This window comes from Pipistrellus kuhlii, unplaced genomic scaffold, assembly GCF_014108245.1.
Source record: "Pipistrellus kuhlii isolate mPipKuh1 unplaced genomic scaffold, mPipKuh1.p scaffold_m20_p_3, whole genome shotgun sequence".
In the NCBI taxonomy this organism is placed as follows: Eukaryota; Metazoa; Chordata; class Mammalia; order Chiroptera; family Vespertilionidae; genus Pipistrellus; species Pipistrellus kuhlii.
In genome coordinates this window covers 22088542-22232720 of record NW_023425529.1, presented here as the reverse complement: position 1 = coordinate 22232720, position 144179 = coordinate 22088542, and the positions used below count along the sequence as shown (strand labels likewise).

Here is a 144179-nt window from a genome sequence, read left to right as displayed (position 1 = left end):
TTCTTGGGTTGCAAAGTCCCATGTCCTTAACCCAGTCCTGAAAAAGATGCAGCTGGGGTTCCAATGGAGCAAAAACTAGGGTCAGTGTCCAGAGTGTCCATTCCACGATGGAGTTGAGTCTGGCAGAGCATCCGGCTATCAGTCCAGAGTGTGGTCCCTCATGGCTGTGAGCAGCATGAGTGAATGCAGGGGAGCATATGCCCTGCAGGAGAGCCAGGAGCCTGGCATCTAAGAGAGAAAGTCAAGAGCGAGCTCTTCTTTGTCCAGGAGTTTAAACATTCAAGTTTTACACCTTTGCAGTGGCCATGCCTATTCTGGCCATTGGCCTGTTCTCAGGTGTGACTGACAGATGAGCACCTTCCCATGTCACCCAGACCTTACTGAGGATGCATCTATAGTCCATTCCCTTCCCCCAGCTATCTGCAGGGAACAGATATAGAGAATGTTAACTGCAGCTTCTTTGCAAAGCTGTATAAATGGCATGTCTATATTATTTAGTCTTCCCTTTATGCCTTTCCTGTTAAATTAACAACCAGATTATTATAATTCCAACAATATCATGCACTGCTTTCTCAGCTGTTAAATACTCCATATTTACTTTAATTACCTGTAGGCATACAGATACCTTGTATATCATCGTTATGTGGGTGGCTTTCTTTGTTACCTCATTTACTGATGTCATAGAGACATGGATGGGCAATAATACCTCCTTATGTGCATTCACTAAACAAATGTTTATTGAGTGCCTCTCCAAGCCAAGCTCTTTTAACATTGAAGATACAAAGATAAATAACGTAAGAATAAGGTATCTGGCCTCCTGAAATTCTTATAGAATAGAGAAATAATAAAGAAACAAGATAATTACAAAACAAAATGTGATATAAGAGCTATGAATCCTGACCAGTTTTGCTCAGTGGGTAGAGCGTCGGCCTACAGACTGAAGGGTCCCAGGTTCAATTCCAGTCAAAGGCACATGCTTGGGTTGTGGGCTTGATCCCCAATAGGGGGCATGCAGGAGGCAGCCAATCAATGATTCTCTCTCATCATTGATGTTTCTATCTCTCTCTCTCGCTCTCTGAAATCAATAAAAATATTTTTTAAAAGCTATGAAGAAAATGAAAGGCATGTTGTGATGGCAAATTACATTAGGGAGATCACTTATGAACACACATTTCTGACACATCATGAGCTGGGAGAGAGCATTCCAGGCCAACGAGTGTAATAAAAAGGCCCCTGAAAGAAAACAAAAAAAAGAAGCAAAAGGCTTGATGTTTTGAGAAAGAGGATAAAGTCTTGTGGCTGTTGTAGAGTGAGGTTGAATCTACTAAAGGGAGGCTTTGGATGGCATGGTTAGAAGTCTTAATTTTACTCTAGTCAAAACAGGAATCAAAATATGGTTCTAAATGTGTCTGTGTTGAAAAGAGAACATTTTAGGGCGGGGGGTGGGGGAATGAAACTTGGAGTCCCATTGTCAAGATCATGTCACTGTGAAGAGGTGGGAAATTTAAGGTGCTTTAGAGACATGGCAGACAGTACACCTTCCAAGAGTGTGCACCATCACGCTGAGACGCTTCTTTCTCAGTGAGCCAAGAAGTGAGGCAAGTAGATGAGATTTCCACAGAAGTGAAGGAGGGGACAATTGGTACCAACCTGTGTATTCAATTATGAAGTAAATAAATTAAGAGGAAAAAATTAGATCCCACGTCTCAATTTACTTTCAAGTGACTATACATTATAGATAATGCCTTTTCCAGGCAGAATTATAAGGGAGGTAATGTTTGTGTTTGGCATCACAATCCACACTTTAAAAATATAATTAAAAAATGTTGAGCACTTACATAAACCAAGTGTTCTTTATTTTCTCATTTAATTCAAATAACAGTTCTATCAGCATTTACTATGATTGTGCTTATTTTCACAGATGCAGTGAAATCGAATCTCAGTGAGGTAACTTTCCCAACAGAACAGGCAGCTAGGATCAAATCAAGTGCCTGACACAAGAGCATGAGTTCTTAACTACTAAATAGAACCACCATGTTCCACCATTGATGGCACCTCCCAAATGCTCGTGTGCACGCTCGTTCTCTCTCCCTCTCTCTCTCTCTCTATCTCTCTCTCTCTCTCAAAACCTTCTCTCATGGAGAATCTATTACCCTATCACTCCAAACCCACTAATGACTTAAACAATTTTGATAAATTACACCTTTCATTTCAAAAGTAGAACCACTGATTGTGAAAAACAAGCTTTATCAAGGCAGTAGAAGAGATACTTCGTGAGACAGAGCTGCTTTAGTGGCACCTCTGGTAGCACATCACATCCAGCCCTGCGGATAAATGAGACCTTAGCCAAGAAAGGATAAATGATAGATGATTTGGACAAAGTAAATGACAGGAGTGTAAAAATGTTTTAGGGCAAGGGACATTCAAATAAATTCTTTTGGATGATTTATTTTCCAAAAGGTGTTATATTCACTGCTGAAACACACCTACATGTCTGCTAGAAATGTGGCCATAAAAAAAAAAATGTGTATAAAAAATTTACACTGTAGCAAACTGACCTCAACCTTTCATTTACTAAAGCCACCATCTTAGCACCAAGAACACATTTCCAGCTTCCTCTGAGACTTCGACACCTGGATGTCCCTCAGCTACCTTAAATAAAATGTATTCAAAATTCAACTCATTGCCTTCTCTCTAAACTTTTAATATTTTAAATCTCAGTGAATACATCATTTCAGCAGTTGCCAATGCTATAAGCTTCCAAGTTTCCATAATTGCTTCCCTTACTTTCCCTTACCCAATTTTAATCCAAGGCAATAGCAAATACATACATTTCTTCCCTTAATTATATCACACATCTCCCACTCTTTTTTTTTTTCTTTTTAATCCTCACCAGAGGATATTTTTTCCATTGATTTTTAAGGAGGGTGGAAGAGAGAGAGAGAAAGACAGAGAAAAACATCAGTGTGAGAGAAGCACATCAATTGATTGCCTCCTACATGAGCCCTGACCAGGGCCTGGGCCAAAAAGGATCCTGCAACCAAGGTATGTGCCCTTGACCAGAATCAAACTTGGGACCCTTTGGTCCATAGGCTAATGCTTTATCCAGTGAGCCAAACCAGCTAGGGCTCCACCACCATCTGCAATATGACTCGTGTAGTTCAGGTCTTCAACGTGCCACAAGAGCAATATCTAAGCCCAGGTTCTCTAAAAATCAGAGGTAAAGCAAAGCAAGAGTGAGGGGAAAGAAAAAGTGGGGCAGACTAGAAGAAACACGCAGGCAGAAGAAGTCAGTTCCTCTTCTATGTTTCCCAATAACCTTGCATAAAAAACCTAGACCTTGAAATACCCAAGTCAACGTGACATCTATTCAGAAAATGCAGCTGTGATATAGTAGAAAGAACACAGTATCTGAATGTTCAGTTGGAATCTGTATTAGTTCACCAGGGCTATAATAATGTAGTGCCATCAACTGGGTGGCTTGAAAGACAAATATATTGTCTCACAATTCTGGAAGCTAGAAGTCCAAAATCAAGATGTTGGATCCTTCTGAATACTGTGATGTAGAATGTATGCCATATCTCTTCCCTTGCTTCTGAGGGGTTAGATGATAATCTTTGGAATTTTATAGTTTACTCAAGGCCCAGTGTACAAAATCTGTGCATGAGAGGGGGGTGCTAGGAGGAGGGTCCCTCAGCATGGCCTGTACCCTCTCACAATCTGCGACTGCTGGCTCCTAATTGCTCAACTGTCAGTCTGCCTGATTGCCCCTAACAGCTCTGCATGCCAGCCTGATTGATTCCTAACTGCTCCCCTGATCCCTAACTGGCCTGATCATCCCCAACTTCCCTCCCCTGCAAGCCTGGTCACCCCCAACTGCCTTCCCTGCTGGCCTGATCACCTCCACTGCTCTCCTCTACCAGCCATCTTATGGTGGCCATCTTGTGATGATGTCACATGTGATGCCACGTAGGCTTTAATTATATAAGATAGAAATATCACCCTGAACTCTACTTTTATCTTCACAAGGCATTTTCCATGTATGGGTGTATGTCTCACAATTATTTATTTTAATAAGAACACCAGTCACATTGGATTATGAACCCATCAATTTAGCTCATCTGAACTCATGACATCTGCAATGACCTTATAATTCCAAATATGGTCATTGCATTTATTGTCCATTCCCTTCTGAAATTGCTGAAAGTTAGGACTGAATTTGCATGTGGGAGTGGGGGCACATTTCAACCCATAATTCCAAAATCCAAGTGCCTTTGGGAATGTCTCATAAATTTTCTGGGCCCCATTCCTCTTATCGGGAAAACAGTAATAATGATACAGATATAGGCCTAGTTTAACTGGAGATCGATAATAATATTATAAATCTTCCAGATGAAATAGCAGAGAAAGACAAGGTATCAAAACAAAAAGAATTTTGTCTATTATGTAAGATAATCTGCATCTGAACAACTCGCTATTTTAGAGTAAGATTTGGGGTTATAAGGTTGACCAGCAAATAGAATAGAGCAAAAGTATGAAATATATGAAGAGTATAGAGCAATTAGCTCCTAATTCCCAAGGTGTTTCTCTTTAGTTGGTTAAGGGAGAAAGAGCAAACGCTAGAGCACAAAGGATAGAAAAAGCTAGAGCAAAAGCTAGAGCAATTACATGATCTTTCTAGGACTCCGTTTCCATACTGGAAAAGATGCTTATTCTCCTACTTACAGGTATGAGGAAAGCACCCTGAGCAGAAACATGTTAGCAAAGGTAGATTAGCACCACTCAGAAAATATGGGCTGTGTGTTTCAAACTCATGTTGCCTTTCCCTTTTTTCAGACTTATCTTTCCTTTTACAAGTACTGAATTCAAATTTTCTACCTATACCCATAGATATTCTGCTCCATTCCTAAATACAATTCTTGTATTTATCCATCAAAACTGTTGGAAAAGTGGAATCCCCAACAAAGGCACTTTGCATTATTGATAAGGTTTTAAATTACATTGTTCTATATAAAAGCCTAGCAACCAAATGGTGGAATGACCAGAACAACCAGTCGACCAGTTGCTATGACATGCACTGACCACCAGGGAGCAGATGCTCAATGCAGGAGCTTCCCCCTGATGGTCAGTGTGCTCCCACAGTGTGCTCCCACAGCGAGAGCAGCTGCGCAGGGGGCAGGCCCACAGCTGCTTAGCTGACCAGGATGAGTGGCACTCCCACAGCAGGCCGAACCTTCTAGGCTATGCCCCCCACCAATGCATAAACCCGTGCACCTGGCCTCTCGTTATATCACTATTAAGGAGGATATAGTGTTTTTGCATAGATACAGCTATTAATGCTTTTAGCAGAGACTTCCTAATCTTAATAACTTCAAACACAACGCACCACACACACATACAGAAACACATACACACATGCAACAGAAAAAGAGAGAGGAAGATTCTTCAGTCAGTCCTGCAGCAGAAAAAAGCCCAACATCTCTCCTACACTTCACTTCTGCCTTGGATTTTCAAGTTTCTCACTATCAACTCCATCAAGCATATCATTTTGATTTTGATCACTGTTATTTATGATCCTACATTACGCTAGTTGCTGTAAGAATAGTGGAGGGGGGACAAAAGTTGAGTAAAATAAGAATCTCTTATAACTAAGGAAGTTAAAAACATATATGTACATAAATAATTATAAGACACTATAGAGAAGCATAACCAATGGATGCAAAACTCTGGAGAGGGAGGGCATGTATGGGAATGGGGGGGGGGAGATTTGTAAGGAATGTATACATATAATACCTTAATAAAAAATGAAAGAAAAAAAAGACACTATAGAGAGAAATAAGTTACAGTGTGTACTGAGGTAAGTAAGGAATCCTACTGTGGATGTATATGAAAGAGAACCAGGAAGAGCCTCTTAGAGGAGCAATATTAGAAAGGGGCTTTTAACAATGAGCAGCACTTTTTCAAAACACATAGTAACAATAAAGGAACCAAGCTTGACTAAACTTGATTATATTTGTGAAGCAGGGAAACAAAGTTACATGGTTAAAACATACCAAAATGCTATTTTTGTAAGTTGAAATTATATGTTGGGGCCAACCTGTAGATCTCAAATGTCAAAATAAGAAATCTGCATACATGCAAATAACAGACTGATGATTGCTGGATGGGAGTGGGCTGGGGACTGGGTGAAAGAGGTGAAGGTATTGAACAGTACAAATTCATAGGTACAAAATAGTCCTGGGGATGTAAAGTACATCATCGGGAATGTAATCAATGACACTGTAATTGATTGCCATGTATGGAACCAGATGAGTACTGGAAATATCAGGGAGATCACAGTGTAAAACATATGAGTCTAACCACTGTGCTGAACACCTGACACTAATACAACTGACACTAATACAAATTATACTGAATGTCAACTGCAACTGAAAAATAAAATTAAAAAAGGAATAATGCAAAAACAAATTAAGGAGTCTGAGCGCCTTTGAGAGGAGCGCACACATGTGCTCTATTTTGAAGAAGATTCACTTAATAATTATGAGTCCAGGCTGGACACAGAAAGAGCCATTGGGAAGCTCTTGCAAAAACGAGATCCCAACCAAGTCCCCAAAGCTCCACCAGACTTCAGGCCATTCAATAAATACATCCTCTGCCCTGCTTCCGACCTCCTGTTTCTATTTATTCAACATCCTCGACCAACTCCTTTGATCTCACCTGATAACCCTGTCTGGTCATAGGATTCTTGCTTCTCCATCTGGATAGGCAAAGCCCAGCTCAGCAGGGCAATGAGGTCAGCCAGGCTAAACTTGTGAGAACAGCTTTAGGGTGCTTACTCCGTTTTACTGTAATAATCGTTAGCATGTCTCCCTCTTTCCCATCTGAACACGCCTTCTGAAAGGCAGTCAGAATGCTTCGTCTGTGTGCCTCGGGCATAGCAGGACACCTGGCACTCCCCAGTGCCTCATACATATTAGTTCAGTGAGTGAAATTCTCACCATATCAACTCGGGGAGGGGAAAGCACCAGAACAACAATGAAAACTTGGTGGTTGTGTAAAAACTTTCCCTGACCTCCTGTTCCACATTCGGACTAGCATGCAGTTACTGAGCCTATGGCCCATGCTTTGTGGAAAACTCCCAATCTAAGATAGTTTATACTTTACTCAAATACATTTAAAGGTCCAGTCCCTATGATACTATTTCATAGAGCCATAGTTAATGCATTTTAAAAATTTTCTATGCGGGCCGGGACTGGTTTGGCTCAGTGGATAGAGCGTCGGCTTGGGGACTGAAGGGCCCCGGGTTCGATTCCGGTCAAGGGCATGTACCTTGGTTGCGGGCATATCCCCAGTAGGGGGTGTGCAAGAGGCAGCTGATCGATGTCTCTCTCTCATTGATGTTTCTAACTCTCTATCTCTCTCCCTTCCTCTCTGTACAAAAATCAATAAAATATTTAAAAGAAAAATTTCTATGCAGCTTGCCAATGCACAATTCTGGTCACATGTAGGTGCTCAATAAATATGTTTATTGATTTTTAGATAAGCATTTCAGAAATATTAATTACCAGTCACTCAGAACCACTTTGCAATATTAATGTAACATGTCGTCACTGGACATCTCCTATGTGTGATACTTAGGTACCGAGAGAGCCTTGGAATGGTCTGCGAAGCTGTCAGAATCCCAAAAGAAGTTCCAATTGCTGCAGCCTCCGCACACCACTAGCCAAATAAAACTTGAAAATTGACCTGATGAGGTGATCTAGAAGTCTCTTTAGGCTCATCATTTTACAAGGCTCATTATACAATTTCACATTAGAGTTTTCAGCTCTTTACATCAAAAATTAATAGACCAAAAACAAACTAAGAATATAAGCAATATTTAGACCACTGTTGGAAGACTCATCCCCCTCTCAGCTAACTGACTGAGCCAGAAAGTCTAATTAGTGCTACAATCACTTCATCCTGGAAAGCATTCACTGTACTTTTAAAACAATCTAATGTTAATCAACATTGTATATTAAACCTAGCTCGTGTCCATTAGCAAGGAAATCATTTTTTAATAGAAGGAATTCAGTTTTAATGTTTTGTAATGGGCCATTTATTAGTATACAAGAGGGTCAGAAGAACTAATTAGAGACTATTTGAGCAAGTGTAAGTAATATGGTTTTCCCAGGTTGCCAATTGGGATTCCAAATCCCAGAACAGAATACTTAGATGCAGATATAGTATCAGCTTTTATATGCCTGTGGGATTACTTGAGTGCCCCAAAGCTTAATTTAAATGCCAGGTTATGAAAATTTGCTTCAGTAAAGCAAGTTTAAGTCACATTCGTCCTTTTGATTTTTATGAGATCTGAACAGGTAAAAGCCTGCTTAGTTTATTTTTTAAAAAAAAAAATTAGCTCCATGGCATTCTTTTTTGATTTTATGTACTTCAGTGTAAACATTAAAAAGAAAAATCTTTTCTCTTTCTCACATGGTCCAGCATTCGTGACAGTAATTATCTGAATTGCTTACTTCCTGCTATCTTCCTGCCTGCGTATAAGACACTTTACCAAAACTTCCCCAATGTGAGACCTTCCTAACCGTTTCTTTTTTCAGCAGTTGTGAGGAAAGCTGTCGGAGGAGAGGGAGTAATTTTGGAATTTGATAGCAAGGCCCCTGAGGATATGAAAACTCACTCAAAATGCATTGTACAACTGCCTTAGGCAAGTAAGGTATACCCAAGCTATGAACATCTGGCTTGCAACTACTATTTACATAATGACCTCATTCTTTTCCACCCTCAGTATTCACCTCAGACTCCCCTGCTCTCTCCCTCGGGCGGTGCTCCAGAACTCGGTTAGCCATCCTGAGCCAATGGCAGCCAGCTGGTAGCCAATGGGGCCCCCACTGCCTTGCTTTGCTCTTCAAGATCAGGCACATGCCTTGCTCCTCATGTTTATTTTATGACTTGTACTTTCATTGTTTCCACCTAAGGGTGTTTTTGTCTTTTGAATGTGATCTTTATTCTTTAATCAACAACAAAACTCTCTTTTTTTTTCTTCTTTCCAAAAATAATTATTTACCAGTTACCTCTTTATTTTATCTTTAATTTTGACCTGAAATTACAACCCATATAAAGCAAAAAGTATCGAAGTCAGGCTTATGATAAACTTATACACACACACACACACAAAAAAAAAAATGTGCTTAAGTAAATGTAAAAAAATTAAAAAATGAACTAGGTCCCAAAATTTCCCCTAGATTAATCTATAAAACAACAACAACAACAACAATGAAATCTACAAATATGGTGAGATGGAACAGCAAAGAAAGACTACCCAAGGTGATCTTCCATAAGAACAAGGGAGGGTAGGACATTAGTCCTATCTGACACTGACATTTTTGTTAATGCTAGAATAGGACAATGTGGCATTCACATGGGGTTAGATAAACAAAGTAATTGAAAAAATAGGATCTTAAATATTCTCACACTAATAGTATGGTCTAAGAATTAGATATCAGTTAGGTGAGAAGGGGAGAGATAATAGTTATTCAATCAGTGGTACTAGGAGAATTGGTTATCTATAAGCTAATCAATTAAGATAGTTTCTTAACCCACATAATATTCAAAAATCAGTTACTTCTATAGATTTAAGACATTTGAGAAAGGTAAAAATTCAGAAATTATAAAATAAAATGTAGAGTATCTTTGCAACCTCAGAGAGCAGAGAATTTCTTAAATGATAATAAAACCCGCACTCCGTAAAGTAAAAGATGGCTATTTCACTATATTAAAACTAAAATCTTGCATTCACCAAAAGACATAAGGATTTAAAAAGACAAATCACAGAGTAGGAGGTTTTTGTTATGCATGTTTTTATATGCAGAATCAATACGAAAAAGACAATGCAATAGAAAAATGTGAATGGGCATTTCACAACAAAAGCAACACTAGCCCTAAGCATGTGAAAATATGCCTACCCTCACTGGTAATCGGAAAAATGTAAATTAAAACCACAGTGAGAAATAAGTAATTTTTGAAAATTAAAATGATTAAAAAAAGTCAATCGAAAGCAAGGCAAGAGTCTCTCACACACTGCTGGTAATGATTTAAATTGTTATAGCCAATTGCAAAAAAGTTTATTCTGACAATGCTGAGGAAAACTAAGCATAAATACACCTATGATTCAGCAGTTCCATTCCTAACTACATACACTATAATCTAAATGTTGTATCCCCCCCAAATTTATATGTTGAAACCTAAACCCCATGATATTAGGAAATGGGAACTTTATGAGGTAATTAGATCAAGAGGGTAGAATGATTAGTGCCCTTTATCTAAAAGCAGAATCTTTAAAAAATCTTTATTTAAATATGGAATCTAAAATAAAACCTGAACAAAACACTCACAGATACAAAACACAAATGAATGGTTGCCAGACAGCAGGGCGGTGGAGGGACAGGTGAAAAAGGCAAAGAGAAATAAAGAGATACAAACTTCAAGTTATGAAATAAATAAGGCATGGGGATGTAATGTACAGCACAAGAAATATAGTCAATATTGTAATAGCTTTGTATGGTGACAGATAGTTACTAGACATTATGGTGATCACATCAGAAGGTAGAAAAATGTTGAATCATTATGATGTCCATGGAAATGGACAGTAATATGGTGATTGTGGAAGAGGAGAGGTAGAAGAGGGTATAGAGGGAATACATGGTGATGAAAAAGTAAAATAAGATGTATGTAAATTAAATGCTAGAACAACCAAAAATCTTCTGGAAAAATAAATTAGAGAGTAAAAAGGTTTGGATTATTTTCACTAAATCATAACTTAGTTTGAAACCACCTAGAAATTTTGTTACCACTAGCTTTATTACAACTAATCTACTCAATACTATAATCCACATAGCAGTTCATCCTCTCCTGGGTTTCTTACAGGATTTTGATCAATTTGGTTTCCTGTAGGCTTAGGTAAGACTAACAAGAAATCCATCCTGTGGTGTGAGGCTGGAATCCTCTTGCTTGACCCCATACCACACCCACATCCTAAATCCAAAGATTCCACTGCTCTTATTAATTAGGCAATAAAGGAGGATATACAGTAAAACAAAACAAATATAAAAATTTTGAGGACCTAAAAAATCAGGCTAGAGGATCATGAAAACTTGGGAGACAGGATCAAGTCAAAGGCATAATGCTTCTTTCACTTTTTGCTCAATATTCTTTCTCACCCCCAACACACACACACACACACACACACACACACACACACTTTGCTTGCTCTAAGAACTTAATGAATATTATTATTGAACAATTCATTGTAAATGACAGGGGAAAACATCTTCCAGAATGTATGAAATAACTTTTTATGAAACATTTACATGCTGTTGATATAATCAAGCAAGACTGAGATGCCCCAAATAATATTCCAGGATAGAAAGATACATTGAAAAAAAAGTTTAAAGGGCTTTATAGATCAAGAGGGAGTTACTAAGGGGATGTGACTGATCGCTAAGTGGATAATAATATTAGCAATGACAGTAAAATCTTGAATTTATATGAAACCTTCTATTTAATGTCAGTTAAAATGATTTATTAATAATTAAATATAAAGTGTACCTTGATTTCCTATCTCTATAAAATGCATGTTAAATTCATCCCAGATGTTCATCTACATTTTCCAGCACACCCTCACTGATTCGTGTGGTAGAATAGTCTTCTTAGCAAAAGGGACAGGAGAAAGAAATAAAAAAAAAACTTTATTGAGTACCTGCCATGTTCCAAGGCATATTACATTCATTATTTCACTTAATCCCCACAACAATCACATAAGTATTGCACTATTATTCCTAACTTATAAATCAAAATTAGGTATTTAGAAAAGCAAATAACTTTTTTTAATGTTTCACACACAGAAGGTGAGAGAATCAGTGCTTGAATTTAAGTCCATCTGGCTTCAAATTCCAGCAAGCCTTCTTTCCCTTGAGTTAAATTCCTCCCTAATAAATGTAGTTTGTAACTGTGAAGCATTAGCAAGAGGGGAATTTCCTGTATGTCCATAATCTAATTTCCAGTATTATCTTAATGGAGAAAATGGGCATCAAGCTTCATAACAAAGCCTGCTATTAGTGAAAGCCTTCCTTGGAATACCAATCCCTTTAGTTAGTGAGGCAACATGGCTTTGCCTCCTACTACTAGGTCATGCACAGCCTAAGCCTTTCAGTAAAATGCTGCTGATTGCAAGTGACTTCCGAATCCAAATAAGCGTTTTAGGTCTATTTAATAGATCAATACAATAATTCACTTGGGGGGCCCTTGAAATCATTTGTTTGGACCTGATGTCTATGTAGTCAGATTGAGATATATACTTTAGCATGTGCAGGGAATTAACACAAATAAATTGTATGAAAAGATGTTAGACCAATTTAGATTGTGTGAAAGAGGTAGTGTTTAACTCATTTCCAAATGAGTGGCATTAAATAGGTCACTATAAAGGCAATCCCTTCAAAGAGTATCACAAAGGAAAATAAACCAAAAGGCCAAAGGCTAGACTATGTCAAGGATAGACGCTTCAAAATTCAACTGAGCAGAAGCTAGAATATACACCAATGATGAACTTATTGATGGAAGGGGGTGGAGCAAACAAAAAAAACTTGAGCTGAAACTGGTTTGGCTCAGTGGTAGAGCGTCGGTCTGCGAACTGAAAGGTTCCGGGTTCAATTCCGGTCAGGGACATGTACGTTGGTTGCGGGCACATCCCCGGTAGGGGGTGTGCCAGAGGCAGCTGGTCGATGTTTCTCTCTCATCGACGTTTCTAGCTCTCTATCTCTCTCCCTTCCTCTCTGTAAAAAATTAATAAAATATATTTTAAAAAAACACAAAACTTGATATAAATTAAAGGTGGTTTTTCTTCTTTTGTTTTAATCACTTCTGATTGACAGTGAAAACTCTCCCAAGGAAAATGTTGCTTCATTCAGTGTGGACACAACACCAGAGGGGAACAATTTTGCCTTAACTCCCCAGAGGAACAGGGTATATGTGGAAGTAATAAGTTCCCATCTCTAATTTTGATGACATGAAAGCCAGTGTTTATATGCTTATTTGATCTAGTGTTGGATTGGATTCTAGCAGCAACATTTCAGACCAACTGAGGTCTGTTAATTATGTGTGTTAGGACATTACCAAAAACAAAACAAAACAAAACAAAAACATTACAATAGTCTGAAGGGAGTAAAATAAACATTTTAAACGTGGATCCTTTCATCAAGAACAGATAAATGGTTATAGGAGGAAATTTTCATTACAACTGAGGTGCGACTCATTTGTCAGGTAAGGAGTAAAAGATGATTCTCCATAAGAGAAACTTTTTAAACGAGAATTGAAGACCTTTGCTGACCAATGAATGACTTGAATGTGCCCATCAATGTAATGCTGATAACAGTAAAGTCATATAACCATTCATTCATTTACTCAGTCATTTAACAACCAGTTGTTTTATAACCAAGCACTTTGCCAGATGTTGTCAATGTGAAGAAGAATAAGACTCCACCCACATGTGCAGGATTTAAGGACAAACTGGGGGAAAGAGATGTAAGTAGACAATGATATTTAACTAGAGGCCCATTGCAGGAAGATTCCTGTAAGAATAGGGTTTCCTGCAGTGGTCTCCGCTGCCCTGCTTGCTTCCCTCCCATCTTCACTGCTCTACCTGCTTCCCTCCTATCTCTGCTGCCCCACTTTCTTCTCTACAGCTTTGCTCCCTTCTGCAGTGCTTGGCTTCTTTCTATGCTGTCTTCAGTCTTTGCTCTGACCTGGATATGCTAATTAACCACCATCTTGGTTGGGTTAATTTGATTACTTGCTGGTACACATGGCTTGTGGGCATAGTGGAGGTATGGTCAATTCGCATGTTTCTCTTTTATTAGATAGGATTCCTTGAAGCACAGTGTTATAGTAGCAAGGACAAAGAACACATCACCGGCCATGGACTAAAGCCTGGAGATATCTTCCTATAAGACAGGAAACCCGAAATAAATCTTAAAACATGAGTAAAAGTTAGCCAGCTAGAAATTATGGTATTCATGAAATAAGAGGCAGCATAGGCCAAAGGGAAAAAACCTAAGGCCAGAGTTGTGTTAAGAACTACAAGTAGTTCAGTGCTAAAGCAGAGAGTATAATACTAAAGAATGAAAAACAGAGGCCAGATTAGGGGAGCAATAGGAGTCTTCTCAAGGAGCAAGGGCTTCATTCTGGAGAGTGACATGGTAAACAGAGGACTCTGGCAGATGAATAGAGAAGCTACTGGAATGTCACCAAAGTGGAGACTGGATAATCAGAAGGAAATCTCTTGCAAAAATTATGGCAATGGATAATGAGGAACTAAATAAGGAACACAAAGGATAGAAAGGAGAAGACAATCTGAAAAATATCTGAAGATAAAAATGGTACAGCCTGACAAATGATTGGATGTGGAGGACAGTGAAAGAGCAGGAACATCCCAAACCTCCCAAGTTTAAGTGGAAATGGGGAAGGGGTAATGACAGATAACAACGCTGACCCATGGATCTAGGAAATAGCTAAAAGAAAGCATATAAAGACATGTAGAGAGAGAGAGAGAGGAAATATCTGAGTAATCCTGGTAAATCACACCATTTCCTGAACAAATGTCCTCATTTTTACTTGGAATACTTGGTATGAGGCCATCTAATATCATACCCATGTCTATTATATTTGTTTTCTGGGGGGTGTTGGGTTTTTTGTTTTGTTTTACTGTATAATATATATCTGTATGCTACTTATCAAAGTGGCTAAGCACTTTTGATTGATTGAATTTGAATCTAAATCTGCTTTTGTTTACTGTGCTATGCCTTCTTTATGTCAGATGCCAAGTTGGTTTTATAATGCTCTTCTAGGCACATCATTTCCTTCTCTTCTCTTTATTTTTCTATCAGTGTCTCCAATGGACTGAGGCACAACTGAATGTTTCCATTCAATCTGATATTCCTGCAGGACAATTCTGATATGAATCAGCATTTTCATTACATAAATCTCAATTTTCAGCTCCAGCTACGAGTATATAAGGCATTATATTTCCTGCCATTTCGAATCCCTGACCCATTCAGAGTTGACCTGTAAGTATGGGTTAGGAAATGATAAAAATCAAAACATAATTTTGGTAGCTATCATATTTGGACAGATGGAACATCAACATGGCCTTTCTATTCTGATTTTTACTACTCTGCCAGGACATGTACATTTTTTTATTCGTTTAGCAAGTATTCATTGGGCACTATTTTGAAGCCCTTAAATGTTTCTGTGGGAAGAAAAAAGAAAAACAGTAAAAATTTCTGCTATTATGGAATTTAATTCAACTACAGAGCAACATTCTATTAAATGTGTGTATGGAAAGGGGTATATATGTATAAATGGATAAATGATAGATAGATAGACAGACAGACAGATAGATAGATTATGGACTGATGATAGACAATGAACTTGGTCAGAGTTAGGGATATTGGACTGAGAAGTTTCCTGGCATGTGGCACTTAGAGATTAAAACCAGGAAAGTCTTATGAAAACCAGGACAAGTTGGTCAGTAGAGTGTGATGCAGGGATATAGTAAGCAATTTTAAAGAGGAACTCAGTAACCTAATTGAGAAGATGGTGTCTAAGTAGAATTTTAAAGGAGGTGAAGAAGTTGGAATGAGTATATCAGGGGGAAAGCATTCGAGGCAGAGAAAAGAGTGTATAAAATGGCTCTCTAATAGGGGTATGTTTTGTGTGTATATGGACATAGTGAAAATGTATATTAAATAGACTGCCTACAAGGCAGAAAAATTAAGAGTAAGGTTTAAATCAGAAGAGCTGCATTTAAATCCAAGACATCCTACTTCTTAATACTCTGATATTGGACCTCTCTAAACTCTCTAGGGGAATAATTATACATTATTAGAAATATAAAAACAGTAGTTTTAAATAGTGAATGGATAAAATTATATTTGTGCTGAATCAACAAACCCAAAGTACTCAGACCCAAAATTCATTGTAGCTGTTCTTTAATATCCTTTGAGTGATTTAGACTTTGCCAATATAAATAAACCCATCATGAAACCAATCAATGTAATTTTTCTTCTGCATATTTCTGCCTTTTGCCTTAACAATAAAATATGAGTGTGGGAATCCTAAAACATTCAATAAATAGCCCAAACTGGTTTGGCTCAGTGGATGGAGTGTTGGCCTGTGGACTGAGGGGTCCCAGGTTTGATTCTGGTCAAGGGCATGTACCTTGGTTGTGGGCACATCCCCAGTGGGGGGTGTGCAGGAGGCAGCTGATCGATGTTTCTCTCTCATGGATGTTTCTGGCTCCCTGTCCCTCTCTGTAAGAAAATCAATAAAATATATATTTTTTAAAAACATTCAATAAATATTTGGTATGACCATAATAACCTCAATCTTTATCTGTACCAAAACTAAGTAAATATTTCACACACACACACACACACACACACACACACAGAGAGAGAGAGAGAGAGAGAGAGAGAGAGAGAGAGAGAGAAAGAGAGAGAGAGAGAGAGAGAAACAAAACCAGAAACTTCCATTTTCTTATTATTTTACTTATTGTTGACAGTTTATCTGGATAATTCTGTGAAAAGATTCTACCAGAGAAGGTTTTTATATAAATTAATTAAAACTATAATTTCAGCAAACCATGCAATTTAATTTCATATTCATTCTGCACATCGTGAAAAGTTTTTACCTGTTCAGCTAGAGTGCATACTTCAAATAAAAACAGACTTACAGAGGTCCAAATCTTTCCTCCCTGGTCATTTTCTGCTCAAGGATATATTTTGGCCTAACATGCACCAAATCACAACAGAAGTCCCTTTCTTTTCATTTTCACTACATCCTAAGCAATTCCTCCAAGGACTTCCTCAGAGTTATCTGCAGATGGGAAAGGCAATTCACAATGCAATAAAATTTATAGCTCATAAAATTATGAATAAGCCAAACGTTAAAAAAGAAAAGTTAAACTAGGTTTAAAATGATTTTTATAATATCAACCACATGAATTGACACAGAAAATGAATTGCAAATGTAAGGGAATGCAACAACTAAATGCTCTGTGCTCTCTGGGTGTTAAATGGAGACTGTCAGCACAGCACAAAAAAGATGAAGGAAATCATCATAGATTTCTCTCAGTAGAGGTGGCTGACATAAGGCACAAAGTAGACTTTTTTTAAAAAGCAGCTTAACTGGGTCTGATTATAAGGACAAAAGCCAAAATAAAAGGAGGTGTTTGGAAATTAGATGATGAAATGAAGTGAGTCAACCTGTAATCATGGTAATTAGCTATTTATTAATATCAACAATAGAAAGAGAGCAACGGGGAGGCTAGAAAGTATAAGCATGGTCATCTGGGCAGCTTCACACTCCCCAGGGAACCACCAGTCTATTCCCTGCAGATCACTCAGGAAAGGGATCAAACCACGGAGGAGAGAAGCATATATATGCAGTGAAGTTGGAGAGGGGGTTGGCCCAGGGAAGGTATTTACCTGTCAGGCTAGCCTGGGGAACAATAGATGGGCCTGGGAATGAAACCCAATGCAGGACTATGAAATCTTGGAGAGCTAAAATTCCCAAGAGCCCCCTTTCTCTTGCTTGCCCTTGCTCATTTGCTTTCTCTTGCTCTGTGACCTGTCGTCACCCATATACTATTCACATGTTCTCTCTTCATAGCTATGTGGATTTAAGAAGCCATAGCCCAAGGCTGTGAGGACCCCAAATACAATGGACTGCAGCTGGGAACACAAACTAAGCTAGCCAGATGCTGGACTGTACTGCACTTAAATATGGAACAGAAATTCTGGGCATTAGCCTTAATTCTAGTCCTGCTGAAGACATGGTTGGACTTTTTCCACGGCAAGGACAGAGATGGGACCTTGGAGGAGAACCCCCTTATTTTTATATCATTAATAAAGCTTTCCACAAAACCCCATCCTCCTGTGGGCACCTCAGAAAAGTTTTTCCTTAAGGCACCACAAGAAGTCTGCTTCCACCAATAACAAACCCAAATATTAGTGTGATTATTTTGTTAAAAACAATAAAAATACAAGACAATAATAAACAATCCAAACATTACTTTCTCTGTAGTAATTCTTTCTCAAAATAAATAATAGAAGTCTTAGCAATATTAGAATAATCTCCATTTTCCATTTCATTTATCCAATTGCCATGGACAACTTAGTGACAACTTCAGAATTGATGAAAACAGACATTATCAATATCCAATTCAGAATTGCTGAATCCCCACAGATTTGTGTCCTTGGTGATCTTTTCTGACCATACACACTTTTCCTAGATGACCTCATCTGTTCTACTGGCTCTAATGATTATACATTGATGATTCCCAAATCAATATTATTATGGCTCACATTCTTGTGCCCTTGCCCAAATTCTATCAATGTTTGTATGTATCCTGGTAACTTTAACTATATGCCTAAATTCAAGTTAAGTACCTGAATTAACTTGTGTATAAAAGTGTGTAAGGACCTGGGGAAGGGGAAGGAGGAATTAGGTCACCTTTTATGCATCCCCCAATGGCCAGTATCCCTGCACTATTCCAATCAATCAGCAAATGTAGGTTCAATACCTATGACAAAACATACCTATGACATCTCTAAGGAGTTTATATTTTTCTGTCCATTTTAAGTATCACTTCTGTCAAGTCCATTCCCAGCCTTCCACCTACTTTGCTCTACATTACTGAAAGCCGACCTCTGAAAAATTGTTTCTAAAACTCCCTTCCCAATTGGTTTTTACTTAGATTTAATCAACAAGTGATGGGGGAGAAGAAGAAGACATGTAGGAAACTGGAGGCCAAGAAGGGGGAAAGTCAGGCTATTCCCAGTAACACATGTTTTCAAGTTGCCAGGTTTTGTTCAAAATGATTATTAATATCTTATTTGTTTATTATTAAAGCACAAAGGTACATTTTATTTCTTAAATAACTTGACATTTGACTATTCAGTTCTTCCCGTATCTCCCAGTACATCTTATCCTCACAGTCACTCCCATTTTCTTTCCACATTTCCACATACGCAATCTTTTTTTTATTTTTTGTCTTAAATATTGAAATTCTCCCAGATGCCTTGTTTTTCCTTTGTTTTATTCTCCCTGCATCCTTGAATGGCTTCAACCACTCTTATGTTTTCATGTTTGACCAGTAAACAAATGAGTTCATCTATAGCTCTAGTCCAGGTTGGTCTCCTCACCTTCAGATATGGATATTCTGAATGTTTCTTTGTGTCCCACAGACTGCTCAAAATCAAAACTTAGGTCATTATCTCCTTCACCCCTATCTAGCCTCCAATGGCAAACCCCCTCCATCAACCTGTGTCTCAAGGAACTATGAAATTTCTCCAGCTAGAAATCTGGCATCAAGATAGATTTCTTCTACCCATCACAAAATATTTAGATTAGTCAGAAACTTTTATAAATGTTCCCTCTTGAATGCCTCACTTATCTGTACCTGTTTCCTATTCCCATTAAAACACCTGTAATCAGAGTCTCATCACCTTACTCCTAGCCAGTTTCTATGGCCCCCTGTCCATTTTCCCCATTGCTTCTAGGAAAATGGTTCTCATTGCTCTTCAAATATAATTTTTTAAAAATTTTTCTTTATTTTGAATATAATCCATCAATCCATGGAATACTTTTGCTGGCTTTCTACAGAGTTCAGAATAAAATCTAAACTTTTTATTTTAACACAAGACTCTCACAATTTTGTTCCATTTAACTCCTCTCACCACTCTTTCTCTGTATATTCGTTCTAACTAACAAAATATCTGCAGTTCTCAAGCTCTCTTCACTTTCACACATCATTGCCTGTGGTCCACTTCTCCCTCTTCCCAGAATGCACCTCCGTTCCTTCTTGGCCTGGAAAACCCTCTGCTCCTCATCAAGATTTAACTCAGGCACTACCTCCTCCAGAAAGTCTTTTCTGTACCATCTCATTAAGGTGCACTGTTAGCCCAGAGTGGCCTGTGAGTACTTCTATGAGAACTGTCACTGTTCTCTAATTGTATTTTTATTTTGGTCTCTGCTGTCAGACTATGAGTTCCTTGAAATCTTAGAACCTTCTTACTTATTAAAATTTTCTAGCTCAAAACAAATAAACATTTCTTGAATGAAAGAGGTAATCTCATCATAGTTACATGATGAGATTATAAATATGGCATGTCTAAAATACATAATATACTTATTGGAGAAAAAAAAATGGAAGTTAAAAATCAGATTTTATTCACCATTGAATCCAGAGCATCAAGCAGAGTACCTGGCATACAAAAGGTGTTCAATAAATGCTGAATTTTTATTGTTCCTAAATTGGATTGAGTTTATTCGGTGCATGAGTTTGTTGGAAAATCATGCCAATCCTCTGTTCTCTTGTCCTATGCCAAACTTTTAAGTAAGTTAGTCTCTGTTATTTAAGAACATATTTTGGGCAGAGTACTATGAAAAGCTTAAAAAGTCTGGTCTTTGTTCTCTTAAAATTTTATAATCTAAATTTATACTTGGATACATAGGTACATTTAATATCAGAATCCATCATATGGATGAGACAGGCGGGGTCTTATTAGGCTTATAAAATAGTTTACCACTTGCCCTACCTCCATGAATTCAGAGATAACATTGTTCCCATTAGATTATGCTATTTTACAATACAAAAATTTTTCTAAAATCCAAGTCAAGAGCTAGGAAATGAGTCAGAAAGAGACATCTCATCCTGAGATAACTCACTCTAATTTCCTCATTAGTGAAAACAATATCATCATAAAGAATATCTGCCAACAATCTGATATAAAAATGTAGATGCATCATGAAAAATAATTGCTGTTCAATTACTACTGAATTACAAAGCCGTCGTACAGGTGCAATAATGCAAGAACCTTGAAAGTATGAAAAACTGCTTAGCTTAGGTAATTACACGTGTTTGAATAACGTCCCCAGAATAAAATTTGCAGAGTTTGAAGAAACAATGAAATCAGAACCAATATGCTATTTATAACCATATTTTTTTAAAAAAATTTATTTTTCCTCCTGCATAAATTTTTAAAGGCCAGGGATAATTTTTTAACTTGGGGGTCCAGGCAGGGAGAATAGTACAGTAGCTCTCCCTCTGCTTTCTCCCTTTTCCACCTCTCACATTGGATTCACAGGGACAGTACTACACAGAGAGAAATCTAGCCATAAATATGATAATTGCAACTTTTAAAATACTTAAATCTTATTTGTGCCCTCTGCATAGTTTATATATAAAAAAGTAAAATATATAGGAAGATAATTATATTACTACTGTGAAAATGATATATTTCTTATAAATTTCCAGGCCTTTAGAAAAGAAAATCAGAATCAGAAAACTTGAAAAGGCCTTAAATATTGCCTAATCTAAAGTCCTTATTCACTGTATAATATGGCTGAGGTTCTAATGAGTTAGGTTCATTGTACAAATTTGTGGCAATAGTAGAAGATCTGAGTCTAAAAGCATTTTCTGTAATATTTGGATTTGATTAAGCATAAGTTCTATTGGTCCTGGTCAATTTCTAGTTTTCAAGATACTCAAACTTAAAAAGCTCTGAGGCAGATTTTTTTACTCAACTACAATGTTATAGAAATAAAATTAGACGGCAGCAAAGGGACATAAATTTTATTATAAGCCAAGCTATTAGCTAAGTTAGCTTAGACCAGTCACCTCAACTCTCAGATCTTCCATTGTAAACGGGGTTTGTCCAAAATGCCTTCTTTCAGATCTAAGATGGTATCATTTTGAAATTAAGGGACAGGTGCCTTCTACCTCTGTATCCATCCCTCTCTTCCCCTACAATTAGATGCCTTTCTTAAGGAAGCCACTATTCCTTGTCCCTAAACTGGTCAAGATCATAGTCTAAGGAAATAATTGGTTTAAAAATGTGGGCTTCAATATTCACCAATGTTTTAAGTTTTAAGACCATTACTATAGAGGTTAATTACTTATTCCTGTACATCTTCTCTAAAATTGGTGCAGGGAAACTCCAAATATTAAATAAATGACAAGGAAATAATTTTACCTTCACGTTAACATAACATATGATCCAAATGCTTACATTTTTTTCTTTTCTGGAAATATAATCTAGTGTTAAAGTCACAGCCAAATTGATTAGTTTACTCTAAGAAATAAAAAAAGGAAGTGGCTTGAAGTTCAAAATGGAATCAGGTTAGTATTTAGTAATTAATTTCAAAACAACTAAAACAGTTATTTTCTTGTTTTAATGAAACCTAACTTTTTCTCCAAAATGTCTACTGTTGTCCTATCATGTATGTTTAGCATTGGCTGTAGTCTCCTATAGCCTTTTCTGGGTGCTTTGCATAGGAATGCCACAGTGTCCCCATAATTTCTCATGAAATTCTAACGATATTCAGTAGAAGTGATTAAATAGTGATGTTCTAAAAGCTGCTTTTGCCTTGAAAATGTTTAACATTGTCACACAAAGTGTCATTGAGGTTATGCTTCACCTCTAACTCTTCCCACACTCACAAGAAAGGGAATTTGATTCCTCTCTTTCATCGCCTATGGGATATGTCACAGGTATCTCAAACTCAATCTGTCAAACAGTAGAGTCATCTTACTTTACCCCAAATCTGTCCCTTTGTCTGTAATATCACCACTGTCCACTGTGATGCCTGTGCTAGACACATCATCCTTGATGTCTCATCCGCATGCCACACACATTGGTTTAATCCTAAAAATCCTGCCTCCAATTTTCTTCCAAATCTTGGGACTTCCTTATTTTAATTCCTTTTTGTGTAGATTGCTACACTAGTACTCTAGGTGGTGGTGGTAGTAAAACAAGTAGCTAAGGATTATTGTCTTGTCAATGCCTCTTAGCTGTTGCTCATACTTCTGATCTTAAATTTAAAAAAAATGATTTGTTATGAAAGACTTTAATCCTTTATACCTTGCCTTTTTGTAGAATTCAATTTAGTTAGACAGGTCAGGTTATAAAAAGAGGAATGACTTCAGCAACCAATCAAAATTTTGTCTTATGGAGCCATTTGTGATCTGGCTTTTTCTTTGCTTTTCAGCTTCATCACTCATTTCTTCTCATATCCCTGCATCCCCCTGGTGCAGGCCTTCTGAATCTGCTCCTACCTTGAACCAGTAAAAACAACTTCTTTATGTCCTCCAACGGTAATAGGTTCTGTATTTCAGAGAGCCTGCATTCAAGTGGAGTCTCTGTGTTCAAAAACAATATGGACTTTTCAATTTAAAAAAAAAAAGTCTGAAATTTATATTGTAATTTGACATTATGTTTTAAGACACCTAAAGCCCTTCCCACACTTTAACCCAGTAAAACTGTTTCTGATAAAACTAGCTTAAAAATATAGTGTGTGCATGGGAGTAGCTTTATGTACATATATTCATCCCAGTATTGTTGAGAAAGGTGCTTTTTCTTTGAAATGTGGGTTCATGGTCAAAAGTTAAAGAAAGACTGCTTATAACTGATCTGAGACAAATGCTACCAAAAGTAGAAGAATAGTTAAGTGAATAATGTGTCTATTAATGCAACCATAAAGATTTATGTTTACAAAGAGTTCATAATGGAATGTTAAAGTGCTTACAACATAACCTACAACAGCAGTGGAAAATGTATTATACACCAATTGTATAAAATTATATAATTTAAAACCTACTAAGAAAAAAAGGAGAAAATATTAAAACAAATGCTCCGAGCCCTGGCCAGTGGTTACAGCATTAGCCAGCCCACCAAGGGTCTCTGGTTTGATTCCCAGTCAAGGGTATGTCCCTGGATTGCAGGCTTGATTCCAGGCCCATGTCATGGCATGTGCAATAGGCAACCGATCAATGTATCTCTCTCACATTGACGTTTCTCTCCCTTCCTCTCTTTCTCTACCTCCTCCCTCACCATCCCTCCTTTCCATTCTTTCTAAAATCAATAGGAAAATGTCCTTGCGTGAGGATTAACACACACACACACAATGCTCCAAAAATGTTCACTATTTGTTTTTTCTTTTACATCTATCTTAGATATTTTCCAAATTGCATCTTATGTACATACATTGCTTCTAAAATGGAAGAAAAAGATCACTTTATTCAGGGAAGTCAGGCGGGGGAAGGAGAAGAACAGAAAATAAGCCTGGGGGAGGGGAGAGTTACATAAAACTGAAGGATGTTAAGTCCCCACTCAAGGTCTCAAGCTTGCTGATAAAGATGAGGACATTCAAGATTCTGCCAAGTGCTCTCAGTCGAGTTGGTATTTGTCCTTCAAGCTCACTCTGAGCTTGGTATTGAGAAAAACCAATAAGAAGCTGTTGTTTCTCTATCGATTCAACTCTACTCTGCAAATACAAAACTCTCCCTAACTTGACCACCCCAAAACCACAGGTTCCCTCCACCTGTGGCCTGTTCTTGGGCAAGGCTACACAGAGGAGCCAAAGAATTCACACATAACCATCACTGGGCTCTGGGAGGGGCAGCACATATGGAGTGTGAAATAACATTCCAGGAATCCCTTGTCAGCTGCTGCCTAAACATAGCCAGTGGCCGCAGGAAAACTGTATCTTGCATCTGGGGCAACACAAACTATAACTTAGGGTTCCTTGTACGACACAGAAACCAAATGTGGCTAACTTAACCAATCCACGTTGATTGGAAATTGAGTCCTTTGCAGAAGAATAAATGAATCCTGCCTCTTGGAGCATAAGGACCAAGGCGGCACTGCATTCTCCCCCAGAGCCTCATGGGTAAATTCCTTTCTGGGTGCTGCCATGCAATGACTCAGCTTCCACCAGGGCCCGTATTAAGTGCTCCACTCGTGATTAAAATTCCTGCAGAGAAAAAGTGAAAGGATTGCTTTCACCATGTGCTAATCTCCTTAGCTAGAAGAAAAGAGATGCCCCAATTAACAGTAATTCGAAATCTCATGTAATAGATGGAAATCAGTCCCAAAGGTAGGATGACCACATGTTGGGATTTGCCCTAGACAGCCCCAATTTATAACTGTTTTTCAGGAATAACTAAAAATAGACTCCTTTTTTTACTCGCGAAAGTGTCCAAGTTTGGATAATAAATTGCATTATCACTCTACACAAAGGAAAAAGAGGGCATTGTTACCAAAGACGGGGAAGTGATGCTGAGCAGATGAAAATAGCTACCATTACAATGAGACTATTAGCAGGGGTCAAAACAAAGTGTTTTGCTCCCAATCTTTCAGGTCAAAAGATAAGAATCAGAGTCAAAAGCCCTTACCAGTCTTTTTGCTTTTGACTCCCACGTGAAAATAACATTTCCAGCCTCACTCCCTATGTGTTGAATTATTATGACTTTGACCCAATAGTTGCATTGCCTTGTCTTTGTATGTCCTTGCAGCTAAACCCCTGAATGTTAAAAGTGTTCTCTTTTACCGCTGCTTTTTTAGCTTAATTGGTGCCCTCCTGCTTTCCAAAATAGAAGGCTAACATCCATTCACCCAGCTGGAGGGTCAGGGTGATCCCAGATCCAATATTCCCCAAAGCATGTATAGGATGGCTGCTGCCCCCCTGCTGCTGACTAGTAATAAGGAGTCAAATGGCGCCTTTTGATTCTGATTTCCTCCGAGAAGCTGCTCTACAAGCATGGGGTCAACTTAAAGGAAAAGGGATTTCGTGTAATATTTTCTCCTTTCATTCGTGCACTTAAATTACTTTCTTACAAACTCTGCTCGTTACCTAAACGTACTAGCACTTTTGTTACCTAATTAGCTTTCTTATCAGAATCCCAACCAAAAATAACAAGAAATGTAATAATGATAAGGTATCCTGCCCCCTCAAAACGGATTTCCTGGCGTGCTTTATCTCTTGGTAGTGTTCTGGCTTGTTTAATTAAAGTATCAGAAATTATTAGACTCAAATTATTTCTTGATCTAGTGCTCAAATTCTCCTAGAAAAAAAAAATCAGCTTCTTCTGATTCAGTATTTAAACCTTTATCAGTGTGAGGCAGATGAGTTTCCCACACATACGCAACCAGATTTGGGCACTTCGATATAATTTGGGAGGAAGAGTCTAATTTAGCCCCTGAGTAATTAAACAAACACATTTGTTTGGGTACCATGGGCCACCAAGAACATCAGATACCCATGTCTCCTCTCCTATGTGCCTGGGTCATCAAAAGGAACAGCATCCGCGTGCAAAAAAAAAAAAATCCTATGAAACCTTAGCATGGAGTTGTGAAATTCAAAGCCAAGCTCTTACTTATTTTTTCATTAGTGAGGTAGGGGTGAAAAATATCCAAGTTCAAGCCACTAACATCAGTCGTATTCAAGGAGGGTAGTCATGTCTGTTGTAGACTTCAAAATAACTGAGGAGGAAGTACTCTTAAATCATAGCATTGGGAAGGAGAAAAATAGAAGACAGACTGGTTACTCTGCATCGCACCGTGTGGGGAAGATCCGGGTTGGGATCTGTTGGCTCCTGGTGGAGCTGTGCGAGAGGTTTACGTTCTTCGAAGTCGTCTGCAACATGATCCCGTTCTGCATGGTCAAGCTTGGCTACTGCAGCCACCAGGCAGCCATTCTGAACTTGTGTTTTGTCGGAGCTTCCACCCTCAGCCCTGTGTTCACGGGGTGGTTTGCTGATATCTGTCTAGGAAGAAACAAACTGGCCTATGTTTGTTCATTTCTCCATTTTCTAGGTGAGTGTCCTCTTTCTGACTGGGTTGTTTTGCAACTTAATTGCATGGATTGTCGTTAGAGTTTATAGTTTATATTATTTCTGCCTTGCTCTCAGGGTAAAATGCGATCAGGGAAGTAAGAATGTTGTTTCGAATTATTTCATTTTCCGTACTATTTGAGGGATGTTAGTAAGTGTATGTGTGCTGGAGGATGTTTTGATACCTACATCATTGCACTGATTATGTCTTTTAACAATTGTCTCTTTACATTTCTGTCTTTTGTGCTCCTTAGAATGCCTCCTGTCCCCTGTCCTATCCCAAATCCAAACTCATGACAAATGCTATGTGAAACATGTAGTTCATATACTCCACAACTAAATTAGAATGTGCTATAAAGGTTCCTGAAGTTCATGTAGAGTAACTGAGAAATGTTTTCATCAAACAGTGGTCTTTTAATTAGTCACACAGTAATTAAGATTGCATATGAAGATGTTTTTTCTATATCATGAAATATGGCTGTATGCTAAAAAAATGAATTCAAACACTACTCTGTGCCTCTTTACATAGAGAAAAGTAAATATATCTGAAGTTTGAGAGTAAGGTGATAGTGAGAAATGTTTAGGAAATATCAAGGTTGTTTGAGGTCTAGAGAGCAAGTTGATAAACAGTCTAGAATTTTAGGCTGAAAAGTTCAAGTTGTCCTTCTAGACAACAAAGACTCACTGATGATAAGATGAAAACATTTGGGAAATGCTTTTCTTCAATAAAAGGTAGGTGCAACCGCCAGAAAATCTCAGGATGATGGTCTAAGAAATAGAGATGTGTTAATTCAGGAGAAAATGTGAAGAAGAAAAAAACACATAAAAACTAGGCAACTAAATTATGACATAAATATAATGGAGGAATACAAATCAGCTCCTAGTTTCTGAGCTGCGGAACTTAGAATGTATAAGCTGTCCACCAATATGAAGGAGTGCAGCAGAAATGTAGATTTGGGGCACAGCGGGTGAGATGAATGAGGAAGGGATGGGTATCAGACAAGCAATGTATCACACTATTTAAGGCAGGTGGTAAGTGATCACTTGCTGAAACGATTAGAGGGTGATATAAACATATAAGTTTCTTTTTTAAAGTATTTTTAAATTGATTTCAGAGATGAAGGGAGAGGAAGAGAAACATCAATGATGAGAGAGAATCATTGATCGGCTGCCTCCTGCATGCTGCCCACTGGGAATTGAGCCCACAAGAATTGAGCCCCCTGGCATGTGTCCTTGACTTGAATTGAACCTGGGACCCTTCAGTCTGTAGGCCAACGCTCTATCCACTGGGCAAAACTGGCTAGTGCCATATAAGCTTCTTTACTGCTTCCGTCTGTGAAATCAAAACTAAGCCACTGCATGGCAAATATTCATTCAACATTCAACAAATATTTCTCACTGACATCAATACTCTGTCCCAGGCACTGTTCTAGAATCTGCAAATGCAACAGAGAAGAAAGCCCAAGTTGACTTTCTGTTGCAGGGAATGAGAAAACAAGTAAACTTATACTATGACAGGTGTTAATGAGTGTCATGATGAAAAATATGCCAGGTAAGGGGACAGGGTGGACTAGACAGTCACAAGGTTCGCTGTTCTGTATTAGGGAATGTTTTCTGATAGGAGACATTTAAGCAGGGGCCTGAATGATTTTCTCTTAACCTGGTAACAGGCCATAGCAGTAACACTTGGTAACTACTTAACATATAATTTCTATTAGTCTAAATTCCTGTGCAAATCATCAGACTAGGACTGAACTTCAAGTTTTGTACTTTGGCAAACAAAACACTTAAATCAAACTCCATGTCCATTCATTTTAATTCATTTTACTAAAAAGTATTTCCTTTTTTTAAAAATTAAATATTTTGTTGAAAGTATTACATATGACCTCTTTATTCCCCCATTGCTCCCTTCTAGCCACCCCCCCCACCCAAGCCCTGGCCACAGGTCTTCACCACCCTCCCCCCAAGCCCTGGCCCCAGGCCTTCACCACCCTATTGCATACAGATATGCATGTAAGTTCTTTGTTTGTGTCCCCCACTCACAGCTGCTATCAATTCCCAACCTGTCACTGAGTATCAGAGGTTCTATTAAAATGTGTCTTCCGCCAAAACCGGTTTAGCTCAGTGGATAGAGCTTCAGTCTGCGGTTTGATTCTAGTCAAGGACATGTACATTGGTTGCGGGCACATCCCCGTTAGGAGGTGTGCAGGAGGCAGCTGGTTGATATTTCTCTCTCATTGATGTTTCTAGCTCTCTATCCCTTCCCCTTCCTCTCTGTAAAAAAATAAAAATATATATATTTTTAAAAATTAAACTAAATACAATAAAATAAAATGTGTCTTCTGTCTGAATTGCTAAAACCTGAGCTCAGAAAGGCAGCTTTCTCTTACTTCATCACCACTTCTCACCTCTCTGTGCAGCAGTGAGGCTCTGCCTCTCCCCTCTCCCCCGCACTGTGTGAGGAATGAAAGAAAGAAGGGCATTAAGAGGAGAAATAGAAGCAGAAAAGGAAAAGAGGCTCTGCTCTCCTCTAACTACGTTATTCTTAAAATGCTTTACTTAGCAGGCTTCTGGGATGTCTGAGATCACCACCTTTTTGTCACTCTATTGATTAAGAACAAATAAAATTGGTAACAGTGTTCTGGGGGTGAGATTACAGGCATCTTTAATTTCTTACAGGATATATTTCTGAATTACTTTGATTTTGTTAAAATAGGCATGATTTGCTTATACATTCTGAGAAAAACAATAGTTAAAATGTAAAGGGGGAAAACGAGGACTCTAGACTAGTTAAAATACATATTGAAGGACATTTTCACATTTAGAAAAATCTGCTGTCTCCAAAATGGCAATGGTTAACAGATATTTTAATACTTTCAGAGAGAAAACCTTACTTGTGATGTGATTTGGTGGGTCATTTGGTTTATGACATATTTATCCCCCTTGCCCCCCCGTCCACAGGCACTGCTTTGTTGTCTGTGGTTGCCTTTCCTTTGGAAGATTTCTATGTAGGTGGTCACCATATGACCAACCACATACCAAAACAGGAGCAGAGCAGGCTGTTCTGCGTCGCTCTGCTGGCCCTCTGCCTCGGCTCAGGAGGAGTAAGAGCCATCGTTTGTCCAGTGGGGGCTTACCGCCTCCAGAAGCCTGGATCACAGGAACGAGTGTCTTTTTGTGACTGGTAGGTAGCACTGGTTGGGAGAGAAACAAGGTTTATGGCCTTCCTCTCTCTTTTGGGATTTCTCCTTGTTTGTTCTGTGGTGCCCTTTTGAAGGCAGTAGCCCAGTTTTCACCATTGATTGGGCTAGGGGATTCACAATGTGACAATATCCCTGACAATGACTCAGGCTGTAACAACAGGAACATATGAGTCGGGTACAGAGCAATGCAACTTCCCAGCACCTTCTGGAAACACATTGATACATTTACTTTCAAGTAAGCAAGTGTGAAATGGCTTGGCACAGTGCAGAGAATGTGGCTTTGGAGCCAAGCAGGCCTAGAGGGAAGTTTCACCTCTGTTTGACATAACTGCCTGACCTTGGGCAAATCATTTATTCTTTATAAGCTTCAGTGGAATCATTCCTAAAGAGATATAATAATGCCTCTTCTTGGCTTTTATTAGAGGTAATAATGTATATACTGCGTGCAGAGAACCTGGAACGTAGTAGGTGATCAATAAGCAGTAGCTATTATTATGACTTACTAGAGGTCCAGTGCATGAAAATTCATGCACTGGAGTGGGGGTCCCTCAGCCCAGCCTGCCCCCTCTCACAGTCCAGGAGCTCTCAGGGGCAGGAAGCATTCAGCTATCAGGGGAAGGCGATGCCCCTATCACCTCTGCTGCTGCCACTGCTGGCAGCACAAGCCTTGGCCAGCCCTGGTTACCTGAGCCTCAGGAGGCCCTGGGCAGCTGGGCAGCCGCCATCTGAGGCTTGCCTATGCCTCGTGCCAGCCCTGGGTGGCTGAGGGACTGAAGGCGAGTCCGACCACACCATGTGCCTGCCACCTTCCCAGTGGGGATTAAAGGAATGGGGGACTCCGGCAGGGCTCAGGGGACTGAGCACTGCCACCTTGTGGCTATGGGCACCACCATCTTTGTCAAGGCATGATGGTCAACTTGCATATTCCCTTTATGAGATAGGATTACATTGGATTGGACTAATCTAGCATGGATTATACATTCAAAGGGCAAAACAGAGAGAATATAAAAAGGATAGAAGTATTGCACAATATTTATTTATTTATTTATTTATTTATTTATTTATTTATTTATCTATGAGAGGAAGGGAGAGGGAGAAACATGGATGAGAAACATCAATTGATTGGGTTTTGGTTTCTTTTTTTCAGTTTAAACACTAACTAAAGAAATTTTTAGGAACAGCTGCTTGTTGCAGCTTATAGAAATGAATGTTAACTATTCCTGTACATACTGCAGGGACTGGTGACAGAACCGACAGAGACCCCCATTGAGCAGCCACACAGCTGGCAAGAACCTGGCTCTGTCACTTTATAGAGTTTTCATGGTTTTCAGCAAGTTCCTTAGCCTTTTAAAAACCCAGGTCTCTCATCCACAAAATGGGAATACCTTGGAGGGTCATTTATATATTTATAGCTTAAATATAAAGTATCTTAGCACATTATAGGTGTTCAAATCAGGACAGCTATTACTATTATTACTACATGACAAATAAGTTATCGGCTGGCTAAAATCATTGTCTAAATTCTGAAAAAGAGGGAACCATTTAAGAGGAGGCTATCTTTCAAATGGGCAGCCCATTCACTTATAATCTATTTCTCCAAGTGACAAATGCCTCCAGAAATTACAAGTCTGGTTAATATAACGAATGTCAGTAGTGTCTTTAAAAAAAAAAAAAAATACCGCTGGAATCTATAACTACTTGAAGGCCGCATCCAGTTCTGTTTTCAGCACAGATGTCAGATGTTCATAGTTACAAGTCCTTTAATGAGACGGGTTATTGTATCTGCACCACCTAAAGCTTCCCAATGATCATGTTAAGTGGTGCAGACTGGAAGTTCCAGACGTTGAAAGTACCACTTCCAAGTAGAGCTGCCAAATGTAGGTGAGTAAAACCACTCCCAGCCAACATTACCATCTGGTACTAGATCTTCCTCAACTGTGTACCTCATTGAAAGAATGAAACGAACCTCCATAAAATCAAGAAGCATAATGATCTGCCAACATCCTTGCACCATTATCCAGAGCAGAACTTGGCTTTTTCAGCATTTTCCAAAATCTGAAGCGTACAATTAAGCGTCACCACCCGGAGATTCTAGGTAAATACACTTGCGCAGAATCTTTTTTTTTTTTTAATTGAACCTATTGGGATGACACTGGTTGATAAAATTATATAGGTTTCAGGGTACAATTCTGTGACACATCATCTGTATGTTGTATTGTGTGTTTACTGCCCCAAGTCAAGTTTCCTTCCATCACCATTTATTCCTCCTTTACCCTCTCCTATCTTCTCCCACACCCTTTCCCTCTGGTAATCACTATACTATACTGTTATCTATGAGGTTTGCTTGTTTGTTTGTTTGTTTGTTGCTTAATCCCCTCACTCTTTTCAGCCAGCCCCCAACTCCCTCCTCTCTGGAAGCTATCAGTTTGTTCTCTGTGTCTGAGTCTGTTTTTATTTTATTTGGCAGAATCTTTTCTAGAAACAAAAGAAAGTGGATAATTAAGTCTGTTCATGACCATCATTTTTTAATTGAATATTTACTGTTGAAAGTAATTATATATGTCACCTTTTCCCCCCATTAATCCCTTCTAGCTGGCCCCTGTCCCCTGCCCCAGGCTTTTTTGTCTATGTCCATGGGTTATGCATAAATGCATACAAGTTCTTTGGTTGATCTCTTCCCACCCACCTCCACTTTCCGAGAGTCCACAGTCTGTTTCATGCTTCTACATCTCTGGGATGACCATTATTTTTTAATTCTATTACAACTAATCTTAAACATTACCTCCACATTTTTCTACTTACTTCACCTGATAACTTACATCACGTCTATGTAACATAGTCTATTGGTAACATAGTCTAGTTACCAGAGTGAATTATACATGATTTAAAGGGCCAAATAAAGTTCTTGAAAAAGTCCAGAAAGTTTGATATCTAGTGCTCAAATTGACCCTACATGATATCTGTCTCCTATTAAAATGCTCTGATTTTAAATGCTTACTTACTCAAATGTAATATATTTTATCTTAGGGAAACACTAGAAGCAAAATTTTATTATCCTACAGCACTTTTCCAGAAGCTGTGTTAATATTAACTTGAGTGTTGTTTGACAGCCTCACCCCCAACCTCATAAATCAGAATTTTCGGGGACCATCACTAAGGAATGTACATTTTCAGCAAGTGCTTTAGGATTTTGAAAATAGTTCCAGAGACATAAGGAATTGAGACTCCAAAAGTAGTCTAGCAATACCTTTAAAAAGAAATGGAACTAAACATTGACTGAACATACCTAATGTGTGCCAGACTTCTTTGTAAATTTTGACAATTCATAGTTATTTTTCACATTTCAAAATCTGCCAGATTGAAAAATTCAACATAATCCTTGAGAGAGAAAAAAATGTGAATCTGCAATACATTCCGCAATAGTAAGTTATTATTTATAAAGTACACTTCAGCCAACAAAATCAAAGCAGTTCATGGAATAATCCTGCAGACTTATTAATACTCAAAAAATCCTCTGAGTTGCATAATGAGGAGTAACCTATAAATAGCTTCAAAAAAAATCACTAGCCCTTCCAAAATTCTACTTGCATGGGCTCTAGCCAAGTTGAACAAATGCTTCTCACTCACCCTAATAACAAAAGGCACCTCCTTCTTTACCTCTACCAACATTGTAAGCCCTCGGGAAATACATTCAGAATATCTCTCCAACATTTAACTGTGGAAACCAAAGAATACTGAGGGGGGTAAGATGACAATTCCTTATATTTCTTACTGCTCCTGCTGTCTCCTGCTTTTCTTAAGCTCCGCTTGGTAGTTTTTAAGTTTGGTAGATGAATGAGTAGGGACTTATGTTCATCAGTAAACATGAGGTGGTTCAAAGGTCTTGAACTCAGAAATGAGAAAATTCTATATATAAACAACTGTTAACATGAGTATGCTGGCATCCTATCCTATGTTCATTGAAGCATTATTTACAATAGCCAAGATCTGGAAACAGCGCAAGTGGCCATTGGAAGATGAATGTATAAGAAAGCTGTGGTACATTTACACAATGGACTTCTTGCTCAGCTGTTAAAAAGGGGGGGGGGGGGAGAGGAATCAGCTATTGCAACAGCATGGATGGACCTGGAGATTATTATGCTAAGTGAAATAAGCCAGAGAAATATAAATACCATATTATCTTACTGAAATGTGGAATCTAATGAAAAAAATAGAACCAGAGGCATGGATAAATGGAACAGACTGGCAGCTATCAGAGAGGAGAATTGTGGGGCTGGATGAAATTTGAAGGTAAAGGGATTAAGCAAAAAAATCATATATGCATAGCCCATGGATACAGACAATAGTGTGGTTTTAGCCAGAGGGGAAGGGGGTGGAAGGATAAAGTGGAGATGAGCAAAGGGGGCAAAATAAGGACAGAAAGAGACTTTGCTTGGGGCTATGGGCGCACAATGCAGTGTGCAGATGATGTTTTGTTGTGCTGTACACTTGAAACCTGTATGGTTTTGTGAACCAATGTCACCCCAATAAATTTAAATTTTAAAAATTCAAAAGAAAATAGTACAATAATAAATAATAATGCAAGAATTTAAAAAGGAGAGAAAATGAGAGCATTTAAAAAGTAAGAGAGGCAGTGGGTACAGGAGGAAGAGAATGTAGCATTACCTCAAATTTCTTAATTAGAGATATATATTTTACTTTAATCTTGCTGTATATTCACCAAAATCAATGATCTTCCTGTATTAAACTGCCATTTCTTTAACAGTATTGTTGAAACAATGTATAGATTAAAAGTTAAGAACTATACAATTTCCATTTTATCCTTCTTTCTCCAAATTCATGGCTGCCAGAGTATTCTTTGAAACATTTCAATGGGCCAATGGTTATGCTAAAAGAAGCAATGATTGACAACGGCCATTTGCCATGAAATCAGCACCCAAGTGTTTCACTGACTCTTCTAAACAGTTCAACTCTACCCCTTTGAAGAGGTGTAAATCCCCTAATGAATTATCTAAATACTGTTCCGCCGCAGAATAAAATATTCACTCTGAACTCTATACACTGTCCACTAATGCTATAACAATCTGAATGTTTGATACTTCTCGGGCTCGGAAGGAACATTTTAAACCATTTCTCCTAAAATCACTTAAAGTCAGTCTAAAGCACGTCAACATTGTTCATCCTAAGAACAATTGAGTTTTAAAACTATTACTAAACAAATGCAAGTAAATATTAAAAATAAATAATCTCAAAATATTTTTGCTACTTTTACATTAACAATGTTTTCACCTTATTTGTATTCAACACCGTAAAATCATGAAGACAAAAAAATAATTACCACTTATATTTACTCGAGTTATTTGCAGTTCCCAGTCTGTATTTAAAAGTAGACCTAAAGAAACATATTTTTACTGCTGCTTTCAATTTTCCTTAATCACTGGTATTTGTTTTGCTTTAGTGCTTTGCTCTCTGGCTTTCTGTGTGAAAGGTGCTTTATATATTCAATTTGCTAGTGAACTATGAGATGAAAAGGAGTCTTAATGGTGAATTTGAAGACTGCGGATTTTTATTTCTTTTCTTTTTTTACAATTGATATATATACAATTTCAGCCTTAATTATCTATGGCTTGTCCTGTTCATGGATCAACAAAGACATATACAAAGCATGCCTATACTAGGTAATTCTTTCAGAAAATTACCCAATCAAATAGGCTGGGTGGCATTTGTTCAAACACATTTAGTACTTTATGTGAAATCTCTTTCTATACATATTCAGCCTATAATTCTTCGGTTTCTGACTACCTTTCACAAGATTTAAGTCTTGCAATAATTGTAATTTTCCTTGACCCTCTTTAGATAATTCAGCTTACATCACCATGTGGTGTACTGAAGAGACACACAGTGTCCTCTTGGATTTTTCTCAGCAATACTTAACATTAAAAAAAAAAAAAAAAGAATTTCGTAAAGATTGAAAGAAATATAGCATTGCTTTCAGCTCCAACTTCTCTTCGTTGCTACAGTCACAACTCAAATGTGCAAGTTGCAACAGCATGAAAGGATGACCCGAGGCTGAGCCTAGGGACTCTATCCAGTTGTCCTAGAAAATTCTCACTTTGTACCTCACTTACATTAGTTTCTATTAGTGATGTTTCTATTAGTGAATTACAGCAAGCAGCTTCCTCAGAATGGCCATGTTTGATATGCAATTACTTTCCTAGATCAATTATTAGAGATTTGGATTTGTTAATGTTGTCACTTGTTTGAATTTTTATCAGAGATGTCACGTTATTACCAATTAGTTATTTATTATCCATTTATTGTGGAACTAGAACTGTGCTAGGTCCCATGAAGACATGGATATAAAGAATAAAGTACTGCTGTCAGGATGCTCACTGATCTAGAAATGAGAACACAAAGCTGACAAAAGTGAAAAATGGACAGTTCATGTTTGCTTTAGAACTTCAGAAAAAAAGTAGAATATTCACGAGAAAAATGCATGAAGAAAAATACATTTGATATGGGACTATGAAAGTGAGACAGGGCAAGTCAAAGAACATGAAAAGTCACAGGGATGGAAATGAGCATTTTATAGGATAGGGAGGAGACTAGTCTAATTGGACACATCCTTGCAAATAGATAGCACATATCTATCTACTCTCCCTTTCCTTTGCTACCATTCTGGTCCAGTTCACACTTAGCTCTTATCCAGATGATTACCAAGCCCTATCTACAATTCAGAAAGCTGACACAATAATCTTTTTTTTTTTTTCCATCTGAAATCATCCCCCTGCTAAATTCCCTTCAAATGGCTTCCCAAAGCACTAGAAATAAAATCCAAACACCTTACCACAAACTTCAAGGACCTAAAAGGTATGGACCACAGTTAACTGCTTCGTCTTCTTTGCTAACTCTGTTCCTGTCGCTATGTTCTAATATCACTGCTCTTTTTGTTCCTGAAATCAAGATTGGAGAAAATGAACAGCAACTACATTTGCTTGGTACTTATACAGCTACTGTGTTCTTCACTGAATCCTTACAAAAATTCTGTGCATAAGATATAGTCCCTATATTTTAAAGAGGAAGACCCAGAATTCTAGAGAGACTCAGATCACAGATAATGTGATTATCAGAGTTGTAATTCAAACTCAAGTCTACTGACAACCGTCCCAAAAAAAAGGACAATATTTATAATTAATGCTATATAAAACATGTTAAGAGCCATGAGTGAAAGGTAATTTGAATGCTGGAATTAAACCCTGGATTAATGAGGGAATGGTGGTGTCACAAAATCTGTAACTTGAAAGACCTGGAAAGAAGTATAAGAAAGACCGAGCCCAGGTAGCTTCTCCTTAGAGGCTGCATAGAAGAGGTGGCTTCTACTCATAGCTCTGAACAATGCAGGGTGAGAATTGAGATGAATCAGTCTCCAATGCTCAGATTTCTTCTCTGAAGGAGAGAGTCCTTGAGTTAAGCAAGGATTTCCTAGATACAACACCAAAAGCATGATATGTAAGAGAATTTGACTTCATTAGAATTAAGAATTTGTCCTCTTCGAAGACACTGTTAAGAAAATTAAAGATAAATAAAAATATAGGTTGGAAGAAATATTTGTACACCACATGTTTGATAAAGGACATATCCAAGTTATATAAAGAACTCTCAAAACTCAATAATAAGTTGCCATCGCCAACACCGCTGCAGGAGGGGAGCATGTCCATGAGTCCAGCCAAGACAGTGAAGATGGCCACCAAATCATGCCCCGAGTGCGACCAACAGCTTCCTGTTTCATGTAAATCATGTCTCTGTGGTTACATAGTTATTAGCAGAAAACTATAAATGCAAAGCACACAGAGAAATCACCACCTTCCACAAAAAAAACAAGCTTAAGGCCAAGAGGAGGCACACAGAGAGAGCTCAGAGAAAGAAGATGCATCCAATGGGAAATAAGGACTTAGAAAACAGAAAGAGGTCTTGGAGTAACAGCCATTTGTTATATTGTAAATCAGCGAGATAGATACGAGATGTCTTAATGAGCCAATTAATTGGGAGTCTTTATTCTCGCGGGCACAGTGGGAGGTGTTTCCCAAATCTCTGAGCAAACACATACAGGAAGTTTCCCCGTATTTATACCTACTGAGCTTTGTCAGCAGATTTCACAAAGAGCTCTGTGTAGGTTATTGTTACAGACAGTTTGTAACCTTGAATACATGATGAATCAACACTTATCATAAGAATATGGGAATTATTATCAGTATTAGTACTAGCCTGTTACATCAGATGGCTAGCTTGTAAGGTCAGACAGCTAAGTTTTTATCTTTTTTCTATTATTCAAACTAAGATAGTTATCCTATGTAATAAAGAGATAATATGCAAATTGACCATCACTCCAACACAAGATGGCTGCCCTCATGAGGTCAAAGATGGCCACCCCCATGTGGACACATGATGGCCACCACAAGATGGCCAGCAAGGGAGAGCTGTTGGGACCAGGCCTGCAAGGAAGGGTAGTTGTGGGCAATTTGGCCAGCAGGGAAGGGCAGTTGGGAGGGATCAGGCCTTCAGGGGAAGGTAGTTTGGAGGACCAGGCCTGCAGGAAAGGAGAGTTGGGGGGAACCAGGCCTGCAGGGGAGAGCAGTTAGGGGTGACAGCAGGGGAGGGCAGTTAGGGGCAACCAGGCCTGCAGGGCAGGGCAGTTGGGAGAGACCAGGCCTGCAGGGCAGGGCATTTGTGGGTGACCAGGCCTGTAGGGGAGGGCAGTTAGGGGCAATCAGGCTGGCAGGGAAACAGGTGTTAATCAGGCTGGCAGGGAGGGGTTAGGAGATGATAAGGCAGGCAAGCGGTTGGGAGCCAGCAGTCCTGGATTGTGAGAGGGAAGTCTGACTGCCTGTTTAGGCCAGATCCATTGGCAGTTGGACATCGTTCCAGGGGTCCTAGTTTGGAGAGGGTGCAAGGTGGGCTGAGGGACACCCACCTCCAGTGCATGAATTTCGTGCACCGGGCCTCTAGTTTTACAGAATAAGAGACAATCTTAAAATAATAGAGTAGTTCAAACAGCAGTTTCAAACAGCAGTTTTCCAAAGGAGGAATTACTATGCTTCACATTCAGACCATAGCAAGCAAGGAAGAGGAAGACCTAAAATGCATCTGCCAGAAAACACAAGGAAGAAAGAGAGTGTGTAGACACTTTCTTCAGGATTGTATCAGCAAGGTTTCAAACAGCTATGGACTCTTGGGAGCATTCTGAGGCATCAGGAAGGGCTGGTGATGGCTTCCTCTGTCACTGCACCTGTGCCATGCATGAGAGCAAAGTTGTAGCCTGGGGCTGTTCTGGAGTTTCCTTGGTTCCCAACAAGTATTGTCAGTGTTTTGTGTTTGGGGTATAAGTAAGTATATTTACAAAAAAAGAAAAGAAAAGAAAAAGAAAGAGAAAGAGAAAGAGAAAAGAGAGAAAGAGAAAGAGAAGAGAAGAGAAAGAGAAAGAGAAAGAGAAAGAGAAAGAGAAAGAGAAAGAGAAAGAGAAAGAGAAAGAGAAAGAGAAAGAGAAAGAGAAAGAGAAAGAGAAAGAGAAAGAGAAAGAGAAAGAGAAAGAAAGAAAGAGAAAGAGAAAGAGAAAGAAAGAAAGAAAGAAAGAAAGAAAGAAAGAAAGAAGCTAGATGACTGTTAAAGGTTAAAGGGGTAGGGACAGGAGCAAAAGTATGAAAAATAGGGAAATAAAATGCTTGATAATTTTCAAGTTTGCCATCGGAAGTGCAATATTTTAAATACTTTGAGAAAGAATTACTCTTAAAATTATATATTTCATATTTTCAGCATTAATGGATTGCATATATATAGTTCATTTACTTTTAACAATTGGCAGTTAGTATTTTATTGAATGAGAAATTAATATAACTTGTAAATTTTGTCTTAAATTTATTTTTTCTTGGCCTTTATTTTTATGACAAGATATAAGTTATATTTTGGGAGATACTTTCTAGATAGTTTGGAAGTTTGGGTGCTGTATTAAGAAAACATTTAAGGCTATATGATACTTCAGATATAAACACCTTGTTTTCCCAAATTTATTTATTGGTTATAAAAAAAAAAACACTTTTCTGCTCTTGAGATGGTGCTTGTTAACTAAAACATTAAATATATTTGTTACATGAAAAAAAAACCTCAGTAATAAGAAAATAACCCATTTTTTAAATGGACAAATTATTTAAACAAAAATTTTACCAAAGAAGATATACAGGTGGCAAATTAACACATAAAAAGATGCTCAATATCACCAGTTACTAGAGAAATGCAAAATAAAACCACTCATCTATTAAAATAACTAAAATAAAGAGTGACCATACTAAGTGTTGCCCAAGATATAGAGGTATTAGAACTCTGATATATTGGTGGTGGTTATATAAATATGTTACAGCTCTTTGAAAATCATTTGGAAATTTTTAAATGTTAAATATACATCTAGCATTTTCACCCTGCTATTCCACTCTTACATTTTACCCAAGAGAAATGATAGTCCATGTCTATACAGACACTTGTACATGAATGTTCAAAACATCATTATTTGTAATTAGCCATGAGCCAGGGAAAGTGTCTATCAACCGATAAATGAATGAATAAAATGTGGTATATTTATATAAAGGAATACTCCTTGAGAATAAAAAGGAATCAAATACTGATAAACATAACAACATAGAAGAATCTCCAAATAATTAATTATGCCAAGTGTAAGGATCCAGATACAGAATACCTATTTGATCATTCCACTTATAAAAATAAAATCTATCAATTGAAAACAAATCTGTAGCAACAGAAAGAAAAATCAAAGGTTCCCTGACATGGTGTGTGTATGGGGGGTCGGGGAGGGGGGACAGGGAAGAGTGGCAGTAGGTAAGGATTACAAAGGAACATAAGGACATTTTGGGGAGTGATGGATATGTTCATTCTCTTGAATGTGGTGATCATTTCATGGGTGCAAACATTTTCAAAACTTATCAAATTGTACACTTTAAACACATGCAGTTTATTGTATGTCAGTTATATCAATAAAGTCATTTGTAAAAAAAAAATAAGTAGAAAGCGACAGTAATAAAGATAATACGGTATTGGCATAAGAATAGATTAGTGGAACAGAACTGAGAATCAGGACAAAGCATCACATTTATGTGATCAATTGATTTTCAACAAAGGTGCCAAAAAATTCAATAGGAAAAGATCATTTTTTCAATAAATTGTATTAGAATAATTATATATCATATACAAACAAATTACCCATAACACCCTACTGAAAAACTAATTCAAAGTGTTTTAACTGATCTTACATAAGTTCTAAAACCACAAAACCACTAAAGAAAGTAAGAAAGAAAATCTTGTTGACAATACCTGCCCTACTTCAGCTGAGCACTATGGAAAAATTGCCCCCTCACCTCCTCTGGCCCCATAGTATCAGCAGAAAACAGGAATCTGATCGCGCGCTCTCGCTCTCGCTCTCGCTCTCGCTCTCTCGCTCTCTCTCTCTCTCTCTCTCTCTCTCTCTCTCTCACACACACACACACACACACACACACACACACACACACACACACACACGAGCAGAAAGCAGGCAAAGGCACTCTGATTCCCAGCCTGGGGGTATTAGAGAAGCTTTGAGAGGAACTGATTTTCTATCTCCTGCCCAGCAGAAATTGGCAATGCTCTAATCCATTCTCCTGGGTAGTGCCAGCTGGGCACAGCAGGGAGCCAAGCCTCCATCTGCAGCCAGCTAGAGAAATGAGGTAGGATAAGGAGTCTGGTCTTTAATTAATTAACAACCTAGTTCGGCATCCTCATTTCTTCTCTCCTTCAATTAGAAGTAAGGAAATATCATAGGATGACTCCCAATGGGTCACACTCTTGACAGACCCATCCCTCTGAATGGGGGAGTAACTTATAATCCACCCAATAGAATGACAATGACCAGATAACACCCTATGATTATGTTATGTTATACTAGAGATCCGGTACATGAAATTTGTGCACTGAAAGCATAACTCAGCCCAGCCTGTGCACCCTCACAGTCCAGCACCTCTCAGGGGATGTCCACCTGCCAGGGATAGGGCCTATGCCAGCAGTTGGACATCCCTCTTGCAGTCCGGGATCCCTCACTCCTTACAGCCTGCCTGCTTGCTGCGCTGCTCCTTACTGCTTAGCTTGCCCTGTCTGCCCTCTGGTGGGGAGGGACAACGGGAGGGCTCCAGGGCATGTCCGGCCCATCTCGCTCAGTCCCAATCAGCAGGACCCCAGCAGCAAGTAACCTACCAGTCGGAGCGTCTGCCCCTTTGGTGGTCAGTGTTAGTCATAGTGAGAGGTTTAGCGACCTTAGAATATCATATTATGCTTTGATTATGCTTTGATTGATTGAACAGATGACCAGATGACCGAACACGTAGAATATTAGGCTTTTATTATGTAGGATGGCAAAGTGAAGAGATTTTGCAATGAAATTAAGGTCTACTCAGTTAGTTTTGATATCATCAACAGGGAGATAGTCTTGGTACCGCAGTGAGCCTGGTCTAATCAGGTAATCCCTTTAAATTTTAGTGATATGTAAGTGCTCTAAAACTTAGGTATATTAGTGTTTGGACAACTAAAACATTTATAATAGCTCATCAAACTATATATATATAAATAGGTAAATTTTACTATATTTAACTTTACCTTAATAATTTTTAAGTTAATATTAAGGGCCCCTCTGCAATGAGATTCTAAGGGCAGGATTTAGACCCAATAAAAGGTTGAGAGATAGATGATTTCCCCAAACTTGCAAATCCTATTCACAAGGAGGAGACACTAAAAGTTGATGCATTCCTTTGATTTAATGCATGGTACGAACATAACCTGAAGATTCCTGTGTTATCCCAGGAATAAAGAAGATTCAACTCTTTCACCATGTCACTTTCCAGGTTCATTGGGTGTTTTCAGGGGTCTATGGCTTCTTTAGCTCCACAACACAGTTGAGCAGCTGCTGCAGAGACCATATGACCCACAAAGCCTAAGCTATTTATGTCAGGCCCTGTACTGAAAATACCTGTCAGCTTCTAATTAGATAAAAGAGAATACACTTTCTACACATCTTCTAAATAGAAATGAAACAAAGATAATGAAACTATAAGACAGCTGATAACTATAAACTTATTTAGAAATCCAATAATATTTGCAAAATGTACTTGAGCTAACATGCCACAATTTTATAGCTTACATTTATATAAAAGCATTAATAAAATAAGCAGTTGCTATCTGAAGTAACTCGATGGTATTTTTATTTTTGTCTGTCTGTGTACCTCAGGTTTTATTGGATCATGAACCTACATGCGACTGTTGTCTTTCTGGGAATATCTTACATTCAGCACTCAGGGGCTTGGGTCCTGGTTTTACTTATTCCCTTTATGTCTATACTTATGGCTCTGATAACTCTTCATATGATGCATTGTAACCTGATTTATCAGCCAGAAAAATGTAAGTAAATCACATTTTATATTAACTTTCTGGTTTTTATGGTTTTCTTGACATATCCCCTTCCTCCTTGATTCCCTGTAACTTCTCTTTCAATAGAATTTGTAGATTCTGCTAGATATTACACTTGGGAGCAACAGAGTCTGCAACAATATCAATAATCTCTATCTTCATTTAGTTTTCCCTTGTTAAATAGTTTTAATAATGGAATGTTTTAAACATAAACAAAAGTATAAAAAAATAATATATGAGTCCCATCTATCCAGTTTTGAGCTTCAGCAATTACCAATTACTCACTTTTTTCTCCTCTCTCCTGGAAATTTTCAATAAAAAAATAAGTATTATAGAATTTAACTTATGTGTGTGTGTGTGTATGTGTGTGTGTGTATATAATATAGTTATATATGTTATTTTTTTAAATAATCAAAATGTCATTATCACACACAATAAAAGTTTTTCATTATTTATTTATTAAATTGAGCATTTATTGATAACACTAGTGGCCTGGTGCACAAAATTCATGCACGGAGGGGGGTTCCCTCAGCCTAGACTGCACCCTCTAAAATCAGATATCCCTCTCGCAATCTGGGACATCTGGCTCCTAACCACTCACCTGCCTGCCTGCCTGCCTGATGGCCCCTATCTATGCTACCCTGCCTGATTTTGCCCCCAACTGCTCTCCCAGCCGGACTGATCTCACCCCCAGCTGCCTCTGCCTGCCTGATAACCCCTAACTCCCCTTATCTTCTAGCCTGATATTGCCCCCAGGGGCCCTCCCCTGCCAGCCTGATCTTACCCCCAATGGCCCTCCCCTGCCAGCCTGATCTTACCCCCAATGGCCCTCCCCTGCCGACCTGATATCGCCCCCAACTGCTCTCCCCTGCCAACCAATTTGGTTCCGATTGGTCGGTTTCTATGCCAGTCAGCATCTCTGGGCCTATCAACAGGACCTGATCAGATAGGCAGGGCAGATCAGCAGCCCCGGTGGATGCCTGGAGAAAAATGGAAGCATGGCTGCTGGCCCAGCCTGGAAAGAAAGAGAGAGGCAAGTGCTGATCAACAGTTGCCACACAGGCTACGGATCAAACCCTGCTTCTCTTTTCAGGCCTCACTCCAGGCCTGGTTTGCAGCCCCCTCGGTAGTCAGTTCTGGGTCACTGCACCTGCAGCCACAGCAGTCAGTGTTGGGTCGCCATGGCAACTCAGTGCTGACTGTATGACTGACTTCCAGTTGGTCAAGACTCAGGTCATAACGGACCCAGGATTTTTATATATAAAGATGAAATGCCTGGTCACTATAAAATGTCTTCAATTGTTCCCATTTTTCAAATTTGTTGTTTTATTCTTTATTCAAATCAAATGCAAATAAGGCTCAGATAGCCTAAATGGTAGATATGTCTCTTCAACCACATATATCCCTCTAATGCATGGGACTACTTATTAGTACAACCAACCCTACCACACCTTTGCCCCTGTCTTTTAAAAAAATTGTTTAAGAAATCTGAACATTTAATAGAGTATTTCCCTTAGTCTAGATTTTGCTACTTACATTCAACAGGTTTTTCTCCTCTTCATTTCCCATAATTATCTGATGGACCTAGACACTTAATTAGATTGAGATATTTCTTTTGGCAAAATTCCTTCATAGATGGTGTTAAGAATTAACTCCAATCAAGAGGTAGAATGTCTGATTATCTCTGTTTTCTCAGGACCAGCACCTATTGATTTTTACCCAAATCAACCACTGCACTAGGAGTTTCAAAGTGGAGATATTTTATATTTCTTTGCTTTAATTACCTGAAACTAGAGGCCCGGTGCACAAAATTCATGCATAAGGGTGTGTCCCTCAGCCCAGCCTGCACTCTATTCAACTCTCAATGGATGTCCAACTGCCCTCTCACAATCCAGGACTGCTGACTCCCAACTGCTCGCCTAACTGCCTTCCTGATTGCCCCTACCTGCTTCTTCTTGCCTGCCTGACCCCCCTAACCACTCCCCTGCCATCCTGGTTAATGCCTAACTGCTCCCCTGCCAGCTTGATTGCCCCAACTGCCCTCCTCTGCCAGCCTCATTGCCCCTAACTGCTCTCCCCTGCTGCTCTGGGCCCCTCCCACTGCCCTCCCCTGCAGGCTTGGGTCCCCCAAACCACCCTTCCATGCAGGGTTGATCACCCACAACTGCCCTCCCCTGCTGGCCATCTTGTGGCAGCCATGTTGTGTCCACATGGGGGCAGCCATCTTGTGTGTTGAAGTGATAGCCAATTTGCATATTACTCTTTTATTAGATAGAAAAATGTTTCAACAACTCCTTACTTATACAGATATACAGTTTGTATAAGAAAAAGAGACATCTATTTCTTTCCCTCTGTTTTCAGATTTTCAAGTTCATGAGTTGAGCTTCAATGTTTTCCAAAGGAAACCTATTAGTTGCCTTTAAAAAAAATATATTGTTTATTCATGGGCATAAAATTTTTAATGTGTTTCAGTCTACTACAATTAGTGATAGTCAGATTGTTCCAAAGTTAGGCAATGCGGTCCCCTTCATGTTGGTGCCTGAGTCCTTGAGACAAACCTCAGGTGTGTGTGCTTTTAAATATGTCTTTATTGATTTGAGAGAGAGAGAGGAAGGAGGGAGAGGGAGAGAGAGAAACATCAATCAGCTGCCTCCTGCAAGCCCCCTACTGTGATCAGGCCCACAACCTGGGCATATACACCGACTAGAGATTTAACTTGCAACCTCTTAATGCATGAACTGAACCACACTGGCCAAGGCAAGCCTCTGTTGCCTTTGTCTGCTCCCATGCTTCCTTGTGTAAGATAGAATAGGATAATCATTTCCTTCCCTGAACTTTAAATCTACTCTTTCTAAAAAAAAAAAAAAAAAAAAAAAAAAAAAAAAAAAAAAAACCCACACAACCCACGCCTGTGTTTTCTTTTCCTATATAATGCTATCTAGAGACTACAGTCTTCGCAATAGCGATGCTCATTGCTACTTAGTCTATCACAGAATCTTAGATCTTTCAATGCACAAAGCTAGAAAATGTTCTTTTTTCCCCTTTCTTTCTAAGAGAATAACCATTTGGATTATACTAATGCCCTAGTCAAAATCAGTGCTATGGGATTTTTTACCTAATCTTATCAAACTTAGACTTTTTCTACTTCTTCTCATGCCCCAAATCCCAGTTCTCAATAACAGCAATATATTTGCACCTTTACTTTATCTCAAAAGACACATTCAATAGTCTTAGACTAACAGTATCACCAGTAACATGATTGTTTGAAAAGAGTTTCAAGATTTTTCTTGCAGGTTTTATTTCTTTATGGTATAACCTCTAAGAATGTTCACTAAAATAATTATGTTTTAAAGTTATTTGGTATAGTTCCTTTCTATCTTGGGGGTGAGCAGGCTGGAGGGGAAGCAGCTGGGGGCAAGCAGCCTGGTGGGGGGTGGGCAGTTGGGGGCAAGCAGGTTGGCGGGGGGGGGAGGGGCAGTGAGAGACGAGCAGGCCAGTGGGAAAAGCAGTTGGGGTGAGCAGGCTGGCAAAGGGGGGCAGTTGGGGGCGAGAAGACTGGTGGGGGGGGGGCAGTTGGGGACAAGCAGGCCAGCAGACAGAGTGGTTAGGGGCAATTAGACAGGCAGGCAGGTGAGCCGTTAGGAGCTAGCAGTCCTAGGTTGTGACAAACATCCCCCGAGAGGACCAAGATTGGAGAAAGTACATGCCAGGCTGAGGGACATTGCCCCCCTCTCTCCTGCACATGCATGAATTTCGTGCACCAGACCACTAGTTATCAAATAATTCTGTGTTTTCTGTGTGTGCATGCTATATACGTATATAATGTGAAGATTCAAAATTTCTAAGTAACTATTTAGTATCTATCCATTTGCTTTTCAATTTCATATTTGAAAAAAAATAGTCATCTAAGTAAAGAAATAAAATTATTCAAATTATACAGATATGTGTCATTAACTGCCAGCCTATTGTGATTCACGTTAATTTTTTTAATATGTCTTATTAATTTTTTACAGAGAAGGGAGACGGATAGAGAGTTAGAAACATCCATGAGAGAGAGACACCGATCAGCTGCCTCCTGCACACCCCCTACTGGGGATGTGCCTGCAACCAAGGTGCATGCCCTTGACCAGAATCTAACCTGGGACCCCTCAGTCCACAGGCTAATTGCTCTATCCACTTAGCCAAACTGGTTAGGGCCACTTGTTAAATTTTTTAACATGCAATAAAGTAAGCTTGCTTTGGACATTGACCAAAAAATTTATTAGCTGCTAGTAAAAGTGTAACAGGAAATGTTTGTCACTGGTTTACTATACACAATAGTCTATAAAGTGAATATTTTGTAGGGTTTTTTTTTTTTTCATTTTGTTTTGTGTTGCCAAGTTATAAGATCACCCAACTCTGATGAAGTAAAACTCTTCCCTCTCGCAAAGAATGTAATCTTTATTTTGGCTTCTTCCTCTCTGATGACTAAATTGGAAATTCCTCAAAGCTGTAATTCAAAGCCATAGGTGACCTTAAAGAAATGATTTTTTATATGCTACCTTTTATTTTAAGGTAACTTTTCAAATGTGGACCATGCATTCCATTATGTTTAGCTGTCAAGCACGGCCTTCATTTGCATTTCTTCCCACTGCTATAATTTTGAGAACTGGCAGGTGACCAAAGAAGAAAAAATGTGCATCTACCATCTAGAGTGCAATGTAGGCTTTTTTATTATAATTAAGTAGCATAGATATTCATGATTAGATGAAGGTCAGAGGAGCAGAACATCAGAGCCAAGGACTTGAAGGTACAAAGAATAGAAAAATTGCTTTCTAAAGTTTTTTTTTAAATAGTAATGGTGACAATCTTTAAGTTTTGCAATAAAACACTTTAAATAGCTCATCTGTTTTATTTTAAAATGTGCACGGCTGGTGTGCTTGCACATTTAAACTGGAGCTTGAAGTTTCAGTTGCATTTTCATTCCAGTTTTTTGTGTTTTTTTTTTTCAACTTCCCATTTCTGCTCCTAGTGCAGAAAAGCAATTTGGGAATTATAATGACAATGGATTTTTTTTTAAAGGCTGAGTCTACATGACACCCAAAATTATTTGTACTGAGGCATGAGTTTCCTATTAAGTCTAATGGATTAATACAAGGAGGCAGTGTGATGTGTAGACAGAGATGTTTTCAACTCCTAATTTTCAGTGATAACCCTGCGATTTGATAAGACAGGCAGATTACTGTACAGTTTCTTTGCTTGCTTTCTCTATCTAACTTATTGGTTCTCTTTCAGTCCAGCTGATCAATTTAGGTTTATTACTTCTCCAGCTCTCTGACTTACAGTGCACATTGTTTACTCTTCCTCCACCTCCTTGGCTAAGTTTTCTCCTCCTAATTGATGCAGAGTCCTAGGATTCATTCCAGGGACCCTGGCTCTTTTCTTCCCACCCTCTTTCCTTAAGTAACCTCTAGTCCCACAGTTTGTAATGCAAACTATACACCAAGCGCTCAGTTTCATGAAGACCTCTCTTCTTACCTTAAAACTCATGGTACCTGACTTCCTACTCAACTTTTTTTTTTTTTAAATCCTCACCCACGGATATTTTTTCCATTGATTTATAGAGAGAGTGAGAGTGAGAGGGAGACACAGAGAGAAACACTATGTAAAAGAGACACATCGATTGGTTGCCTCCCGTATGCCCCAGACCAAGGCCAAGAATCTGCAACCAAGGTATGTGCCCTTGACTTGAATCAAACCTAGGACCCTTCAGTCCATAGGTCAGTGCTCTATCCACTGAGCCAAACCAGCTAGGGCCCTATTCAACATTTTGCCTTGGTTATCTAAATCTCAAAGTTAACCTGACCAAAACTCAACTCTTGATTCTTCTAACTTTAAATTTATTCCTTTCTTATCTTCATCTCAGTGTAAGTCACCAACACCCAGTTGTTCAGGATAGAAAAAGTAACCATCGTCAATTTTCTCATTTCTTCAACCTCCTTTCACATCACAAAATGCTATTGATTGTTCAAAAGCACATTATATCCTGTTCACTTCTCTTCATTGCAACTACTATGTCCAAGTTACCATTACCTTTTATCTGTCTCCTAGCTTCTTCTCTGATTCCTAAAATCCATTATCCAACCAGAGTTTCAGAGTACATTTTTAAAAAATATACTCTGCATTAAACATCTTAATGGTCTCCCATAACACTGAAGATAATATCCAAGCTCCTTGCTCTGACAGCTGACAAACTCTTGGACTGCATCTCCTCCCAATCTTTTTCTCACTAACTGAGCTACTGCCTCATTGGTCTCAAGTGTTCCTGAACTTTTCCCAGCTCATGACATGCCTGGTATATGCTTTCTGCAAACTTCTTCACTTCCCATCTATTCCATCCTCAGTTCAAATTTCAACTTTTAAAGTTTCCTCTACACCAAGCCCTACAATGGGTCTCTAAGTTATCTATATTTTATTTTTATCATTGGATTTGTCTAATATTTTCTTGCTTGCTTACTGATACCCCCAGTAAAACTTAGCTCTTGCTTACTGATATATTTTTAAGGCCTAGAAAAGTCCCTGGCACACAGCAGGTACTTAATAAGTATATTAAATGAATAAATAAGTGCATTCACATTTGTTTAGCATCAATTATGAGCACTCACGGTGCTGGCTCAAATTTTAGACCTCATTAATGCTTAATCATTTCTTGTTCTTAACCATTTTGTTTTTTTTATTGCTTTATATCACCACATCAGATATAATTTTACTTGTTTAAATAAATTCCTTTTTCAAAGTGTGTATTCAATTGAAGACAGTGCTACTCAAAGCCTGATCCATAGAGCAGTGCTGATCAATAAACTGTTTATTGCAACAAAATAAATACAGACAATGAAAGAAAAGATATAGAAGTATTTATGAGAAGTTGCATTTTATTTCTGCTGAATCTAATAAAAATATGAGGATTTATATTTGGAATGTCTTTGCTTCTTATTTTATTTTGGTAGTTCATTTTTATTGTATTTCACAGATGCATTTGACCATAATAGTTCAGAATTTTTTTAAAACTAAGCTTTTAACACAGCTAGTTTAAGATGTACTAATCTAAGCTATCTCTCTTTACAAATAATATATAGCAATATTTAACTGCTTAATAAAATTATAGATATCAATTTATCTTGCATAAGAGCAGATCCAAATTTACTTTGCAACAGATATATTTGTTTATACATAAAAAATAAAAAATAAGTTTAAAACAAACATTTGATAAAGTCCTTAAATTTGAAATATAGAAAGAAAAATAGCTTTAGAAATAGTCTTTCATTCTGCAAATAGTTATCATTTAATAATAAAGCTTGTTTGAAAGTACAGAATAAGTTGAACTGATGCCAGTAATAACCCTGGCATCAATTCTATCTCTCTACTCAGCCCTGTTTTGCAAGAGTTGAGCAGAGAATGGAGCCAAAATCATAAAGAAATGACAGGAAGGTAAGCCTCCTAGCCCAGACCTGTTTGAATTTGGTCTCTAGTTTGTTCATCAAGACATTCTCAGTTCTCATCCTACTAAAACCTTAAGTAAACTAATTGCAGTAGCTAGGCAAGTCTCATAAGAGAGCAATTCTTCCTGCAGTAATAAAGAGATACCCCTATTACTTTTTTCCTAAGAGATTCAAACCTTGGCCACTTACAGGAGCTTTTGTCCCTTTGACCTTCTCAGTCCTTGGGCCTATTATTTGTGTCTGGAAATAGTGACTAAAAAGAGGTAATAGTGACTATACATATGAGCCCATCTTGCATCAGCAATTACCCAACATACTTCCACTTGACCTCTCAACACACTTCACAGAGGCCACCAAAGAGCCACTGCTGTAATAATTCTTGGTCACTAATAATTTGGACTGGATTTGATTCAGTGACTAAGAGGTAAAAGGCTCCATATTCAATTACCAGGCCCCAGCTTCCACAATTAATCAAAGACTGACATAATAGATCTATTACAACTCTGAAAGAAAAGACCAGGTCAAATCAATATAATCATTCTAACCATAAAAAAATATTAATATTCTTTATTCAAATATAAAATACAAAACTCTATGGTATTTAAATGAACTTGGTTAGAATGCATTTCATCTAGAATTTTATTCTAGGAAACTTGAACATAATCAAAATGACAACCACACTCTATTTTGAGTATTTATAGCAGCCTTCTTTGGAGAAACTCAGACATTTTCACACTTCTACTTTGCCATTTACCCTGAAACTAAGCCATTTACCATTTGGTGTCTAATATAATTTGTGGATGGATGTATCTGGTCAGAGGGGTTCTGTAAAAAAAATTGTAACAATCACAATAACACAACTGAATTGTTAACTAAACAGTGGTCTTTTATCTGTCTTGTATCAGGAAATCCTAAGGGAGTCAAAGAAAAGGTGGAATCTGAATCATAAAAGAAGCATCAATGCTGTTGCAAATCCTTAGCAGTGAGGGACTGCAAACATCTAAAGCATTACAATGTTTCTGCTACTAAAGCGACAGACATATAAACTCAAAGGAAACTACTGGAAAAGTCAAAAACCCACTAATCCAATCTGAACTTTTAGTGACACTATCAACATGTAATAAAGTCATCTGATGAGTTCAAAGTTTAACCTTATGTCTAAAATTTAAGGATAAAGTCAAAGCAGAGAACACATTTCCCTTCATCTCCATGTCAAAATAAGAAACCACCTTCTAAAAAAGAAAAAAAGAAACCTCTTCTACATGACAAGTAATGTGAAGATTATTTATATAACACTTTATATTAAAAAATTGTACCAGTTCTTTGTGTTAAAACTGTAAAAGAAAGTTCAGGTTGTCTTATCCATTAATGAGTTAAAGTTAGAGACTTCTGAGAGATTCTAAAAATTTTACTTTGGTGTTTTTTTTGTTCTCCTTTCTTCCCTTTTTTAATATGTTCCCATTGATCTTACCTTTTTCATGTTTTACATCAGCTGTCAAGCACCACCTTGGGCCGGTCACCAAAATGCCAGAACCCTTGTCAGAGCTTGTTTCTTTGAATTCAACCCCTTGGGTGCTAAAGCCTTCTCAATCACTTTACTGTCCTTCATCCATACAATTGTCATCTTTCTGACTGACATCTTGGGAAGAAAGAACAATTCCTTTACTAATACATACTGTCTCCAATTATTTGCAGGTTGCTCCCTCCTGACAACCTTTGGGGTGTTTGTTAATGCACTGAAAACATGCTGTCTGCGATATTGCCATCTCCGTGGAAATTTGACGAGCTGTTTAGAACATGCTAAGGAAAAGAATGGTGGCAGCTACAGTGAGCTCCATGTGGAAGAGACAAAATGTTTCCTCAACCTTCTCCCTCTCATCATTTTTCATCTTCTTTACAAAATGTGCATTATGCAGGTAAGGAAGGGTAATTAGTACTACCCACAAGAACAATAAAATAATTGCATATTAACAAATAAACACTTGTTTTCATCCCAGCAAACATTTCCCATACACTTCATCCAGCAGTTAAACTGTAAATGCTTCTATTTATTACAGGCTCTAATTTCAAGAGGAAGTGGGGACAGGTAGAGGCATACCTGAGGAGAATCTTGTTATGTTTCTACCACAGAACTATAAACGCCTGGTGGTAGGTGCAGACAATACTTCAAAGTGCATAAGAGCAGCAAATAAAAATATGAGCTCTAAGAGCAATTACCCAACCACCCTTTTGCCAAAAGTTTTGCCTTCCTCCCTCATTAAACCTTTAAAAACTGCTACTAACAAGTAGCTAAATTGACTGATTTGAGTACCACCCCCACTGTACTCTTAAGTGTAAGTACTAATAAGCAAGTGATTCTCTCCCTACCCACTCGCAGTTCCTGATGAATTAGTTGGTCCCTATGCTGTGGAGAAATCAGAGGAAAAAACACTAAATCCAAAGTATCTTTTATAAATGTATGCTATTTAAACAATTTTTGATGTAGTAATGCTCAAAAGTTAACATACTTTAACCTTTGAGCATTATGAAGAAATATTGATTTCTTAATATATTCTCACATATCAAATGATTACAAAAATCCTTGAAGAAATTTGGGATTGTCTTTGTGGCTAACTCTCAACTCGGAATTTAGATGGCTACTGAATGAGTTGTATTGATATACCATAGACCTACAGAGCTGAAAAGAAATTTAGAAATTAACTTACTCAACCACTTCATTTGTTGAAAAGGAAACTGAGGCTCAGAAAAAATTGATTTTGGAAGGACACAGCCATTCTTGTTTGTTTGTCATACTGTGTTCTACTTATAAAATCAGAATTGAGTAATTGAAATCAAATCTATATGTGAATATAATTTCTATCTGATCCTTTACAAACATGTTTGGTGACCCTTACTCTAAACAGGCATGAAAGCTGGGCTGACTGAGTAGATTCAAACTTCCTCCTGACTCCACAATAGTAGTTGGCACAAAAACCCAAAAATATTACCCATATATATGATAATCAAAACCATAAAAACAATTTAGAATGAAAAAAAATTAATGAGCACAAAATTACTAAGTGACTTATAGCTGGCCTTGACTTTTCTATACAAGCAACAAAAATTATTGGTTCTTGATCTTCATAATGTAGTGACACCTGATATTTCTTTTGACTGAGCCTTCTCTGAAAAATGTCACATAGTTTTTAATCTGACACAAATTACAATAAATTCTGATAAACTAATTCGTAAGCATTTCACCAAATCTAGGGGCCCATTTTACTGCAAAGAACCAAAATGAATACTTATTGACAACCTATATGTGTCATAGCTTCTTAAAGATGACTTCACAGTATCTAATTTAATCTCCACAACAAGCCTACATAGCTCATACTGTCATCTTAAATCTGAGGTTCGAGACATTAAATGACTTGTAACTTGCTCAAGGTCACCTTGCATAGCGCCCATTCCAACACAGAGCTGATATTTACTCCCACACTCTGCTATTACCCACTATGCCTTTATTGCAGCTGGGTTAAAAATACAGACTATATAGGTTCCACATTATATACAGTCATGTTTGTTAGAAACTTCAAAGAAAATAGAATGTACTTCAAGAGATGCAAAGGAAACTTCCATTGGGATAGGCTAGAATTAGATTTTTGCTTCCAGAAAAAATAATCACCAGTATAAAGATCACCAAAGAACCAAGAATAAAACATCATAGAATTTCACATTTTAAATTTAGTAGCCATTATTAACCTTCAGTTCCAAGACATACATTAAAAATATGTTGATATGAAGGCCAATAATGTTGCCATTTGACATTCCTTGGCCATTCAAAGGTGAAAATAAATCTCTATTGATAGCAATTAATTCTGAATACTGGGAGGCTTGTCTGAAGTAAAAGTATTTAAAATTTTAAAAGGGGATGATTTCAGAACTTGAGGCAGAAGCAAAATGATTTCAAGCTTTTAAGACACTGGAGCCTTTTCTTAGATTAGGCAATATATTAATATTGCTTCACTAAAGATTAATAGTACATTTGCCACATTATTAAGTTAACAGGTTTCTGTGTCTGTGATTCATGCTGATAATAACTTTATTCCTATTAACAATAATTCTCACTTGAAATCAGTAACAGAAACTTCCAGGTTGTGCTGGGAGCCTTTCAGTCTTATAGTGGTTCTGCTGCCAGCACTTTTTCAAAAATATATAGATATCATTCATTGCCCTCTGATTAGGCCATATGTGCCTAATAAGTTTATTGAACTAGCTAATGTTCCCTTCACCTTTGCCATCTGTACCCAAGCAAAACAATCCCTGTTTACAAACCCATGGATCAAATTAAAGATTGTAAGACAAATTATCACCAGGACAGCCCTAACCAGTTTGGATCAATGAATAGAGTGTCAACCTGCGGACTGAAGGGTCCCAAGTTTGATTCCAGTTAAGGTCATGTACCTTGGTTGCGAGCACATCCCTAGTAGGGGGTGTGCAAGAGGTGGCTGATTGATGTTATTCTCTCATTGATATTTCTAACTCTCTATCCCTCTCCCTTCCTCTCTGTAAAAAAATCATCAAAAAATATTTTTTAAAATATAATAAATTATCACCAGGACATATTTTATATAGATAGGGGGAAAATATCTCATTGAAAATGTGGCCCATTCCTACATAGCAATAGGCTCATTGTACAATTGGTGGGTTAACAGCTGTACTGATTTATGACTGACTCTATACCCTCTCAAAGTGCACAATTAATGATAGAGAAGAAGTTTGTGAAGGGTTCAAATGGGAAATTATCTTCTGGATGTTTGAGCCAGGCTGCCCTCCCAGGATGGTGGAAAGACAGGAATCTTGAGATAGTTCCCACACTATTAAGAAAAATTGGAGAATCCACTCCTCAAGAGCAAGACTCGGGTTGACTTTTCCTCCAAGCCCCTTAGTAACTTTGTGTGCTACTGAGAATTAAAGAAATTCTCTGCTCCTAATGATAATGATAAAGATTTTATTATTCCCACAAAGCTCATAAACTAGAAAAGTGTAGAGGAGGCCCCCTTTTCCATGACAATGTGCTTTAGTTCTGATGTTATAACTCAACAACAGGTTTGGAATATGAGAGGTTCCAAGTTAGGCTTCAAGATTTATTATAGATAGTATTTGAGTTATTTTAAAAATGAAGACATTCTAACTCAACTTTAAGGACTTGGAGTGAGGCAGAGCATTTCTCCTCCCCTCCCCTCCCCTCCCCTCCCCTTCCCTTTCTTTTCTTTTCCCCTTATCCACTACTTTTTCATGTAGTTCCCTTTCTGGTTCTCTAGTGCCACACATTGATTTAAAAGAAGAGAGCCCTAGTCCATTTGGCTCAGTGGATAGAGTGTTGGTCTGTGGACTGAAGGGTCCTGGGTTTGATTCTGGTCAAGGGAACGTATCTCTGTTGCAGCTCTACTACTGGCCCTGATTGGGGCATGTGCAGGAAGCAACCAATTGATGTGTCTCTCTCACACTGATATTTCTCTGTCTCTCCCTATTTCATCTCTGTTCTTTGCACTCTCTCCAAAAATCAATGGGAAAATATTGTCGGGTGAGGATTAAAAAGGAAAGAAAGGAAGGAAGGAAAGAAAGGAAGGAAGGAAGGAAGGAAGGAAGGAAGGAAGGAAGGAAGGAAGGAAGGAAGGAAGGAAGGAGGAAGGAAGGAAGGAAGGAAAGAAAGAAAGAAGAAAGAAGAAAGAAAGAAAGAAGAAAGAAGAAGAAGAAAGAAAGAAGAAGAAAGAAAGAAAGAAAGAAGAAAAAAGAAAGGAAGGAAGAAAGAAATGTTCTGGAACTCAGCAAGAGAAATATATATATTAGAGGTCCAGTGCATGAAACTCATTCACTGGAGGGGGGTGTCCCTCAGCCCACCCTGCACCCTCTCCAATCTGGGACCCCTCAGGGGATGTCTGACTGCCAGTTTAGGCCCGATTCCACAGGACCTAAAATGGCAGTCAGACATCCCTCTCACAATCTGGGACTGCTGGCTCCCAACCACTTGCCTGCTTGCCTGCCTAATTGACCCTAACTGCTTCTGCCTGCCAGCCTGATCACCCCCTAACCACTCCCCTCCCAGCCTGATCAACACCTGATTGCTCTCTTGCCAGCCCAATTACCCCCAACTGCCCTCCTCTGCAGGCTTGGTCCCCCCCAACTGTCCTCCCCTACTGGCCCAGTAACCCCCAACTGCCCTCTCCTGCTGGCCTGGTTGCCCCCAACTGCCCTTCCTTGCAGGCCTAGTCTCACCTAACTGCCCTCCCCTACTGGCCTGGTCGCTTCCATTTGCCCTCCTGTGCCAGCCTGGTCACTCCTAACTGCCCTCCCATGCAGGACCCCCCCAACTGCCCTTCCCTGCAGTCCTGGTCCCCCCCTCCAACTACCCTCCCCTGCCAGTCTAGTTGCCCTAAATGCCCTCCCATGCTGGCCTGGTCACCCCAACCGCCCTCTCCTGCTGGCCATCTTGTGGTGGCCATCTTGTTACCACATGGGGGTGACCATCTTTGTGCGAGGATGTGATAATCAATTTGCATATTACCTCTTTATTATATAGGATATATATAACCAAGAGCACCAAATAAAAGAAGAAATTAAAAAAATTTTAAGGAGAATAGAGCCAAAAAGTATTTCTTTTTCTCATGTTGCTTGGCTCATGTTAGAAATGGGGCCAATTCACAAGCGCAGCCACTAACAAGTTATGTGTTTCTCCATGGGCCCTACTTCTTAAGAAAAAAATCATGTTTTTAAACTGTTATTATAAAGGGTCTATTCTAACCCTACGCTTTTTTCATCAGAATAAAAACAAAACACTTAATACTTTCTACTGGTTTTTGTTTTATTGTTCAAAGAAAAGCTATAAGTAAACTGAACTTATTTGATTTTTTTGTGTCATCCTAAACACAAATTGGGGCCATTTTTACTTTTCATAGGAAAATTAAAAAGATGGACTAGATGGCAAGATTCCTTCATAAAGAATGAATAGTATTGTCAGTAGACTATATGGAGCTCTTATTGCCCTTTGGTGGCTCATAATTGGGACCTTGAAGACCTAAGGAACATTCAGATCATCTGTCACAGACAAGTCATCTGCTGCAGGATTCTTTCTCCAAAGTTAAACCACTGTGTTAATGCTTGACTCCTTTGCCCTCTCAACTATAGATTCCTTCAGGATATTATCTGCAGACCATGAATTCCAATCTGAATTTGGATGGATTTCTTCTGCCAATTGCAGTCATGAATGTCACCAGCATCCTGCCACTATTAATTCTGGCTCCTTGTATGGAATATTTTGGCACCTGCCTATCTCCCTCTAAGAGAGATGGACCATTTCTGTTAGCGTGCATTTGTAAGTACAATTTACAAGTAAATTATTTGCAACTTTTTAAAATACAAATACACTCTGCTGAGATCTAAGCTGGAGATACGCTCTAAAAGGAAAGTCTGATTTGGACAAATTGGGTAGAAGGTAAATTTGAGTGTGATAGCAGATAATCTCTATGCAGACATCAGTGTCTGCCCCATTTTCCTCTCATTCTTTTATGCCTTCTAAGTAGACACACCTGATAGTAAAACTTCCAGTACCACCAAATGCCTGTCCTTCTTCAAGTAAAATAGTCCTCACTCCTAAGTCAATGTTGAGTATGTTCTTAAAAAATAACTTAAGTAATGAACCTAAAGAGTTCATTTCTGAACCAGTAGCAAAATTTATGAAAAATTAGTACATTAATTCACAGCTTCGCTATAGTACTTTTTCAAATAGTAAGGTATAATAGCAATAACTTTCCAACATCAACATTTTTTCTGGCTTCATTGAGATATAATTGACATATAATATTGTGTAAGTCTAAGGTGTATGATGCGATGATTTGGTACACATATTTCAAAATGTTTACCTACAATAGGATTAGTTAACACATCCTTTGCCTCATATAATTACCATTTTGTTGTTGTTATGATGCTTAAGAACATTAAAGCTCTACTTATGTGTTTTGTTTTGTGTGTGTGTGTGTGTGTGTGTGTGTGTTTTCCGTAAAAAAAAAAACCCACAAAAACATTTAAGACACCCTAGCCGGTTTGGCTCATGGATAGAGTTTTAGCCTGCGGACTGAAGGGTCCTGGGTTTGATTTCAGTCAAGGGCACTTACCTCGGTTGCAGGTTCCTCTCCAGCCTGGGCCCTGGTTGGGACTCATGCAGAAGGCAATCCATCAATGTGTTTCTCTTACATCAATATTTCTTTCTGTCTTTCCCTCACTCTTCCACTCTCTCTAAAAATCAATGGAAAAATATCCGCAGATAAAGATTAAAAAAAAAATTAGGACACAATTAATAGACCATAAGATATATTTTTTCTGATTGAATTAGGAGAGAAGAAGCTAAAGCCCATTCTGATCATACTCTCTTCTCCCTAGCCTTGTTCCCTGGGCACTGACATGGACAAGAAGACAGGTCCTGACACATTGTGAAAACTCTACAAATGTTAGCTAGTATTGAGTCATCATTTGCAATTGTTTGATACGCATAAACAGAAAGCAAAGGGAGGTGGAAACTCTTACGAAATATTATATAATATAAGGGTAATGTGATGTCTTATTGTCTATTTGAGAGATAATTCCCTTGAAATAGGGCCAGGCCTAAGGACTCCTTTCTCTTTGTTAACCTGTTCTTATTCTTAATTCCTTCTTTTTAGAGATCTGTGGAGACTAAGCAATCTTCTAATAACCCATTTTTATATTTTTTGTTGATTCTCTGTTTATAGAAGTTACATTTTGGTGTGTTTCCTATTACTTAACAATACCAACAAGATTACTCCAGATTACATCACAGAGTAGATATATTTTTGGAAAGAACTCAAAGTGACTAACCTCACCTTAGTTTATCTTATTTTGTTGTCTTCAGTTATAGAAGCCTTTAGTACATAACATTTCTGAATTATTTCCTAAGCCAAACCGTGATTTTATCTACTGTAACAGGGTTAGGCAAACTATAAATATTAAAAGGTTTTGGCAAACCTTAAATCTTAAAAAGTGTTTTTTGTGTGTATGACAATGTAGAAATCCCCAAACATGTATTTAGTGAATGGCTAGCATTATTTGAAGATACAAAAAAAAAGTAAGATATTGTGCATACCCTCAGCAAGAACGCTATTAAAAAAGAATGAACGCAGGACAACATGGAGATAAATGCATATTGCAAAATGGCAAAGCTTTTGCAGTCTTACACAGTACCATGAAAATCCGGCCTGAATTTCCAATTTTGCTTAATAACAAAAGAAGTGTATTGTGCTGAGGAAAATAAGCCAGTCAGAGAAAAATAAGTATCACATGATCTCACTCATATGTGGAATTTAATGAACCAAATAAACTGATGGTCAAACATAGACCGAATCATAGAAGCATGAACAGACTGTTGAATCTCAGAGGGAAAAAGGGGAGGGTGGTTGGGAAGAGATCAATCAATGAACTCGTATGCATATATGCACAACCTGTGGACACAGACAATGAGGTGGTGATGGCTTGGGAAGCGAAGGAGGGAGACGGAGAACTGAGTGGGCTGGAAGAGATTAATGGGGGAAAAGGCGGACCTATGTAATACTTTCAACAATAAAGATATAAAAAAAATAAAAATAAAAAATCTTAAATTGGGCTACCTTAGGAAAAATATGCTTCACAATATGGCTGAAAGCACTACATTAAAAATCCTTCCTGAAAATAGGAAATATGAAATTCACTTTAAACATAAGCAAATTTCTCATGGACAATTCTCCAATCTTATGTAGTGGAAATCATGTCTGTTCTTAAAGAATATTTTTCTAGATAAAGGGAATCTGATATCTGACAGAGTTACCTGATATATTGTTTGATGTTAATGAATTAACATTGCCCTTCAAGATTGGTAACAGAGTTGTTGGACAGTAAAAAGAAAAAACTCGACTCATTTGAAAAACTTGAGCTAAGTCCCACTAAGTACAGAATACTGAATTCGGTTGTTTCTGAACCTCACTTCGTTTATTTGTTCACTTACATGCTTATTAATTTCTTTGCATAATATTTGCTACAGTAATATAAAAAAGTATGATGATATTCGTCTTTAAATCAGGTGTTTAAGTTTTCCATATTCTGCTTATGATTATAAAAGCGGATGTTTCATTAGGACAAATAAGCACAAACCTATAGCCCTTCATGATCATAATTTACGTAACTGAATTAGTCTAATATTAAAATTTCTTGTCACTTTAAAATCAAATACCTTAAAATGTGAGTAATATATGTGTATAAATTTTGAATAAACCAATATTTATTAGTTCTTAATTTGAAACTAGATATTTTCATATATGGATCCCACTTAAACTCGTGATAAACCAGCATGTGATAGGTCAAGGATCTCAAAGATAATGTGTCATTTGAATTCACTTATTCTAATTCTCAAGCCACTGCATCATCACCACCATTATTATTATTATTCCAATTCCCAGTTCTGCATAACTATTAAGTTACATAAGTTAAATTATCAGTGTTAATTTTCATCCTTTACTGTTATTTTCAAGTAAGGCTCTTAAGTGAATAAAAAAATTATTTTGTTACCACAATGGAAAGATACTCGTTAGACCTCCATTCCCTTCCACATTCAGTCATTCTCTTCCCAGAACTAATAATCACAGCATTAATTATTTTAAAAAATCTCCAAAACTTCCAGAACTGTGAAAGACAAAGGCTTGATATTCTCAAAGTGTTTCATCAAGATTATTTTTCCTAACATTACAAATGAGGAGATTTATCTATTTAAAAGTCAACCTTAATTTGCCGAAAATTTAGAACCAGTGATATCATTGTGATTTATCTGTATGTTAATTGGACATACTTCATTTAGGCTTTTTTAGTTCAAAAATGTTTGCATCATGAGTATTTCCTTTGTTTAGCATTAATTAAAATCCTGCAGTATGTGGCATTTAGTAGTTAGTGCTGACACACACAAGTATTAATCTGACTAAAATTAGCCTAATTAAGATTGTTATTAAGCCTTACACAAAGCAGAAGTGTACAGCACAGTGGGTAGCAATTATCTTGGCTTTTAAATGACATTTAGATTGAAATGTGGATGAAGTACATTGAAATATCTGCCAGACCTTCCTCTTTAAAATAAAAACTTGAAAATTTAAATTCTAACTCAAAGTCTGTATGATGTAGCTAGAGCCAAAGTGTTGTTCGGTTTTTACATAATGGTAACTTCACCCAGTTCTAATAATTGGTTGAAACACAAAGTTTTGTGGAGTTTTTTGTTGTTTTTTTTGGTTGGAACAAAGGTGCTTGATAAATTAAAAATCGAGTCAGGGATCCAATCACCTTCACCAAAAATAAGAGTACTTTGCCAAAACTACTTTTCCTCTATTATAATTTCAGAACTGATTTTCCGGAGAAGTATCATAGTGTATACCCATTGCAAATATCTCATAGAAGGAAATTTGTGAACACTAAAAAAAAGAAATGTGTAAATATCTAGTCTGAATAACTCATTTGCTTAATAAAAACACATTAATGTTCTTATTTTTAAAGTTGACAGCAACATTGGAATATTTGAGGTGAAGTAGACCACCTACTATACCATCTGAGGCAATCATTAATGTCTTTACAGGTGCATGTATGTATCAGAAATTAAAACACAAACTGCAGTTGAATCTCCTGAAATGAGTTCCAGTAATCTAAAGAGAAACAAAAGGCAGAACACAGATAGCTCAATTCAAACAAAGAAATACATCACTAATCGGAGAAACAACAAAAGTAAAAAATATATGCCATCCTAATGGTGGGTGAGAAATGTCTTCCACAAAGGTAACTCTATGAGAGTGGTTTTTGGGTTACTGGTATGTTTTCAGATGAGCAAATTTCCCATTCTGGGAACTTGCCAAAATCATGGATCTAAGGACAATTTCTCAAGAACTCAATAGAATTTCACACTTACAGTTATGTTACATATCAGAGATTCATGCCTTAGACTACTCATAAAGCACCCATAGTTTTCTCAGAGAGTAGATTTAGCCAATAACTGGAGAATCCTCACATTTCTATTTTTCAGTGTGGGGTTTTGCTTCAGTACAAAATGGTAAGTGCAACCTTAATGTTTGAATAAATTCTGACTTTCTTTTATTTCATTGTGGTCTAATTTGACAAATTATTACATGGTAGGGTAATAGAATAAACTTTAAGAGCTTCAATACTCTTATGGATTTGTCTACAACCACGTATCCAATATTAAAATATACATTATTTATCTGAGTATAATATCTCCTTTGGAACCATGTGCTTTATCTTGTAAATACAGGCCCACTAGAGGTTTAGAATGTGTACATTCTGATAAACTGCACTCTGCTTTGGACGACTTATGATCTCAAAGAAGTTAAGAATAAAAATGGAGTGGATTAAATTTAGGTTGGAATCAAACTTTGTTTTGAATTTCAAAAAAAGTCATTTTTCACTGGCACCAGAGTGCAGTAGCAAATAAAAAGTAAATGTAGTTATCTAGATCCTTCAGGTAAAATATGCTTTGCCTGAAAACGTCTAGATAAATAAGTTAAATATTTGTGCTTCACTTGAAATTGTCTGGAGAACTATCTTTCATTGGATTTTGCTAGATCAGTTCTCAGAGTGCTCTATACTGGAGTAGTACTTCTCAGAGTGTAATGTGTATAGTAGTCTCCTAGGGATTTTGTTTAAATGCAGATCTCATTCAGTCCTCCTCGGGTGCAGCTTGAAAGTCTGCATAGCTAACAAGCTCCCAGGTGATCCTTTTGCTACTGGTCAGGGACTATACTTTGTATCAAGGATGGTAGAGAAGCCAACAGATTGTTCTCTCACATTTCATACCCGTGTACAGGCAGCCATGACCCTGGTAAAAATGCCACAATTTCTCATGAGATCAGAGCTAAAATTCAGGAGTAGGCAGCAAAAGCTGATGAATTTGTTTTCCTTAAACTTTCAAACTGCATCTCCAGTTTTATCGTACCATCACTAGCTTTTCCCCAGTGCTAACACAAATAGGGTAATGTCCCAAGGCTCCTTTTTCTCTGGAGATCTTCTTGCTGACTCCCATGCCTTTGACCTCTGCATGGTGTTCTCTGTCTCAACTACAGCCCTCTAGTCAGGTGTATGATGCTCTCCTGTTAGATCTCTAACTTACCCTTCCTCCTCTATTATAATTTACTAGAGGCCTGGTGCACGAAAATTCATTCATTGGAGGGGAGGTGGTGTTCCCTCAGCCCAGCCTGCCCCCTCTCACAGTCTGGGAGACCTCAGGGATGGGAGGCGAACCAGCAATCAGGGGAAGGCGATGCCCTCATCACACCTCTGCTGCTGCCACTGCCAGCCCTGGGCGGCTGTGAGGCTGAGGGGACTAGGGAACTCCGGAGGCAGGCGCACAGCAGGGATAGGCCCAGATTTGCCGCATGCCTGCCGTCCCAGCAGGGCTGAAGGGACTGGGCTCCACCATCTTGTGGCTGTGGGTACTGCCATCTTTGAGGGCAGGAAAGTCAATTAACATATTTCCTCCTTATTGGCTGTTGGCCCCACCATCTTTGTGGCAGAGTAAGGGTCAATTAGCATATCCTCTCCTTATTAGATAGGATATTTTAGCAACTTCCTAAAAAAGAGTACTCAGAAAATATATTTTCCAAGAACTCGTATGATTGAAAAGTCTTCTTTTCATCCTTGCACTTAATTAATTAGGGTACATAGAATTCTAGGTTGAAAGTCATTTTTCTTCAGAATTTTAAAATTATTGCTCTAATATCATCCAGGAACTTGGGGAGCCCAATGCCCTTCTGATGCTCATTCCTGTGTTTATGACCTCTTTTCCTAACTGGAGCCCTCTTCTCTCTATGATGCTCTAAATGTCATGTTATTGTGCCATGGTGAAGGATTAGGTACCAGGAATCATAGCAGAGAAGAAAAAGTAGCAAGTAATTAGAGTAAAGTAAAAAGAGCTGGCAAGATCATACAGGTCATGTTCGGGATTTTGGATTTCATCCTAACTGTATGAAAACCCTTGGGAAAAATTTAAGCAGAAGAGTAATGTTGAATTTGCATTTACATAAGATCACCCTGACTGTTAGGTGTGTAACAGGTTGTAGAGGGGCAAGAGTGGAAACAGGAAGACCAGAATTTAATGTTTTGTTGCAGATAGTATTGTTTAAAAAAAAAAAATGATTTGGATTAGAATGATGGCGAGAAGCAAGTTAATTTACAATAAATGTTGGAAATAAAATCTAGAGAATTTAATAATATATTTGAAGATAGGGCAAAAGAAAGGGGACCCCAGATTTCCCAGATTTCTGCCTTGAGTACCTAAGGTACTGGAGGAGGTGATGCATAAGAGTGAAGGAGAAAAAGTGGGGGAAAGATCCATTTATGTATACTCCTCTTAGAAACCTTCCCTTAGACATTCTCTATCTGTAATTTTACTTTTTTTTCGCTTGCCCCAACATGCAAATATTTTTTTAAATATATTTATATTACTTTCAGAACGGAAGGGAAAGAGAGAGAAAAAAATATCAATGATGAGAGATAATTATTGATTGGCTGCCTCCTGCATGCCCCCCAGTGGGGATCAAGCCCACATCTAGGAATGTGTCCTGACTGGGTATTGAACAGTGACCTCCTGGTTTATAGGTCAACACTAACCACTGACCCAGTCGGGCTAAATGCAAATATTTTTAAGGCATTGCTTAGGTGTTCTTTTCTTTCCTTCCTCAATCATTTTTCAATTTCACCTGACCCTAAATTCCAACTTTATGTAGATGATTCATTTATCTTTCTCTCTTGACTCAACCAATCTTCTGACCTATGATTCACATTTTCAATTGTTTTCTGAGCACTGCTCTCTAGATTACCCTTTTGTCGCTCTAATTCAACTTTAAACCAAATTCATTTCCTCCATGTCTACTGTAAGTTTTATTTGTATTGTTGTCACTTCCATCATTCCAAACCCCTGGAATTATAGTCAGCATTGACACCTGCTGTTTCCATGTTCTTTAATTCAGATGCTATGGTTTTATCAGTGGCATCTTGTGTCTGTACTCTCTATATTTTCTGGAAGTAAATGTCTTGATTGTAATTCAAGCCCCCATTGTATTTTTCCAAGATTATTTTTAACATCCTATCTTTTAACCTCCAGTATCTTTCCTAGTCCATCAACCAGCACATGGCCTTTAGAGTAATAATTTCAAATGACAATTTTAATCTTTTCACTTGTGTCTAATATCTTCAATGATTCCATCATTGTCAGAGTAATTTCAAAATTCCTTACAAGTCTATTAAATGCCTCTTATGATCTTACCCAAATTTGTGTTCTCCTCTGATTCCCAACAACTTGAGTTTCTTGGCATTTTGAAAATTTGATATTCACAACTTTTGCTCGTGTGATTTGTGCTGCCTTCACCTCTTGCTATTTGAAACTCTTCTTTCTTTAGAGCATAAAATTATTCCTCTCATTTCTCCATCTAGAAATGACTTCTTCCTCTTATATTCCCTAACAGAACATAAAATCTGCAATGACTGAAAATAGGTATTGCTCATCTTATATCCCCCAACTGTACCTAATGTAATGCCTTTCATATACCAACAACAGAGCAAATATTAAATCAAATTGGCCTATTAGCTCTCTTTCTGATGAGTGTGTAATGTGCCAAGTAATCTAGGAAAATGCAATTATGTGATGAATTTGGGCTTAAAGGTAAATCATATTGAAATTCATGTTTTCTATATGAGCTATTTACAAAACCAAAATCTCTACTTCATTATGAATGGGCCTTTATTAAACAATTTAAAATAATGATAAATAAATAATCCCTCAAATTTTCTAACTTATTCATGTTTCCTTCCCTTTTTATGCCTTCTATTTCTTAGGAACTCAGTAAAGAACAGACTATTATTGATACATTTAAATGCTGAGATATAATTAAAAAATTACCTATCAGTTTCTCTATCAAACAAAACAAATACTAGGTTGATTTTTCTGAGTTGAAAACTTTGTCTTATCTGAAATTTTGTGCAAGTTAGCAAGATGTGATTTTCTCTCAACGAAATTCCTTGAGCTAAATTTTGCCTGTGCTTTAACAATGGGATTAAGTCCAGTTCTATGAATGATAAATTGAGAAATGGAGTGGTTGCAATAGACATAAACTGTAAAATGCTATAGCAAAATCTCTATTCATTTTCAATCAAGATTTCCTAGACAATTCCTTAAAAGTAAAAGAGAAAGCTGTTTCCATTTATACACTTTACCTAGTTAATTCACCTTTAATACTTTTCCCTCTTTATAAGTTTCAAGTCTTTAATTCTCTAATAGCTACTTTACTTTCTCTGCAGATTAGAGAAATATTAGACAACTGAAGACTGATAATGCTTACAGATTATTTCAAAATGATTTTTAAAATAACTCTTAAAAAGTTATGAGATCATTTTATTTTAAATGCCACCCCAAATCATTTTTTATTTCTATATAACTAAAATAGCTATCAAAAGTGGCATCTCTTACCTGAGGATAAAAGTTCAAAACTATTGCTTTAGCTTTAATAATATAATAATTACTACTAATTGCTACCAGGAACTATTATAATAATACAAGTACATTATCTTATTTAAATAGTCCAATTGCTGAGTTGGTTAGAGCATTATCCCGATACACCAAGGTTTCCAGTTTGATCCCCAGTCAGAGTACATACAAGAAACAAACAATTGATGCATAAATAAGTGGAACAACAAATCTCTCTCTCTTTCTCTCTCTCTCTCCCTCCCTTCCTCTCTTACTCCCTCCCTCTCTCCCTCCCTCCCTCCCTTCTTCCCCTTTCTCTCTCTCCAAAAATCAATAAATACAATAGAATCTATATATATATAAAAGCCTAATATGCAAATTGTCCACTCAGGAGTTTGACCGAGAGACCAGTAGTTTGATCACCTGCTATGACATGCCCTGACCACCAGGGCACCAGGGGGTGGCACTGTATGAAGGAAAGCCTCAGCTGGCAGCCAGAAGGCCCCAATTAACCCTGATTGCCGGCCAGGACTAGGGACCCTACCTGTGCACAAATTTTGTTCACTAGGCCTCTAGTTTAATAAATAAATAAATAAATAAATAAATAAATAAATAAATAAATCCCATAGCCTCCCTATAAGTAATCATCATTAACCTATCTTAGAGCTGAAAAAAGTGATAATGAGGTTAAATAACTTTCCTGAGGACATATGACCAGTAAGTCAGGAAATAGGGAGGCAATGCAGCCACAGCCTACTGGAGGCTCAGCAAAGGACAGACAGCACAGTTAGCCATCACCTGAATGTTTCAGGAGGGAAAAAAAAATGTTGAGGAAATATTCCCTAGAGTTAATGTGTGAGAAATGCTATGGCAACTTACTAGTACACTGGTTCTTTCTTTAATATTTTTTTCTTTTGCATTCCTCTCCTTCAGTGGCTGGACAACTCTCTGCTGCATTGTCTGTGATGGTAGCTGGTTTCTCTGAAATACACAGGAAACACTTCCCTCCAGTGGAGCAGCTTCGTTCAGGCAAAATTCTCACTGTTTCCTCCATGCCATGTTTCCACCTGGTTCTTCAGTACGTCTTACTTGGAGTGGCTGAAACACTGGTCAACCCAGCCTGTGAGTAACAAGTTTGTCATGTCATGTTAGGATACACTGAGTTTCTACACAGAACACATCACTCGAGTAGCTGGCAATCTAGTCACTGACTGGAAATTTCCCATATTTCAGAAGAAGCCTATTTATCCCCCTCTTTTTTTAATGTTTAATTTCTCTTCATTCATCTATCATATTCAGAACAATTATTAATTTTATCTGAATGTAAATGAAATGAAAGACTTCACTAACCTCATTCAAAGCAGTGACCATTTGGTCAGATATGTGAAAGTAGAAAAAAACTTTGCTAAAACTTAAAAAACTCCAATGCATTCAGTTGAAAACTCTTCTACCTTCCCTCTTCTCATCTCCCTCCCTCTCACTCAGAGATAAATTCACATGTATACTCCCTCCAAAAATGACATTTATATTGCAGTTTGAGAGCCTATGCAAATAAAATGAAAATTAGGCAATTTTCCAGATAACTCAATGTCTTTAAACTAAATTGTAATCACTAGCATTTCATAAGACAGGTTCAAAATAAACTTATTAAATATCCAGGTTTTCTGGATTGTCTAGATTGCTATTATTAACTAGTCACTTTAAAATTCATTAAAATATTTCAGTGACTTCTTGAAATACAGTAGTGTGTGTCTATGTGTACATTTATCAGTGTAACCTATTGTCTTATGTTCTATCTTCCTTATACTGCCTTGAAGTAGGAACTCTGTAACTCAAGCCCAATTATAATTCACCAAGCTTATTTTTATAACTTCCTATATTTCTCATTTAAATCTCTCTCACATTCTATCTACTCAATACACAACCTTTAGAGTAATCATCCTAAATGGCAATTCTAATCATTTCATTGTATCTAAAACTTCAATTACTCTATTATCTTCAGAATTATTTTTAAACTAGAGGCCCAGTGCACAAAATTTGTGCATGATGGGGGGGGGGGGTCCCCTCTGCCCGGTCTGCACCCTCTGCAATTCGGGACCCCTTCGGGAATGTCTGACTACAGGACATCCTTCTCGCAATCCAGGACTGCTGGCTCCTAACCACTCACCTGACTGCCTGATCACCTCTAACCACTCTACCTGCCTGACTGATATTCCTAACTGTTCCCCTGCCTGCCTGATCGCCTCTAACTGCCTCTGCTTGCCTGATTGCACCTCTGCCTGCCTGCCTGATTACTCCTATCCGCCTCTGCCTGCCTGCCTGATGCCCCTAACTGCCAATGTGGCTTTGTCCAGAAGGACGTCTGGAAGGACATCCAAAAGACATGAGGTCTATCTAGTCTAATTAGCACATTACCCTTTTATTAGTATAGATTTCTTAGCTATAAATGTTTAATAAAGATATTTATAATAATAAAAGAATAATATGATAATTAGACCAGATGATCTACCAGATGAAGCCGGGGCTACGAGGAAAGCCTGGATCCTGGGTGCCAGAGGGAAGCTGGTGCCAGTAGCAGGAAGAAGGAAGGCCTACTCTTGCATAAATTTCATGCTTTGGGCCTCTAGTGTGTGAGTGTGTGTGTGTGTGTGTGTGTGTGTGTGTGTGTGTGTGAAATGTTTTTGCAAAGCATTTCATTGCAAAAAGTCAAAATAAAATCAAGTTTGTATAATTATAGTCATATTTTTTGTGTGAGGCTTCTTTTACTATATAATTTTAAATTATCTCATTGTATATATTTTGCATGAATAAATTCTTTTATGAGATTCTAAGATGTTGACATCATTGGACACTATGAGGAATACAAAAAAAAAGTATAAAGAAGCCACCACACAAGTGTTTGTAACTTCCCTGATGTTGTTTACAGAAAACTGTTGGAACTAGTCAGCCTAAATTTTGCAGTCTAGATAGGAAGAAAGGTAATGAATAAAAATGATGCGTGAACACAGTCAGGAAATTTCCCAATAATGCAGCAACACCAGTTCAAAACACAAATGTAGATTATGTTATATAAACACTTAGCTCACCCTCCCTGATTTCCCTGTAAGGACACTAAAGTCCAACTAATTCAAATGACTTATCCACTATAGAGGTAACGAGGTAAGGACCACAAGACTTTGTTTGGCCTGGCCGGTGTGGTATAGCAGTTGAGCGTTGACCTATGAGCAAAAGGTCAAGGTTCAATTCTGGGTAAGGGCACCATGTTTCAGACACAGTCCCCAGTGGGAGGCATGAAGGAGGCAGCCAATAAATGATTCTCTCTCATCATTGATGTTTCCATCTTTCTCTCCCTCTCCATTCTTCTCTGAATTAAATATATATGTATTTTTTTAAAATATATTTTATTGATTTTTTTTACAGAGAGGAAGGGAAAAGGATAGAGAGCTAGAAACATCAATGAGAGAGAAACATTGATCAGCTGCCTCCTGCACATCCCCTACCAAGGATGTGCCCACAACCAATGTACATGCCCTTGACCGGAATCACACCTGGGACCTTTCAGTCTGCAGATTGACGATCTATCCACTGAGTCAAACCGGTTTTGGCATGTATATTTCTTAAAATACTTTATTTGGCCTTCTAGTTTTGTCATTTATTACAAGTGTAACCTTGAGAATTAATTTAACCTTTAAGTTTTACCTTTCTGATTTTTAAGATGGAAATAAATATAATTCTTCTTTATATCACAGCATCAGTGTAACAATCAATGGGAATGTAGTCTATTCCTTGAGAGTTAAATTCCAAAGTGTAGAAAGGTGTTTTGAAATGTAAAATCAAGAAATACTCTTGCAGTACAATGTAAAGGTTAATATCTATGGTCTTAAAGTAAGACAGATCTGAATTAAAACCCAATTTTGCCACTGAGTAGTTGTGTGACCTTGGCAAAATTATTCTGTATTTCTAAGTCTTTCTCATCATCTGTACAATGGGGAATGTTGTTGAAAGCACTAAATGAAATATTTTATGTAAAGAAAAGAGCATGTGTCTGATTTGTAGATGGCAATTAATAATTATCAGCTATAATATGTGCTGTTATTATTATCATTGTTATCATCATTATCATTTTATCATCTTTTACATAAATTTAGAGTGCCAGACTCAGATTCAAGGCTGAAGCACAGCTCATAGCTCTTTCTACCACAACCACCATAACTCAAACACCAGGAAACCTGGTAGTGTGAGCAGATTTGTGTCTTTCTCAGACAAGTCATTCTAGATCCCATTTGATCAGTGATGTAGGGTGCAGAATTATAAAATTATTCTCTAGGACAATGGGAGAGTGAACAAACTAGAGAGATATAGAATGTTTGTTGGGAAGTTTAGGAGGCCATTTGAGTTTTATGGGCAGGAATTTAAACTGATTCAAACAACATGGTTACAGGTTTTTCTTCAGCCACATTAGGCTGCATGGATATAAGAGCAGAGATGGCAGACAATGAATTGCTTTGTCAATCAAGTTCTAGAAAGCACGAGGTAGGCAAGGGAAGGAGACTATGAGAAGGAATATGGTTAAAACAATTGACCATGAAACTTAACTTGGGTAAAAAAGAGTAGTGAAGACATGAGGTGAAAATAACAAAAGGAGAAATGAAGTAGAATTTTTGGAGGTGTACAAATATTTGTATGGTTGATTAGTAGAGATCAAACTGAGAAGATGGAAGGTGGTAATCAAAGAAGCAAACACAATGTTGAAATTATGGAGTGGTTACAATTATTGGTCTAAGACATGGGTTGATAAACTTTTTAGTGTAAAGTGTCAGAGAGCAAATAGATTTTGCACACAAGTCTGATACAACTACTCAACTTGGTCTTATACAAGCAGTCATAAGAATGGATGTGGCTGTGTTCCAATAAAACTTTATTTATAAACTAGAGGCCCGGTGCATAAAACTCGTGCACTTGAGGGTGGGAGTGTCCCACAACACGGCCTGCACCCTCTCGAAGTCTGGGATCCTTTGGGAAATATCCACCTGCTGGCTTAGGCCCGGGGATTGGAACAGGCCTAAACTGGCAGTCAGACATCCCTCTCACAGTCTGGGGCTCTCACAATCCAGGACCCCTCACTCCTTACTGCCTCCCTGCAGCAGAAGCAGGAGAGGCTCCTGCCACCGCTGATGCACTTGCCATCAGTGAGTCCAGCTTCTGGCTGAGTGGCGTTCCCCTTGTGGGAATACACTGACCACTAGGGGGCAGCTCCTGTGTTAAGCATCTGCCCTCTAGTGGTCAGTGCACATCATAATGACTGTTCATTCCACCATTCAGTCGATTTGCATATTATCCTTTTATTATATAGGATAAGTGTCAAATTGGACCTTACCTGACCATAGTTCATCAACCCTGGTGTAGGGTACAAGAGTCAGTGAATGGCTAAAGTAGAGTGGAGGACAATAATGTTGAAAAGGAAGGAGTACAAGGGGAAAAAAAACAAAACAAAAAAACAAGATTTGGCAAAATGGAAGGTTGGAAGGATAATCTATATGTACGTCAAAACTGCCAAGAGTTAAGGCAGGAGTAGAACTGGAGGGTGTGATGATGAGAAAGGAGCTGATAACTGAATAATAGGGGGAAATGGCCTAAAAATTGGCAGATGACAGCACGTAAGTTCTCTTAGGTCATATAATCGGATAATATGATATTCAAATCTGAAGCTTTTTAGATATGAGAAAGCAATAATGACTTGAAAGTGGTAATTAGATAAAATTCAATTTTATGGACATTGGCAGTTCTCCACATGGTCAAAATAACTTCTTAGCAAACACAATAAACACATTTTAACTGTTTAAAAACAATTGGAGGAAAGGTAATTTCTAGCTATGAGTCCCCAGTACTGGGTGCCTCAGGAAGGTGGTGATGGCCCATAATTTGTAGATTCTGCATGCTCTGTGATGGGACATGTTACAAGCACTAACCAGCCTCCACCTGGAGGCACATTTCAGCCCTCATTGGCAAGAAGACCAGCTTTTACATACACTTTGAATAGTTTTTACTATGTCTTCACAGAAAATGAGAATTTGAGAGCAGTGACAGACTTATTGATAATACCCAAAGCAAAGTGTACTAAAAGGACTACCATGGAGCCCAAAAACTCAAGTTGATGATTACTAAAGCTGAAAAAGAACAGAACATGAAGAAGATGCCTGAATACAGAAGGACTTGAAAAGCTAAGTCCCATAAAAGCAAACTGGAGGCTTTCAAAACCCCTAAAATGACACCAAAGAGAGATTAACCAGCAGGCAGAGGCTGGCAAAGTGTGTTCATGAATTATATACCGCACCAGAAGTTCTAGCAAGAGAAAAGCATAGGATTAATAATTAACTAGCAGAGTAATAATGGGCTTGCACGTTCTGCTTTTTCTCGGTGAAAGAAATCACCCAACTTAGTCTTTCTGCCCACTGTTTGTCTCTTCATATTTATAGAGAGAAAAGTTCATAAGCCAAATCTTTTTATATCTGTGAGTCCTTTCTTCCCAATGCCTCTTCAACATTTCTCTCACACTGTTCTTTGGATCTTCCTGAAAAAAGAAAGAAAAACTTGCAGCATGTCCTGAGGCTCCTCCTGGTGATTTGCACTGCACAAGAAAGCTGGGATACCCACAGTCCATTGCCACCAATATTGACATCCTTCTCCACAGTATTCTATTTATCACCATCATTATCTTTATCTCCAATAAGTATGTATGGTATTAAATGCCTATTTAGCACTGCCCTTAGTACTGGGCATATCTCTGTTCTCTGCCCTCTCAGAGTTTAAAACTCAGGGAGGAAATACCCATGCCTTTTCCCACCATCAGCTACAGTACTCAGCACATTTCCTAGGGTACAGATAGGGATGCCTTTTAATATTTGTTAGATGATAAATAAAAACATGTTGAGGACATGCAGAAAACAAAATAGAAATGCTAACTGAATGCAGGAAGAAACATTTGACATTTATATTATGTACTAGAGGCCCGGTGCACAAAAATTCGTACACTCGAGAGGTCCCTCAGCTCAGCCTGTGCCCTCTCACAATCCAGGACCCCTCAAGGATGTCCAATTGCCAGCTTAGGCCTGCTGCCAAGGGAACAGGCATAAGCTGGAAGTCATACATTACTCTGGCAGCCCAGGTACCCTCAGGGGATGTCTGACTGATGGCTTAGGCCTGCTCCCTGGGGGAAGTGGGCCTAAGCTGTCAGTCGGAAATCCTCCTGCCACTGCCACTGCACTCACAGCCATCAGCCCGGCTTGTGGCTGAACAGCACTCCCCCTGTGAGAGTGCACTGACCATGACGGGGCAGCTCCTGCACTGAGCATTTGCCCCCTGGTGGTCAGTGTGTGTCACAGCGACTGGTCATGCCTGGTCATTCACCCATTAGGGTCAATTTGCATGTAACCCTTTTATTACTTAGGATTAGTAAGTTGGTTTAAAAGAGCTGGACAGTCCAGCTGGTATGGCTCATTGGTTGAGTGCCAACCTATGAACCAGGAGATCACGGTTCAATTCCTGGTCAAGACGTATGCCCGGGTTGTGAGCTCAATTCCCAGTGTAGGGTATGCAGGAGACTGCCAATCAATGATTGTCTCTCATCATTGATGCTTTTCTCTCTCTCTCTCCATCTCCTTTCCTCTCTGAAATCAATAAAAATATATTTTTTTAAATAATGAAAAAAGTAAAGAGCTGGACAAGTACATTTACTGGGGTAAAGAGCAGCTGCTAAACCAGGAGTGAAATTTTCCAGAGAAGAAAAAATTTTTTTCATTTTATAGAGAAGGAAACTAAAATTTTAATGTTCACAATATGTTGATTTATCACCACTTTTCTTTTTGTTTTAATATATTTTTATATTGATTTCAGAGAGGAAGGAGACAGAGAAATATCGGTGATGAGAGAGAATCATTGATTGGCTGCCTCCTGCACACTGCCTACTGGGGATTGAGCCTGCAAAGTAGGTATGTGCCCTTGACCAGAATCAAACCTGGGACCCTTCAGTTTGCAGGCCAATGCTCTATCCACTGAACCAAACAAGCTAGGGCACCTTTCTTTTTTTAAATGAGCTTTAATGTTTACTTATGACCTCTCATTGTAATAAAATTTGCCAAGTACAAAAAAGCAAGGAGAAGACAAAGTAAAAATCTAGTAATTCAACCATTCAAAGTTAAAACTGTTACTGTTATTCAATCTATTTTCTTATAATTTTTTGCCATGTATATACAAAGAGAGATTAGTGTAATAAATTCCTCTGTACCATGTGCCAGCTTCAACAATTTTTAATGCACAGCCAAACTTGTTTTATCTCCACCCTCACTTGCATACTAAGTTCCTTCTTGTTGTATAATGTTGAATTACAACCCAGATATAATATATATATATATATATATATATATATATATATCATAAATATTTCAGCATATATGCCTTATATTTTCATACATATTTTAGTAGTTATGTTAATATGGTATGTTCAAAAGTATACATACTTTTTTTAATCTATTTATAATATAAAAATTATTTTAATTAACTTTTTCATTTTTTATTGAGGTATAATTGATATATAACATTGTATTAGTTTCAGGTGTATGGCCTAAGGAATAGATATTTGAATGCACTGCAAAATGATCAACACAGTAAGTCTAGTTACCGTAGGTCACCATGAAAAATTATGAATTTTGATGGGTTTATTTGTATATGTGTATGATAAGAACTTATAAGATTTATTGTCTTAGCAACTTTCAGACGTGCACTATAAAATTACTGACTATAATCATGCTGTACACTACGTCCACATCAGCTACTTACTATATAACTGAAAGTTTATACCTCTTCAGACCCTTCACCAATTTTACCTACTGCTCCTCTGGCAACCACCATTCTATTTTCTGTATCTACGAGTTTTGTTTTGTTTTCTTTTGTTTAGCTTCCACATTTAATTGGAATCAAAGGATATTAGTCTTTCTCCATCCCACTTATTTCACTTAGCATAATAACCTCAAGGCCATGCAGATTGTAACACAAGCAAATTTTCATGCTTTTTTATGGATGCATAGTATATTGGCACCCCAACCACTAACTGGTCAAAATTTTCTTGTAGCTGTACAAAGACATATTTAGCCATATTTTATTCCTTGTAAACCTCTATAAATTTTAAGACCAAAATGTATCTTACTGTAGTAATTTTTAATTCCATCAGTAACATTTCTTTGACATATAATCAACATTAATTTGAACGGTATCTGTGAAAGTATGTTAGAGAGACTGTTCTAACTCTGGTCTCTTTTCTCTTAGTCTCCATAATATCATACAGATTTGTTCCAAGTACCATCAGAAGAACCTGGATGAATTTTTTGACCCTGTTCAATGGATTTGGTTGTTTCATGGGGGCACTGCTGGTAGAGTTGGTATACCTCATCTCAGCAGGTAAAAATAGGTCTATGGTATGTTTATATCTACATTGATTTGATTACTAGAAAATTGGAAGACAAAAACCTTAAGAAGAGGGGTTTTGCCAGTGTAGTTTCCTTAATTGCTCCACTTTTGCAATTAAAATAGGAAAGTACTCTTGCTGCATTCATTAATTTCTGAGAATTGTATTTCTTTTGATAGGAAGAGGTAATTACAGAATATAATTTCTCATGAGACCTCGCCTGCTGTCTTTCTTTGGTGTATTTTAAAACAAACCAGTCATTATATTCTTATTAGGTCTTTCAATGAGGCCAAATTTAATAATGCATCATAGCTCACATAGATAATCTTCAGAAAAGATACATCCTGTGTAAATCGAGGTATCTGGATGATCCTTTATTCCTTGTAATTCACCAGAAATCATGATTATGCAACCAAAGAAATTATGCATTAATTAACCAGTAATCTTGAAAAATTTTCCCCATAGAAACTTTGATCAGAAAAGCAGCCAAACTGAGTCTGCCTATCTGTTGAGAATTATGTTCCATAGAAAAAAGTCTATTTTTCTGTCCACATAGCAACTATTCAAGCATTTGATAAACATTCAAAGAAATAATGTGGCATGTATGGGAAGGGGGGCAATGGTATAGGTACACAGATAATAATTTAATTTAAAAATTAATATAAACAAAGAAATAATGTGGAACAGGGTTAAGAAAGTAGCTTCTGGAGTTGAATCCAGATAGTCTAGCTATGTGTCCTTCTCAGTTTCAATGACAATAAATAATTACTCATGTTTTTCTGAGGATTAAGTAATTAATGCATATGGTAAATGCTCAATAAAGAGCTGTTATGATCCTTTTCTATTTTATAAACTACCCAGTTTTCTCACATTGCATTATTATCTGATTTTTCACTATAAAACCCCCTCCATCAATTAAACAAGCAACTATCTGTCAGTATCTTTCTTAAAATATGGTTTCCAGAATCAAACACAATACTCAAGATGATAGATATGTCATGTTGATTAATCTTTTCTTCCTCTCTCTCTCTCTCTCTCTCTCTCTCTGCCCTCCCCCTCACCCCCTTTCTCTCTCTCTGAATTCCAACAAGGATTGCATTGACTTTTTCAGTAGTGCATCATGCTTATGGTCAATTAAAACCTAAACTATTTTCTATTTTTAGCAGCTTCTCCCCATTCAGTTTCACTCATGACAATTTTTTTCTAATTAAACACATGAATTTATATTTATCCTTAATAAATGTCAGTTCATCATCCTAAATAACACATTTTAAAAATTTAATTCTGTCACCCATTGAATTACTAACATTCACTTCTTTATTAGCTTTGCATCATGTGCCAATTTAGAAACAAGTAACTAGGCTCTTCCAGGTAATTGATAAATTGTTGAATTGGACAGAACCAAAAATTGAGCCTATGGGAAATTCCTAAAGACCTCACTGCAAGTTAATGACAATCAACTAACCCTTCCCTTTGGGACTTAAGCAGCTCCCACTTCATTTAATTACTATATTTAGCCTATACACTTTTCCATCATTCCCTGAATGACATCACAAGACACATTGTCATATGTTTTTCTCAGAATAGTATATATGGTTTTGTTTATGACAGTCCCTTTAGCATTTACCAAGAAAAAAAAATGAAGTTCATTTACATGATTTGGATCTAGTGACCTTTTACTGCCTTATAGTGACTAATTAGATCCCTTAAAGGAGAGGGGTCCTTTGACCTTATGCCTGACTTTGAGTAAGTCATCATCTCTCTTATTTCCTCTTATTTAAAAGAGGAAATGCTGTACTTCACTTTTCTCAGAGATGATAAGAAGATAAAATTAAATAAGCATTTGAAAATTTCAATGTCAGAGATTACTTTAAATATAAAATTATAGTGGCCCATTTGCTTACAAACAATATCAGTTTAGTCAAACAACCAGACCAATTTTTTGACGGAGCTGAGCATAATAAAACCAACACTATTACAATATGTTTAGGCATCCCACATGCCTCCACATTCCATTTAGCACATAGGATATTTTAAACCTTTACAGATTCATGTCAGCTGAGCATGTGTGCATATGAGAGTATGTGAGTGTTAGTGCATGATTGGAAAAGATAATCAGCTATCACAGTCTCCTAGTCTCCAAGCTACATTAGTCATTTTTAGCACCATGATGGAGAATGGTGTGAATGCGGTAAATTCAAAAGATTTCTCAAAACTTGACTTTGCAGACAGATAGCTGTTAGAGTGACATTTTCAGTACAAGTGAGAAAACTGATCCTTCTGGGATCTCTAACTCTGAGTGCTTTAAAGAAGATACAAGACTAAACCCATCCTCCTACACTAATCATTTCAGGAATAGTTTATCTAAAAGTAGCAATGCTAATATAAAGGAGTGAAGAAGTCAGTCAAACTGCTTATTTCAACTACATCCCATTAGCAACCAGATCAATTTTCTCACACATGAGTTCGAGCTTACCTTTTGACAAAAAATAACAAAATAGCATTCAGTGGAAAATGACATCTTTGTTATGGACGTGCAGGTGATTGAAAGATCCAAAGCAAAATGTCTAAAGAGAAAGGGGATAATTGGACAGAATCAAGAGGTCAAGGTATACATCTTTTTGTCCCTGCTAGTCCTTCTTCCTCAGAATTCAGGAAAGAAACAAAGAATTTTAACTGTTTAATTCCCATCAAGATCATTTTAAATTTAAAAAATATGATTTTAAAATTCTCATTTAAATATCTATGATTATTGAGGCCCCTGACAGCCATGTCAGCATAAATCACCTAGTCACTCTTGAAAGAGGAGTTTGCAGTTGCAGTAAACTTGAAAGAAGAAAATATTTATTATGCATCTGGAAAGATGTTCACAGGCCCATGCTTATTTTTCCAGAGATGTGTTTCTTCAAATTCAGATGAAAGCCTCAGGTCCAACTTCACATGGGTTTTGAGATGACAGATTTTTAAAGCCAGAGGGGAAAAGAAGTGGCCTGCTTCCCCATAATCTATCTTTAGTCAACCAAACTCTACTGCCTGTCCACTGGCTTTATGCCCGAGTTCCTGTGGCTAAGTAGGCAGGACCCCAACAGTTCCCATGGGCAGACCCCGCTTATGGTCCTCAGTCAAAATTAGATGCAGAGCCCTCCTTGTACAGTGGTGTTATGCATTTCAGAAACAATTTATTCTACACCCTCAACCTTCATCTCTACAGAAACCCTTGGAGCTGCTCAGAGGCCTTAGGTTCATAATAGCATCAGGGCAGAGCCCAGATCACCCTCCAGACTATGGAAAGCAACTGTTCATGGCTATTGGCCCACAAGTGGTAGAAAGGGCACAACTATGAGTCAGATAAACCTGAATTTAAACTTTAAAAAAGAGTTGTGATATCTTGAGCACATTATTTAACTTTCTGGGACTCAGTTTCTCCTCTAACATGGTGTCACTAATATCTTCCAAGAATTCTATGAGAAGAGGAACTAAATATAAAGCACCAGATAAATCAAAGTGCAAAAAAAAATGATTTTTGTTGTTGTTGCTATTGTAATTTGAATGAGATTTCAACATTTTTAGAGTGAACTATTGATAGGATTGTCATGGATATGATATTCTGGTATGGCACTTTAATAATTATTCAAAAAAGGGTGTATTTCATAAATGCAGAGCTCAGTCATCCTATTCAACTTCAATTCCAAGTCTAGATGAGGATGAGCTAAAATAAAGCAATGCTCTGAGATTCTTCTTGGTCTCATGTACCCATGTCATTAGTGGAGGTCCCTTTGCATGGCAAACTTAGAAATCTAGATAGTTATAATCATATCCACACTAAGAGTACCTGGAAATGTGATTAAAATCAACACTAGAAGGATGGGTTGTATTTGGCTTGGTAAGCATAGGAGTGAATTATTTCCAGAAGGGAGCACTTATACCAAGTCTTGGAAGTAGAGAATCAAGAGGTACATCAGAGGAACTCAAAGAAAATCAGTAACCTACAAATATTCAGTAAATATTTTCAGTAAATATTCAGAGAATCTGAGGAGAGAATCACATAAAGTTAGAAACAAAATCATGCAGGATCCTTGGCTTGCAGGGATTTACTTAATTTGAAGGTAATAAGAATTCATAAAGACATCAGGTGAGTGGCATGACCTATTTGGCTTTAAGATCACTGTGGATACAATATAATTTGGAAGAGAAAAAGAATGGTTTATGAAGTAGTAAGAAGGGTGCAACTGAAGTCACCCAGGCAAATCTAGAGTGATGGATTAATGAGGAAGTGAACAGATGGAGAGAAATGGATATAAGCTTGATTTTTAAAGTAGAATCAATAGTCCTTAGTGATAGTTTTCATAGAGTCAGGGGGTAGTATGGTACAAAAAGGAGAGGTATGAAGAAGGCATCCCAAATGCTGCCAAGAGAAACTGGGTGGGCAGAGCTTCCATTTTCTAAATGGAGAATACTAGAAGACGAATAGATTTAAAAACTTGTCACCCATTCATTTTTTTAACACATTAAGTTTGACATACTTGTTTGACATCCATATAGAAATATCTGAAGCTCAGAAAAAAAGATCTGGGTCAGATATATAAATATGAGAATCTTTAGCACAAAAATAGCATTTGAACCCAGGGAAGTGAATGAAATTACCTAGTGTGAGTATTAAGAATAAGAAGAAAAAGGAGCTCTGGACCTAGACCTGAATATCCTCAATATTAGAGGTTAGATGGAGGAGAAATGGCCTGCCAAAGAAAGAAAATTAGCAGTCAAAGATGTGGGAGAAAAAATTTCAAATCTATACACACATGTGTGTGTATATATTTATATACATACATATGTGTGTATGCTTATGTATATTTCACTGAAGATGAGAGGATTATTTCAAGTAGAAATTAGTAAATTGTATTAAATGCTACTGTGAGATCAAGTAGAATAAAGACTGAAAAATGTTCATAGATTTAACAAAATTATGATCACTAATGACTTCAGTAAGAGTCACTTCAGCCGAAACTGGTTTGGCTCAGTGGATAGAGTGTCAGCCTTTGGACTGAAAGGTCCCAGGTTTGATTCCAGTCAAGAGCATGTACCCTGGTTGCGGGCACATCCCCAGTAGGGGGTGTGCAAGAGGCAGCTGATCGATGTTTCTCTCTCATAGATGTTTCTAACTATCTCTCTCCTTTCCTCTCTGTAAAAAATCAATAAAATATATATTTTTTAAAAAGAGTCACTTCAGTGGTGACAGGGGAATGAGAACCTGGTTGGAGTAGGGTGAAGAAATATCTAGTAAGGGGAAAAAATAAAGGTATTGCATTAAACACCTTTTTTGAAGAAGTTGGCACTGAAGATTTAAATAAAACGGTGGTTGGATGAAGATGTAAAAGGATTTGCCAGATTTAGCAAATAAAAATATAAGAGACACAGTTACATTGAATTTCAGGTGTACAGTGAATAATTTTTAGTATAAATTATGTCTTATGAAATATTGTAGGTGTACTATAAACAAAAAAATTATTTGTACAATATTCAGGGCATGCTTATTCTATAAAATAATTTATTGTTGTTCTAAAATTCAAATTTAACTATGAGCCCTATATTTTATCTGGGAAACTTGGATGTGGATTCAAATACTTTCTTATTTCAGAAATCTTGAGCATATTTAGCAGATAAAAATATCTGGAGAAGTTAAAAATGCAAGTGAAAGGAGGGCGATTGACTTATCAAAGAATGGATACTTCTTCCCTGCTCTGAAACAGAGAGAAAGGAGAGGATGGTGCTGGTGCAATTGGGTGTAGCTGTGGTTTTGGAAAGATGCTGGAGCCTTCCTTTCAAGGCTCCCAATTTTCTTTATAAAGCAGCACGTCAATCATGAGAACACAAGGGGATTAAGATGAGAATAAATATGAAGAACAAGGGAACATGAACTCATTGCAAGAGTGAGCAAAGCTGATTTAGAAGACAAATGTTACAATGCTGGTGATAATGGATGAAGGGGCAGGGATCCTTTTCCTTAACAAATTTTCTGAGACTTGCATGAGAAGATGAGTGATTTTTATTTGTATGGAATTCCATGCCTGGGTTTCCAGTGTTCGTTTCTCTTAATCCAGTCATAGAAGTGTAGCTAGGGTTTCAGTACAGCTAGAAGCAAAACCAGCATCAGGAGTTTCCTTTCCATATTAGAGCCAGGTCAAGTACAGCATCAGGCTAGTTGCAGTACAGTGTGTGTGTGTGTGTGCGTGCGTGCGTGCGTGTGTGTGTGTGTGTGTGTGTGTAGGGTGGTCCACATGGCCCACAGAAAATGAGTGCACACCCAAGCAGCAAGAGTTCAATGGTCCCAAAAGCACAAGAGCAACAAGAGGGCAAATTGCTTTCTTCGGGGGATTAAATATCCCAAATTTTCATGCACTTGCAGTGGCCACACCCATTCTGGCCAACCTTCTGTTCTCAAGTGTAACTGACAATAAGCACCTTTGCTAGTCCCCTCAACTGCACTGGGCATGCATCCAGCTCCCCTTTGTTGGACCCCTGGGGAGTGTAAAGTTGTAGTTTCCTGGTGAAGTTGCCTAAATGACACGCCTATAATATCTGGCTTTCCCTTTGCTCCTTTCCTGCTATTAATAACTAAATTAATTACAATGGTATCATTGGCAGTGTTGAAGGCCCAGTTAATACTGGTGATGATAAAGAATGATAACCAAAGTACCTGAAACATTATTTTGTCCACTGACATTCAGGTGCTCAAGGCAGGTATGAAGCTACCCAGTAGATCTTTAAATGATGTAAAGACTACAAGATACAGGAAGAAAGGCACTAACTCTAGTCTTGAATTAAAGTAATTTGGGGTAAGTCTTATAGGCTGTTTCTTTCCAAATGTGCAAAAAAGATTGAGAAAAGCTTTCTTCTCAAATTCTGAAATTAATTAAGTCTACACCATTAGCTAACTGGAGTTGCAAATAAGAGAACAGACTTTACAAATAAGCAGATATTGGGCAAAGTCAGTTCCTGCTACTTCCATAAAATGATTTAAATTAAACATTTTACTATTTTAAGTAGCTCCACTTAGAGATTGACTTATTAATTCAGCCCACAAATACATACTGGGTTCCTACTATGTGTAAGTACTCAATTAATAATGCCAAGTCCGATATTTAATTAACAAGAAGAGCCTTATAGAAATAGTTGACACTGAAATTAATATCAGATATATTCATTTGACTAATGCTATTACAATTACAGTTCATGCCTAATGACATTATCGGGCTATTATCACAAAGCATTACCTCTCTTCTAAAACTCATTTCCATGATAATTCATTGAAATCATCATGAGAACACACTATCTTGATGGGTTTTTACCTCCCAGTGCTCTTCAAGAAGAGAAACTCACAGTATAAGAAAGCTTCTTATCCCAAATATCACCCATGCAGTTCTCCGTGCAGATCAGGTAAACAATGCACTGTGAATTCTCTACAGTTTTGAAAGGCACAGTATCCCCCAAAACAGCAAACTGACTTCATTTTAATCCACAATTCCCAAGAAGTGGAAATACAAATTAAAGTGTCCATGCCGACAATGTTATGAGAGCAAACTACTGAGCTCTTGCAGATTTGGGACCCCATCTCAGCTCACCCATTTTATCCAACGCATTTGTTCTATCTCCTTGAAACGACTTTTGAAATACAGCTCAGCCTCCCTGTGCCTCTGTTTCCTTATCTGTGAAATAAAGGTGATCGTTTGAGTACTTACTAGATAAATATGAAAAAAAATGACAGAAAAGTCAAAGTAGAATATAGTTGTTAGGTATTATTTCCTTCAGGTATCATGAAAATTAATGTGTTTTAAAAATTAACTCAGGTAGGAGAGCTATGAATCTCAAATGAAGCATTTAAATCAGGTTACTGAAAGGAGGAAGGAACGAAATTAACATTTATTAAGTGTCAGTTACATGCAGACCTTGCTGTATGCATTTCACAAAGATATTATTTCATTAAATCTTTACAGCAATCCTTTGGTGGTAGATATGTGTAGCCCCACCATATACAAGAAGAAAATGAGCACAGAAGGTTATATTGTATAAGTTGCCTAAATCACATAGCAATGGTGGCTTCCCGATACCAAAGCTCTCTTCACTGCACAGGGTTTATTTCCCGTGACACCTCAGCACATCCCCCCTGGAGAAAGACTGCTACATCTTTTTAATTGCATACTTCTTCGCTCCCAAGCAAAAAGCATAGATGTGTCTAAAATAAACTGAGGTATAAAATTCATTTCAGTTTTGTCTCATCAACTTTGGATTATTGATAGATATGAGCATTAGAAAAACTAACGTTAAAAAAAGAAAAGTAACCAAGTCTGAGGAAAATAATTGCTTACTGTGCCCAACTATTATTTGAAAGATTCCAAAAGGCACATTTTCAGATTTGAAAACTTCCATTACATTCAAAATTAAATAGTAATTAATAAAAAAAGAGGAAATATTGTGGTTTTTTTGTCTCTAAAAAATTATGGCAGAAATCTACCTTGAATAGAAAGCAATATGCTGTAGCACTGAATATAATGCCATTTGTGCCTAAGGTGAGTGAATTTTAGGGTTCAGAATAGACTACTATCCTTACTTAGAGTATGAGGGTTTCCAAAACAATGTCTTAGGACAGTTTCATGAATAGCATATGATTTTCAAGTTTTAGTGTTGAGGTTCTTATCCAGGTCTTCAATTGCTGAAGAAAAGTTGGTTGTGATGAAAAACCCTCCCTTTTTGTTGTTTTAAAAGAAATCAGAAATGCAAGTCTTAGAAAATTTTTTCTCAAGATATTGCAAGAACCCGACTCCACTAGCATCACAGGAATTTCACCCATGCCATATGCTGCCAACAGTTTCAGCTATCTCTTGATTTAGTATCATCTTCTTTGTAATTATTACAATTTGGTGATTAAAATTACATATCAGATATTACTGATCATACTTCTCCTTATGGCTTATTCTTCAGTAATAAAAATAATATTTCCTATGGTTTATATTTCCAGACGAATTTCAGAATCATTTTATCAGTTTTCTCCAAATTCTATTTTTAATAAGTAACACTTGGTAAGTTAATTTTAGAAAAAATATAAAGCCTTTATAATATTTCATATCCCATCAACACCTACAGCATAACTTTTTTATTTATTCAATGTTTAAAAATTCAGTTTAGCAAAATTTTCTTCTTATATATTCTGAACATTTCTTGTCAGAGTTATTGTAGGAATTTTATGCTCATTTTCTTTTTGCTGTTATGAACTGAGTCATTTCCCCTCATTACAACTCACTAAGATAATCACTATTACATAAGATTATTAATGTTTGTCTTCATCTTGCACTGAACTTCTTTGAAAAATATATTTTTATTGATTTCAAAGAGGAGGGGAGAGAGAGAGAGATAAAATCATCAGTGGTAAGAGAATCATTGATCAACTGTTTCCTGCATGCCCCCACTGGGGATTGAGCCCACAACAGGCATATGACCTGACTGGGAATCGAACCATGAACTCTGGTTCATAGGTTGATACTCAACCACTGAGCACACTGCCAGACCTTGCACTAAACTTTTTAAATTTATGAGAGAATTTTAGTTGATCTTTAGGTTTAAATCAAAATTATATAATCTTAAGTATAATTTTTTAAAATTATTTATTTATTTGAAAGAGGGAGGAGGAGAAGGAGAGAGGAGAGAGGGGAGAGAGAGAGAGAAATTGACTTGCTCTTCCACTTATTTATATATTCACTAGTTGATTCTTGTATGTGCCCTGACAGGAATGAACCCATAGCCTTGGCATATCAGGACAACGCTCTAACCAATGAACTATCCAGCCAGGGCTTAAATATAATTTTGATTCATATTTCCAACATTAGCTCTTACGTTTTGTGTCTTTATCAGGACATATAACTTCTAGAGTAATGGTAATACCAGAAGAGAATCGCATTTTATCTTGCTTATGATCTTAATATTAATCTTTATTTTTCTAATAAGCATATTTGTAGATTTATAATTTTAAAGTTATTTTTTAGTATAAGAAGACTTCTATTTCTTATTTTCTGATATTTAAACAAATCAGGTTACATTTTATTGAATGCTTCTTTTTTTAATTTTATTGAATGCTTCTTAAACAGCTCTTGAGATTGCCTTTTGATTTTCTTACTGCTCCTGCCATTATATAGTATATTTAATTAATAGATTTTTAAATTTTAAATCACCTTTACTTAAAAGAAATAAATAATACTTGATAGCATCAATACTTGATGATCTTTTTGCTACACTCTGGAAAGATCTAAAGGAAAGATTCATTTCTTCCATAAAAATTGAAAGGTGCATTCAGGACCCAATGTCTGTTTTGCAGATAATTCTTTGTAACTTTTCCCTACTATTTCTTGCTATTATGTTTTTCATTTCTTCTTGGTTCAATTTTGGCAATTAATATTTTCCTAAGTATTTATCCCATTTTTATGAGATTTTTTACATTAATATAGAACACTCATCACTATACATTATTGTCTTCTCTACTTTTTTAAAAATATTTTATTGATTTTTTACAGAGAGGAAGGGAGAGGGATAGAGAGTTAGAAACATCGAAGAGAGAGAAACATCAATCAGCTGCCTCCTGCATACCCCCCCCACTGGGGATGTGCCCACAACCAAGGTACATGCCCTTGACCAGAACTGAACCTAGGATCCTTCAGTCCGCAGGCCAACGCTCTATCCACTGAGCCAAACCAGTCAGGGCTTCTCTAATATTTTTTGTCATACATTCTGAACAGATTTGTCAAGGGCTCTTGTTACATTTTTTTATTTTTATTTTTTGAGTAATGAATTAGCTCTTAGGACCATTAAATCTACTATACTTTAATATATTGATTTTCTTCTCTCATCTTTATTTCCTTTCATTTTACTTCCCTTAGACTTATTTTGTAATTTTCTTATGTTTAATATTTACCTCATTTATTTTCAATCTGTTAACAAACAAAACTCAACTGAGTAAATTTGAAGATCTAATTGGCTTGATTTGTGAATCAGGCAGTATCCCATCTAGTAGATAAAAAGGTGCTCTGAGCCTGGTTGGTATGGCTCAGTGGTTAAGCATCAACCTATGTATCAATAGGTCAGGGGGATTCCCGGTCAGGGAATTGGGGTCAATCCACAATAAAAGGTGTGCAGGAGGCACAATAAAGGACGTGCATGGAAATGATTCTTTCTCATCATTGATGTTTCTATCTCTCTCTTCCTCTCTCTTCCACTCTGAAATCAATTTATATATATATATATATATTAGAAGCCCTGTGCATAAAATTTGTGCACTGTGGGGCGGGGGGAGTTCCCTCAGCCCAGCTTGAGCCCTCTCACAGTCCGGGAGCCCTCAGGGGATGTCCAACTGATGGCTTAGGCCCACTCCACCCCCCAAGTGCATGAATTAGTTCATTTTGTTCACTAGATTCCACACATAAGCAAAATCATATACTTGTCATTCTCTAACTGGCTTATTTCACTTAGCATAATACTCTCCAGGTCCATCAATGCTCTTACAAAAGGCAAGATTTCATTCTCTTTTTTTATAGCTGAGTAGTATTACATTGTATACATGTACCTCAACTTTTATATACACGCATCAACTGATGGGTACTTGAGCTGCTTCCAAATCTTGGCTATACTAAATAGTGCTACAGTGAACATAGAGGTGCATATATTCTTTCAAATTAGTTTTTGGGGTTTCTTTTAAAATTAACAAATAACTATAACTGAACAAGAAATATTTGGGGGACTTCAGAACAAATATTTTGTGTGTGGTATTATCTCAGTTATCTAGCCTTATTATTAACTATCTACAATAGTTATAACATTAAAATGTTTAACTGGGGTTCACTGTGAGCATTAACAAATGTCACTTACTGTTCCCCAGAATCTTTATAGGGCACGTTTTTTCTCATATTGTTAATCTTCCTACCCAACCAACCTAAGATTTGAAGAAGTTTAGCTGGTTCCATTCTAGACCTAAAGTGTTCTCTTTATCTCCTTTGCAAGGAAACTCCTGATTTCCATCAGCTACTAGAAATGGCAGATGAAAAATGTCACAAACGTGAATTATGACAATAAAAGTTTATAAGCTACTAAAATAAAATTATAGTACCTAAGAGCTGAGTCAACTGACAATGTTAAATGGAACATTTTACAACCAGTCCTGGGATAATGATAAAAAGAAAAAAGTGTAGCACACAGAACATGAAGAAATATCTGACAGGAAATGGGCCCAAGATCAAGCTCAGGCTACCTGCTTTTGGAACAGCTATCTTAAAAGTCAGCATGGGGACGAGATCACCTAATGTTTATGGACTGCCTCCTCTGTGTTCAACTGTTGATATCTATTATCTCTTTTACTTCCCAAAACAGCTCAGTGAGAGAGCTATTATTGTATTTTAGAAAAAAGAAATCAAGGCTAAAGTGGTCAAGTTGGGCAAATGCCCAACAACAAAACTGTTAAATAATAGACAATATTGACATCCAAAGACTCTCTGACTCCAAAGCCCTGCTCTTTCTATAGCTTTTTTTATACCCAAATGCTACCTCTTTGTATAGATAGATAATCTCTATATAAATAAAGCAACTTTTAGGTTTTATAAAGAATCTCTCTTTCCAATTTGATGCTAGTGTTTGTTCCACACTATCAATTCAGGTGATGGTTCCATTTACCTTGAAGCTCAGCATGTAAATTAGCTACACAGAGAATGTTAAATTATAGTTAAATAAGGCAAAAATATAAGGCTAACGTAAAGATCAGGATTAGGAAGAAAGCTGAACTCTGAAAATGATATTTAAGGAGGAATATAGGCGTGTTATCAGGAGTTTGGATAGGTGATAGGGCAAACTTTCATTTTATTTTTAAATAACTTCACTCAGTTTATTTTGTCTTACTCAAAAACTTCCACTGCCTTTCTCTAGCCTTTCTAGTAAGACATTCTTCCGTCATCCCAAATGCCCATAATACCAAGTCATAGTCCTTCTCATCTGTGGATACTGAGGTGGCCACCTCAGTATCCCCAGTGACAGACAAAAGCACACTGGCATGTCCCAGGGTCTGGTGCTGTCTCCGAATAAACCAGTAGTTGCTCTAATTACATAATTTTAGAAATATTGTTTTATCTTTAAAGATCTCATAGAAATTATATTCTTTTCATTCATCTGACTTCATTATAATGTAAAGATAGAATTTCCAATTACTTACTATGGACCAAAATTCATGCTCCAAGAAGAATTAATGTCATGTTAATTCTGAGGCATTGCATACTCTGTGCAAACTCCTTTTACTGTAGCCAGAGAAACACAGTGATCAAATGATATAATCGAATGACATGCAAAGTGCTGATGTGAAATGAAAAGGGCAGATATATGATTGGGATATTAATTCAAGAGAAATAAGAAAATAGGACTGTTCGAATAGCTTCGCAGGATGGATTAGTTCTTTCTGGAAATATGTGTGATGTTATCTCAACATGGACTTCCATTCCAACTCCCCCCCCCCTTTAAGTATCAATACAATCAAATGCTTAGTTTCTACAAACACACACACACACACACACACACACACACACACACACACACAACTAAGAAAGATACAAAATATTCAATGGCCAGACCTAGAGAAAACATTAGTGAAACTGCTCCTAAATATCAGATAAAGGCATCATGTCAATATAGCAATAAAACCATAAATTTCTATTGTAATAGAACACAAATTAATAAAATGTGAAAGTAGAACTTACAAAATAGCTTTAAACTCAATACCACATTTCATTTATAGGTCCAAGACTATAATGGACAAAAGCTAATTTTCATGGTTGATCCATAATAATAGTCATTGAGAAGTTAAATGACAGAGGAGAAACAGCTTTAAATGGGAAGTGGCACAATTAATCACAACTGTCATACTTATGCACTTGCTGACTATCAACCTTGAACAGAGCATTTAATTCAAATCCCATTTAAAAGTATGCACTGTCAAGGGAGAGGCCAAGAACCATTTTCTAGTTCAGGAAGCAACCCACAATCCATGTGCCAATGATGGCACTGAAAATCAAATCTATTGGCATATAGACTGATTTCTCTGATCCTACACCCTCTTCACAACCCATTGTAGGAGCTGCTCCTATTAAAAAAATAATAATAAAATGCCAGAAACTTTGACATCTGACTTTTCAAAGATGATCAATTTCTGTTCTCATTATTTGAAAATATTCTACACATGCAGAACCCCAATTGAATTGAAGCTCTCTTTTGAACACCCTTTTAAACATTCTGAAATACTATGTATCTGCAACGTATTTGTTAATACTAGGATCTCACTGCTGTTTTAAAGGCATTACATAGAATGACTATTGCATATATAACATAATACAGTATATTTCATACAATGTATTAAATAATATCTCAAACTCACTAAAGAAAAACTGTATAGAGAAAGAAATGATACACAGATAGAGATATTGATATAGATGTTAATATATAGGTATAGCTAAAAATAGAGATAATAGAGATAGAAAGATAAAGACAGAATGATAGAGAGAGAGATTTGGATATGGAATGAGAGACAGAGTTATAGCAAAGACCCAAATCAAAAGTCAAAATTTAGGAGCAAAATAAAAACAATTACCTTGAATCCTAAATAATTTCACATTTACTTATTTAATAGTTTCATATGTACTAGTTTGATCAGAAAGAAGTATTAAATTGAAGGAATTACTCACCAGTTCAAGAAAATAGTTTCTGACAATCAGATTGCAAGTAATTATAATAAAATAACACTAGATTTATTTAAGTTGTCAAAATAATGTAACATCTAGCATCTACACATATTATCTCAATAACCTTACAATTAGCATATGCATCAGACTACCTGGTCATGGCAAATATTTTTCATTCATTTAATGTATATTTACTAAACAGTCCCTACATGCCAGCCACTGTTCTACATACTAGACAGGAATAAGACAAATGTGGTTCCTGCAAATTAATAGGATAATCAGGGTTACTTTTACAGCCCCGTTCTTCTGGCCCTTACACTGTGTTATGTAAATTAAGTTTTTCTGACCTTGGGTGCTTTGCTTGTCGTTTTCCTGTTATTTACAGAATTAAATAAATTTTGACAATGAGTTTCAGATGAGCTTCTTTTTTTGCTTTGTAGGTATTATTGAAGCGAATAAAGCTCTATGAATCGTGGAATGATAAAATATTCACAGAAACTTACAACTCTGCTGTTGAATAACAATTACACTTATTCCAAACAGGCAATTGGTTTCCAAACACATTAAACAAAGGCAATTTAGAGAGTTTCTTCTTCTTCTTGGCATCATTAACATTGTTGAACGTCCTGGGATTCTGGAGTATTTCACAAAGGTAAGTATGTGTGTGGTAAAATGAAAACTTTCTGAGTTCAAGAAATATCGACCTGGGAACCATCACTGAGCCAACGGGAATCCTGTATGACCAGACAAATTAGCATATTAGAGAAATCTAACAGATTATTCAGAGCCAGAAATGTCCCACTTAGAATTCATTTTTTTCATCGAGCCTTATAATAAAAACAGTTCTTTAGTTGATTTTACAAGATGTTCTAAAGCAAACTTTTCTTCTTCCATTACGTAGTACTACTTTAGAATTAGAAATAACTATATTGGTAATAAAAGAGAATGAATCATTATCATTAAAAGCAAGTATCATTAAATAAATAGCTATGATGCTTAAGATTCCGATTCCATCCAGGCCTTTGAATCAGCAGTAACCATTTCAATGTCAATAACAAACTGGGAAAAATCATTTAGCCAGTCACCTGAGACCCTTCAGTGGCTTCATATGTTTCATCTACCATTCATCCATCCATTGCCAGTACTTCTCTTTCTCTTTCTCTCCCTCTCCTCTCCCTCCCTCCCTCTCTCTCTCTCTCCCCGCCCCTCCCCCTCTCTCTCTATCTCTCTCTCTCTCCCCACATGTAAAAATAAAGACAATAATAAGGACCTCTTATGGGCTTTAGGGACATAAAGTCTTATAAAGATTCTAGCATAATACCTGTCACATAGTGGGAACAAAACAGATCTTTATTTTCCTCACTTCCCTCCATTCATTTATACATTTAATCAAGTTTACCCCATCCATTATCACTTCTCCCTTGCTTAAATCATCCTTTTACCCACCTAGTAAGTTTCCTTTGGAGCATCAGTCAGTGATAGGTATTGTGGTCAATTAGAAGGATACAAAGTAAATGAGTCAATAATGCAGAGTGCCACCTCTGATCCTGCTCTCACGGAGCATTTGGTCCAGTATATGAGAGAGGTGGGATTAACGGTCAAATCATACAGAGGTTGTATCATAGAATTGTACACTTGAAACATAATTTTCTTAGCCTATGTCACCCCAATATTTTTAATAAAAATAAAATAGTCAAAAATCCAATGAAAAACATCTGAATAGCTGCGTGAGTTTCATCATTTCTTTCCTTCCATGGTGTACATTATCAAATTGACCCTCCACAATGCGTGATTTCCCTAAAACGCCTATTTCATTCTGAAATTGAAAATAAAATAATCAGTCTTGCAGAAGGATCTAGCAAGAATATCCCCAGCTTTGTAATAAAAATAGACTCAGCAACAAAAACTGAAGCTGAAGCAAGGCCTCTTTCCCCTCCATCCATTGGCTCCAAGCACATGGCTGATGCCCATCTGCCAATTCTCACAAGCCTGTACTATGTCTCGATGTTTGCTTTTTCTCCCACTGTAAGAGTTGACCCTTGTCTGTTTTGGCGTAGTTTAATAGGCAATCTCTAAGGTCAGCTCAGTTGAATTCAGTCCCACAACTTAGCTGCACTAACCTCAGGGAGCTGTTTAATCTTGCTAAACCTCAGTTTTTTCTTTTGTAACATGGAAACAATAAGAATAGCAATTGTGAAGTTGTAAGGATGAGTAATTGCTCAAAAAGTTAGTGATATTAATAATAATGGCCTCATACTCTGCTCTATGCTCCCCTTTCCCTCCTTTTCATTCTTCTAGACGCATGCTGAGGTGTGGCCACGTTGACCATGATTATGAGCTGAGTTCAGGTAGAACTAGCCCTGGAACCAGAGACTATTAGCTCAGGGAGCTACTCGCTTATTCATTCATCCATTCATTCAGCCAGCATACTAAGCACTGTTCTAGGAACTAGAAAAATAGAATTGAAAAAAAGCAAAGCACCAGTCTACATGAAGCTGGCATCTAGTGCTCAAATTAAAATATGTAAGTGTGATTCTTGCTCTGTGGTTGTCAAGCAAATGAGTTACCATAAAGAAGTGGGATGCAGAGGAGGCAAAACTAAAAATATACAAAGCACCAGAGATTAGGGGAACCAAGGGTGAGAACGAACTAAATGATAATATAGGGTTTATTTAGAATGAATCTGATTCTTACTAAATCTTCTTCATCTCTTTTCTCTTTTAATGCATACTTTTTAAGGGAAGGGGGAAAAAGAGAGAGAGAGAGGATAAAACAAGCAGGAAGGGGAAAATATAATTTTCCATGTGTCTTAGCATGCTAGGTACACACAGATAACCTCATTTTATATCTATTACCTCCCTGTTACACTATACTTAAAAAACTAAAGAGCCCTGGCCAGGTAACTTGGTTGGTTAGAGCATCATCTCAACATGTCAAGGTTGCAGGTTCAATCTCCTATCAGGGCACATCCAAGAGTCAACCAATGAATGGGTAACTAAGTGGAACAACAATTTCTCTCTCTCTCTCTCTCTCTCTCTCTCTCTCTCTCTCTCTCTCTCTCTCTCTCTCTCCCCCTCCCCCCCCCCCCCTCCCTTCCTCCCTCCCTCCCTCCCTTCTCTCTCTTTTTCTTTCTGACAACCCCTTTACTCTCATAGGTAGGTAGAAAACCAGTCACTTCCATTAAAGTGACTATAACCACCATCACATGTTAATCAGCCACTCCAAAGGGAAAGAATGAGTGTCACATATTAGAAGAAAAAAGAGTTTGGAAATTTTGCCTAAAGAGATTAAATAGCTAGCACCAACTATTAGAGCAAAGGCACATATTGCCTTGGGTATGTGTTGCCCATTGGGATAAAATGGATCAACCCAGAAGATCTAGGCAAGAAACTGTATGGAAATTAAGGTGGGACTATCAGTGACCTCAGGGAAAAGTGCGTGACTCTGATTTATTTCTATACTGATATTTATTGTCAAATGCTAACGAACAACAAGTATGCAAAGAAACAGGAGAAAACACAGGTGTCTCAGGGACCGTATTGTGGAAACATTATGTATGAGTCAGATAGTGTTTGGTCACAATACACATCCAATCACAATTCAATTTTTATCAAACACAAAGGTGTTCAGAGCCAGATAACAGCAATGGCACATTTATCAAGAATAGGACAGTCCCGACCTATTCTTTTCCCCCAAGATTTTAAGGACAGTGGATTAATTATGAAACAGCACCCTCATCAATATACAGGTGTCATTAGGTCTGTGTTAGCACCAGAGGGCAACCCCCATCACCAAGGTTATATCAGTGTGATGCCATCCTGATGTAAGTCTGAAATCCATCCTAATCTTGTCAGGGTCACCTGAGTAGAGTTATGATTTACCCATGGATGTCAGGCCAAACTTACCTTTAATTTGTACAAAAAGCAACAAATGCAAAAACAATAAACAAACAAAAAAACAAGAGCTTCCTGACTTTGTATAGAGTCTCTGCAAAGAAATCTGAAATAGAGAAATGGTGACATGTCATACCTGAGGCTCTCCAGGTTGTAGGTGAAGTAAGTAGGCAGAAAAAAAATATATCTTCTTCTTGCTGAAAAGTATTAGAAAAACATGTCTATAGTACTTAATATCAATACCTACCCCTCATTGGATGCTAACATTAACAGGTGTTATACATGTTTCCAGGGGAGATGGCAAAAGGGTGTTTGTTTTATAATCAACTACAGGCCTGGTCCACGAAATTCGTGCACTCAGGGGAGGTCCCTCAGCCTGGCCTGCACCCTCTCGCGGTCCAGGAGCTCTCAGAGGATGTCCAACTGACGGCTTAGGCCCAGCTTCTGGCTAGGGGCACTCCCCCTATGGCAGTGCACTGACCACAGGGGACAGCTCCTGCTTTCAGCATCTGCCCCCTGGTGGTGAGTGTGCATTATAGCAACCAGTCATTCTGCCATTCAGTTGATTTGCATAGTATCCTTTTATTATATAGGATGTTGTAAAGCACATCAAGTTTATATCTATCATTGCACTTATTTTGTCAGTTATGCCAGTAATCTTTTGTGTATAACCTATAACAATTGAAAGTGGCATAAGTCAGTTATAAATGACCATGAATATTCTTCTCTTACAGTTATTTTTAGCAACATATTAGGAAGGAAAAGAAGGTGAGATCAGCTTTGGAAACCTTCACAGTCAAAATAGATGTCTTATCCCAGAAATTGATATGTTCTTGATAAAATTGGACTTACAATCCATATTCACTTCTTCATTCAATAAATAAATATCAGACATTTGCTTTGTACCAGGTACTGCTCAAGGCACTAGGAAAAAGCGGTGAACAAAGCACTTAGATTCCTATTCTCCTGAGGCTTATGTGTTTAAGAAAATTGTTTGCCTTTAGAGGCAGCAGGACATAGAATGAAAAGGCCAGAACTCCAAGTAGAAATGAGTTCTGATTCCAAATCCAGACTCTGCCAACCACTATTCATACAAACCCTAAGCAAGTTATCTCACCTTTTAGAACCTCAGTTTCCATGCCTGTGAAATGGGATGATTCCATCTTTCTAGGGCTGTCGGGAGAATTCAGAAGTTAGGGTGAGCATAGTTAGTACCCTAGCATGGTACTTGGCATTTCGAAGACACTCGGGAAAGCCAGGTCTTTCTTGGGTCAAGGTAGAAGACATACATTCCAGAAATATATCCAAGGATTTTTTTTTTCTTCAACAATGATGTTTTCCACATAATCTCAGCATCAACTTTACAAATCCCCACTGCATCTGATGAACCTTACTGGTGAACCCTGGCTGCCTCCAAATCTGTGAAGGTGACAGGGTCTCACACTTCACTTTCTCACTGTCAGACTCACAGCATGTTGTGAAAGAGCACCACCTAAAGATCTTTAAGAGATACCTTCCTATGCACTAAATCGCCTTTCGTTGGTTATAAAAGACTTTTTGGTGAGCGGTGCTCTTAAATAATCATCACTGTTGTGCCAGTATCTATGGCTCCATAATAAAAGGTACACAAGCATAGGAGGAAAGCAAATGATTTATCAAGTCATCTACATCTGGTCCTAAAAAAAAACCTTTTTTTCTTTATTTTTTAGATATTGTAATCTAAATCATTTTAATGCCCAGATCATCAGTGTAAGTCATCTTGAAGAAACACTTCTCCTGCATGAAAAGTCTCCGAAACTTTATGGCAGTACACGGGAATTTTCTTCCAGGATTGATCTCTGGGAGACAGCCCTCTGAAACTATATTTGATTCCACCTATCTTATGAGCAAAGTATTCAATGTTTTCCTCAATGAACACTTCATGCATTTTAGTTTGAGCTGATACGTATGGAGTGCCTTTATGAATACTATTTTGTATATTTACAAAGACTAATTGTGACTCTAATAAATCAGTATGATTTTGCTTTAATATGCTATATATTAGAATTAATACAGTAGCCCTAACTGGTCTGGCTCAGTGGATAGAGCATCGGCCTGCGGACTGAAAGGTCCCAGGTTCGATTCTGGTCAAGGGCATATACCTTGGTTGCGGGCACATCCCCAGTACGGGAGGCAAGTGATTGATGTTTCCCTCTCATTTATGTTTCAATCTCTCTATCCCTCTTTCTTCCTCTCTGTAAAAAACTAAATAAAATGTATTTTTTTAAATTAATACAGTAATTTCAAAGTCTAAGTGAATACAACAAAATGACAGTTTCCTATACATCACAATATTTCACAGCTTTATACAATGGTTCAGCCATTCAAAGCAATAGATGTGGTATTTTTTTTTTTTAGTTAAATGTGCCATTAGAATAAAAATAACAATATGGTAGTTATATTCTTCCTTTTAATATATTTATTGAGCATTTATTATATGCCAGGCATTGTGATTGTATACTATGTCTGAGCAAATACTAAATCTACAGATAATTGAACTATAGTGGATCTTGATGTTACACTATCTATATGTGAACTAAGGAAATTTTCTCAGAATTGAAAAGCAATGTTACTAAAACAAAGGATCTTAACAACGAGCAGATACCCAAATGCTGAAGAAATTGTAAAATAAATTAAGTGGTGCAAATACTGAGATTAAAGGAAAGAAAAAAAAATTAAGGAAGATTAAATGAATGCTGAGAAGTAGGCAACAGGTCAAATCAAATAGAGATACTTACAGGATCCCCTAACCCAGTGGTTCTCAACCTTTCTAATGCCGTGACCCTTTAATACAGTTCCTCATGTTGTGGTAACCCCCAACCATAAAATTATTTTCGCTGCTACTTCATAACTGTAATTTTGCTATTGTTATGAATCGTAATGTTTTTCGATGGTCTTAGGCGACCCTGCTAGCGGTTCTCAACCTGTGGGTCGCGACCATCAGAAAACACAGATATTTACATTACGATTCATAACGGTAGCAAAATTACAGTTATGAAGTAGCAATGAAAATAATTTTATGGTTGGGGGTCACCACAACATGAGGAACTATTAAAGGGTGTGGCATTAGAAATTTTGAGAAGCACTGCAACCCAAATGAGATCTTTGGGTCATCATTGCTACCAATTCCAACACATTCAGAAAATTGTCTTTCAGAAGAGATTTTTCCTGGATAGGCAAAACTATGTGAAAACTCGTTTTCTAAAAAAGGTAAATAAAACTACCACCGTGTATCTTTGCAGCAGTGCATGTCCAAGTCTGATTGAAGACCACCTGCTTCTGGCGAACCTTCTACCCCCTACCACAGACTGCCTTACTGCCAATCTTTTTCCAAGAATCAGTGGTTTAAACAGACAGACCTGAATTATTGGTAAGCTCCCCTGCCTTCTAGGACAGCTCACATTGGATAGGCGGGTTTATCGGCCGACTGCAAATGATTCTGCAATTAAGTGCTCTCCCTGGTGTATACCTACATTGTTTTAGATCTGTAGAATAAAAGATGTATTTATCTTGATTTGGTATGATATGCATTTTTTATTGCAAAAGAGCAGCTGTAAAGCACTGGGTGTTTCTCTTACTCAAACAATATTTTGTTCATTGGCTTGTTTTAAGGACAAGTGAAAAAAAAACAGGAAAAAAAATACTACAGCTTTTACAGACATCAATACTTGCCCTATAATTTCTTCCAATCATCTTTTAGCATTTGTTCTCTGACAAAACAGTGAGGCCAACCCCTGATATGTGGTAGACGCTTTCTTTGCTACAGAGGGTTCAATGCCAAGTTTGCAACTTGAGTTTTTTTAATGAACACCCAAAAGATCAAAACAACTTTAAACACCTTACCTTAGTACACATGAGAAGATCGAAGAGTCTCCTCATCTTTAGAAAAAGGGTCTTATTTTGTTATTTCCCAAAAAATGTGCCTTCCTCTCTTTATTTCTACATCACGATAAAAAAAAAAAATAAAAAAATAAAAAAAAAAAAAGTGCTCATTCTGCTTTCACTCGTCCTTAGAGATAAAAAGAGATCCACAGAATTATAAAGTGGATCCTAAGCAAACACCCAAAGAGCTTAGAATTCTCACATTGGGGTTGACACTCGTGATTAGCTAAATTGCAGTAACTACACATGCTTCCATTCGGAACGGGATGCATCCACACAGCAGTTTCTTCTCCAGTGCCTAGCAACATTATCATTGAGCACCTGGAATAGTTTAGGCATTAAGTGTAATTGGTTTTGCTTTACATAAATCTGTAGCTTTGTAAATAAGCAGAGCATTTCAGCTTCTCTATAACACCAATTAACTTAAAGGGATGCGTTGTTTGCAGAAGCCTGCTGGGTCTGTACTGTACTTCTCTGGTAATATGATCAGTGGCAGGCAAGGTTCTGCATTCCTGTAGTGTTCCATTTACTCCCAGGCATTCAGTGCCAAGGGTCTACACCCAGCCACTCATTTGCTCTATTTTTCACTTGGGAAAGATTGGGAAAATGAAGCCTTCCCTAGGAAGTACCTTCTGTGCTCTAGTTCTGTCCATGGCCAAGACCTGAAAGGCAGGGGATTTGAGATTTGAGAACGTTTTCTGTGACCTGCAGAGCACAGGTCTGACCCCATCTGATTCTGTCTGCAACTGACAAGGACATCTCTTCCTTCTTTTGTTCTTGTAACACTGCAATCCAATGCAGCCAAAGGCCCCTACATTGAGCCTGTATACAAAATTAAGAAAATCATATTCTTATTATATAAAAAAATTTTCACCAGTTATTGTTGTTATTGTTGTTGTTATTGTTGTTGTTATTATTATTATTATTATTTTGGAAAAGCACTCGGAGATCCGCTTATTATTATTATTATTATTATCTTGAAAAAGCACTCGGAAATCTGCTCCTAGAAATTGGTAAATCTGTCCAAGCTCTTAGACATTTCCCCTTACTATCTCTTTACTTGGCTTAAACCCTTATCTCTCATATCCCCTTGAGATAATCTTGATTTATAGCATTCATTCCTCCCTGACCAACCTCTAATTCTCTTGATTTCTGAAAGTGTTTTATTGACTATCAGATTAATGGTATCACAAAACAAAACAAAACAAAAAATAAAACAAATCAAAAAAAAAACAGATTCCCAAAAGTTTCCTGTTAATATTGTGTGATTCATAAATTAAAGGAAGGAGAATCACCACTTCTGAAAACAGTCAAATTTCCTTGTTCAAGAGAACAGAATTTTGGTGTTATTACCTGAACCAGTTCACCAATGAGCAGTTTTCAAAGATCATATGGGCACTATGGACACAGTAAATACCTGGAACAAGAAATGGCTACCAAATCCAGGGGCTAGCCCTTTCTACATAATTGCTTCTAGTACAGCTATTATCTACAATAGACTTATAATATTCTCAGGGGGATTTTCTGTCTTTTTCTGTCCCAACAAACAAGAATACAACTCCCTTCATCCAATAATTGCTGGATTGAAAAAAATAGTGATTCTTAACACTTCCATGATGTGCCCTCCCCTTTTGTGGATAATTACTGTCTTCTGCTTAAACTCAAAGGTATGATTCTAAAGGCAGAATTTCTGGTTCTGTGGGAGTAAGTACATCTATTGAAAAATTGTTGTATGGGTATTTTTTTTTGTGCTCTTTAAATTGCAATGTAAACCATCTTTTCCTCAAATAAAACATTCATCATTGGATCAAGATAGGAACCTGAGATCAACTAGGCTCTCCACTTCCTTAGCATCTACACAGGCATCCCCTGGAATTCCTCCAGGCCTGTTCTCAGTGAGTGCAAAATTGTCAAAGATCATCAAGGATTGTGATGAGAAGACTTGGTCTTTCTGTATCTCTCTGCCTCTCTCTCTCTCTCTCTCTCTCTCTCTCTCTCTCTCTCTCTCTCTCTCTCTCTCTCTCTTTCTCTCTCTCTCACACACACACACACATCTGTGTGTTCCACTAAGGTTGCCTAGAATGGATGCTATTTGACAGCCAAGATCACGTTCCAAGGTGATACACTGTCACTAGTCCCCTCAAAGACTGTACTAAGTATTAAATAATGACAGCACCCAAACCCTAATCTATCATCCATCTTAGACAGGTTTGAATCCATTTACTGGCTGAGAATCAGGTTGTTTCTTAAGCCTGCTAAACCACAAGTGACCAAACCTCATATAAATACAGTAACAAGTCAATAGCCTATAACAAGTGCCTATTACCGTGGTAGCAGCAAGTCAGGAGCACATTTAAAGACATTTATGCAAAGAGCAAGGAACAATTCTTCCAGGCATAAAAGATGGAGGAAAATGGAATCAATGTGAGGATGAAATGTGGCAAAAATGAGGAAGACATTGTCACATCAAAGATATACTAAGAAAACATACATTTTATCATCGTGGACAATTTTCATGTCCCCAAAGCAATCTCTTGAAGCGAGATGATAGAGTGGAAAGAACATGCTAAATTTTAAAAATAAGGGAAAGAGCTCTCTATCAGAAATGTGGAAAGAAAATGTAAGCTTCATAAGCAAGAGCAGTGAGAGGCCATCTGGAAAGACTGACTGACTTCCCATTTTGACATACTACATTGCACACAGTAGGTGCCTCGTTTTATACGAATTATGACCCCCTGAGCATGCCGGAATACATTTTACCATTTCCCAAGCCTCTCATGAGTTAAACCTTTCTGACCAGTTTCCACAGCGCCTCCAAAAAACGCAGACTTCTGTTTCTGGTGCAGCTTGTGTAGTTAGTTCTGTCTTAATTCATTGCAGCCAACCATGCCTGAACGTCAGGAACTAACAAGATGGACAAGTGTGGCTGTGAATGAACCATTTTACTGCAATTAGAAGTTCACGGAGAATAAATTATCCTCTAGTTCAAGCTGTCCAGCAGTAATTTTCATTAATAATAACACTTCAACAACAGTCTGCTTCCCACAACCACAGTGAGTGCTAGGAACTTCATTATTACTCTTAAAGCAGGAGCCACATCCAGACGGCCAGCTCAGATTGCCATATGCAGCACACAGAGAGGGCTTGCATGACAAAGAAGCTTGAATGCATAACTGTCCATGAAGTTCACTGGCTAGATGAGCAGGTGGAAAAAATCTAAAGATTTCTCTCCTTCTAGCTTTTCCTTCTAATTTATGCTAAATTATAAATGGTTTTTCACACTAATGAGTAAGTCAATCTTAAAGGATACTTTCCTCTCTACTTGCCTCATTGAGGACATCTCTTTTACTACAGCATCCTTATTTCCTCCACCTGACCAACAAGGTTATAGAGGATTTGTGGTCTACAAAATAGAGATTTTTGTGGATCTCTATATAAAGATTATACATATACATATACATATACATATACATATACATATACATATATTAATACATATACATATATAGCAAGAGAGAGAATTCTGGTCACTAATGGATACTGGTTATTGGCTACGGACCTCTGTGCCTCTCCATAAAGACTTCTTCATGTTGACTCTCTTAATGGGCTATTTTGGGCTTCTTTGGAGCTTGGTGGTCGGTAGCCCAGGGCAAGTATTCACCAAGAAAGAAAGAAATCTAGTCAGAAACCCTATTGCCTTTTATGACCCAGCCTCAGGGGCTACACAGCATCATTTCTGTATTCTATTTGTTGAGGTGATCAGAAAGTCCTGTCTAGACCTAAAGAGGCAGGAAACAGGTGCCATCTCTTCAGAAGGAGGAGCAAGATGCTAGAAATTCACTTGGGACCCGTAATGTTGCTGTGGCATTTTAAGTTTAAAGAGGGACAGATATCTGTTAGACATACAAAGGACAGGGGCAAGAGCATTTCAAGTACCTAATGGTAGCATAAGTAATATAACATAAGCAAAATGGCAAAGTGTGCAATTACACAGCTTATTCTGAGAAATGCAAGTCATCTGACCTCTGACTGGGGCAGCTGTTTGGCCCATGTAATTCAAGGGCAGAATAATGTGTTTGAAATATAATACTCACTCAAAACAGTAAAGGATAAATGAGTAGATAAGAGTTAGCCCAGGTTGGTGATGATCTGGAAGTGAATATTGGTAAGAGATAATGTGGTCTGAGTTAGAATGACAATACCGTGAATGCAGAGAAGGGGAAGAATATAGAGATTCAAAGGTAGGATAAAAGGAAGAAACTAATCACTGAATTCCACTGTGCATTTAATCATTTCATATAATTTTCACTAACGTTATGATCTTGAAATTACTACTATCTTCAGAGTCATAAAGCATTTATATTTAAAACAGACTTTAAGGAATATCTAGCCAAATTTTTATTTTATAAATGAGGAAATCTGTTTCCACAGAGGTGAGGCAACTTGTCCATAGATAAATGCCTATTTAACTGATGATGCTTTCAGTACTTCTGACTCTAAATCTAGCTTAGTAGAGTTTGAATTATCCAAAGAATTATTAGGAAAAAGAAAAGTGTCCATAGTCAAATGCTGGATTTAACTAACAATTTAGTATGGTTTGTTTAGAACTTCTCAGAAACTTCATTATGTACATTGGGAATCACTAAAAAGTACATTTGTTACTCAGAGTTTTCTAAATCCATGTGGCCATACAATATTTTAATCAGAGAACACTTATCAACACTGGTCTTCTTTGTTGTATATTGGAAATGCTGGTAGGATTGTATGGCCACAAGAATATAGATGCAAAAATCCTCAACAAAATACTAGCAAACCTAATCCAGCAGTACATTAAAAGAATCACTAAAACCAAGTGGGATTTATCTCTAGAGTGCAAGGTTAGCTCAATATATGAAAATGAGTTCATTTGATACACCACATTAACAGGAAAAAGGGTAAAAGTCACACGGTTATCTCAATGGATGCAGGAAAAACATGACAAATTTAACACTCTTCTGTGAAAAAAATTCTCAACACAATAAACACAAAATTCACAACGCAATATATGAAAGCACACAGTTAATACTAACTCGGTGGTGAGAAACTGAAAGCTTTTCATCTAAGATCGAGAACAAGGCAAGGGACCTGGCTGGCATGGCTCAGTGGTTAAATATGGATGTGTATGAACCAGGAGGTCATGGTTCGATTCCTAGTTAGACCATATGCCTGGATTGCGAGCTTGATACCTATTGTGGGGCATGCAGGAAGCAGCTGAAATATAGTAGCAACCATACTTTGGTAAAAACTGCTGTCTGAATTTTAACCCTGCTAAGTCTGGCTTTTGTATTTGATTAAAACACTGGGTACTTACCTCAGCTTCCAGGTGGAGAGCTGGAGGCTAAGGCAATTTTCCCTTGCCTGGGACCAGGACCACAGGAGATTGATTCCCACTGACTCAATAGCTTCAGGGATAGAAACTGTAGATAACCTTTAGACTAACCACTGAGCTCTGCTTCTGTGTTATCGGCTATCATAAGATAGGGCCACATTCCAATGTCCAGCAGGTTGTGACTAGCAACAACCCTGAGGGCTGACCCCAGTCTTTAAAACATATTCTTTAGGATTTAGAATTTAGAACAAAGGAAAATTCCTGTGGTTTGAACCTTTAGAAGGGACTGCCTACTCCTGAAACGGTGCAGTCATGTGAGACCACCTATGTGTGGCTGTCCTGGCCAGTTATTTCAATAAATCCTTGCCTGTTTTTTTGTTTGTTTGTTTGTTTTTTAATTAATCATCAGCCTTTGGTGGTCTTATTTTGAACCCAGGTTTCGACCCCACAACAGCAGCTAAACAATAATTTTCTCTCATCATTGATGTAGCTATCTCTCTCTCTCACTCCCTCTTTAAAATCAATAAAAATAGATTTTTTAAAAAGAACAAGGCAAGGATGTCATTCTTGCCATTTCTATTTAACATAGTATTGGAAATCCTGCCCACAACTAGTAGGCAAGATAAAGAAATAAAAGGCATCCAAATGAAAAAGGAAAAAAATAAAATTACACTATTTGCAGATGAGAAGATCTTATATGTGGAAAATTCCAAAGACTCAATAAAAAAATGTTATAACTAATAAAAAATTTAGTAAATATTTATTTAGCTTACAAAATTAGCAAGTAAAATTAGTTGCATACCAAAGACAAACTTTCTGAAAATAAAATTAGGTAAACAATACCATTTACAATAGCAACAAAAAGGATAAACTTACTAAGAAGATGAAATACTTGTATACTTAAAACTAAAAAATATTCAAGTAATTTTGAACACTGACAATGTTTGGTAATATTAAGAAATTATAATTAATTTTTAGGTGTAATAATGGCATAGTAGTTATGTTGTTTTAAAAGAATTCTTATCCTTTGGCTATTCACATAGATATACTGATAGATACAATGCTGAGATATCTATTTGCTTCAAAATAATTTAGAGTAATGGGTTGTGGTGAAAGTTTATCAATCAATTTGGCCATGAGTGGATAAATACTGAAGTTGGGATTAGGTCCATCCTCACTATTTTTGTGTACCTTTGAAATATTCATACCCAAAACTTTTAAGGTGTTCTTATTAAGAAAGCTATCAGTATATCAGTGACATATGCAATTGGATGTTTAATAGATAATTCTTTTTTTTTTAAATCTTTATTGTTGAAAGTGGAAGGAATTTTTAGGGGTAAAATAGGCTGGTTTAGGAAGTTTTAGGAATTAGCAGTCCATAGGAGAACCACAGGGCTGCAGAGCTGGGAGCTGCCCAAAGGTATACATTCACAGAATAATAGAGCTGCAAAAGGTATACATTTACAGAATAAAGGAAAGGAAGCCACTCATTCAGAGAGGGAAGAGGAAGGCCAAAGGGAATAGAAAAGCAATAAGGGAGAAGAAAAGAGGAACCTCATACTAGGTTTGAGCTCTGAATCTGCTATAGTGACCAGTCAGAGGGGATATCAAGACACACAGAACTGCAAACTTTATAAACCCTAGGAAAACAGTGACTTAGTGGGACTCTCCCTCTCCACATGGGAGTCTGTACTTGTTTCTCAATAAATTTCCACGTTTTTCCTATACCACCTTTTGCCCATGGCTTCATTCTGCGAATCCACCTGGACAAGAATTCAGGAAACCATCATTGCACCCTGCCTAGGGGAACACTATGCATTCCAGTTCAATTTTCTCATTTCAAAAATATATGTCCCCTTTTTCCCCCATTGGCCCCATCTAGCCTGTCCCTGCCCTCTGCCCTATTAGTTAGATGATTCTTGATAATTCAGTACTTTTTTTTTTCATCAAATGTTTGGAAGATCCACTATCAAAACGAAAGAAAAGGAAATAGGAAATAAAAACCGTACTGAATATATGTTTGTCCCAGTGAAAGAAGCTCCAGATTTCAAAACTATAGCTAAATAGTATGCCCCAATCTAAAATAAAAGACTAGCATCTTCTAATTCCCATCTTTCCTATTGGCTGTACTGCCACACCATGTTGAGCCCAACATAATAAAGGGGAAATATTGCATGCACATGATGAATTTGTGTCTTGACTCTGAGAATGTACAGTTACTCTTTGCCTTTAGTATCTCTGCCTTTCCATCTATCCAGAGGAAACCCCAGTCTACTGGTATCTTTCTTGGATTTTATTCTTCATTCCTAAACAGACTTAGCTTCTATGTATAGCTGAATTGGATATGGATGAGGTTTAATAAGTGGAAATAAGTATTCTTACCCTCACATGCCAATCATAAGTAGAATTACTTTAAATGCACAAATCTTTAGATTAAAGACATGGAAGCTAGAAGTATAATAGAGAAAGTGAAAATAAAGAAAGCAAAGAATGGAGGGAGAAAAGGAGGATAACAGGAAAGGAGGAAGAAAAGAAAGAAGAAAGAGTTGACCCTTCTCAGCAGAATGCAGAACATTTCAATTTACTAAGTTTGGTGCAGATGTTCTCATAAACCCATGAAGAGTGAAGCCAATTGCCCATTAAAGATTTACCAGCCATTCCTAATCTTCCCTGTGCAAAGTGTCCTTTGGAGAGTTCCCTGAACTAGATGGTGAGGATTATTTTTCCTTTCAAAGTCATTTATGGTCACTGAGGAACCTGAACTCTAAGAAATGGATTGTTGGTTATAAAACTAAAAATTTACATATGATTACAGGTTTTGTCAGATCTCCAATTGTCCCAAAACACTCTAATAGGACCTTAAATGTGTGCAAAAAATATTTGAGGGGAGACCAACTATTGGAAAAGTTAAATAAATAACATCCTAAAACCAGACCATCTCCCTTTGTTTGGCTGTAAAAGGGACATTTACTTGGGAACAGTAGCCTTTCCCTCTTAAACCGAAATCTTCAGATATGCAAAGATGTAGCCAGGCCTAAAACAATACTTCCTGTCTTCTGAGATAACTGAACTAAAAAACTCTAGAAAAACCAGTAATGTCAAAATAGCCTCATTCAAATAGTTCAATTATTCACATTATTTCAAAAATATATACTGACTGCTGACATACCAAGTTTGATACCTAATAATACAAATGTGATGAAGACAGAGGGGACTTCTCATGGGCACAGAGTCCAGAAGAGAATCAGGGGATAAGTCTCATCTAAACCCTAAAAGATGGTATAAGTAAACCCAAACAAGGTGGGACATTTGGCAGTGTCCTCAAGTGAGTAGTACATTGATATAGGAAGTCCTTGGAGATCTAGAATTATTCTTGCAAGGTCTCTTAGAAGGGGCCTCATCCTCTTCCCTCCACTCCCATTTCCAGGGTTAGTTTCAAAGAGAGTATTTCAAAGAGAGTGGAAAAAAGAATAAAAGTCTTGAATAATTTGGGGAATGTAAAAAACAAAACAAAACAACAACAGACTCCCTTCTGGAACCCTGGGAAACAGCATTTGCATCCATCCAGTCAGCAATCAACAAGATTCATAGGGATCCTTGTATTCCATGTATATCTTTAAAGGCTTTTATTTTATGCCACTAAACCAAGGTAGCAGTGGGGCCAAATGGCTTCATGGGATTTCTGGGGCAGAGATCCCAAGATTTCTTCAAATGATATGCTGGAGACTTGGAGACACTGACCTTTCCCCTCGTTTCTCTTTTTGGATTACAGACAGATGTTACCTCTGAAAAGAGAAAGGAGTGGGAGGTGGGAGGGAGAGAGAGAAAGAGAGTGAGAAAACAAGTGACCCAGTATGCATTGCAGTCATGATAAAGGCCACAGAAGCAGGGAGCAGCAGGAAGAACCAAATGGATGAACTGTATATGTATCTCAGGAGAAACCAGTGTAGGACAAGCAAAGACCAAGGAGTAGATATCTCCTCACTATTGTTGTGACACTGTAAAAATATTAGATCTTTCCCATGAAAAGGGAGAAATTATAGCTTAATGAAATTTAAACCAGAAATAAAGAAAACTCAGAACTGACTTAGATTGTGTTGTTTTTCAGCAGGGAGTAATGGTGTCTTTGAATATATATTTAGTTGAGTTATATGAAATAAAGGTCTTTTTTTATACATCCAAGGCCCTTGAAAATATTGCAATCTGTATACATATAAACTGTGTGTGTGTGGGCGCGCGTGCATGTGTATGTTTACAAACATTAGCAAATGTAGTTGAATATTGGACCTTTCAGAATAGCCACCTTGGGAGATTCTATTTATGATGTTGTCATTGTTCAAACTCTTTCTTAAGCCTTCAGCATCATTTTATAAACCATACAGGAAAATCAATCCCATTCGTTTATATTGATTCTCTATGTTTGATTATAAGTTGTAAAAGAAAGTAAAGAGACAGAGAGAGATAAAAAGAGAGAAATTACTCGCTTAAATCATGGATTTATTCACCAAACTTGGCACAGGCCAGTTCTAAAACTCAACAAATATGTCACATATGTTAGTTCTGTATAATACCCAAAGAATACAAGCAATCCGAAAGTTGTTTTAAGCAGTGACTACTGTTTTGTAATACATGTGTTGTCAAGGTGACTATTTTGAATGAAAACATTCATTTGGTTGAATTAACATATTTGTGAAAAACAAGAACCAATCTAAAAATGGCCACATTTCTTTATAGTGATGGGTATTCAGGGCAGTGACAAACATCTCAGCTTTGACCAAATGTCTATTTCCCTTGCAATCACTTGTTCTGTCACTGTCTCAATCTCCAGAATGTCTTATATTTCTCCACACACTGGAAAGAGCTCTTTCAAGGAAGCTACAGCATAAGTGCCATCCTGCAACAAGAGAGGATAGCTTGAGAGAGTCTGGGTCATGTAGCCTGCACTGTCTCTCGTACAGGTATCTTTGCATTTTTACAAGCATTACTCTTAATCTCATTTTTCATTCCCATCTTGCAACTTTCTCCCTTCCTATTGATCTTAGTTTGGCTGCTTAGAGACACCAATGAGAAATGCTGAGAACATTCAATAAATAAAAAATATCCACCCACCCTGTACGTGATTCCTCGTTAGAAAATTATGCAAGTAAAGTGGTGTTTTTCTGCTCCCTGTTCGTTCTTGAGACCAAAGCCTTCGTCGTGCATGTGGAATTGACTCCAGGGATGGGTAGAGGGTGTTCTAAAATTCAAATCTCAATCCTGGTTCAGAAGCCCAATATTGCCTTAGAGAAGTTGCCATCTATAATTATTGATTACCCTGCATATACTGTAATTGAAGTCACATCTACAAAGATCTCAGTTTAGATTGTAGCATTTGTGATTTTTCATGAATGAGAAATGCACTTATTTGCATTACTTCTATATTTTTTTAAAAAGTTGTTTAAAAAATGAGAAAACACTCCCCTATAGCACACATTTTGTTAGTTTGAATTTAGCTAGGAATCTTGGTATATCAGTGCATAGTTCATTCAAATGGTTCTTTTTTTTAAAAAAAAAAATGAAATCAAAGACTACTGGAGAGGTTTTTTGGTTTGTTTTTTTAATCAAACATTTAAGCTAATTCAGGGATCAAAATTATACCCTTCATTTCTGTACTATAGATAATTGAGGTAAATGTCATTGAGTAGTATGGAAAGAATTCTAAGCATCAGGAAAGTGGGTTCTAATATTTGCTTCCCAAGCTATCTGGATTTAATTTGACTTTCCCAAGTTTGCTTTGTTTGTTTGTTTGTTTGTTTTTGTTTGTTGACTTTATTGGGGCTACTTGGTTAATAAAATTATATAGGTTTTAGGTGTACAATTCCATAATACATCATCTGTATATTGCATTATGTGTTCCCATCCAAGTCAAGTCTCCTTCTAATATCACAATTTATCGCCCCTTTTCCCTCCTTTACTTCCTTTGACCCCCTTCCCTCTGGCAGTCACCATACTGCTGTCTGTGTCATCTGTGAAAATGAAGGGGCTGACACCTGGTCTCCACTGCCACTTACATTTGTGGAGCTTCAAGCACAAAGTGTGAAGGTATATTTTCATAAGCACCTGTTGCATTGCGTGACAACTTTATCTGTCCTTCTTCCCTCATTTTGAAGTCTCTTAAGAGCATGACAAATATTTGGTAATGGAGAGCAGAGTACCGAGGAGAGAGCTGAGAGGCTGCGCTTGGGAAGCTGTCTCAATTAGACCCAAATTCTAAGTGATGAAACCCCCCAAAACAACAACAACAAATAAACAAATAGCCTAACTTGATGTGATGAGAAAACAGCTATTTTGAATTGCTGCCTGGGAATTTGACAGTACAAGGACACTACTCACACCACAGTCTACATTTTGATAAGAACCTCAGTTCAGGATTCTACCACAAGTTCCTGCTTTGGTTTTCCCAAGGCACCTGTTGTTTTTTGTTTCATTTTCTTTTTTTTTTTTTTCAATTACAGTTCACATTCAATACTATTCTGCATCAACTTCAGATGCTCAGCAGTGGCCAGAGAATCATGCACTTCACAATGTGGTCCTCTACCTTTCCCGCTGATAGCTCAAGTACCCCCCTGGCTCCACACGTAGCCACCAAGACTACTGACTATATTCCCCATGCTGCAACCCACACCTCTGCGACTATTATGTAACTGCTACTTTGTATTTCTAATCCCTTCACTTTTTCACCCAGCCCCACAACCCTCTCTCCCCTCTGACAATAGTCAATCTGTTCTCTGTATCTATGAGTCTGTTTCTATTTTGTTTGTCAGTTTATTTTGTTCATCAGATTCCATATATAAGTGAAATCATATGGTATTTGTCTTTCTCTGACTGACATTTCATTTAGCATAATACCCTCTAGGTCCAGACATGCAGTAACAAAAGGTAAGATTTCATTCCTTTTTATGGCTGAGTAGTATCCCATTGTATATATGTAGCACAGATTTTTTATACTTTTAAAATAACCACACCCTAGCCAGTTTGGCTCAGTGGATAGAGTGTTCACCTGTGGACTGAAGGGTCCCAGGTTTGATTCCAGTCAAGGGCACATGCCCAAGTTGCAGGCTTGATCCCCAGTTTGGGGCATGCAAGAGGCAGCCAATCAATGATTCTCTATCATCATTGATGTTTCTGTCTCTCTCTCCCTCTCCCTTCCTCTCTGAAATCAATAAAATATACTTTAAAAATAAACATAAAATAACTGCCATAACCGGTTTGGCTCAGTGGATAGAGCATTGGCCTGTGGACTGAAGGGTCCCAGGTTCGATTCTGGTCAAGGGCATGTACCTTGGTTGCGGGCACATCCCCAGTGGGAGGTGTGCAGGAGGCAGCTGATCAATGCTTCTCTCTCATCAATGTTTCTAACTCTCTATCCCTCTCATTTTCTCTCTGTAAAAAAAAATCAATAAAATATATCTTAAATAAATAAATAAGTAAACAAACTACGTACAGTTGGGCCCAATAAAAGTTAGAAACTTCTACCCCAACCACTTTATAAGTAATAGGTTCTTGCTACCCTGCTTTCTATCACCTGCTCAATCATGACCTAGGATGAAGGACTACCCTTCCCTAGGCACATTGCACCAACCAACTCTGCCCCACCCTGTTTCAGGGATCGCTAATAAATCATGTGACTTTACTTCCTTAAAGTGAGTGTATTGAAACTCTACCTTTAATCAAAACGACCCAAAGGTTTTCACTTCCCCCAAATGAGAGCTTGGATGCTAAAGGAGACACCTACCAACTCCATGTGGGCATTTAGTAACTCCTCAATCAAGCAGGTCATAATCTGCATATTCTTAATTTAATACACCAGCTGCAGGCTCTCCAACACACCTGACGCAAGGAAAAAGGAATGTATTGGCTCGTGCCATTGGAAAGTCTATTTACGAACTGAATTGCATTACCTCAAAATTCATATGTTCAAGGCTTAACCCCAGTACCTCAGGATGCTACTGCATGTGGAGATGGGGGCTTTAAAGAGGTGTTTAAGATTAATTCAGGTCCCATGGATGGACCCTAATCCAATCTAACTGGTGTCCTGATAAAAAGAGGGAATTGGGACACACAGAGATACCAGGATTGCACGTGCACTGAAGGAGGAAGAGATGGAGAGGCAGCCAGCGGGAACCATCTGCAAGCCAAGGAGAGAGGCCTCAGAGGAAACCAGCTCTGAAAGCTCCTTGATCTTGAACTTTTGGCCTCAAGAAAATAAATGTTCTGTTGCCTAAGTCCCAGAGTCTGGCATGTTGTTATAGCAGCCCTAGCAAAGTAATGCAAGGCCCTTGCAGGGCTGAATATATTATTTGAAGAACCCAATGAAAAATGATAATGTGGCACCCCTGCTTCAAAAAGCAGGAAAAAATTGCCACTGTAGACACTATAACATTACGCTTTCATTTCCTTCTTCTCTGGCCTTCCTCTAACTTGTCATGGTAGTTTTGTTGTATGGGGGTTTTTGAATGTTTTTTGTTTCAGTTTTTGTTATTTAAGTGATTCCAAGAAAAGGAAAATTAAAAAGTTAAATCATGAACCTGAATATTACCTCTATATTACCTCTATATTGCACAATACCAGTTTTAAATGCAAATGTAAGATCATTTAACTCACATGCAGGATCATCAAAATTGCACAATTATATTTTGTAGCCTGTGGTACATGCATATGTATGTCATTCTCACCAGAACAATGGAAATGCTGCAGAAACTAGCTCAAGTGTTTTCATTTCACTTCTTGATACACACGCATTCTACCAACACTTGCTACCCTAGATTTATCAACGAGTAGGGAAGGACTGAAAGGAAAAGGACTGAAAGGTTGTCCTTTCTTTCCCTTTTCTTCTATGTCAGAATTGTCAGCGTAAGTGGTTGACTAACACAGAGAAGTTACGCACAAGCAAGAGATGATCTGACAGGGTGCTTTGGTCAGTTGTGTTTCTTAGAATGCCACTGTCTTCCTTCTGCATTCAAAGTAGATTCTGATTCAAAGGGAAAGCATGGCCTCTCAGGACTGTCAGCACCCCTGCTTACTCGGTCATAAACATGACAGGCTTGCCTTGTACTTGCTTTAAGTCTCACTGAATCTCTACATCCCGGGGCTCACTAGAATTCTATGCTTCTGGTTCATCGTGAATGCTATATGCAAACGGGGTGCCAAGGAATGGCAGACACATATTACGTGCACTCCTCTGTTCACGTGCACGCTCTATTGTCCCACTGAACTTCACTTACTAACACAAGTTCAAAAATAAATGTATTAAGATATTCAAGATTACAGCAGCTGAGCAATAAACCAAATGCAGGGTGTGTCTGAGCACAGGGCCCTGTGCACCTGCACAGGACCTAGACTCGTGATACGATGTTACAGAAAGCTCATAATAGCATCAGAACTCATTATCTCTTTTCCCATTATCTGTCCCTACTCACCTCAATGTTCCAGAATATTCCATTTCAATTCTTTTTTTTGCATTTTCCCTGCATTGTTACCATTATCATCACAAATTTACCATCAAATTACCCAGGACCCCAAAATATCATTTTTAACTTTTTTGAAGGAATTACCTAAAAATGTTGCAGTACCCAACATTGCAACTGTTTTAGCTCTGTTCTGTTCAGACTTCCCATGAGATGTCACTCTGACAGGGGGTAGCCAGGGAGAGGAAGTTGAAGTGTTAGGTAGTGGAGGGAGAGTGAAAACAAGGGTGAAAATGAAGTCACATTTCCAGTTATACACCATGTTTGTCTAACACACCCCTGGACCTCTGATTCTGGAGCATCTGCACTACCCTGGGTAGCCTAGTTTTGTCAAATGAATAGAGAGGCAGAAGTCAATGTGTTTTCATGGAAGAGCCTTCTCCACCCATGTGGAGTACCATTTATTATGTCCCACATCCCTCCCTGCCACACACACACACACACACACACACACACACACACACACACTCCCTAAAAAGCCACTAAGAGGATGTCACTGGCAGAGATGCAGCATGTACCCACAGTGAGGCCACCAACTGTTAGGGTCCAACTTCACAGTGTGCCCAAGACCTCCCCAAGAAAATGCCATCACTACCAGACACCCTAGTTAGAGCCCCTATGTATCTCCCCGGGTCCTTATAGAGCCTTTCGAGTCTATATTCTGAAACTTTTAATTTACCAAAGCCACAGTTTTGTGCCCTGCCAAAGAGTTCACCCATTCTGTGCCACACAAATACCAAAGCAGAGTAGCCAGGCACTTGTAGGTCTTTTGGTGATGTCTGTGGGAAAATGGTAATAGAAAAAAGCAGGTTTTAGGTATGTAAAACTCTTTCAACTACCAAGGCTAGTGATTAGATTAAGTTTGGGTGCCTAGAACACTCCAAGAATTTCTTCTCTGGACAGAGCATGTATATAGAGTTGAGGGGTCTATTGTGCAAATGGGCTCCTGATGAGTGATCTCACTGGCCTAGTTTTACCAAAAGGAGATGTGTCCAAGTGTCTCCAGTGACAGCAGCTTAGACTCAGGGTTGGAACTCACTAGCAGCAATTTAATTCTAATGATGAATTTGAGCAGGAAAAGGTCTGAGCGTTCAGAACTGGGAGTTAGAAGGATATAAATTAAAGAAATATTGCTCTATTTCTCATAGAAACTTCTGTCATGAAAGTGTTGAAGTTGGGTTTTATAGAAATGTAGCTCTGAATAAGAACTTTAGATGTCATCTAGTATAATGCCTTCTTCTTGGCAGTTAGTGAGAGGCAAACTCGGAACTAGAATTCAGGTAATTCTTTGTTTTTTTCCTCATAGAAAAATCACAAGAACAGGGCAGAGATTACTGATGCTCTCGTAGCTTTGGCATTAGCCACATTTGTCCTGGAGTATGGAAAACTTGCCCTCATATAATCCATTCCTTACTCTGTAATCTCATGAGAAATATTAGATCACTTCTTACACTGTACTCTCATGAAAAATATTAAAGAGAAGCTGTCAAAATCCTGCAAATTTTGATTGGCACCTACTCCTTAGGTCAACATGATAAAGCTAAAGTCTTACAACTTATTTTCCATAGCAATTACCCTGGCTCCTCCAGTTTTTCCATTGATTTTTTTTCCCCTCATCTGTGATCTATCTAAAAGAAATGTTTTCATCTAAATAACTTTCTCTCTCATTTACTCTATTTTCTGAAAACTAAGATATAACTCTAGAAAACTGATGAACTCACACCTCTTTAAATTTCACAGCTCTCTGTGATGTTGACCTCACCTCCAAAGGTAGTTTTCCAGAGGTATAGAAGAGTTTTCACAGAGCAGAAAACAATAAAGATTTGGGTCATCTTCATAATGGAGAAACTGAAGAAAAGTTAAGTAGGAGTCAAACAAAGACATTCTATAGACATGACTGAGACATGTGTGATTTTGTTTCCAGGCTACTAAACAGAGCCTGTGTAGAGGATGTCCCCAAACTGTACACATATTTTAACAGTTGATAGCTCAATTTTGAAAATGAAATGTATTTTAGTAAGTACTGCCTTTATATTAATAATTACCCAAAGTGTGTGTATACATTTTTGGGACACCCTATATTATTTACAGAATCATCTTTCTGACCCTCTTCTCTCTATTTATATTTAGGTAAAGATCAGCTTCTCTTGGAGAGGTTTATGTGTGTGTGTGTGTGTGTGTGTCTGTGTGCATGCATGTGTTTGGATCATGGCATCTAGCCTGAATAAATAGTTTGCTATTTAAAATAAATCTAATGCTTCCTGAAAACTAACTCAATGATCTCATTCAATTCTGCCTCCTTCTTTTTCATTCAAGTGACAAAACTAGGACCTGCAAGACTAGTCCCCCTAGGTCACCACCTGAGTGATTTAGTTGTCAGCCTTTTTACTAAAACAGCCTACTTGTATCTCAATTAGTGCTAATTATTATAGGGACTCCATTACCCCAGTGAGGAAATGTCTCCCCTAATAAAGTCTGTGCTATATAAAAAGAAATTTAAATTTCCTTGTGTTTATGATTCAAACATCCAAATTTTAAGTGAGTCTAATATCTGACCTATGAGTAGAGTAAATGTTAAGACCCAGCATGACAGAAGTGTAACCCCATACTTGTAGCACCAAGTTATGAAGAGCCAAAGACAGTGTTGGTAGGAATATTTTCATACATAGAAGATTAGCTGCCATTGGCATCTGGCATAGCACTACACTACAGGAAGTCCAGGCTACTGTTAAAGATGCAGCCAAACATGAAAGGAGCCATGTCTCCCTTGTCCTCAACTCTGCCTCTTCTCACTGAGGGCCGGCTTCACCAGATCTGCCCCTAGTCCCCAGCTGGCATTCTACCAACATTTCCTCTATGGCTGGGTTTCTCAACCTCAAGTTTCTCAACCTCCACACTGTTGATATCTTAGACTCAATAATTATTTAAGTGGCTGTCCTGTGCATCGTAGGTTTTTTTTGTTTTGTTTTGTTTTGTTTTTTGTTTTGTTTTGTAGCTTTCCTGGCCTCTACCTATCAAATTCCTATAGCATCCACTAGTAGTGACAACTACATCATTTCGAGATGTTACCAAATGCCCCTAGAAAAGGAGGGGGCAAAACTGCCCTTGGTTGAGAACCACTCACCTAGGTCATAGAAAGTGAGGTCAGGAAGAGGCCACAGGTAAGCTGGCTCTCAGAGGATGATTGTTAACTTTTATGGTGGCTCAGTACTCTCAAACAATTTGTTTGGGAAATTTTTTTTACCCATTACACACAAATGCACTTCAGTACATATAGGGAAAACTTTATTTCAGGGACCCCTTCAAGTTCAAGAATTCATTAATGTTCTAAGGCATTTGTTCCTCTCTGTCAATGTGGTAATTTTTCATACAGGACTTTCCCAAGAAGCAAAGCAGAAGCAAAATAAAAGAAAAATACTGACAATGTAGAAGTTCAGACACAGACAAGTTTACAAGACAGAGGCATCTTAAAATAACTGAAGTCTAATCACAAAATGGCTTGGCACAGTTTAAGAGCTCACACGCTCTACTTTTTGTTGTTCTCAATAACCTCATTCCATTGCTTCACTTTCCAGCTCTATCCACATTCCCTTTCCTTCCTAGGAAAGCAGTGAATTGGAAAAGTACTAATAGCTAACTTTTATCTAGCACTTACTCCAGGCCAGGCACTGTTCTGAGCACTTTTACTTATATTCCCTCATGTCATCCTCACAATTACTCGATGGGATAAGTACTATTATTATTCCTATTTTATAGATAGGAAACAGAGGCACTTAAAGATTAAGTAACATTCCCAAAACCATACAGTTAATAAGTGGCAGAACCAAGAGTTATACCTAGACAGTCTGGTCCCCATGTGTATGTTCTTGGCCCCTCTGCTCTGTAGACTATGTGATGTCCACAGTCCTAAGTAGTCAATGGATAATATTTTCTAACAGTGAGAGAAAGTTTTCATTACATTTCCCAAGATTCATGATTATAGTAGTCAATACCACAGACATTTAGCCAACTTCATTTCCTCCCTGTCTCCTTCTCTCCCTCAATTTCCCTGCCCTATGGCTTCTCTTTACTTAGGAACAAGGTGAAGCTTTGTTTCCCCATAGCATCCTGGTTAGTCTCCAGTGTGTTCAAATAATTAGGCATCATTTTATCAGTTTCTCGGAGTTTGGGCCAAGAACTACCTGAGGTTATATCACTAGTAATACTAGTAATGATGCCCAAGACTTTTCTGAACAATCCCCCTAGATCAGTGGTCAAACTGCGGCTTGCGAGCCACATGCGGCTCTTTGGTCCCTTGAGTGTGGCCCTTCCACAAAATACCACAGCCTGGGTGAGTCTATTTTGAAGAAGTGGCATTAGAAGAAGTTTAGGTTTAAAAAAATGTTGGCTCTCAAAAGAAATTTGTATCATACTGTCGATATTTGGCTCTGCTGACTAATGAGTTTGCCGACCACTGCCCTAGATAATTATGATTCACACACAAAAAACAAAAACAAAAAAAACTTTGAGCTCAATTTAGACTTAGTGATCAGTTAGCTCAGCTAATTAGATCAAATTAAATTATAGTTCAATTCTCAGACAGAAGGGTCAACTTTACTTGGCAGTTCTACTCCTGCCCTTTCCTTTTATTCATTGGTTTCAAAGTACAGGCAGCTAAACATGGGGATATGGAAAAACAGTCTGCATAGATAAAGTCAAGCATATTAGCCAAACTGGGAAACTAATTTCGAGTGCATTATTTTTATTCACAATGGGCAATAAGTTTGCCATTGGCATTTCTTGAATGAGTAAACATACCTAACTTATAATCAAAATACAGTATTAGTTATCCAAAAAAAAGTAAACCAACAGTGAAATATACCCCAATTCTTAGTTAACTTATTTTTGTGTCTTAGATCCAAAAATTTTAAGGGCAGCAGAGCTGGTACTGCACAAAGCCTCTTGCATGGGTACATTGTGGGTGGAGTTATTTTTACAAAATATGGTCAACAAAAGCACTCAATGGGCTAGCAAGGCCCATTTTCAAGAGTTATACCCCAGCCATGCACCCTGATTAGTGTGATTTCTTCTTCCACCCAATTCCTGAACTTCTTAACATCTTAGCAGTTTAGATTCATCCTCAACTGAGTCAAAGCTAATAAAAGCCTCTGAATCTTACTCTGTCAGATCAGACAATATCTCTGAATCTGATTTAATTTTTATTTAATCTGTCAATGCCATAAAGACTATCTGATTTTTTATTTATTTATTTATTTTGCTAACCTATCCTATCTAATAAAGATAGAATATGCTAATTGACCATCCCACCCTTATAAAGATGGCGGCACCCAAAGCCAATAAGGAGGGAATATGCTAATTGACTGCCATGTCCTCAAAGATAGTGGCACCTAGTCCCCTCAGCCCCACTGGGGGTGGCAGGGGGCGAGGGGGTAGGGCAGGTGTGTGGCAGGGCCAGACCCACCCCCAGGCACCTGCCTCTGGAGTTCTCCAGTCCCCTCAGCTCCAGGGCTGGCCCAAGGCACAGGAAAGCCACAGATGGCAGCTGCCCAGCCACCCAGGACTGGCCTGAGGCTCAGGCAAGCCACAGATGGTGGCTGCCCAGCCACCATCTGAGGTGCAGGCAAGCCTCAGATGGTGGATGCCCAGCCGCCCAGGGCCACCTGAGGCTCAGGTAACCAGGGCCAGCTGAGGCTTATGCTGCCGGCAGTGGCAGCAGCAGAGGTGTGATGGGGCATTGCCTTCCCCTGATCGCTGGGTCGCCTCCCATTCCTGAGGGCTCCTGGACCATGAGAGGGGGCAAGCCGGGCTGAGGGACTCTCCTCCAGTGCATGAATTTTCCTGCACTGGGCCTCTAGTATAGAAATATTGATGCTATGGTAGAGAATACATAATCCAAAAAAGAGATGGGTTTCCTCCTCTGAGAAATACTAATTAATAGCCTGGTCATCAGTGCTTTGAAGTGAGCACAAAACTCCCCCAGTCGATGGGCTCCAATGTTGTTTTCCCAGCAGGAACTGCATGTTGGGACTGCTCTTTAGTTACAAGCAAGTTTTATTGTTTTTCCTAAATGAAAATAGAAGAGTCTGGTGGTAGAATGGAATTAGAGAAACAAAACTTCACTCGGGAGCCTGATCAAAATGGTTTGGAGAGGGAATTTTCTCAGTTTTCCATATTCTCTGTTTCAGACCACTTACCACGGTTCCAGAACAGACAGCAGGAATGCTGCCTCACTTTGTCCTCACTTTGACTTCTGCACGGCCCTGTGACTGATGGTGCCAAGTCACTTCTCCTCAACCTTGCACAGCAGTCTGTGCTCCAGCTTCTCATCAGTAAAGAAACTGGTTTCATTTGTACTCTCCTTTCCTCTTTACAAAACCCTAAGAACTAACTAAGTGTAGCACTTTTCTTTTAAGAGGTTCCATTTTCTAAGGCTTTTTTTTCTTTTTGAAGTGAAGCATTCAGTAGCTCTGCATAATTCTCCCACCCAGAAAACCTCTCTCCCTCCCTCCCTCCTTCCTTCCCAATAAAAGGAAAAGCTGATGTGGTTAAATAAATATTCATTAACTCTGATGTTGATAATAAAAAAACACAGTCTTGTGATTAAAATGAAATCTTCCTATTTTTCATTTTAACTAGGCCAAAGGTTTTGAAGATTTAAAATGCCTTCTTAACTTTTAATTGCCTCCAAAATTCCTAATATAGTGGACATTTATTCTGTAACCACCAAGTCTTAGGCTCTTTCATATAAATAACATATCACTTAAGCTTCTTGACAAATCTGGGGACAGCACTATTATCCCTCTTCTACAAACAAGGGCCTGAGGTTCTGGAAAACAAGCAAACTTGTCCAATGTCACGAAGCATGTAATCGAAATAAAATTCAAATCCTGGCCTCTTGACTCTAAGCTCGATATTGAGTCAATTATCCTACAGTTATTACCTGGGTAGGTACAACTGCTGAGAATAAATAGATGATCAAAATTCAGAGCTTCCACCATGCCAAAGAATCCCATAGACTTTATATCCTTCATTCTCAGGTAGCAGTTTCTCATGTATTTTGCAAGGTTAGCATGCTCCCGTATTCTCATTCTTCCCAATTCATGCTTGTTTCACCTGCAGATATTACAATATCCATGTCCTCAGATTTTCTTCCTTTATAGAGCTTCTTAGAAAAACTAGTCATCTGAGAGGAGTATAGAACTCAATATGCAATGACACAGGGTGACATAACCCAAAGAATTCCTTCCACTGCATTCAGTCTCTAAGTGGCCCATTGCTAGTCCATCATGCAGTCATCAAGTACAGGCAGTGCTGCCCTGCACACCAGAACTCATACAGAACCTTTCTAAAGGATCCCTGCAAAATGCATTGTTTTTATAACTGCCAGTTAGGTGATGCCTCGGCTACATTTGAGGAAGAGTGGGGACATCCAGTGGCTGTGAAGGTTGATAACAACTGAAATATCCCTACAGTGATATGTGATGATTTGATACAAACTCTTGTGCTGCAAAGGGTCTCAAAACGCTTTTGCTTTGGGTAATTTTTAAATTACAGTAAGTGGGATCCTATGGCAGACAGCATATTCGTATTTAAAGTTCAATTGGCAGTATATCTCCCCTCAAAATCATTTTTTTGAATAACTGGGTCCTAATTCACTGCTCAAAATGAGCTACCACATTAAACCAAAGTACACGATGAGATTAACTTCTTTGTTAAAAAACTAAACATAATAAACTGTTCAACTTGGTCCATTTATATAGATGACCTTCTGCCTCAGGGTATGCAAGGCACACCAATATTGCAAGGAGTCTTCCTTTTGACAGGACAGAGGAAAACAAAAAAGTTTGAGGAGTCCAGAGGTCTCATTGACCAGCTAGTGTAATTTGGGAATTAAAATCATTCAACGAGGAAAGACAACATTGAATATAAAGCTCAGGTAGATAGCTCACCTAATGATTCTTCTAGAATAGATTTCCTTTCTGAGGTCTGTCATCTCTGTTTTGTGGGAACCCAATGTTCTATTTCAGGATTGCTTTGGAAAGACCGAGAATCAAGAGCCCAGTGTTCCCGCTCTGACTCTCCCACTCATCAACCATCTGACCCCACGCTAGTCAGCACACAGTTGGAACTCAGCTTTCTCATCTGTAACACTAGTCAGTCAGATAACCTGTAAGGGTCTGTCATTATAAAACACTCTCTCGCCCCATTTCCTTGTTTGTCATGTATCTATTTGTCTAATATTATGACTCTACTAAAGTCATCTGACACCTTGAGGTAGTTTAGAAGATTCCTTCTAAAAGAAAGAACCATAGAAATTTCATTAGCAGAAAAGAAAAAAAAAAAACAACACTCTGTATTAGCAAATTATATTCTCACATTAAGCTAGGTGATATATGGCACAGAAATGCCTTGTATTGTATCCTCCTCTAAACTCCAAAAGTACTTTATTATACTTCCTGTCTTCTGGGAGATGCAGAAGCGAGGATGAAAAGAGAATGCAGGAATCCTGCATTCTCACTCCCTGCTCTAAACAGTAATTATGATGATTTTCTTTTGGGGGGGGGACAGAGAAAAAATGAGCAGTGCTGCTGCTCGCGCCACGGTTCTCAACAGTTTGCCATAAATTTCATGTGAAGAGCGTTCTCATTTTTATCCCGCCTACACAGGAAGAGGAGGCACATCAGCAGTGAGGGATATCACAGGAATTTGCTTTCTCTGTCTTAAGAAGAGCCATTGCATTTCTTGCCTGAAGTTTAACTTGATTATGCATTCATTAAAGACGAGTGATGGCGATGATTAAACAAAAACATCTTTAAAATGCAGAGTTCATTTCAGCCCATTTGGTTTTGTTACACACAAATTGGATTTGCATTGCATCCTGCACAGCAGGTACTCCACTTGAAATCAAAGACAGATGCTTTTATGGGATTAAAAAGAAAACCTAGGGGGAGTGGGAGGGGGAGGGGCTAGAGATTGAGAGATTTTTGCATTTCGGTAATAATGGCTCCAAAATAGTGATACTATTGCCGCTTTATCCATATGAGTGTTTGGGCTATAATTAAAAGGAAACAAGAACCCCTCATCATAACTTGAATCATGTCAAAGAAGAACATTTAATTTGCAAGGGGGAAAATGACTTTTCCCATAAATGTCTAATAATACCTTAGCATATTTGAAATTTAATCATAAGTGGCTTAGAATTAAACCATTTGAATTTATTGCTGAAACATTTCAAGTGGTGACATTAAATGCTTTGTTTGAAATTAGCCATTAATTCAAAAGTCTTCTTTGGAGCTGCTATGGGAGTTTAACTCCTTGTCTATAAACAAAAGTCCCTGGTTCTCAGACTATGTAATTAATCTTCATTCCTCTAGAAAACTCATATTGCTGGCTATTTACTATGATCCCTTTGGTTAAATTACTCTGGACACTATACTTTTGTAATTGGTATCATCTGCTGCTTTTAAATTTGCATATACCTATCAGCTTATTGGACATCTGTTGGGAACACTAACTAAAAATAAAGTCAGACTGACAGAGTCCCAGTGTGCCTCACCTTTCTTTCCATTACTTCCAAGAAACTTTGTATAGGGAACGTGGTTAATCGCTTATAATGTCTTGCAGAGGGTCTCACTCTCTAACAGGCTTATATTAGCATTTCTCATCTATTTAATGATTGCACCTTATGATAAATTGATTGCATTGATGGCCCCCGTTATTGGCCTTCCTGTATCTGTGTTCACTGCAATGTAAACTTGCAGATCTTCCCATGAAGAAATGGAATCTTATTTCCGCAGCTCTTGAATCTGAGCTAGGCTTGTGATTTGCTTTGGTCAAGAGTTTGGTGAAAAAAATGATAGGCCAGTTCTAAGCCTAGGCTCTGGAGGCCTTGCTCATTCAGCTCTTTCTCTTTAACCCCTGATTCTGCAGTGAGAACAGACCCAGGCTAGCTTGAGATGTGTGGCCCAGTTACCCCATAAGTTCTGCCAACATCTAACCTACCTCCATATGCAAAGCTGCCAGCGAGAGCAGTCCTGAGAGGAAGTTTATAGCACTATAGGCCTACCTCAAGGAACACAGTCAATCTATTCTGTTCCATTAATTATTATGCCTATTTCACACTCTGCTGATTAAGATAGTTTTATAGTAAATCATGAAATCAGGTGGCATTCATTCTTCATCTTCATTTCTCTTTTTCAAAGTTGTTTTGTCTATTCCAGATTCTTTGCCTCTCCTTATAATTTTAGAATCAACTTGTCATTTTCTATGAAAATCACATTCACACTAAGATTTTTTTATTGCATCAAATTGATTCTATATATCCATTTATAAAGAATTCCTCTTAACTATATTAAATCTTCCAGTCTATGAATATGATATATCCTAACCTGAATTTAGGTTTTCTTTATTCTTTTGTTTCTCACTATACAGGTCTTGTATATATTTTAGCAAATTTTATCTAAGTATTTCAGAAAGTATTAACTCCATTTTTTAACTGAGAGAACAAGATGATCAGGAAGATTATATAGTTCATCCAAGATAACACAGCTAGTAAGTGGCTGAGCCAAGATTTGAACCCAAATGTGACTAAACCCAAAGACCATGTTCTTAACCACTAGGCCAGCAATTGTCAGAGCAAAGATATGAGGAGTTAAACCAACTAGGGAGTTTTTTTTTTCAAATCTTACACACCACCTCACTAGACATTCTGATATCTCCTTAAAGAGATGATTAGTGAGCCTGGATAGCTTGAAAAGCTCCCAAGGTGTTTCTGTTACAGCCTGCTGGTTGAGAACGACTGAGTAAGGCTTTTTGCAGTCGTCAGACTCAGTATGGTCAATTTTAGCTCATCACCATTTGAAGCTCTTGCTACCTGGTTTCTAAAAAGATCAGGCCAGAAGAGAGAGCTAGCTTGACATGACAACAAGAGCCAGACAGAGCCTGTGGTACCAGATGCATTTATAAACAGCAAAAATGGATTTCGCTCCTGCATTCTGGTCGCACCTAAGCTTCTATCCTATGAATAAGCTTATAGTCTAATCATTAAAGATAAGACACACAAATTAATTTTGAATGCAAGTAATGTTTTAAAGTCTGACATTTATTTAGTTTTTCTTCACCTATTGTACTTTAACCTATTTTGCTTCCCTTCTGTCTCAAAACTAAATAAGTTGAACATTTAGTTTTGAAGAATGAAGAAGCAAGCAAGAAAAAATAGAATAATATATTGCACATTAGTTGTGCCATGTTTATAGAAAACAGGGTCATGGTCATGGGCAGCCTGTCAGCAAGGAGCCATGCTCAGGAACTTCCTGCCTGCCGTGGGACTTATAATGTGCTGGCTGGGGGATACATCATTGAAAAGAAATGGGCACAATAGTGAAATCTGTGTATCTGTCACAGAGGGGAAGATGGTTAATATTTCACAAATAAACTATTTGAATGAAAAGCGAACTTTTAATAGATATTCATTATAATATTAATAATTGCTAAAATTTATTTATCTAGTCTACTAGGTACAAATATACTGCCTTTGGAGATTCATGGGATAAAAAGGAATAAAGAAGATCATGTTTACTTCTCTATTTTTGCCTTTCTGTTGTTGTTGTTCTCTTTTTCTACTTTTTTTTATATGTTTACTTCTCTCAAGTAATTTCCACTTCACATTGGAGAAAACAGACATGTGTAAAAGACAATTCAAGGCATGCCCAAGTCCAGTCTGCAGGATGCCCTGAAGTGCTGGCACCCTGATATAAAAAAGCAGACATCTTATATGAAATAGCAAAGTACCTGGACATACTAGAGCTGAGTCAATATGGCCTAGACAGTTGATGAATCTGAGTGTATGTTTTTTATCTATAAAATAGAATGAAAATACGTGCTTTACCTGTTTTTCATGAGTTTTAACAGAGATAATATAGAATGCTCAGTAAACTGACAACATAGTTATTGGTGCTGGTGGTGGCAGCAGTAGTAGTAATAGAATGATTATCATCTGTCATCCAGCCCACTGCTTATAAGCCTATCTCAGTTAAATTACTTCTGTCTTCACATATTTTTAGAAAAACACATGGTACCCTTTCATCAATAAACTTATTTAGTTCCTTACATCTCATACAATGGAGTTCCTAATGTAGTCAGAATACCAGAACCGCCCTAGCCAGTTTGGCTTAGTGGATAGAGCGTCGGCCTGCAGACTGAAGGCTCCCAGGTTGGATTCTGGCCAAGGGCACATGCCCGGGTTCTGGACTAGAACTCCAATAGGGGGCATGCAGGAGGCAGCCGATCAATGATTCTCTCTCAACATTGATGTTCCTATCTCTCTATCCTCTCTGAAATCAATAAAGAAATATATATATTTTTTTAAATACCAGAACCAAGATTCAGATGCCTGAATGCTCACTGTGGGACCATTCATGACCATGGAGCAAATTTATCTTGTTGTTATTGATAATCAAACCTAGAACATTGTTATAACTATTTGGGGTCTGCATTACCCTAAGTCACAACACTTCCAATCCTCAAAATCTGCCCATCTACATAGAGACCTCTGTCTTGACCTCTGATGTAATCTTTTAAGTAATTTCCCCTAGAGCAAGCATGTCAAACTCATAGCCAATGGGTTTGATATCTTGCCCTAGAGTATCTGGCATCCTGCTATGATTAGCACTCTTGATTGACCCATTCTGGAAAAACTGTATTGCTTTACAACAGATAGACCCACTTCTTTTTAAATGTTGAACTATAATAATACAGAATGTTTGAATCTTATTTGTCATAATAGCATTTTAGATTAGAATAATAACCTCATTCCCACCCACCCGAATAATAACCTTGAAGGAAAGATATTATTTCAATCCCACAGTAAGGAAATGGAGACTGGAAAAGGTGAAGTAAATTTCTCACTAATATACTAGTATTCCCAAGTTAAAATTTAGAATCAGGTCTTCTGACTCTATCACTTATGAGTTTATCATGCCCAAACTTCCATTTGGTCAAATAATCCCTTTTGCCAGCTTAATCAAAACATGCATTTATTTTTTCATTCCAAAAACATTTAGTGAGTAACTTTATGTTACAAATACCTTTGTCCTTGAAAATATTCACATTCTAGCAAGAATACAATGCTGTAAACAAGGAGTGGTATCATCTTCCACCTAGAATTATAAACTCCTAACACAGTATGTGGCAGGAAGCATATTTACTGAATGGATTGATTGATTAATTAATTAATAGTATATGAATGAATATATTAAAAATTACATTACCTTTTAAGGCAAATGTTAACAATGAGAAATTACTCTGAAAAAGCACAAGTGTTATAAATGTTAAGCAGTATTACTGTATTCAATTTTAGGTGGAATTTTAATTTCAATTAGAGTGCCAGAGTGAGTTCTTAGATAATTTTAATAATGTCTTTTTTATCCCATTTAACATTATTTTCTTCATATTCAACATACCATTAGTAGGAAGACTGTTTTAAGTTCCTACTTCAAGTGTTCTTGAATTCTTTGACCTGATTGCAATCACTTCAGCAAATGCACCCACACCCTGATGCTGTCATTGCCAAAATTCCCATATGGAAGGGGAGGAGCTCTCTCAGAGGACTTGGCACAAATCCTTATAATACACTCATCACATTCTATTATGATTATCTGTTGACATATCATTTTCCCCCTCAAATCAATGCCACTTGATACTTCACCTACCAAAAGTTTTCAAGATTTTAAAACACAACTCACAATTTTTCAAGTAAAAATTTCCTTCTCTATTTAAATATGCCACACACAGGTGTTTGGAATTTTCGCTGTGTACCAGCACCACCACACATTGGAATTTTCATCAGACTTCTGACAGGGACAAGACCAGAAACAGTATTTGACTCCCAGGACTCTCAGAATTAAGCTAAACAAGAGTATGGAGTTGATCTTAAGTAAAGCTTGGAACAAAATCTATAATAATAAAACAAAGTTCCTTTATATTTAGAAAATATTTAACAACACCTCCACTGTTCAGTTCAGTTTCCTTAATGCGTCCCTTTCACTAAAGTTGTAAATCAATACATAAAATCCTAAAATAAATATTAAATTTCTGAAACACATCTAAGCTAATTTGAGAGAACAGTTTTGAGGTAGAGGGTCCTCTGTCTCCAGCTGTTGGCAATGGTACCCAGGTTAACACATTTCATTACAAAAGGTTAGTGTACCCAGGCATTACCAAATTATTAGCTAAAACTCAGTATTGTGTGTCTAAGAACATCATGAGGCACTTTCAAACAGAAGTCATGGACCTTGTGCTGATTTTTTTATATATGACAAATTTAAAGTAGCTTCTTATAGTTTTAAGAAAAATATTTAAAGACTAGGAAACTCACTGTTTTAATAACAGAGGGTCATTGCCTCAATTAATTTGCTTGTTATTTTATGTGATAGTTGTGTTCAGAGACTCCAATGTCAATAGAATCTGATCATTACCAATTCCTCAGAGAAGGAGAAGTACTAGCAGTATTTTGGAAGCTGAGTGTCTGAGACAGTTGAACTAGTACTTGATGTGATCTGTTACTGAGACCCTTAGAAGGCCAAGACTTTCCTTCTCTATTTAAATATGCCACACACAGGTGTTTGGAATTTTCGCTGTGTACCAGCACCACCACACATTGGAATTTTCATCAGACTTCTGACAGGGACAAGACCAGAAACAGTATTTGACTCCCAGGACTCTCAGAATTAAGCTAAACAAGAGTATGGAGTTGATCTTAAGTAAAGCTTGGAACAAAATCTATAATAATAAAAGCATAATATGCTAATTAGACTGGGCAGCCAAGTGACCTTCCAGGTGAAGCTGGGGCTGCGCGAGCCGAACCCTTTGCATGAATTTAGTGCATCGGGCCTCTAGTATTATAGAAATGGGATAGTATGTGGCATTCATTGTTTAGCTGTGTATTACCTATATACAATTCTTTATACAAATTCTAAAGCCCATCCTTTCAATTCATTATTCCCCCAAATTATTTCAAAACATAATTTCAGGCTATGACGGTCAGAACGTTCATTTTAATGGTGAACACAATAGCAGTAAAAGACTCACAAGCAAGTTATAGAGGAAGTTTGGAGAAGGAGTATTCTGTCAGAAGAATTCCAGCCATACTGGCAATGGCTCAGTGACAGTGGTTATTCCTATAGTCTACTGTCGAAGGACTGACACATTTCATCAAAGCTTCCACTCACTGCCTCAGCCAACTGTCGCTGGTAAATGACTTAATCTTTGCTAAACTTTTATGCAGGAAAAGCAGAGTAGTTGAAATACACCCACATATAGACCTAAAACTCTAATGAGATCATTTGACATTCTGATTGATAGGAAATCTACATTGTGTTTTGACTTGCCTGCCACCCTTGATATGGTGTATTTCCAGCCTGAAAGGTTCAAACGTGATGGTTATTTTACAGTACATCCCAGCTGTAGCTGAGAAAGAAGAAATGTGGAAATGAATGTGTTAATTGCCAGTTATTTGTTACAAGGTAAATTTTTAATCACATTTCATATGTATTATTTTTATTCTTAGTGAAAGTAATTGGTTAGGAGGACAGCGGGACATAAATATTTTATGTAATCTCCTAAAAATAAAGAGTCATGTGGGTTCTTTCATGAATGTGTATTTATAAGCCTTAGGTTGAGGGAATTTACTCGTGAAGGCTGAAATGCAAGATAATACCAGTTGCAACATCTGCTTGAGTCCACTGAAGACCGGCCATTGCCATTCTAAGACACCCAAAACTTTACTAAAATTTTGGATTGATTTGTATTTTATGGTAAACCCATGTTTTCCAAAAGTGTTGGTATGGCATTTTTCTGCTTTATGCTGACCTTTCGTGCAAACCTTTCCTAGTGGAGGCACCCAGAACCACAATGAATTCTGGGTGCCTCCACTATCCTCTATCACTAAGTCAGGTAAGTCCTATTATTACATTTACATATGAGGTGGGCAGAGAGGTCTGGTATCTGCATTCATGTGCATCCCACCACTGTTTATCTGTTTAAAAAAGATAAATTGCTATTTCCAGGAGAATTAAGAGGAAAAATGTTTGGCTAATGTCATCCAAAACTTCTTTACCAGAGGAAATTGGCCTAAGCTTGTTAGCCACCCGACATACTAAAGCTCTGGGATCAAAGGCAACAACCTCCAAATTACATTCTGACAATCACTGTTTTCCCTTCCACTTCTTAAAAAGATGTCAGTCCATCTGTTCCTGATTCTTTACAATTGAATCTGCACATTGGGTTTCTCTCTCTCTTTTTCCCACTCCCTCCCACTTTCAGAATCTTAAGAACTGATTTTAACTAGGAAGTTTTATCTTGCCAGCAATCAGAGCTCAGATACAGACATACACAAGTTTCAGTCAAAACTCTTAATACGTAAAATTTTAATTGCTACAAGATTTGGCAAAATGCCATGCTTTTTCCAAATTCATAAGACAGATGAGACACACGAGTGAGATAAATGATACTGCTTGCTATTTCAAATGCCATATTGATATAGTCATTATGTGTGCCAATAAGACTCACTGTCATCTAATTTTAACCTGTTTCTGTGTTGATTATGCTTAATTTTGGTCTTTTCTCTCTTTGGATATATGTTCTTCATTTAATAGCATCTAAGTTTGTGAAAAACAAAATCTTTCAGACAACTTATTAAGTGCCCATTACGTGCAAAACACTGTATATCTTATCTCCAGCAGAGGTTAGAGGTTATAAACACTAAATATTCCTGACACATAATATGGACTCACTAAAATGTCTGAGAAAAAAACGAATAGGGAGAGGAAAAGATAGCAAGACAGAAGAAAAAGACAGCAAGCATCTAAAAATTCATCCTACTTAAGAAAATGTATACTCCATCCCATCATTCTGCCATAATTTCTTCATAGCAGATGTTATTACCTAATATTGTCTTGCTTACTTGCTGTTTATTGTCTTTCTCTTTAGCCCAAAAATAATGACCATGGACACAGCAAACTTGTTGGACTGACTCACAATTGTTAAAAAAAAACAAAAACAAAAAACACGTGTTTTTGCCTAGAACCTGGGAAATGCCAAAGAAATGTGAAATCAAATAAAAATGAATTAATCCCCTGACCTTAGAAGGACAAAAATACTTTTCCTCCTTCCACAGTCACCCCCAATGAGAAGCCTTCCTTCTGGAATCTTTACTCCCACCATGGTGAGAAAATCTGCTCTGAATGTACCTTGCTCATCTAGTAGTCAATTGCTGTGCAGAAAAGAATTAAATCTGAATTTGTCATCATCAGGTGAAGAATTTTCTAATGGAATTCAGATTGGAAATTGCTTTTTCTTACATCAATGTTTCTCTCTTTCTCCCCACCCTCCTTTCCACTATTTTTAAAAAATCAATGAAAAAATTATCCTCAGGTGATGATTAACAACAACAACAAAAGATAAAAATTGAGGTAACATTGTTTTATCATATGTTTCAGATGTACAACATTATAATCTGATATCTGTATACACTATAGTGTGCTCACAACCACAGCAGCAATATTTATAATAGCCAAAGTATGAAACAACGTAAGTGTCCATTAATAGATGAATGGGTAAATAAGATGAAATATATATATATACACCCCCACACAGTGGGATCATACTCACCATATAAAAAATAAAATCTTGACATTTTGGGACAACATGAATGAATGGACCTTGAGGGCATTATACTAAATGAAATAAGTCAAAGACAAATACCATATACTTTAACTCAAGTGGAATTTAACAAATGAACAAACAAAAACAAACAAACTCACAGATATGACCAAGATTGGTGGTTACCAGAGGAATAGGTGGGAGGAGGAGAGCAAATGGGTAAACAGGGCCAATTGTATAGATGTATGGAAACTAGGTCTTTGGTAGTGAGTACTATAAAGTGTATACAAATGTCAAATTATAATCCTGATTGCTTTTCATTTGACTTCCCCTAGCAGGTTAGAGACACAGATTCTATACCTCCCTTTTAGTCCTGCTTCCTGCTTCTCAACCTACTCCTTCTTTCCATTTCATGTTTATTTGGATTTTTCTTTCATTTAATTCCTATCCATTTAGCCTATAAAAGTTCTTCTACTTCTTTCTGGCTCAGGAGTTCTTACAGCTACTTCCTTGATGTTTTATCTTTTTTATTTCCTATTTTTGTTATATAAGCTTTTTTTTTCCCCCATACACATATGATTGACCACAAACAGTAAGCTATTTCCTCCTGGAAAAGGAATGTTGCCTCAGAGAACACACTATTGAAATAATGGAAAGTTCATAGATGATCATTATACTGAATGATAGTACAGATACTCCTGAAAAATTATTTACTCTTCTTTGCATTTAAGTGTAGCAATTAGGAAACTCTGTATATCACTCTCCAGTTATCCTTTAAAAGTCCTCTTGTATTTGATGGTGGTGTAATTGGCTCTTAATTTTATATTGCACTAGAGGCTCAGTACACGAAATTCATGCATGGGGAAGGAAGGTCCCCTCAGCCCAGACTGCACCCTCTCCAGTCTGGGACCGCTTGTTCCTAACCACTCACCAGCCTGCCTGATGCCCCTAACTGCTCTCCCCTTCTGGCCTGATTGCCTCTAACTGCTCCCCCCTGCTGGCCTGACACCCGTAACCACTCTGCCTGCCTGCCTGATCGCCCCTAACTGCCTCTGCCTCAGCCCCTGCCACTGTGACTTTGTCCAGAAGGAAATCCAGAAGACATATGGTCTATCCAGTCTAATTAGCATATTACCCTTTTATTAGTATAGATAGGTAGGCTAAAAAGAGGCAGCTTACTTTTAAGATATCTGATGAATAGGTTTAAAAATAAGGTGATAAGGAAATTAAGACCACACAGTCTGTCACCCCATTTGAGTCTGGGGTCTCCTAAGGACTTGTAAATAAATAACTGCAAAGCAACCTTGAGCTAGTGCCCATAGTAGTGTTCCTGACTTGCAAGTTCATTAAATACCACCTAATTTATAGTCCCATGGTAAAGAATAACTATTATTGTCATTGTTTTTTTTTTTTTTCTCTCACTCAAATAAGGTCCTATACCTTCCTGAAAGTGTTTTATAGCCCTAGTCAGTTTGGCTCAGTGAAGGATAGAGCACCAGCCTATGGACCAAAGGGTCCCAGGTTCAATTCTACTCAAGGGCACATACCTTGGTTGCAGGCTCCTTCCTGGCCCAGGCCCCAGTTGTCTTGTACAGGAGGCAACCAATTGGTGAATTATCTCACATCAATGTTTCTCTCTGTCTTTCCCTCCTTCTTCCATTCTCCCTAAAAATAAATGAAAAAATATTCTCAGATGAGGATTAACAAAAAATGAAACAAGACAAAAAGTATCATTTTGTAAAAATACTGCCATGGGTAGGCCCATACTAAGAAATACAAAATCTGTGCAATTCACACATCCTTTTGAAATGCAAGAGCCTGTGAACTCTGACAGGCTGTAATTAATAGCAGGCAGAGTTGCCTTGTCAGTTGTTAGTATGATTTTAGTGGGGTAAGATGCTTCACTACTAAGATTTCTTCCTGTGCGGCCTCTAGCAGATACCTGAAATTCCCCTATTAGACGTTTATGTGTTCAGGTCAATGATTCTCAAGAGAGTGGGAGGAGGGAGAGATGGAGGCAATGAAGGTGAAGGGGAATGTGAGAATTTTCATGTAGTTTAGAAAACATATTTAATACTTCACTGTTTGGTTCTACAAATATCGGAACTAAATCTCTTGGTTTTATCTTTCTTAGCTTACAAAATAAAGCAGGAAACCACTGAAAGATGCCTGAGTTTTGCAATGTTGAATAATGATAGCTTAGGTTGAAATTTGCTTTTCCCATAGTCCTTACAGTAAATGGAAATACCTTAGTGAGAATTAGTTCTTCAACAGGATCAATTTAGTAGAGTTTTATGCTGAATTTGAAAAGATCATATTTGCTCATATCTAGAACCTTCCACCAACCTTTCTTTGGTCCCACTGGGTCCTGTGATGGATTCCAGGGCTTTGGCAAACAGTTGTGCACAGTGGGAGGGGGGTGTTACAGTTTGGATAACTGGGTTGGTGGTGATGATATGGTAAACCAAGATAGAGGACACAGTAAGTAAAACAGGACTAAAGACAATGAGCTCAATCAATATTAAGGATAATTGGTTTGAGATGCCAGTAGAAATTTAATTATAGTTTGGGTCAAAGATATTAATCTCATCAGGAGAAAGATATGAGTAGCATCTATCTGCATATGACTGTATTTAAAAGTGGATGATCTCTCTCAGATAATGTGTGTCACACAAAGAAGACCAAGGAAAGGCCGTAAGAAAATCTAACTTCTTACTAATATTGGTGCCAGAGTAATGGTGTTCCTTGTCTGAAAATATCTTTATTGTGATATCACATTTATTTTAGATCTAACTCTGCCTTTGAAACCTAGATAATGTTCGACAATAGACAACATTTCTCAATTTCAATGTTGGTAGAGCACAAAAAGAAAAGTATTTCACATGAAGTGACAGAGTTTTATATATGCACTAGTAGCCTTGCACACAAATCCGTGCACCAGTAGCTCGCCAGTAGCTCATTGCTGCCCTCCAGTAGCTCTCTGCCCACTGCCTTGCCCTCCTGGAGCTCCCCCCACCTCCCTCCCTCTTGCCTTCCCTCATAGCTTGCTGCCCTGCTCCTCCTATAGCTCTCCACCACTCACCTGTAGTCAGTAGCTCACGGCCACCCTCCTATAGCTCTCAGCCCGCTGCTCTACCCCCTACACTTCCTCATAGCTTGCTGCCTTGCCCCCTCCTGTAGCTTTTCACCGCCTGCTTGTAGCTCGCTGCCTCACCCTCCTGGTGATCCGTGATAGCTTTCACGGCATAACAACCATTTGCATATTACATCTTTATTATATAGGATTGCTTTTGAGGTTAGCAGTCTTTTGAAGGGCTGGGAAGAAAAGTGACTGTCTCCCAATTGCTTCCACGTAAACATGGGGCACTAGGTCTTTCAGTTGAAAACTTAGTTTGCAATTTCTTATTCCAAATAAATCTGTGTCTTTAGTCTTTGGAGGAACTTGGCTTGGTTGTCTCTTCAGGAAACATGTAAAATCATGTACTGGGCTTTGTGATCTTTCGGCCATGCAGCATTCACTGTGCCCTGTGTGGTACCATTGTCTTTCTCGTTTCCTTTGCTTAAACTCCCCTTTCCACTCTCCTAGTATGGAATTCTGGTGCAGTTGCCATCACTCCCCAGTGCTGGAGATGATCATGTAACTCAGAAGAACATTCTGTCTTTCTAGCCATGGTGATTTATTTGGGTTGAGACTAGGACCATAGCTGGGCTGATTAGACATAGTCCCAAGACTTGTGCCTAGACTGTTTGGGAATGGCGTTCTACTTGGTCATGAGACATGAACCTTGGAAAATGTAAAGCTGGAGCTGCAAGTTTCCCACTTGCTACCAAACAGAATCTCGAATAAAGCCAATAAAGAAGGCAGATGAAGAGATGATGAGAGAATTGGAGAATTGGTCCTGACTGCATCATTTTAGCTGGATCAAGGCAAATCTGAAGTTACTTCTAGCCTGACATTTTGCAGTTCCCAAGCCAATGAACTTTTTTTTTTTTCTTTACTGCTTAAGCAAATATGAATTGGGTTTTCTGCCATTCGTAAATCAAAGAGTTTAATATAAAGAAGATGGTTGGAGTTATGCTACCCGTTGGAAGAAAATTCCAGATGACAATCTGCAAATGATCTGTTGAGAGACAAAACCCATGCATCACTCCATAGCCTCGCCTGTATGAGGGATACCCATTCAGAAAGGGGGAGGGAGGTGGGGGGAGCTCCCATTCAGAAATCTGGCTCTCAGTTTCTTTGGTGTTAAGTTGATGGAGAAAGTCCATTTTATTGTCTTCAGGTGTACCTGGCACTTTTAAATCTGCCCCCACCTAGTAAAGGTGACATTTGTTCAGCTCTCACAATACCAGGAATACAGGATAAAGATTTCCTTAGAGACTATAAGAAAATTTGAGTCAGATTGTCTAGCTCTATTCTGCTCCTTAGAATATGTTATGGCTATGAGCAGTGGCACTGCAATTCTAAGACTTAGCTAGGATTTTTATGTAAACCTAATAAACTTATCTCCAGGTTCTCTGCTCTTCAGCTTGGGGGTTTGATGAGTGTCATAATCAACTGACTGAGGATTGGGGGCCAAAGGGATTTTGATCTCAATATTATCCTCCTTCAGACCTTCCCCCTCCCATTTAGGCAGAATCTTAACTAAATGTGTTTAAAATAAATCTATTACCTTTTTACACAGATCAATGAATAGGTCAACTAACTTTTCTATATCCACATGGTAAACTACAGAAAGAGGTAACTTTTTGTTTATTCGGTTTGGCTTTTTTGAACGAAACAGGAGCTGGCATTGCCTAATAAACCTTGTTCTTTTCATCCTCTGACAAGGATTCCCAAAGGAAGATTCCGTGGGACATTATCTATCCCAGCAGGAAAACAAACAAAAGCCCATCCTGCTTTTGAAGTTTACCACTTTAAAATATTGCTATTAATAGATGATAAGCCTTTTTGAGATTGACTTTTTATTTTCATGGATATTCTGATAGTGTTCAAATCAGAAGCAAAACAAAGTCACCTTTAGATTTCCTCTTTTGTGAAATGAACTTCCCTGAAAACCCGAAGCCTCATTAACGGGGAGAGAAGAGGCCAACAAGGTAGAGAGGCCTTTAGCTCCAGAGCGGGGTGCTCCTGGGTCAGAGGACGGGAGGCTCCCTGATATGGGATGCCCAACATCTCTGTGTCTTTAGACACAGGACCCATGCATGGTCTCAGTGTACTGACAGTGCTTCTTCTACCTCTACTTTCTAGAAAAATGTATGTGATAGCTCAGCCAGCTGAGAAAATAGTTTATCTTTGAACCCTTATGACCAATTTGTAACTAAAAGATAATGCTTCCAGGGGGTGGGGGGACTTAGTGTGGCTACAGGAATATGAATGGGATATCCCTACCCTTCCCCCAGCAAGAGGCAATCAGCAGAATCAAAGTAGTCTTCTTACACATTCAACAGATAACGGTTGGAAACTCACAGTGATACAGGCATTCATTACCCTCATCCTCAAGAAAGAGCATCTACAGTAGCATCATTGACTGAATATTATTTATCACTTTTAAAGCCTATTCTAATCTTGATATGAGAGAAGTCTGTTTTGCCCTATTCCCATATAGCCCAGTTACAATATTTTCATGTAAATCATGAATGTCAATGGCTTAGGATCAGAGTAGATAATTCACAGATGAACAATTGAACAACAACAAAATTAAAATCCATATGAAAAAATGTTCAGCCTCATAACTGATTTTAAAAAATCCAACTTTAAGTATCAATGATAGAAAAACCAATTTAATCTTCACAAGGAAAAGCCTACCAGTAAAATCCTTCCGCAAACCACACAATTCTTCCGAATTACTTAATATTCTTTCTAAACCTTATTCTGCTTTCACTCAGTGAGTTCAGTGCATGGATAGAGCTGTCCTTTTTGCAAACAATGTGCCACAGACGTGGACCATATCCTCTTTCCCTCATGTTCATATAAATAACAAACTGACCAAAGATTGATGGTGACAGAGAGGCTGTAAATCCCTATTTTCTAAGCCTTACTTTCTCTAAGGACTGCCTTGCCCCCTCTATTTTCAGAACCCCTATCCTAGGACTCAACCTACCCCCCAACTCCTTCACCCTTACCCTCCCCACCTCTGCTCTGAATCTCCTATCCACATCAAAAGTCAACCTCCCTCACTTTTTCCTGCAGTCTTCATCCCTCATTGGCTTAAGTATTGTGAGTCACGTCTATTTTTCCCTTAATAATAAATTTCTTTTGAGTGTCCACCTTCAGCACAGAAAAACCAAACTGGCAGAGACTTTGATATTTCCTTCCTTTCCCTTCTGTCAGCCCCACAAGCTTCTCTGAAAAGAATGGAATGGTTTAGATATTTGTATTCTCATGACTTTGAATTGTGCCATCTCCTATAAAAAGCAGACACTGCTGCAATCAGTTTACTATTTCAATCAATTTTGGTTTTAAGTAACATTATTTTTTCTTTTTTATATTATATTAAATAACATTTTCACAACAGTAATACTCAATGTTAGGGTATAGTGAGAACAGATACATTCACACTTAACTAGTAGGTGTACAAAATGATACAAATTTGCTGAAAATCAATATAAAAAGAATATTAAAGTCAAGAGATTTTAAAGAATCCAATCTTTAGAACTTCATAATTCTACTTCTAGAAATTTATGCTAGAAGTAACAATTTATGAATTGTCTTATATGTAAGGATAGCCCATACATTATTATTTATAACAAATTTAAAAATCTAAAGATAGAAGATAGTTGAACAAAACATGTTATGTTCATACAAAATGTAGGCATTAAAAATTGTGAGGTTTTTGAGGAAATTTTAAGGCACGGGAAAATGTGTGATTCCTATTATTGGACTTAATCTCTCTAAAACATGATTAATTGATGACTAATTCATATTTATACCTCCCAAAGTTCAGCACAGTGCCTGTCATGTGATACGTGCACAATAAATATGTGTTGAATCATAAATAAATGAATAAATAAAACAGTGAATTTTGGCTTTGTTAAATTCCTTCTCATTTCCTCTAATGTTTTATGACTCTACGTGAATTTTCTGTCAGAATATATACTTGCATTCTCTTTGAGAGTGTAAAGGTTAGATGGGAAGACAAGATAAACACATAAAACAATCATGAATGAAAGAAGACTCTGACATGGAGTACTCCTGACTTCACTGAAGTACTAGTTCCCAGTTCTGCATGTAAGGATCTTGGAAGTCACTACTCCATGCTAACAAGTGAAAGCCTGAACAGGCTGAAACATCAACTCTGCTTGGATGTGTAAGAGAGGGGAGGACACAGGCACACTGCTGCTCCTGATACTGGGAAGACAGGGGAACAGAAGGAACCACGGCTTCCCAGAGCAGAGACTTACAAGCAGAAACCACATGGGAACTGGGGCCCGGATAGGAAAACCTGAACTGAAATTGACATATTGCTGGAGGCTCGGTGAGGATAACTCCAAGAGTTATAACCTAGTTCTGGATTAGGTTCATACTATGGAAGATGGGGGCAAGAAATCATAAATGTCCTGGTGAAAACTCATAACCCATCTCCACTGCTTGGATAAACAGACCCAAGAAAGTTAGCTACTAGCCTTTCAAGAGTTATATAATATTCATGATCAAAGGATAGCACATTTTTTTCAAAAGTGCAATAAACATCTTTCACCCAGACTCCTACTCTCTCCAACACTTTGAAGCATAGTTATATAATCCATGAAGAATTCAGATTTATACCTGTTAGCCTATACAAAAGTCATTTTTGTTCAGTTGTTAGTCTTAAAACCAAGTTTCCAACAAAGCCTGATCCTTATAAAAATCACCTGGTTAAATACCCTCCAAAATAATACTTTAGTGAAGGAAATTTTCAATAGTTAAAACTGCCTATTAAAAGGTGAGGTTAAAATAAAAGACAGTTACTATATATCTCTTTATATACCACAACTCTTTGGAGGATCATAAACTAATAATTCTGTGCCCAGTGCTGCTCCCAGAACCAATTTCTGCAGTCTTGAGGGCAATGTCATCCCCACTGAAAATGAATGGTCCACACTGCTCTGATGGGGGGAAATGTTTAAATGCCATGCTCTTAAAATGTAATGCTGGATTTGTAGGATTATCTTTGTACATAAGCTTCATAACAGATATAAAAGGCAGCACATTACTTTCTTAAACACTTGATCTAATCAGTGTGAATGTCTCCCCCTCCCCCAAAATGGGTTCTGTGTCTTTGAAACAGGGATGAGAGAAGGGGGTGAGAAGGAAAATTTTAAAAGAAAACAAAACTTTGACAACTGAAAACCAACAAATGATTAAATTAGAGATAAAATCCACTCTCTGGTCTAGCATTCCTGACATTCCTTTGATAGACTGCTATTGGCAATGCTATACAGAGTGGCTTGCATTTCTCTCTTTGTTCCCCTCCCCCATTCTCTCTCAATCATTCATTCTGTGTATAACACATACAGCCACATATCTATATCACTGCGAAAGGATCAATCATTCTTCCCCCTATGCTGCTGAGACATACAATATTTATCACAGGTTATAGAAAAAGAAGAAAAGAAAACCTAAGAATGTTCCCTTCAGCTGTATTTCTGCTGTGGACCCAGGGGCGTCCCAGTCCTCCTCATTTTACTTGTTTGTCAGCTCAGCCCAGAACAATCTGTAGTGCAATGAGGCTGACAAAGTTAGGTACCCAATGGCCACTGGAAAGAAAAACAGACCTGGTTATTGGTGATCTTCCTCACTGTATTAAACACAGCTCCCATTAGGCAAACTCCCTTCCATTTCTTTAAACCTCTCAATACCTTGTAAATCAAATATTTATCAACTGAGAACCTCTTTTCTAGCTGTCTGATGTTTCAGCTCTGACAAAGTTGGACACTAGCCAATTGGTGAAGAAACCTGTGAAAGAAAATCAGCCACAAGAAAAAAGAAAACTCTATTTCATTTTTATTTCACAGGAACAAACTGTCAATAAATCCCCCTCCCTCTTTTTCCATTTAAACTTGGCCTTGTAAAAAATGCTTACCTGGAATGAGCCGGTCTGGCCACTGACTTAGTCAACAAATAATTGCTGGACATTCATCGGCTGGGCCATATACCTTTGGGTCCTTGTAATGCATATTAACATGTTGCTGAATGGCTATTAAGGTGGAGATTGTGAATAATATGCAACTTATAGAAATATGTGCATTAAGAAGCAGCAATTTACAACGGTAGACCAGAATCCATTTGACAAACTGTATTCTTAAGGAAAATAGACAAAGGAGGAGGAGACAAGCCCTGAACCCTGACTTAGAGCAGGAGAAGGAATCCATATGGTGAGTGGGCAGCGAGGTGACAAATCTACAGGAAAGCACAAGTGGCATCTTCCCAGGAAAAGTAATTGCTCCAACAAAATTACCATATAGATGGGCCACGTTTTAAATGAGTCAGCCCCAGCTGATGTGGTTCAGTTGGTTGTGAGTCCTCCCATACACTGAAAGGTTGCCAGTTCCATTCCCTGCCAGGGCATATACCCTGTTGTGGGCTCCATCCCCAATAGCAGGCAAGCAAGAGGCAACCTTTGATGTTTCTCTCTCAGTCTCTCTCTCTCTCTCTCTCTCTCTCTCTCTCTCTCTCTCTCTCTCTCTCTCATTCTCTCTCTCTTTTTCTATCTCTCTCTCAAAATCATTTTTTTTTTTAATCTTAAAAGAATAAAAACTAAAAAGAACCATTTTCAGGACTGTTCTATAACAATCATATAGATCATGGCCTAAAGTATAATAATATTACTAATGATTATCTACAGAATATTTTCAATTAAGAAGCTTAAATGTCATTTCCCGCCCATTATTTCTCAGTAGTTGAGCAATGACCTATGCACCAAGAGGTCATCCATTCCATTCCTGGTCAGGACATATGCCCAGGTTGAAGGCTTGATCCCCAGTAGATGGCATGCAGGAGACAGCCAATAGATGTTTCTCAGTGGTGTTTTTTCTCTCTCTCTCTCTCCCTTCCTTTCTCAAAAATCAATGAAAACATGTTTTTTTAAAGAAACTCAAATGTCGCAGAAACCGGTTTGGCTCAGTGGATAGAGCGTCGGCCTGCGAACTGAAAGGTCCAGGGTTCGATTCCGGTCAAGGGCATGTACCTTGGTTGCGGGCACATCCCTAGTGGGGGATGTGCAAGAGGCAGCTGGTCGATGTTTCTCTCTCATCGACGTTTCTAACTCTCTATCCCTCTAAATTCCTCTCTGTGTAAAGTCAATAAATTATATTTTTTTAAAATAAAATAATAAAATAAAAATAAAGAAACTCAAATGTCATTGATAATCTGGTACTCATTGTAGTTACTGGCTTATTAATTTTAAAAGGACATACATACTGAACACAAATCTGGTTATCCAGGATCAAAGGTCATTCTCTAGTTCTAAACGCCAGAGGATCCAGAGGGAGAGCCAGGACTTCAGAGCTTTTAAAAAACTCTGCAGACGATTCTAAGTTGCCTACAAATGTAAACTATGGCTCAGCCCAGTTTTCTATTACAACCAGTTCCAAAGTAACTACTTCAGCTTATTACATGAGCACATCTATACACGGCTTTGAAAATTAGTTCTTTATCTTACCATACATACTTCATTTTCAGAATTTACCCTCCCTTGGCAGAACTTTGTGGGTTTGTTTATTTGTTTGTTTGTTTTTATTGTTGTTGTTGGCAGAACTTTGTGACCACTACACTCCCAGATGCTATATAGCTTATGATTTCTGCATAATTTACTAGTCCCTTCCTATAACACTAAGATAATAACTCTTATGTGGACTGAGTATGCAACACTATTTATAAAAGCCTAACGGTAGTCAGATGACAAAGAAGTGTTGGTAAAAAAGTTGCTGATTCATATCAGGGATATGTGTGTGTATATGTGTGTGTAACCAAAGAAGAAAATAAGGAAGATAAAAGTAATGGTCTCAGCTCTCAAATCATGTGCCCACACAGGACCAGGCACCTTGCTGGGCTCTGGGCACTGGGGGATTGCTGCTTCCCTCACTAGCTCTGCCTTCCTGAATCTTACAGTGGAGCAGGAAATGAATGAGGAAGTGCACAGCATGTCATGACTCCTATGTTAAGTGAAGGGAAGAAAATCAATTAGGTATGTGATAGGGGAAGGACAAAGAGCCTTCCCAGACAAGAAAGTCAGAGAAGGTCTCTTTAAAGAAGTGGATTTTAACATTTAAGCTTTCAGCTAAGACATGAAGGAGAAGGCGACAGCCATTTGAAGCATTTCAAGCATGTGAGAAAACCTGGGGCTGGAAAGAACTTAACCATCCTGGACCATCTGTAAAATGATGAAATTGAGCTGCACAGTTTCAAATGCTATTTCCTGCTCTACGAGTCTGTAAAAAAACAGACTCAAGTAATTAGTGGCTAAGTAAGAAAATGAAAAGCATTAGGCAAAGCATTTTATCCTAATCTGAAGGCATACTAAAGTTAGAGATGGAAAAGATGTTTGTCTCATTCCCATTCCACCAATTGGTTTAATGATGCAGAAATAAGGTTACATAGCCTTTCCTATCAGTATAACCAGGAACCTCTATTGACAGATCATCTATATGGCATTTCTTGAAAACATCACTCTATGAGGGAACGCTTAATGGACAAAAATACATAAATGGATAATGTAAAAAGAAGACAGGAATCAATTATTTTCATTAGTCAAGAAGACAGAACAAGGACTAATGGCTTTTAAGCCTTAGTAGGGGAAACTCGTGTTAAATAAAGCAGAACCTTGCTAATTCTCCCTTCAATAATTTCCAAGCCCTATAATTTCCAAAGAGAAAACTAGTAGTCTTAGTTATATTTCAATAAGCATTTACTAACACAAGCTAGACAGAGAACTCTCATGAATTACTTTTCATTACTCTCCAAAATATGCCACAGGATTGTCTGCTTGCCAGGGTACCATATTATATTACTAATAAAATAAGTTCTTTGTCAAAAGTAACAAGCTACATATACGTTTGAGTACTGTCCTTATAGAACTTTCCTTCTCATTGAGCTCTTATTCTCAAAGTCGATAAATCATCAAGGGGTTTTCTATATAGCAGTGTGAATGAAAAATCAGACATCAAAGCATCCTTTTTCCACCAGCAAGGATAAGGTTTGTT

At 37.7% G+C, this 144179-nt stretch overlaps 1 protein-coding gene across 1 annotated transcript; it reads left to right on the top strand.

Annotated features, from left to right (window-relative positions):
- The first annotated feature begins 26353 nt into the window (after positions 1-26353).
- SLC15A5 (solute carrier family 15 member 5) lies at positions 26354-97444 on the top strand. Its single transcript, XM_036458677.2, has 9 exons — positions 26354-26711; positions 29690-29912; positions 43250-43419; positions 52602-52822; positions 58074-58260; positions 68371-68559; positions 76759-76890; positions 92194-92302; positions 97253-97444. Exons 1-9 carry the CDS (start codon positions 26354-26356, stop codon positions 97398-97400), a joined length of 1737 nt encoding a protein of 578 aa, XP_036314570.1. The 3' UTR covers positions 97401-97444.
- Positions 97445-144179: the final 46735 nt, after the last annotated feature.

Bases quoted from the DNA above. Each gene is read 5' to 3' on its own strand.
- SLC15A5 (XM_036458677.2), top strand. From the start codon at position 26,354: ATGTCTGTTGTAGACTTCAAAATAACTGAGGAGGAAGTACTCTTAAAT. The intron at 58,261-68,370 runs GTAAGTACAATT...CCTCTCCTTCAG, and splicing joins ATTTCTGTTAGCGTGCATTT to TGGCTGGACAACTCTCTGCT. The intron at 92,303-97,252 runs GTAAGTATGTGT...TTTATTTTTTAG, and splicing joins TTCTGGAGTATTTCACAAAG to ATATTGTAATCTAAATCATT.